At 36.8% G+C, this 144,179-nt stretch overlaps 7 protein-coding genes and 1 pseudogene across 7 annotated transcripts; 1 reads left to right on the plus strand and 7 right to left on the minus strand.

The window, feature by feature from the left end:
* Positions 1 to 12,711: 12,711 nt before the first annotated feature.
* On the minus strand, positions 12,712 to 13,642 carry LOC126951034 (olfactory receptor 2A2-like). Its single transcript, XM_050784915.1, is given in 2 exon segments — positions 12,712 to 13,350; positions 13,352 to 13,642. Coding segments are annotated over 2 exon segments (930 nt in total).
* Positions 13,643 to 26,789: 13,147 nt separating this feature from the next.
* LOC126951032 (olfactory receptor 2A2-like) lies at positions 26,790 to 27,722 on the minus strand. The gene has a single exon (XM_050784913.1). The coding sequence runs from the start codon at positions 27,720 to 27,722 to the stop codon at positions 26,790 to 26,792; it is 933 nt and encodes a 310-aa protein (XP_050640870.1).
* A 12,694-nt stretch (positions 27,723 to 40,416) lies between these two features.
* On the minus strand, positions 40,417 to 41,446 carry LOC126951031 (olfactory receptor 2A14). The gene has a single exon (XM_050784912.1). The coding sequence runs from the start codon at positions 41,382 to 41,384 to the stop codon at positions 40,452 to 40,454; it is 933 nt and encodes a 310-aa protein (XP_050640869.1). The 5' UTR covers positions 41,385 to 41,446; the 3' UTR covers positions 40,417 to 40,451.
* Positions 41,447 to 56,624: 15,178 nt separating this feature from the next.
* On the plus strand, positions 56,625 to 60,108 carry LOC126951028 (olfactory receptor 2A14-like; annotated as a pseudogene).
* A 5,150-nt stretch (positions 60,109 to 65,258) lies between these two features.
* LOC126951025 (olfactory receptor 2A2) lies at positions 65,259 to 66,642 on the minus strand. The gene has a single exon (XM_050784908.1). The coding sequence runs from the start codon at positions 66,374 to 66,376 to the stop codon at positions 65,420 to 65,422; it is 957 nt and encodes a 318-aa protein (XP_050640865.1). The 5' UTR covers positions 66,377 to 66,642; the 3' UTR covers positions 65,259 to 65,419.
* Positions 66,643 to 79,351: 12,709 nt separating this feature from the next.
* On the minus strand, positions 79,352 to 80,389 carry LOC126951030 (olfactory receptor 2A12). The gene has a single exon (XM_050784911.1). The coding sequence runs from the start codon at positions 80,329 to 80,331 to the stop codon at positions 79,399 to 79,401; it is 933 nt and encodes a 310-aa protein (XP_050640868.1). The 5' UTR covers positions 80,332 to 80,389; the 3' UTR covers positions 79,352 to 79,398.
* Positions 80,390 to 97,374: 16,985 nt separating this feature from the next.
* Positions 97,375 to 98,379, minus strand: LOC126951033 (olfactory receptor 2A25). Its single transcript, XM_050784914.1, has one exon. It carries the CDS (start codon positions 98,345 to 98,347, stop codon positions 97,415 to 97,417), a length of 933 nt encoding a protein of 310 aa, XP_050640871.1. The 5' UTR covers positions 98,348 to 98,379; the 3' UTR covers positions 97,375 to 97,414.
* A 25,309-nt stretch (positions 98,380 to 123,688) lies between these two features.
* On the minus strand, positions 123,689 to 124,590 carry LOC126951036 (olfactory receptor 2A5). Its single transcript, XM_050784916.1, is given in 5 exon segments — positions 123,689 to 123,885; positions 123,888 to 123,938; positions 123,941 to 124,267; positions 124,270 to 124,380; positions 124,383 to 124,590. Coding segments are annotated over 5 exon segments (894 nt in total).
* Between the last annotated feature and the right edge of the window lie 19,589 nt (positions 124,591 to 144,179).

Consider the following 144,179-nt stretch of genomic DNA (forward strand, 5'->3'; position numbering starts at 1 on the left):
TAGAAATTTCTTCCACCATATACCCTAAATCATCTCTCTCAAGTTCAAAGTTCCATAAATCTCTACAGCAGGGGCAAAATGCTGCCAGTCTGTTTGCTAAAACATAACAAGTGTCATCTTTGCTCCAGTTTCCAATAAGTTCCTCATCTCCATCTGAGACCCCCTCAGCCTGGATTTCACTGTCCATATCATTATCAGCATTTTGATCAAAGCCATTCAACAAGTTTCTATGAAGTTTCAAACTTTCCTGCATTTTCCTGTCTTCTTCTGAGCCCTACCAAACTGTTCCACCCTCTGCTTGTTACCCAGTTCCAAAGTCGCTTCCACGTTTTTGGTTATCTTTTCAGCAGTGCCGCACTCCTGCTACCAATTTACTGTGTTAGTTTGTTTTCATGCTGCTGATAAAGACATACCTGAGACTGGGCAATTTACAAAAGAAAGGTTTATTGGACTTACAGTGCCATGTTGCTGGGGAGGCCTCATAATCATGGCAGAAGGTGAAAAGGACATCTCACATGGTGGCAGACAAGATAAGAGAAATCTTTTGCAGGGAAACTCCCTCTCGTAGAACCCTCAGATCTTGTGAGACTTATTCACTATTACAAGAACAGCACAGGAAAGACCTGCCCACATGATTCAATTGCCTCCCACTGGATCCCTCCCACAACATATGGGAATTCAAATGAGATTTGGGTGGGGACACAGCCAAACCATATCTTATGCTATTATTTATTTATATTTACTTATCTTTTTTATTCCAACTTTTATTTTAGATTCAGGGAATACATGTGCAGGTTTGCTACCTGGGTGTATTACATAATGCTGAGGCTTGATATATGAATGATCTTGTCACCCACCTATGAGCATAGTATCCAATAGTTAAATTCTCCCCTCTCTAGTAGTCCCCAGCTTCTATTGTTGCCATCTTTATGTCCATGTGTATCCATTGTTTAGCTCCCACTTATAAGTGAGAATATGTGGTATTTGGTTTTCTGTTCCTTCATTAATTTGCCTAGGATTAGGGCTCCAGCTGCATCTGTATTGCTGCAAAGGACACAAATTCATCCTTTTTATGAATACGTAATATTCCATGGTGAATTTCTACCACATTTGCTTTATCCCATCCATTGTCGATGGGCACTTAGGTTGATTCCATGTCTTTGCTATTGTGAATAGTGCTCATGCAACCTTTTGCAATTTATCTTGTAAGAGACCTTTCAGCAGTACCTATTTTCTCAAAAATGTCCAGACCCTCGTAAATGAAGTTATGCAAGATAAAGCTCATGTAAACCTCAAACAACCTTCAACATATGTATTACATTTGTGTTTCACAAATAAAGACAGTGAATAGATGATTAGCAGGGAGTTTAGTATGATGGAGGACACAAGATGAAGACAGCTGAAGCATTCTTTATATCATATTACATCATATAAAGAGGTCATATCAGTTCACATAAAATATTCCAAAGAATGATGCAACTAATAAAAACTTAATATAAGGAATGAACAATATTAGGAATCAATATAAGGAATCAACAGGGATATTGGCTGTCAGTGCAAATGAGAAAAATAGTATGTTCACAACTTTGGCTCTAAGGAAATGATTCTGATTATGGGCTGAGAGAGAAGAATGAGACAAGCAAATTTGAACACTCAGGACACAATTATTAACCTAAGACTTTTTACCATGTTGCTATACTACCAAGGACTAATTTCCCCAGGATTAACACACAGTTATCATAAAGGGGGAAGAAAAGCAGATTAAGGAAGAATGGCGAGAAACTTCTAGAAAGGGAAAAATGTTTTTATCAGGTATGTAAGATGGGTGGTGCTCTTCCCTTGCATAATATCCAAGCTGGCAGGATGTGCATAGGCAAGATGAGAAAGTATCTTTGGGAGTTCTAAGCTTGCTTCTCTTGTGCTTTTAGGATCATCTAGATCTGCCCCTCAGAAAATGCAGGGAATCATGATACTACTTTAGTGGTTCTTAAAAATAAAATCAAAGCATCTTAAAAACTCTACAGGAATGATTATCTGAGGGAAACAGAAAACAACCAACAATGGCTTCTGCAAAATCCTAGGGCACATGTTATGGTCTAGGCAGATCGCTACATAACATTGCTTCAGTAAAATCTGTGAATCAAGAAATTTGTTGGCAATATGAGAGTTGATGGATTACAGCTTTCAGTTCATGTGCTCTACACTGAGAACTCATCTTCCTTTTCCTTTGTAAGTGTGTGTTACGTCTTCAGGTGTGACGTAACACTAAAGTCTGGGCTTCAGCTGATCCCCTAATGTACTGTACAGTCAGGTAACCAGTAACCACAGTACATTATAAATTCATAGACCAAGATGATCAGAGATCTGTAAAAAAAAATTAAAAACAGTAATTGTTTTATAAAAGGTCTATCTAAACAAATATTTTAATAGACTATCATGAAATAAAAATAAAATAAATATACTAAATATCTATTGTATTACTTCCATTTGATAATGGAGTGCTTCTTTGCATGCCCCAATTTATGTTTTAACGGATCTGATAATTCTAGTTCCTTCTGGGAATCACAGGCTGCATGGTCACTTAAAGCAGTGGTCCCCAATCTTTGTGACACTAGGGTGTGGTTTTGTGAAACACAATTTTTCCATGAATGGGGGTCAAGGGAAATGGTTTGGGGATGATTCAGGTGCATTGCATTTATTGTGCATTTTATTTCTATTATTATTACATTGTGATATATAATAAAATAATTATACAACTCACCATAATGGAGAATCAGTGGGAGCCCTGAGCTTGTTTTCCCACAACCAGATGGTTCCATCTCAGGGTGATGGGAGACAGTGACAGATCATCAGGCATTAGATTCTCATAAGGAGCATGCAGTGTAGCTCCCTTGCATGTGCAGTTTGAGAGGGTTTACACTTCTATGAGAATCTAATGCTGCCACTGATCTGACAGGAAGCGGAGCTCAGGAGGTAATGCGAGCAGTGGAGAGTGACCGGAAATACAGATGAAGCTTCGCTCACTCACCTGCTGCTCACCTCTTGCTCTGCAGCCCAGTTCCCAACAGGTCATAGGCCAGCACCAGTCCATGGCCCAGGACATGGGGAGCCCCGACTCACAGTACCATGTTGGGGCACATGGTACCTACCAGGGTTCAGTGTGGAGCCAGAAGAGCTGTGTCTCAAAAGAGGAGTTATGTTTGCTAGAGAAAATGATTTTACTCCAAGCAAGATGTTTGTTTTTTTTTTTTTCATTTAGAAATTTTTAAACATAACCATACTGCATCTTCATTTTCCACACTCATACTGAATTTCACTGGACCCATTTTGGCTAGGTGCAGAATCTTCTGTTATTCTGGGCCCCATTCTAAATTGGAAGTCTATGGAGTGTTCAGTAATTTTATTAGAAATGAACATTAAAATGTGGCATATATTACCTTAAGAGTGTTAAAGGGTCCCACAAACGTGTCTCTCTCTTAGTGTTAACAGTGGCAGAAATATTTCCTTTACTTTAAAGGTAATATTGCAACGTGTCTCAAATATTGGACCTTAGAAATTTCACTGGGGTGGCAGATCTTTCCATTCTTGTGAAGGCTATTTCTAATCACCTTTTTAATTCCAATTTTACTGAAGTATAGTTGACAAAAAGCATATATTTAAGATGTACAACTTGATATTTTAATATCTATGCATAGTGAAATAATTACCATAATTAAGCTAATTAAGACACTCATCATCTTACATAGTTACCTTTTGTGTGAGTGTGGTGAGAACACCTAAGATCTTAACAAATTTCAAGTATATATTACAGTGTTATTGACTATAGTCAAATTGTTGTACATTAGAGCTCCAGCATTTATTCTTTTTTTCCTTTTTTTTTTTTTTGAAACAGAGTCAGCTCTGTTGTCCAGGCTGGAGTGTGGCATGATCTCTGCTCACTGCAACCTCTGCCTCCCAGGTTCAAGTGATTCTTGTGCCTCAGTCACCCAAGTGGCTGGGATTACAGGCGTGCACCACCACACCCAGGTAAATTTTGTAGTTTTTAGTAGACACGGGTTTTCACTATGTTGGCCAGGCTGATCTCGAACTCCTGGCCTCAAGTGTTCCACCCACCTCGGCCTCCCAAAGTGCTGGGATTACAGGTATGAGCCACTGCACCTGGCCTTATTCATCTTCTATAACAGAAATTTTTAACCCTTTGACCAATATGCTCCCATTTTTCTCTCCCCCCAGCACGCAACCATTCTCCTCCCTGTTTCTATGAGTTTGACTCTTTTGCATTTTACATATAAGTGAGATCATGCATTATTTGTCTTTCTATATCTGGCTTATTTCACTTAACATAATGTCCTTTGGTTCATTCACGTTATCACAAATGGCAAGATTTCCCCTTTTTAAGACGGAGTAATATCTATTGTGTGTGTGTATACAAATGAATGAATAATATTTTATTGTGTGTGTATACAAATGAATAAATAAGGAAAATGGTGTGTGTGTGTGTGTATGAATGGAACCACAAAAATTCTAAATAGCCAAAACAATCTTGAGTAATAACAAAGCTAGAGGCACCACAATTATTGATTTCAGAATATATTACAAAGCTTTAATAATCTAAACAGTGTGGAACTGGCATAAAAACAATGGAACAGAATAGAGAGCGAGAAATAAATCCACACATCTATGGTCAACTGATGTTTGACAACGGTGCTGAGAACACACAATGGAGAAAGGATAGTCTTCAATAAGTGGTCTGGGAAAACTGCATATCTACATGCATAAATTGCACCGTTATCTTTTGTGTATAAACCCACATCACATACAAAAATAAACTCAAAATGGATTAAAGGCTTAAGTGTATTAATTTCAACCAGAGCAGACTTCAGTGCAAGGAAAATTATCAAGGATAAAGTTAATAGATAGTACTAAAATCATCAATTCCCCAAGAAGACATAATACTTAATGTGTATGTACCTAGTAAAATGTCAAAATACATGAGACAGAAACTGAAAGAACTGAAAGAAATACATGAGAAAGAAACTGACAGAAACTGAAAGAGGGAGATATATAAATGCACCCCTCTGTTAGTAGTGGATGGGGGCGAATCACGAGCCTTAATTTCAAACTCCGTAATCCTGACTATTGAAATCCCAGAAGACCAAAATCCTTAAATGAAGTCTAGAAAATTATAATCCTGAAATATCAAAATCCCAAAAATATAATTCTGGAAAAAATACCTTAAAATTTTTTTAAAAAGATATTTATTTACATTTTTAAAGAGGATTTATTTAAGAAACATAAAAACATGACAGAACGTGTTATAGGCCAGTTTATGCAATAAAATAGGCAATAATATACATATTTTTGCAAGCATAAGCACTCAAGTATGCTAATGACAGTTGCATGGGTATAACAATTTTGAACTGACAAGTTGTCTTCAGAAAGAAATAGGTCAAAAAGCAAAATGTATAAACGCATGTCACTGTGGTTGATAATTGTGTGTACACCAAAATTTATAACTTCAGTCATATGAAATATTGTAATGGACAACCTAAGTCTTTTGGCAAGATCAAGCAAAAACCCTGGGGATGACACATTGCATCATTATACCAGTCACCCAAGGAGCTATGACCTCAAGAAATATTATCTTTCACAAATGCAGATGTGCAAAAAGACCTCTTGCAATTTACTGAGGAAGTTTCAATGTTTTTATGCATACTCACAATGCTTAAACATAAAGTCAATGTTGTCATAATGCACATTCACAAACTCAAATTTGCAAAAAATGCATAAAATAAATTAGAACTATTTAAAAGTCTTTACACAATTTATTCCTCCAGTACTGGGAATGAATATTAAGTACACAGTGTAGTGATTGTAAAAAATAATGCTGACAATATAAAATAGTGGAAAAAATGAAAACAAGAAAAACAAAGGAGAAAAAAATGCAAAAAAAAAAAAAAACCTAAAAAGAATATTTGACATATGAAAAAGTGTATTACAGGACTAAGTTGTGGGCAGTTGCATAGAGGTAGTCCATAAAATCTGGCCAACTTTCATTATCATTAACTATTTTTGAAGTCTTGCATCACGATAAATAGCTGCTTTTGTTCTTTTAAAGCATGGCTCTCCTTGGAGACTATGTTCACATTCATCATCTACATGGCATTGGTCTTTTTGAAATTCTTCTGTGATTCTATATACTTTGAGATGAGAACTCCCAATTAAATGTTTCTATTTTCTGTGGCATGCTTCTTTGTTGTTCCAGTTATGCTAAAATTCATTCGGCATGTACTCACATGCTGACCATGAATTTCTCAGCAACAATACTGGTGAATGAACAGCAATTCCATTGCATAAGTGTCTTCTAATCTACTGTGCTTATAATTATTTTCAAACTAGTTGTTAACTTTGCTGGCTTCTTCAGACAAATGTGTCTTTAATTCATTAAAAGCTTCTGGGATTTCATCAGTTGGGAGAAATGCCAATGCAGACAAATGACGTATTTTTAAACAAAAGCTTTTATTGGGTCTGTATCACGTGGCCAGTCTACTCATCTGAGTTTTCCACCAAATGCAAATGAAGACAATACCAAGGTAATAATTTTGTCTAACATGATGCAACTTTCAGGATGCAACTATCCTGCATACATCTGAACATGCACTGATCTCTTCCCCAGAATTCAGGTTTTCATCACTCAGAATTTTAATATATTAAGATTGTGATTTTTGGGATTTTAGACATCAGCTATTTTAGGCATTGGAGATTTTGATCTTTTGGCGTTTCAACATTGAAATTATGGTGTTTGGGATTTTTGTCTTTTGAGATTATAATCCAAATCTATAACGGACAGTTCCAGCAGGCAGAAAATTAGTAGGAATACAGTTGAACTGAATAGCACCGTGAATCAACTGGACCTAACTGAAATGTACAGATTACTTCATCTAGCAATAGGAGAACACACATTTTTAAGTTCACATAAAACATGCAACAAGGTAGACCATTTTCAGAGCCACAAAACACACCTTACCAAATATAAAAGAATAGAAATTATACAAAGTATGTTCTCATGCCACAGTGGAATTAAGCTAGTTATCAATAACAGAAAGACATCAGGAAAACCCCAATAATTGGAAATTTTAACAAAACCTTTCATAAAATAATGCCTGGGTCAAAGAAATCTCAAGAGATATTTACAATATTGTTAAAATAAAAATACAATTTATATAAAAACTTGTGTGATGAAATAAAGCAGTGCTTAAAGAGAAACTTGTAGCATTGAATGCATACATTAGAAAAGAAGAAAGAAAATCAAGAATCCAGGCTTCCACATAAGTTTCCATTTCGAGAAACTAAAAAGGAAAAGCAAATTAGTGCTAAGAACAAAAAAGGCAATAATAAACATTAGAGCAAAAATCAATGAAATTGGAAACAGAAAAATCAATAGAGAAGATCAGTACGATTGATAGCCCTCTAGCCAGGTTAACTAAGAAACAAAGAAAGAAGACATAAATTACTAATACAGAGTTGAGGGAGTGGCCATTATTATTGATCCTATTGACATTAACAGGATAATAAACGAACATTTTGGACAACTGTATGCTTACAAATATGATGAACTAGATAATGTAGAACTATTCTTTGAAAGGCACAATCCATCAAAATTCACAAAAGATAAAATAGATAATCTGAATAAGCTGATATCTATTAAATAAATTGAATCAAGAATTAATAACTTTCCCGAAGAAAAAGTAAAAGGCCCAGATGGGTTCACTGGTGAATTCTAAACACTCAGGGAAGAAATTATACCAATTCCATACAATCTGTTCCAGGAAATGAAAGCAGAGTGAATATTCCCCAACTAATTCTAGGAGTCCAGTACTACCTTACTACCAAAACTAGACAAACACATTACAGGTAGGGAAAACTACAGAGCGATACCACTCAAGAACATATGTGCAAATGTCCTCAACAAAATATTACCAAATAGAGTTTTATAATGTATACTGATCATAATACTGATACTACAATGATCATAATACTGATACTACAATGATCATAATACATTATGACCAAGTGGGATTTTTTCTGGTATGCAAGGTTGAGTCAACATTCAAAAATCAATTAATGTAATCCATCAAATAAACAGGCTAAAGAAGAAGAATCTATAATTATATCAATTGATGCAAAGAGAGGAGTTGACAAATTTTAACACACATTCATTATAAAGAAAATCTCTAAGCAAAGTAACGATAGGGTAGAACTTTCTCAACTTTATAAAAAAGATCTACAAATAACCTACAGGTAACATACATCATACTAAGAAACTAAATGCTTTACACTAAAATCAGGAACATGGCAAGTGTGTCTCTTTTACCACTTCTGTTCAATGTTGTATGGTAAGCCCTTGCTAACGCATTAAGAAAAGAAAAGGAAATAAAAAGTATACAGATTGGGGAAGAAGAAATAAAATTATTTTTCTTCACAGATGACATGATTATTCATGTAGAAAATCCCCCCAAATTAGGAAAAATACTGCTGAAATTAATAAATTATATAGCAAGGTTGTGTTGTAGGATATAAGGTTAACATACATATTGCTTTCTTACACTAGAAATGAGCAATTGGAATTTGAAATTAAAAAATATTATTCCATTTACATTAGCACTGCAAAATAAGTACTTAGGTATACATCTAACAAAATAGGTACAAGATTTATGTAAGGGGAACTGAAAATATTTGATGAAAGAAATCAAAGATCTAAATAATGGAGAGATATTCCATGTACGTAGGAAGACTCACTTATTGTCAAGATTTCAGGTACTTCCAAATTTACTGATAAGTTCAATACAACCTCAATCAAATTTTAGCAAGTTATTTGTGGATATGGCAAACTGATTTTACAGTTTATATGGAAAGACAAAAGACACAGAGTAGCCGCACAACGCTGAAAAAGAGGAATAAAGATGAATGAATGACACTATCTGATATGGTTTGGTTGTGTCCCCACCCAAAATCTTACCTTGAATTGTAATCGCCATAATCCCCACCTGTCAAGGGAGAGACCAGGTGGCAGTAATTGAATCATGGGGGTGGTTTCCTCCGTGCTGTTCTTGTGATAATGAGTGGATTCTCACGAGATCTGATGGTTTTATAGTTTTTGGTAGTTCCTCCTCCTTTCATTCTCCTTCCTGCTGCTTGTGAAGAAGGTGCCTTTCTTCCCTTTTGCCTTCTGCCATGTTTGTAAGTTTCCTGAGGCCTCCTTAGCCATGCTGAGCTGTGAATCAATTAAACTTCTTTCTCTTATAAATTACCCAATCTTGGGCAGTTCTTTATAGCCGTGTGAAAACGGACTAATACACTATCCAACTTCAAGCCTTTTTATAAAGCTGCAGTAATTACAGCTGTGTCGTATTGGCCAAAGAATAGATAAATAGATCAAAAGAATAGAACAGAGAGCCCCTAAAAAATTCCAAACAATTATAGTCAACTGATCTTAGACAAAGGAGCAGTGGAAATTTAATGGAAAAAAAGGCTAATATTTTCAGTAAATGATGCTGGGATAACTGAACATGCAAAAATACAAAAAAAAAAAAAAAAAAAAAAGAAAAGAAAAGAAAAGAAAAAACACAAAAAACCCCAAACCTGAACAGAGATATTACATTTTATGCAGTTAACTCAGATGGATCATAGACTTACATGTTAAGTGCAAAATTATAAAAACCCTAGTGGAAAACAGAACACTTTATAGGTGACCTTGTGATTGGCAATGCCTTTTTGGATTACAAGAATAATCCATTGGAAAACAAATTGATAAGTTGAACATCATTAAAACTGAAGTTTAAAAAAATGAAAAGATAAGCCATAGACTAGAATAAATATATTACAAAACAAATATGAAAAATAACTTGTGGAAAATATACAAGTAACTCTTAATACTCAACAATGAGCAAAAACAAAAACATTTAAAAAGTGGACAAAATATGTGAAGAGACACCTCACCAAAGAAGATATACAGATGGCAAGAAAGCACATGGAAATATTCTTAACATCATCTGTCATCAGAAAATTTCATATTTAAATAAGAATGAAATACTCTTGTACACCTATTAAAATGGTGAAAATTTAAAACGCCAACAAAACTAAATACTGGTAAGGATGTGGAGCAACAGGAACTCTCCTTTATTGCAGGTAGGAATACAAATGGTACAGCCACTTTGGTAGACAGTTTGGAAATTTCCTATAAAACTAAGTGCATACTTCCCACATAATCCAGCATATTGCTTTCCTTGGTATTTACCCAAATGAGTTAAAAACTTATGCTAACCCAAAACCTATATACAAATGTTTATAGTATCTGTATTCATAATCGTTAAACCTCAGAAGTATCTAAGATGTATTTCAATAGGTGAGTGGAAAAACAAACTATGGTACTGATAGAGTTTGGATATTGTTCCTTCTAAGTCTCATTTTAAAATGGAATTCCCAGTGTTGGAGGTGGGGAGTGGTAGGAGGTAATTGAATAATGAGGCAGATTTCTCATGAATGGCTTAGTGCCATCTCCTTGGTGCTGTCCTCATGATAATGAGAGAGTTCTCATAAGACCTGGTTTTTAAAAGTGTGTGACACCTCCACGCTGTTGCTGCCACTCTCATCATTGAGACGTCTGCTCACCCTTCACCTTCTGCCATGATTGTAAGCCTCCTGAGGCTCTCATCAGAAGCAGACACCAGCACTTCTCTTCTTGTGCTGTCTGCAGAACTATGCGCCAATCAAACCTCTTTTCTTTATAAATTAACCAGTCTCAAGAATTTCTTTATAGCAATGCAAGAACAGCGTAATACAGGCACATCCAGAAAACGGAATATTCAGTGATAAAAAGTAATGAGTTACCAAGCCACAAAAAGACATGGAAGAACCTTAGTTAGTATAGCATATTTCTCACAAAGGAGCCATTCTTAAAGGGCTATATACTGTATGATCTCAACTAAATAATCTGGAAAAGGCAGAACTATCAAGCTACTAAAAAGATTATCGGTTCCAGGAGTTTTGGAGGAGGGAGAATGAGATAAATAGGTAGAGCACAGGGGATTTTTAGGGCAGTGAAACTATTCTATATACTGTAATATTGGATACATGACATTATACATTTGTTAAAACCTTTAGAATTTACAACACAGTGGACCCTAATGTAAGCTATGAGCTATATTTAATGTTAATGTACAAATATTGACCAACCAGTTGTAATAACTACCACACATAAGGCATGATATTAATTATAGGGGACACGATTTGTGTGGAGAGGGTTTAGAGGGTGTATGTAACTCTTAGCTTAGCACTTAATTTTTCTGTAAACTTAAAATTACACTAAAAATGACATCCGTTAATTTATTAATAGATAAAAGGAAACTTGTAGATAAAAGGAAATTAATAGATAAAAGGAACTCAATAGATAAAGGGAAATTGAGACAATATAACACTAAATTAAATCTGTTATTACTATTGGAGTTTATAATGAAGAGAATACTTTAAAAAATAAATGCTTTAGCTGATGACTATAGAAAAGCCACCTTTACTGATTGTACCATGATTAGCATAATAAGTGTTGCTCAGTCTTGTTTCACAAATCCAAAGAACTTTTTACCAACATGAAAGGTAGGCAATGTTGGTTCATATCTCTTGTTGTTTCATATCTCTTGTTTCATATCTCTTGTTGTTTCATATCTCTTGTTGTCATCACAACCCATCTTAAGATAAATTGAATATTACCTAAGATCCTCTACAGGTGGTTCAATCTTGTCATATTGGTAATTACCATAACCCGTGAATAAATGTAAAGTTAGAGCCAGGCTTAGAACTCTTGCCTTCCAGACCATTTAAACATTTTCAAGTGGATTTCATTCACTTGGTCATACCATACAGCTTGAAATACACTTTGTAATTGTCTATTTCCTTCCTTCCTTCCTTCCTTCCTTCCTTCCTTCCTTCCTTCCTTCCTTCCTTCCTTCCTTCCTTCTTTTTCTTTCTCACTGAAGTTTTCCACAATGTTTTCTTATTTACTTTTCTGAATTATTCCCAAAAGGAATTTATAATTTCTCAGTCATTTATTTCATTGTCGTCATAATCAGTGAAGTAGAAACACATTGCTCTACATTACTAAATTTCTGGTTTCTCTTGGAAGATTTTTCTTATAATATTGATTTTAATCTACCATTTTCAGATGCTACCAGGTAATGATAGGATTTACATATGTCCTGATTGATCAGCGAATAGTAATGTGTTGATGTAACTGTCTGTTGGATACTATACTCACTTACTGGGTGATGGGTTCAATTTCACACCAAATTTCAGCATAACGTGATATAACCATGTAACAAACCTGCACATGTACCCCCTGAATCTAAAACAACAGTTGAAATTATAAAATAATAAGTATTTTATCTCCACGTAATCCTATTTCTGACTTTTTAAAAGATGTCATTATTTTAAACAAAAAATTAGATATTCTAATGTAGCTATCCTGTATCCGAACAAGACTACTTAATATAGGAAGATGGGTATACCCAGGAAATTTGTTCCCATTTTCAGGGCCAAAATTTAGGTAATTTTCATTCTTAAATGAAGCCTCTTCTTGTGGACTTTTTCTGAGTTGTATTGTGCAAGCAAACCACATCTCATAAAGGTAGATCAACTGAACCAAAATTCTCTCCTCATTCACATGGTCCTCTTTTTCTGCAGTGCTCTGTATAAGGCACCCTTCACCTGAGCGTTCCGCAGGCTGTAGATGAGGGGGTTCAGCAATGGGTTGAAAAGGCTGTAAAACAAGGTGAGGATTTTCTCCTGCTCCTGTCGTTGACTGTTATCTGGGACCAGGTAAACCACCATGTCTATGCCAAAGTAGAGCCCAACCACACAGAGGTGGGAGGAGCAGGTGGAAAAGGCTTTTCTGCGGTCCTCTGACTGTATCTTCAGGATGGCCAAGAGGATGCGCATGTAGGAGATCAGCATCAAGGAAAGGGGCCTGACTAAGACAAACACACGACCAGCAAAGACAAAAATTTCATTAATCCAGGTATCTGCACAGGCCAGTTTGAGGACAGATAGAATTTCACAGAAGAAGCGGTTCACCTCCTGGGGTCCACAGAAGGGCAGCCTTAGAAGGAGTATTAGATTTATGAGGGTCAGGGAAAATCCACATGCCCAGGAAGTAACAGCCAGGACTGTGCACACTCTCCAGTTCATGATAGTGTAATGCAGGGAATGGCAGATCGTCACAAACCTATCATAGGACATCACCACCAAAATCAGGCACTCTGCAGCAGCAAAAGTCAAATACAAAGCCATCTGCCTAATGGCAAGAGATGAAGGAGATAGTTTTTTTTTTGTGTTGCACTAGGTTTTTCAGCATGTTGAGCAAATTGCTGGAAGCATAGGATATGTCAATGACGGCCAAGTGTGAGAGGAAGAAGTACATGGGGGTGCGTAGTCTGGGATCCACACAGATGAGCCCAAAGATCATGCCATTTGCCAGCAGGCTGAAGAGATATAACAGGGAGAAGATCCAGAAGAGGAGTACTTCCATCTCCATACTGAGCTGGAATCCAACCAGGATGAATTCTGTGACCCGTGACTGGTTGTCCTCCATTCCTTAATGACACTTTGTAAAGGACCAGAGTGTGATGAAAGATCAGGGTTGGAGAATCAAAGAGAATGAGTTATTTATTTCAAAATGAGCTCAGAGGAAGCATATATATATTTGTGCCTACTTAACTCACCTTTCCCCCCCAGTGTTTCTTTCTGTTTTTGTTTTTACCTTTTTACTGTAAAGTAATTCAAACCTTCAGATAAGTATCAAGAATTAGAAACAGTTCTCTCATACACATTTCATCTAGATTCAACAATTGTTAATAATTTTTTCATATTTACTTCTTGTTCCCTTTTTGTCTATATTTATATATATATATATTTTTCTGTGACACTTAAGACTAGTGTGTATCTGTGATACCAGTTTATCCCTCAGTTCTCTATTTTATCCAAGAACAAAGAGATTCACTTACCTAACCACAGTACCATTATCAAAATCAGGAAATGTGATCTTGACATAATATTGTTTTCTAAACAGAGCATCTTCTGTCCTTCCTGTCCAAGATGTGGTGCAACATCCCATAGTATAGTTAATCTATTCTGATCTGAATAGCTACCCAGACACTCTCTTTCTGTCTAGACATTAAAAGTTTTGAAAAGTACAAACAAGTTGTTTCACAGAATGTTCTCAGAATGGGTTTTCTATTGACCCTCCATATTTTTATCCAGACTTTAAATTTTTAACAGGAGATGAATCTATGTGTCCATCTCAGTGTCTTCTATTAGTAGGCAGATAATGTTAATTTGCTTCAATATTCAAAATGCTAATGTGGATCATTTGGTTGAGGTGATGCGTCCTGTCTATCTCCATTATAAAATTATCCTTTTTTCTAGTATAATTTCTGGGAAATATATTAAAACTAATATATACATATCTTGTTTTTATTAAATTCTCAGCCACTCATTAAAGCATCTATTGATTATCTTACCTGACTCCATTATAAGTAATGATGGTTGCAAAATGTGTCATTCTAACTCCCTCATTCCTTTTGTATTCATTAGTTGGCTTTACTGTGAGAATGAGCTTGATCTGTCTGCCTATTTGCCTGTCTTCTTTCTTCTTTCTTTCTTTTACTTTCTTTTTCTTCCTTCCTTTCTCTCTCTTTGTTTCTTTTTCTCTCTTTTCTTTTTTCTCCTTCGTTTTCTCTCTCTCTCTCTCTTTTTCTTTCTTTCTTTCTTTGTTTTCTGTCATTCTTTTTCTTTCTTTCTAGTTATCTGTCAATCAATTAATGTGGACACATGGAATTTTTAATTCAATGGGTTATAACCATTACTGTCTAGCAAACTCACAAAAAATCAGATATATCGCCCTGGAAGAAACTACTTAATGGTAAAAAGCCTCTGCCTTAGCAATCAGGGCATCATACTCTCATTCACCTTTCCTATGATTTTGTCCTACGTTTAGCTTTTCAGCTTTGTCATGCTGACTCTGAGAAATTACTTGGTCATTGGTTAATTGGTCATTGGTCCTGTTTTAATATACTTCGGTCAAACCTGGGATAAAATCCACTGATTACAGCTTTATGGGACATTTTACTATTTCTTACTGCCCAGGATCTGGATGTTTTCTGTGAAAGTCGTTATCTCAAAACCTGCTATTCAGGATTTCCTTCCTAGACATCCTTTTACCTATATAATTAAGAGCAAATTATATGTCTTTTATTTTGTGTCTATTATTTTATTCTTAATTTCAGTTCGTGGCCCAAGAAGAGCTCCGGTTTCCTAGATAAGTGACATCTGGAATGACTTGATTTTTCAGACCCACATCATCCATTATACAGAGATATCTTTACCTATACAGTCATTACAGTTTAAACAACATTTTAATATAATCAATGCCATAGCTTTAAAATACATAATATTGCATAACTGTGATGTTATTTTTATTGCTCATAGTCAAAGTATATTTTCTACAGAACTAATATATGCCCAGATAAATATGAATTATTTATTTTACAATGATGGATGTGATTTAATTCATGCTTATTATTGACATTATTTTTTGTGTTCATGAAAGTGGGATGGATTTAATAATATAAATAGTTTGGAAAATATTGTATATCACTTTGGAGAATAACAGGCATAAGTGAATGTAAATTATGAGGCAGGCATATTTGAAGCTAGAAATCGCATCTGGATTATTCAAAAATACTAGTGTTGTTACTGTGCTTATCAACTACCTCACTGTATAATCCACAGGAGTGGCTCAGAGAGCAGCAGAGACATAGGGCTTCTCAACTTGGGGGATTCTTCTGTTTGTCTACAACCAGTTACCATAGAAAGGAAGGTGATAGCCTGTTTCCTTACATTTCATTGAAAGTCTAGGTAATCAGCCTATAAAGAGAGTCTTCTAGGGAATTAGAGTAGATTCTTATAAGGAAGCTCTTCAGACACCTGTTAAGTGTATACAGGTTTGTCAGTAAAAACTGTGAAATGAGTTATATTCCTATTTTGAAGATATGTTGCATGCTCAAGATAAAATTAAAAAGGAAGAGGGATTTGATACCAAATGTCATTCATTTGAGCTGATATGCCTTCTATAACCAGTTGTAAAAGTCTTATGGATGGGTTATAAGTGTTAAACATCTTTATGGCCCTGATAATAACTAAAATAGTATTAGATGAAACAGGAAAATAGAAAATGCAAAATAGATTGTTATATTTTGTTGAAAAATACATTCACTAGTGTCTTCTATTTGTCAGTTTCTATCAATTACCAAGACATGATTTTAACTTTACTAGGAAACGTTCACACTTAGAAGTTAATCATTTGAAAATGGGTTTATTAAAATGCGATGAATAATCCACGTAATTTGATAGACATTATTTCTATAGGATATACTTGAATAAGCTTAGACAAATGAAATGTATTATATCTGCAGAGAAAACTGACAATACATAAAGGTTAATGTCTTATACCTGCTTTCAATGTTGCATATAAGAAGACAGTTTCAGGATAATTGCTTTATTGGAAAATGATTTTATAAGAAAGTAAAATAAAGTAAAAAGAGACCTTGAAGACCTTGAAGGCAATGTTGTGAACTCTTGCAAAACATCAGCCTAAGAGAGGCCTACATTTTATGGCAGTGGCAGCTTAACAGCAATGGCTCAAACACAAATGAGAGACAGTGTTAGATCTATAAATATGAATACATTTTGGGAGGTTTATATAAATGTGCATGAAGTTCATAACATGAATTTTTGCTACAACTAAAGAAAATTCCTGTAATATAAAAATGATATAGTAACATCTTAACTTTTTATTTTAATTATTTCTGTCTCTGAATTATTAAATCCTTTCTCTCCATTGCCATCATTTTTATTTCACTGTTAAAAAATAAACATGAAAATAATAGTGAAGAAAGAGCAAAACGTTTTAGAAGGTACAGCACTGAAATCTAGGAGAAAAGTTAAGGTACCTAAATAAATTTTTTCCTTCCAAATAGAGCCAATAAAATAGTAGAAATGAAGAAAACAAGAGTATGCAGGGTCAGTATGTACAATATTCCCCCTGGACAGTCCTGTGACTGAGCTAGGGTGCTTTATCCTGTTTCTTCAACTCTGATCAGATGAATTGGCACTCATTCTGCTCTATTTTGTGGTAGGATGAATCCCATATCACACACAGTAATTTCTGAGTTGAATAATTTTTGACATTGAGAGTAATGGTTTAGAAAATTTCAAAAAGAAACAATTATATTGCAAACTTACCTCTTACACTGTTTCTGCAAGGGAAAGAATTAACTGCAATTGCTACCAGAATTTTGTTCTCCAGTAACAGAAGTTTCTCTGAATATCTTCATTTGTGCTAGATTACATATGTATATGATCTATATAATAAATATATATTATCTATATATAATTTTCTATCTCTGTCTGCCTAATTCTCTCTCTCTGTCTCTCTCTGTCTCTGTCTCTGTCTCTCTCTCTCTCTCTCTCTCTCTCTCTCTCACTCTCTCTAGTATCTAAGATCCTTTTATCCTGTTGGCTTATCCAAAATGTCCCTGTCCAGAGGCATTGCCTGCATTTGAAGCTTCTCTTACTTTTAGTTGCCTTCTCAATCAATAGAGTTGGGCCAGTTTAGATGACCACCATCCTTCCACACTGGGAGGTGATGGTGAGACAGTTGCTAAGCAATCAGAAGGCTCCTGGCCATAGCACAGCAGGCAGACCTCCCGGAGCTGGGTGGGAGTGGGGTGCATCTATATTTCTATTTCATCTACCTGGTATACAAACTTTGAGTTAGAAAGAACTTAGGATATGCCACTCAGGAGTGTCATTCCTCTCTGCATAGCTATGGATTTTTGCTGCCACTCTCTCCTACTTTAGCTATACTGAAAACCACCTCACAGTGCAAATAAATCTCTTCTGCATAAGAAGGTGTAAGCACTAGATATTCCTCAGGGGTAAACTTTGAACTAGAATAAACACTACATAAATGAGTGATGTGCTATAAGAAATTCTAGCTGACTCCAGAGGAACAAATCCCAGATTCAGCAGCATATACTCCACTTGATGATGCTATCAAAATAGAGTATGAAGCTCTAAATTAAACCTCAAGGAGCAAGGGTTTTATTTAGAATTAGCTAAGAAGTAAATTCCCAGAAGGATTATGAGACCTCATATCTTTCTACCTTCTCCCTAAGGGGAAACAAAATTGTTCCCTGACTCTTGTCTCTGGAGGAGAGCAAAGATTGTGTCTGATTGTCCTTGGAGGAAAATTGTAGGAAAAAGGGAGGACACATCTTGGCATCACACTGTTTGCATACAGATTTTCAAATATCTCAAGAGTAAATAACTTGAGAGAAATATCACAAATTACAGTATCCAAACACGTAAAATTGCTACAATTTTATGAATTCAAACACCTCTTTAGTTCTCATGAAGGTGTAAGAGAGGTTGTGACTTGGTTCCCATAGAACCTGTTATGGCAACCCGAAAAAGGAATTGATCTCCCAACGCCAAGGTGTATCTCTGTCTGAAATGGAATATATATGTGCTCACAGTGAGGAAGGGAAATAATAGCCATAAACAACAGTTACTGAACCCTTACTAGGTTTCAGAAAACAAAGTTTTTCTAATAAGGATTTAAGATATCATTAGTTTTTCCCACTCTTGTTCTCTTGTAAAGGTGTAACGGAGTATTCCAAATGTTATGTGATGTTTGAAATTATAAAAGATCAGATGCAACAGAAAACTTACAAATGCAGTCATTCGGTAAGACAGACAAATAATTTTACAAAAATGTAAAACAATACTATCTTTTCAGTTTATTTGGCTTTATAAAAGCTGTTTTAATAAATGTTATATATATTATCATATAATGGGATTATTTTTTAATGAATAAAAAACAAATAGTTTGCAATGATGTTTTAATTTGTAATAATAATAATTATCAACAAATACCCACATAAAATCTCATCAAGTCCTTGGGGATTTTTAAAAGCATAAAGCCATCTTATAACCAAACAATTAAAAAGAATCACTGCAGGCTGGGTGCAGTGGCATGTCTTCAATTTGTTTCATCAGTGTTTTATAGTTTTCAATGTATAGGCCTATCATCTCCTTTGCTGAATTTCTTTCTAAATATGTTATTTTGTAAGCTATTGTTAATAGGATTATTTTCTTGATTTCTTTTTCAGATAGTTTTCTGCTAGTGTATAGGTATACTACTGATTTTTGTATGTTGATTTTGTACCTTACAACTTTACTAATTCATTTATTAGTTTCAACAGTTGTTTAGTGGAAACTTCAGGGATTTTTATGTATATAAAATATATGTGTATATATATCATGCCATCTGCAAACAGGGACAATTTAACTCCTTCCTTTTCAACTTGAATGTTTTTTATTTCTTTATATTGACTAATTTATGTGGCTAGTACTTTCAGTACTGTTTTGACTAGAAGTGGAAAGTGTAGGAATCCGTGTCATGTTCTAAATCTTAGAGGAAAAGCTTCCAATTTTTTTCCATTGAGTACAGTGTGATCTGTGGGTTTGTCATATGTGGCCTTTGTTGGGTTGAGATATACTCCTTCTATTCCTAATTTGTTGAGAGGTCTTTTTTTAAAATTATGAATGGATACTGAATTTTGTCAAATGCTTTTTCTGCATGTATTGAAATGATCATTCAGTTTTTGTCCTTCATTCTGTTAATGTGATGTATCACATTTTTGATTTGCATATGTTGAACCATCCTTGCTTTCCTGGACTGAATCCCACTTGATTATGGTGAAAAATCCTTTTAATGTGTTGTTAAATTTGGTTTGCTAATATTTTGTTCAGAATGTTTACATCTATGCTCATCAGGTGTATTAACCTGTAGTTTTCTTTTCTTGCCACATCCTTGTCTAGTTTTGTTATCAGGGTAATGCTGGCCTTAAAGAATGAGTTTGGAAATATTTCCTCGTTTTTAATTTTTTGGAAGAGTTTTTACTAGTTCTTCTTTAAATATTTGGTAAAACTCAGCAGTGAAGCTATCAAGTCCTGGGCTATTCTTTGATGAGAGACTTTTTATTGTGGAATCAATCTCTTTACCTGATCATGATCTTTTCAGATTTTTTATTTCTTCATAATTCAATCTTGGTAAATAAAATGTATCAAGAAATTTGTCAATTTCTTCTAGCTTATCCAATTTGTTGGTGCATAATTGTTTATAATTGTTTCTTAAGATCATTGTAAGGTCTCCTTTTTCAATTCTGATTTTGTTTATCTCAGTCTTCTCTCCTTTTTTAAGACTAGCTAACAGTTTGTTGATTTTGTTTAACATTTCAGAAAGAAGACTTTTTTGATGTTTTTATTGTTTAGTCTTTACTTCATTTATTTCTACTCTGATCGTTATTATTTTATTTATTCTACTAATTTGGGGCTTAGTTTATTCTTGTTTTTCTAGTTCCTTAAGGCACAACAGAGATTGTTGGTATGCAGTCTTTATTCTTTTTTGATGTAAGCATTTATTGCTTTAAACTTCCCTCTTAGAATGATTTTTTTCTATATCCCATGTGTTTTGGTATGCTGTGTTTCCATTTTCATTTGGCTAAAAAGATTTTAAACATCTTTCTTAATTTCTTCATTGACCCATTGGTTGTCAGGGAGCATATTATTTAATTTCCATGTATTTGTAATTTTTCTGAAGTTCCTCCTGTTATTTATTTCTATTTTGATACCATCGTGGTCAGAAGAGCTCATTGATATTTCAACTTCTTAAATTTATTATGAATTATTTTGTGCCTTAATATATGATTTATTCTAGACATTGTGCAGTTGAGAAGAATGTGTATTCTGTAGCTGTTTATGGAATGGTCTGTATATGTCTGTTAGGTCCATTTGGTCTGGAGTATAGTTTAACATTTTCTTCCTGGATAATCTGTCCATTGCTAAAAGTGGGGTATTGAAGTCCTCTACTATTATTGTATTGAAGTCTTCTCTCTTCTTGGATCTATTAATATTTGCTTTCTATGTTTAGGTGATCCTGGGTTTGAGATATATATAGATAGATAGATAGATATAGATATACAGGAGAGAAACCATAAAAAAATAAAGAGAAATTCTGACACCAAAAACCACAATGACAAAAATGAGCAACTCTCTAGAGATCTTCAACAGCACGCTCCATCAGAGTGTTATTATACCCGCTTGCTGAATTAACCCCTTTATTATTTATGTAATGACTTTCTTTGTTTCTTTCTACAGTTTTTGACTTAAAGTCTATTTTATCTGGTATGAGTATAGCTACTCTTACTCTCCTTTGGTTTTCATTTTCATGGAAAATCTTTTCTGATACCTTCACTTTCAGTCCGTGTCCTTACAGGTGAAGTGACTCTCTTGTAGGCAGCATCAAGCTGGGCCTTGCTTTTGATCCATTCAGCCACTCTGCCTTTTGATTGGAGAATTTAATTCGTTTACATTCAAGGTGATTATTTATAAAGTAAGGACTTACTTCTGCCATTTTGTTAATTGTTTTCTAGTTGTTTTATTTATACTTTGTTTCTCTATTCCTCTCTTATTGTCTTCCTTTGTGGTAAAGTGATTTTTCCTAATAGTATGTTTTGATTCCTTGTTTTTCACTTTTTTAAAGTATCTATTAATGATTTTTGATTTGTGGTTACGATACACTTACAAAAAGTTTCTTGTGGTTATAACAGTTTATTCGAAGCTGATAACGTATCTTTGGCCACAAAAAGCACTACATTTTAAATTTATTTATTTATTTTTTTTTGTTCTACAGATTTCTGAGAAAGCACTACATTTTTATTCTACTCTCTGCCACCACACATTTTGAATATTTGATGTCACCGTTTACATCTTTTTATGTTACATATCCCTTAAAAGTTACTGTAGTAATTTTTAATAGTTTATAATTTAACCGTTAGACTAAGCATATAAGTAATTAACACACCACCATTATAGTATTAGAGTATTCTGAATTAGATTGTGTACTTCTTTTACCTTTAAGTTTTCTCCTTTCATGATTCATGTTGCCAATTAGGGTCCTTTTCTTTTAGGTTGAAGAACTCCCTTCAGCTGTTATTGTAAGGCAGGTGCAGTGGTGGCAAATTGCCTTAGCTTTTGTTTGTCTGGGAAAGTCTTTATCTCTCCTTCATTTCTGAAGGACAGTTTTGCCATTCAAGTATTCTTGGTTGGCAGTCTTTGTTTTCCTATTTGGCACTTTAAGTAAATCAACCCACTCTCTCAGCCTGTAAGATTTCTGCTGAGAAATATTTTGAGAGCCATATTGGTGTTCCCTGGTATGTGATATGCTTCTTTTGTCTTTCTGGATCATGTCTTTGTCTTTCATTTTTGTCAATTTGATTATAGCATGTCTTGGTGTAGTCTCATTTAGATTAAACCTGACTGGAAACCTTGGAGCTTTCTGTACCTGGATATTTATATCTTTTCCCATATTTGGGATGTTTTCTATCATTTTTAATAGCTTCATTTTTTCCTTCTATTTCTCTGCTCTCTCTGGGACATTCATTATGCCTAAATTGGTTCTTGATGGTATCCTATAGCTTTTGCAGGCTTTCTTCACTCTTTTTCATTCTTTCCCCCACCTTTGACTAATATGAAATGACCTGTTTTTGAGTTCACCAAGTATTTCACATTTGATTGAGTCTGCTGCTGAAACTTTATATGGTGTTGTTCATTTCTGTTATTGTGTTGTTTAGTGCCAGAATTTCTCTTTGGTTCTTTTTATGGTTTCCTTCTCTTATTGAATTTGTAATTTTGTTCAGGTATTGTTTTCCTAATTTTATCTATTTGTTTATTTATATTCTCTTGTAGCTCATTGAGCTTCTTTAAGACGATTATTTTGAATTCTTTGTCAGGCAGTTTGTAAATCTCCATTTTTGTAAGGTCAGTTGTTGGTGCTTCATTTGTTCCTTTAGTGTTGCCATGTTTCATGATTATTCATGATCCTTATGGCCATACATTGGTATCTTCTCACTTTAAGAAGCAGAGACTTATTCCAGTCTTTGCAAACCAGAATTGTCTAGATAAGCCCTTCCCAAGTCAACTTGTCCAGTCATTTTAGGCAGGCCATCTGGCATGGTCTGTAGGTGGGCCTGTTGAAGCCCTTGGTCAGGCTGGTCTAGTGCCTAGGTCAGTAAGTGAGTCAGCCAGGTACCTGGTTCTATGAGGTTGGGCCCAGTTCCTGGAACCTGGGTCTAGCCTGGAACCTGGGTCCACAGAGGCTAGCTTGGTGCTGGGGTCTGCTGGAACTGGCCTAGACTCTGAGTCAGCTGGTGTAGGCCTAAAGCCTGGGTCTGCTGAAGTCTGAGGCTTCAGGGCCTGGCCTGGCACTGAGGCATGCCTGAAGCCTGGGGTTATTAGGGAACCCTTACTCTAGACCAGTAGAGAGTTTGGGACAGGACTGAAACCTGGGACTGTGGAGGCCAGACCAGTCCTGTAGGTGGTCAGGAGGCCAAAGCTGCTGGGGTAGCCTGGCATTGGGGTGGGCTGTCCTAGTGCTGGAATGAGATTGGAGACTGAGTCTGCATGTGAGGCCTGAATCCTGGAGCCATGGAGCCAGCCAGGAGCCTGAATCTGTGGGGACCTATTCGGCAGTGGCAGGTAGGCTGCCAAATCTGTGGGTACCAGCTCAGAGACTATGGTTGTGAATGCCTGCCTGGTGTGGACCCACTGTTGGAGTCTAGGCTGGCCCAGTGTTGGAGTCTGAGGCAAAATCTGTTATTTTCTCCCCTCTCCTTCCCCTATGCAGAGGGTATCTCTCTCTGCACTGTTCTGCCTGAAGTAGGGGAGGGTTGATGCAGGTATTGTGAAACTACCCTACCTACTCTTTGCAATGCATATTTTCTTATTTCTGTGCTACACACAGTTGCTGTAATCACTCACCTGGTTTCTTTAGCTCCTGTGAAAATATGTTTGTGCATGGATACTTGTTAAAATTGATGGTTCTGAGAGGGGACAAACGTGGAAAAGTCTTATTCCACCAGCCCTCAGTTAGGGCCATTATGGCATAAAGTGCTGTTTAATTGCTGTTTAATCATCCATATATTTATGTCTTTATAAAGATATTGAAAGAGATGGAAGATGCTTTCAAGGTCCGTTATAAAGGTCAAATTTTCCTCTTCTTCCTTCACAGCTCAGGACAATCCCTTTTCCAATGACCCTTCTGCCTGCAATGAGAACAGGGTTGGGTGGGCTGCCCTGACTCGGGTAGTTCTTGCTCCAATGTCCTGACTTCCCACACTTAAAGTAGCAGCTATTACCTGCAGGTTTGCTATTAGGCTTTTTTGATCTGTGGGTGAAGCATCCCCCTGGGTGACCCTGAGATTGCAGGGCGCTGCTTATAGTCACTGCTATCATTTGGGCTTGTTGTCTATGCCATCATTTGCCATGCTGGGTTCTTTCAGCCTCTTCAGTTCCACACCTGTTATTGAATACCCTGAAAGCCACATCAAACATTTGATTAATAGGTCTTTGGAAATGTAGTTTTCATTTCCTGTGATGTCTTTGATATTTTTGGTATCAAGTGATACTGGCTTCATAGAATAAATAGAGAAATGTTTCATTTTCTTCTGTTTTGAGAGATTTTTTATGAAGAAATAGTATTATTCTTTTAAAATTAAGTTTAATTTGCCACTACAGCAATGTGATTGATGGCCTTATTTGGTGTAAGTTTTAAAATTACTAATTCAACTTCTTCACTTATTACAAGTCTATTCAGATTATCTATTTAGTTTTGAGTGAGTTAGGTTGGACGAGCTTGGCCTACATCTTATGGGGAGAGGGGGAAACCCTGAAGACACCTTTTCTCCACGCTGACTCAGTATTTAGTATGTTTCTACTCCCCTTCTCTCTCCCTCTTCTCTCCTCTCCTGTATTCTCAGATCCATAAAATATTAGGACCTTTTGCTCTGGGCTCCTTCAGCGGTGGGATGATCCCTACTTCTGTATCGATCCACCTGACCTTTGCCCAGTGCAGTTCCAAAGGGATAAATGAAACAGTGTGGGAGTTGAAACTTACTCTAGTTCAACCTCTTGCTTATGCTATCACAGTAAATGATTAAACACTTGACTGTTGCTGTCATTTTGACTGGTTGCTTAGCTTGGTTACTCAGACACTTGGAAACTCAGCTGTCTCAAGCTCAGCTTCTTGACAGAAATACAGTTGATATTTGAGTATAAAACTTTTATTCTGCAATGTTGTTGAATTTATTTGTTTGAGCTGATTTTTTAAAAATTCCTTAGAATTTTCTATTTACAAGATCATTTCACCTTATGACTTTCCAATCTGGATGCCTTTTATTTCTTTTTCTTGTTTAATTGCTCTGGCTAGAACTTCCAGTCTAATGCTGAATAGAAGCAGCAACAAAAAAACTTCCTTGATCATATTTCTTATGGGGAAAGCATCCCAGTCTTTAACAATTAATTGTAATTTTAGCTGTGGTTTTCTTATCTACCCTTTATCAGTTTGAAGAAGTTCCCTTGTATTTCTAGTCTGGGGTGTGTGTGTGTGTGCACGCGCTTGTGTGTGTGTCAGGAAAGGATTTTGGAATTGTCAAATGCTTTTAATATGTATAATCAGATGTGTTTTATTTTCTTTATTTTATTAACATGGTCTATTACATTGACTTTTGGATGCTTAAACAAACTTGCATTCTTTGAATAAACCTCACTTGGTAATTATGTTTGCTGCATTTGGTTTGCTGGTATTTGTTGAATCATTTTGCATCTATATTCATAAAGAAATTGGTCTATAGTTTTCATTTCCTGTGATGTCTTTGATTTTTTTGGTATCAACTGATACTGACCTCATATAATAAGTTGGGAAATGTTCCATTTTCTTCTATTTTTGAGAGATTTTTATGAAGAAATAGTAGTAATTATTCTTTTAAAAATTAAATAGTATTTGCCACTACAGCAATGTGATTGGCAACTTTATTTGGTGTAAGTTTGAAAATTACGAATTCAACTTCCTTACTTATTAGAAGTGTATTCAGATTATCTATTGATTTTCAAGTGAGTTGGTAGATTGTGACTTTCTTGGAATGTTTCCTTTTATGTAAGTTTCCAACTGGTCACATAGAGTTGTTCATAATGTTCTTTGATAATCCTTTCTGTATCTGTAAGATTGCTGATGATGTTTTCTATGTCCCTAATTTTAGTAATTGAGTCTTTAACTTTTTTGTTGGTAAATGTAGCTAAAGTTTGTCAATTTTGCTAATCTTTTCAAAGAAACACTTTTGATTTCCCTGATTTTACTTATTCTTTTTCAATTTTCTATTTTATTTATATACGTTTTAATCTATATTTGTTTATGCTTGCTTTGGGTTTTGTTTGCTTTTCTTTCAAAATGGGAGATTTGCAATAAAATGCTGAGAAAATGATGCAAATTCCAAAGGAAAATAGCTTTTCCATCTCTTCCACTCTCCATATAGAAGTGACTCTCAACATTAAAATTTAATCCAGCAACTGGGTTCCTACTCCATAGAGTTTTCAGTGGAAAAGGTAGTGTAAAATATAATATGCTATTTTTTCACCGTAATCTTGTCCTATTTTCAGAGCTAGAATTAGAAAAAGTAGCATATTTATATCAAACTTCTAACTAAAAAAGTTCTCAGTTTTTGCTTCAGTAAACCACTTGTTTAAAAGCAAAGACCTATCCAACTAACACTGTCCACTCCTTACATAGACTGCGTCCTCTGCAGTGCTCTGTGGAGGGCGCCCTTCACCTGAGCGTTCCTCAGGCTGTAGATCAGGGGGTTCAGCATTGGGTTAAAGAGACTGTGAAACAGGGACAGCATTTTCTCCTGCTCCTCTCGTTGATTAGAGTCTGGGACTATGTAAACCACCATGGCTATGCCAAAGAAGAGTCCAACCACACACAGGTGGGAGGAGCAGGTGGAGAGGGCCTTTATGCGGCCCTCCTTTGTCTGGATCTTCAGGATGGCCCCGACGATGTGCATGTAGGAGACAAGCATCAAACAAAGAGGCCCGACTAAGACAAACACACAGGTAGTAAATATGACCACTTGGTTAACCCAGGTGTCAGCACAGGCCAGCTTGAGGACAGACAGAATTTCACAGAAGAGGTGGTTCACATCCCAGGGCCCACAGAAGGGCAACCTTAGAAGGAGAATTGCATGTACCAAGGACAGAGCAAACCCACATGACCAGGACATGAGAGCCAGGATCGTGCACACTCTCCAGCTCATGATGACAGTGTACTGGAGAGGGTGACAGATGGCCACATACCTATCATAGGACATCACCACCAAAATCAGACACTCTGTAGCAGCAAAAGCGAAATACAAAAAAGTCTGCATTATGCATGGAACAAAGGAGATGGTTCTTTTCTTGTTCATCAGATTTGCCAACATCTTGGGAACATTGTTGGAAGCATAGGACATGTCAATGACGGCCAGGTGTGAGAGGAAGAAGTACATGGGGGTGTGCAGACTGTGGTCCAGACAGATGAGTCCCAAGATCATGCCATTCGCCAGCAGGCTGAAGATGTATAACAGGGAGAAGATCCAAAAGAGGAGCATTTCCATCTCGGCGCTGAGCTGGAATCCCACCAGGATGAATTCTGGGATCCATGATTGGTTGACTCCCATTCCTTAATGGAAGTCTGTCAAGGACTGAAGTGTGATACAAAGGTCAGAAATTTTGAATTTTTATCAGAAAATGAGCTAAGATAAAGGCTATAAAAGGCTATATGCTTGTTTAGATAAGCCCCTTCAAATTCCCAAGATTTGTTACCTCTCTATTTTTAGCATTTAATTATGAAATAAATTTAAACTTACAAATAGTGTCACAAATTTTGCAAAGAACTCCCACTTAATTTCATGCAGATTCAGCAAATGTTAACATTTATTATTTATCTTATTATCTTTCTCTATGTAATTTTTATTTTTTGAACCCGTTAAGATTAAAGTGTAGACATAATACCCATTTAATTCTAAATTTCTGATTTTTCAGTAAGAAAACACTAATTCCCACTAGCTTGACCACAATGGAAGTATTAAAATCAGAAAATTTAATATTGACATTCACATGTTTAATATTGATATTGACATGTTTCTTTTCTCTAATATACAATATTCTCCCTCCAACCACACCAGATTATGTGTGTATCTAAAGTCATCTGTCTTTAGTCTCCTGTACCTATAATATTTACTCAGCCTTTTTGTGCCTTTCTGAACACTGATGTTTTGAAGAATTCTTTAGCATAATGTCCAACAAATTGAGAGTGTACTATATTCCTCAGTGTTTTTGTTCAAATTATTCACTTTCTGCAGGAAAAATAGTATTCTCCTGTGTGCATTCTGAGCAAGCATATGATATTAATTTGTCCTATTATTAGGGTGAAGCTAACTTGGATCACTGGGTGAAGATAGTCCTTCCCAGATATCTCCATTATGTGATTTTTCCCCCCTGATTAGTTTCTGGAGTACCCATTAAAATTATTACATATGTAGCTTGTTCCTCATAACATCACTTCACTAGTTCCATTCAGTCACTAGTTTTAGCATCCATTGATTATCTTGCCTAACTCAATTATTAGTAATGATTCAAAATGTGTTGTTCTGACTCTATAATTGCTTTTACATTTATTAGTTGACAACTTTAGAATAAAAAATGCTTCATTCACTTATCTATCTGCTATCTATCTGTTATCTATCATCTGTTATCTATCTGTTCTCTATCATCTGTTATCTATCTGTTATCTATCATCTATCTATCCATCAGTATGGACTCATGGATTTTTTTTATTCAGTGGGTTGTACTTCATTGTTGTCGTTTTTTTAGTGCTTAATTTTCCTATATCTGGGCCTCCTAAGCTTGCTCCTCTGTCTTTTTAACATGTTCCCATAGTATTTGAGCAGTTATTTCCTTCTATAGGACCAGATGTTTCAAGCTCCCTTTGTGTACTCCCCACTTCAATCGCAAAACAGCCATTTCCTCCAAAAGTTATAATCACTTTTAATAAAGAATTATATTTATAAGCTGATATTTATATTTATCTGGGTTTTATTGGATTTTTAATAATTTATATTTTTATCATGATAATTTGCTCTTATCATGATTTCATTAATTTTTGGTATTCTACACTGAAAACAAGAACATATAATTTGAGAAAGCATACAAATTATTACAGGGGATAATACATTCTCAAGATTCTTCTGACAATAGTGTCACTTAACTGACTTCCTTTAGGTGTTAGCATTGAAGAAAATAGTTTTGAAATTTATTATTTTATTTTTGGTGAAAAATACATGTTTGTAATTCTACTGCCTTATTAACCATCAGGTTTTATGTTATTTTCTTGCTTTTATTCTTATTTAGAAATTATAGAATCTTGAATATTTTAGCTTTTGTGTAGTCCCTTGTGTAAACAATGTGATACCTACTTTGTATGAGATTTTGACTTCAAGTTTTACAAATCTAGAAACACACGAAACTCTAGTTAAAGGACTAAAGAGATGACATCTTGGAACATACAAACAAAAGTGATCATTTTAAATAATTGTGCAGTTATAGTTTTCTACTGTTTATTTCATATATAACATTATTATAAAAATTATGTGAAAAATGCTGTTTGTTTAACTAGCTCTATCATATATCATGAACCATTTTCCATGTCAAAATATTTCTCTAACACATAGTTTGAATAGCTATTATTCAATATAAACATTCTAATTGACTTAATGTATTATCTCATCATTAGATTGTGTGCTATATAATGCTTCAGTAATTAAATTATATATGTATATGTTTGTATTTATTGCCTTTTTATATGAAATTTTTAATAGTAAATTCTGAGACTTAGAAATGCTCAGTCAAGTCAATCAATTTATGTATGTATATATCTCTCTCTACTCATCTAAAAATCGAACAAGCAAAAATCCCAAATATATTAAGGTGTATCACTATAAGATGCCTCCTAATGGAAGGGGATGTCTAACTTATCAGTCATGATGCTATACTCTCAAATTAACCTTCTGTTACTCCCCAGGTTCCATATGGTGTCATGTGAAAGAACCATCTTAACACTGTGCTTCAGATTTCCCACGTAGACATCTTTCTGCATATATTATTAAGGACAAAAAATACAGATATCTCATGTTTTATGTAATCTAGTGTTTCCTCCTCAATTTCAGTTTCTACCTTGAGGGGAAGTCCTGCTTCATAGGTGAATGACATTGAGAATGAGTTAACCCTTCATACATGTTAAATAGAAGATAATATCTTTACTCATACGGAAATCACAAGTTAAAAAATAATTTAAAATAATAACACAGCACTTAAAATGTTATATAAATATAATTTCATTTTATCACACATGGCTAATGGCAAGGTTTCTATAAAGCAGACACATTTCCAGATAGTTATAATTATGTTAAATCTCTTTCTATGATGGATGTATTTTCAGTTTATACTTATTAGTGACTTTATTTTTTTAGTGCATAATAATGTAAGATGGATTCAGTAATAAAATTTTGAGAATTCTGGCTATCCGTTTGGAGGATTTGAGGCATAGGTAAATGTAAATTTTCAGGCAGGCCTGTATTTAAGTTGGAGAAGTCATATGAATCTTTCAAAAATACTAATGTCATTACTGTGCTTATCCACTAGCCTCATTGTATAAGCATGAAGGGGAATTGTAGTGGAATCATAACCTCTTCTTGGAAGGATTTTCTTGCACGTTTACAACCAGTTACTATAAAAAGAAAGGAAGCAGCCTGCTTGAACTTATCTAGGCACCATTGAAAGCCTACTTGATAGACGGCCTATAAAGATAGTCTTTTCTATTCTAGCAAATTAGAGTAGAGGCACAAGGGTAGGCTCTTTAGGCACCTATTAAAGATATAGGCTTGGTCAATCATAACAGTTAAAAGAGTTATGTCCTTACTATGACAATATAGACAATTCTCAAGGTAAAATCAAAGATGAAGGGGCAAGGATACCAAATGTCATTTGTTTGAATGGAGATATGCCTTCATCAGATAATGAATGGTAATATATCTTACACTTCTTTATCTCCTATAATAACTAGTATACTTGTAGGTAACAGTAGACACTCAGAAAATGTTTATTACTTAGATGAATGACATTTTTAGTTAGTCATAGGTTTATTCATGTATATGTATATTAAATATATTCCATAAACTATACACATATAATATATAGGCTATATATAGTAAATGTATATAATATATATTTTTGTCTATTGGCCAGGACATGATTTATACTTTTTTAAAAAACATTACAATTACAATTTGATTATTTGAAAGGTCAAAATAATTAAAAACAGTGTTTTCAAAGGATACATTCAAATTAGCATAATGATGGGAACTATATTGTGTCTGTAGATAAAATTGCCCCACTTAAATGTTCTGTATGTGTAGTGGATTGAATGGTGACCCCAAAAAGATCTATCCCTATCCTAATCCTCAGCACCCATGAATATTGCCTTATTTTGAAAGAGGGTCTTTGCAGATATGATTAAGAATCTTAAGATAATCCTGAATTTTATGGATGAGCCCTAATTCCATTGACAACATTTCTTATGCAATAAAGGCAGAAGGAGATTTGAAACAAACTGCTGAAGGCACACAGAGGCAAGGTGATGAGAAGACGGAGCAGACAGAGATGTGGCCAGACACTGGAGAATACTGATAATCCCCAGAAGCTGGAAGAGGGATGAAACATGTTCTCCTTTAGGATTCCCAAAGGGAGAAAAATTTTACTAGATTCCAGATCTGTGAGAGAATACATTTCTAATGTTTTATTCAACCACAGTTGTGGTAATTTGTTACACAAACTGTAAAAAACAAATATAGTATCATATACCTGCTTTGAATCAATGCTTGAGGACAATTTTAGAGTAATGAATTTTTGAAGCAAGTACTTCATATGGAGGTAAATAACCTGAGAGGTAGGCTTGAAGATACACATGTCAGCATTGCAAACTTTTGCGAACAAAGCCTGAGAGGGATCAGTCACATGGGCAGTGTTTCTTTGAGATCAATAACTCAATAAAACAGAGAGGCAAAATCACAAATTCTTAAATTTCTATAAATACATTGTATTTGAAGAGGGTTCTATATAAATATGCATTAAATTATTTTGTTACAGTGAGATATATTCCTATAGTATGCCAAGTGGGGATAGTAACGTCATATTGCAAAATCTTTCTTAAACAGAGTTGGACGTAATACTCAGCGTCTGAAACATATTTAATTTCTGAATATACAGGATAACAATATTATTGAAGATAATTCAATCTATTGTTACCCAGTAGGAACATTTGTTTCTTGATATTTTAGTCTGGTTATTTTTTCTGGATTATAATCTTTTTTTGTCATTACCCTTTCCATTTGCTGTTAAAGAAAACAGAGAAAATTTAAAAAAATAAAATCGCAGGCAGATTAACATCTTTAAGTGGCTAATACACTGGAATGGAGAACAAAATATCACAGTGATGATGCCTAAAATGTCACCTTCCCAATAGAGTAAATAAAACAATAGCAGATCAGAAAACAAAAGGTTTTCATGATCAGTATGAGCTATTTTCCACCCAGGCAGTCCTGCAACCCGTAATGTTTCTTCAGCTAGACTGCTTTATTCTATTTCTCTAACTCTTAGGAGTAGTGATAGCCTGGGATAGTTCCCCCAAAGATATAATTCTATGACAGACTTACCTTTTAAACTCTTTCAGATAGAAAAAGATGTAATGTAACTGTTGATAAATTTTTCTTTTCCATTGAGGGAGGTTTTCCTGGCCATGTATATCTTTATTTAGGCTGGGTAATGGATAAAGTCCTTGCATTAATTTGGCTATTTCAGAGCCTTATTCAGAGACCTGGATACAAAGTCCCTGTTTCTCTGACCCCCTTCTCATTGAGACAATGGGGCTAGCTCTGACCTTCGTCATCAAGGGACATTGGGAGGTGATGGTGAGAGAGATGCTGGGGGAACCTTGGGACCCCTGTTCACAGCAGAGCAGGAAGACATTCCCTGGGAGGAGGAGAGGGACATTGGTGTGTATTCCAACTACCTGCAATCTACACTTTGATTCAGGAGGGAAAGTCACCCAGGGATGTTGTTCTTCCAGCATAGCCATGGTGATTTCTGCAGTCATCCTGCCCTAGTTCAACTACCTGTACTGGAAACCACCTCCCAGCAGAAATGAATATCTTCTATATAAGGAGACGTTAGCACTACACTTTCCCTGAGGAAAATACTTTGACCTAGAATCAACCCTACAGAGATGAGACACATACCGCTAAAATGAATATAGACTCCTACTGCCTCTGGGAGCCTTCATAGGATTAAATCCCAGCTATGGACAGATTCATTGGACTCACTGAAGTTTCTTTAGCTAACTCCAGGAGCATAGCTTTTATTTTAGAATCAGATGAATAAAAACGTTCTTGAGTTTCTATTGAGAATTAAATTCCCAGAAGAATAATAATATATACTTATTTGTCTTCTCTCTAAGGGGTAGGGGGAAGATCTCTGGATTTTCTCTCTGGAGGAGACTGAAGATTTTTTGATTGTCCTTGCAGGAAAATTATCAGGACCAGGCAGGGCAGATGATGGCATCACACTATTTCTGCACAAGCTTTCACAGATCTCAAGGGTCATAGACACGAGGCTGACATCACAGATTACAATATCCAAACTCTCAAAATTATTATGGTTTTGTTACTTTATACTTCCCTACAATCTCCATGAAGGTATAAGAGAGGCCATGACTTTCAGATAGTTGAGAGATGGTTTTCATGGAACCTGGCATGGGGACTCTGAGAAGGAACAGATCTCTCAATGCCAAGGTATATTTCTATTTCCAGTAGAAGGTGATGGATACAAATGGAAAAGCATTAAAATAGCCACAGGTATCAATTATTGAGCCCTTTTTACATTTCAGAAAATGTGACAAATGCTTTATATGGACTATGTATTTTAATCTGATCATTATCCTCATTTTACAGATATGAACGCTGACATTTTGATATACTGTCTGCTATTCTTTAAGTGTGATCGAGGGACTCTAGAATTTTTGACAAGTTTTCAAAGAGTCTGTGGGATAAAAACTATTTCACGATACTATTTAGACAGTTTTAGTATTTTTTTACCCTTGTTCTCTCATGAGTGCACACTGAATGTTTTCAGAGGCTAGCTGATACGTGATATGACAACAGATAGAAGGAAGAAAATATAAAATGCAGCTTTCTATTAAGCTGAATATTTTAAGAATTGGAAAATTGTAAAATAAAGTTATTTTTAATAAAATATATTATTTGTAAGAATATCTTATAAAGAATATCATATTAACCTATATGGGAAGCCATTTAAATTAATCAAAAGTAAATATCTAATAAATTTGTCAGTTTTGATTTCTATTATAATAACATCAACAAATATACTTATAGACATGAAATATCTTCAGATCCTCAGTAATTTTTATGAATTTAAAGGTGTTCTGAGACCAAAGAGGTAGAGAATTATTGCATTAAATTATAGATTACCAATCTAGCAAGAACCAAAACTCGAAACAAATGATCTTTATTTAATACCAAAAGTGTATTCATCATTTGTGTTCTATTGCAGCTGCAACAAATTAACAAACATGGCTTAAAACAACACATTATCTATTATCTCACAGTTTCCATTGGTCAGAAGTCCTGGTGGTCAGCTGGATTCTCTCTAAAACCAAATCAAGGTTTTAGCTTGGTCTGCAGTTCTCATCTGAGACTTGGGATCCTCTTTCAAGTTTAATGGTTGTTGGAAAAATTAGATTCCTTGTGATTGTAGGACTGAAGTCTCTGTCCATTTGTCGTTGCTGTTTTCTGTCCTATGGGATGGCCTCAGCTGCCTGCTGCCACTCTGGTGTCTACACGCGACCATGTCCGTGTTTAAATCAGCAATCATTTGTTGAGTGCTTCACACACTTCAAATCTCTCTGACTTCCTCCTCTTTTGCTAGGTGAAAAAAATTCCCAGCCTTTAGAAAATGCGCCTGATTGTTACACAGTAACCTTCACATTTTAAGACCCATTGATCTGCAAAGCCCCTTCATGGCAGAACCTAGATTAGTGTTTGATTAAGTAACAAAAGTCTAAAGGGGGCTCTTTAGAGAATTCTGCTTATCCCATAAAGCCATTTCATCTTAACCACTGAGCAGTGTTTTCACTTTTTAGATCCTATATTTTTTCCTTGAACAGATGCTGTTCTATCAATGCTATCTTTATTATAGGTCTCAAGCTATTGCTTCAGATTTCCCACCTGAAATAACATGGCCCTGAATCCAAATTCCAAAGGGAAAAATTTTCATTTCTGTGTCTTACTCTAAGTGATAGGATTAGAATATTTTAAAGTTTTATATGAGTTTATATAAATTTAACTGAGTTAACCCTTTCTTGTACAGTTCACTTACCTGGCACTTGGCTTAGGCTCTTTTACCAGAATGATCATACTTTTCAGAGTATCTATATTTAGAAAAGCATTTACATAACAGGTACAGCAATAGTGTCAGCATAACTATGCCTAATATCTGTGATTCAGTGTGGAGTAGGGATAGACCTAAGAAAACAGCTAATCCATCCTATAAAGTCGTGACATACACATACATTTTCATGTTTTTGCACTAATCTGATTACCTGCTTCCCCCCTTTATTTGCACCCTGTGATAACCTTATGCAGAACAATTTAGCGTAGATATTAGCTGATGGTTAGTTAAATTAAGTTCTTCCACAAGGCCATCCTTTTCCATTGGTATCACATTCTGAGGAAGTTTGAACCCTATTTTACAATATATTTCATCATGTTTCAATATTGACATATGAGTTATTTACATAAAATAGTTGAATGTTACCAACAATGCCAATGTTATACTGCAGTGTGATCATGGTATAAGCAGTTTCATTCCAGAATAAATCAGTAAGAATTAAGAGTAGTATTTGCTATCCCTTTCTAACAGATGTGGCCCATGCTCATACACCAGATTATTATTATTGTTGTGGGAAGTCAGGGACCCCGAACGGAGGGACTGGTTGAAGCCACAGCAGAAGAACATAAATTGTGAAGATTTCATGGACATTTATTAGTTCCCCAAATTAATACTTTTATAATTTCTTACACCTGTCTTTACTGCAGTCTTTGAACATAAATTGTAAATATTTCATGGACATTTATCACTTCCCCAATCAATACTCTTATAATTTCCTATGCCCGTCTTTACTTTAATCTCTTAATCCCATCATCTTCTTAAGCTGAGGTTGTATGTCACCTCAGGATCCTGTAATGATTGCATTATCTGCACAAATTGTAGAGCATGTGTGTTTGAACAACATGAAATCTGGGCACCTAGAAAAGGAACAGAATAACAGCGATTTTCAGGGAACAAGGGAGATAACCATAAAGTCTAATTGCCTGCAGGGCCGGGCAGAACAGAGTCATATTTCTCTTCTTGCAAAAGCGAATAAGAGAAATATCGCTGAATTCTTTTTCTCAGGAAGGAACAGCCCTGGGAAAAGAATGCATTCCCAGGTGAGGCCTCTAAAATGGCCACTCTGGGAGTGCTTGTCTTATGCAGTTGTAGATAAGGGATGAAATATGCCCTGGTCTCCTGCAGTGCCCTTAGGCTTGTTAGGATTGGGAAATTCCAGCCTGGCGAAATTCTAGTCAGACTGGTTCTCTGCTCTTGAACCCTGTTTCCTGTTAAGATGGTTATCAATGACAATGCGTGCACAGTGGGACAGGGAACCTCATCAGTAATTCTAATTTTGCCCTGGCCTTGTGACCTTGCCCTGCCCATTTGCCTTGTGATATTTTATTGCCCTTGAAGCATGTGATCTCTGTGACCCACACCCTATTCGTATACCCCTCCCCTTTTGAAATCCATAATAAAAATTTGTTGGTTTTGCAGCTCAAGGGGCATCATGGAACCTGCTGACATGTGATGTCACCCCCAGAGACCCAGCTGTAAAATTTCTTTCTTTTGTACTCTTTCTCTTTATTTCTCAGACTGGCCGACACTTAGGGAAAATAGAAAAGAACCTATGTTGAAATATTGGGGGCTGGTTCCTTCAATATATTGTGGACAAGTATCATTACGATTAGTCATGATTTGGTTATTTCTGGGTCTAAATCTGTTAGGGACAAATTAAGTCACCCTATCTGGGATTAAAGGCTTTCCACTGAAACTAGTTTCTACTGTGTGCTGTTATATAGCAGGGCCCACCTCTGTCCTCAGGTGAGGGCATGGTGTTTTCAGAATGGTTCTCAGAGCTCCTAATTGTACTACAGCTCACATCTTATTCAGATCTATTCTTGGGGTGAAGGCAGTCATAGTCCATCAGTGGAAATTATCAGTGCCCCAGACAATTTCAGTAAGTTATAAGGTCTACAAGGTTCCCTTCAGTGATCCTCTTGCGCTTATGCAGGTAGAATGGAAGGCCATTGGCCCAGGGTTGCTTTTGCTTCTGTCTGCATCACTACAGCCAACAGGGGCTGTGCGCAGTGGCTCACACCTGTAATCCCTGCACTTTGGGAGGCTGGGGCGGGTGGATCAGTTTATTTCAGGAGTTTGAGACTAGCCTGGGCAACGTGGCAAAACCCCATCTCTACTAAAAATATAAAAATTAGCTCGCTGTGGTGGTGCATGCCTGTAGTCCCATCTGCTCAGGAGGCTGAGGCAGGAGAATCACTTGAACCTGGGAGGCAGATGTTGCAGTGAGCCAACTTCATGCCATTGCAGTCCAGCCTTGACAGGTGACAGAGCAAGACCTTGTCTCAACAAACAAACAAACACACAAGCAAACAAACCAAAACAAACAAACAAAAAAAACCAGCCAGTAAGTCCTGTTGGGTCAGGGCACAAACCCCTCCTGTAACAGTGAGTCCTAGCAGTATCCTGCGTTATTTGCTGAGTCTGTATAACCCATTCCACCTAAGCTTCATTACATTTCTAGGTTGAGTTCACTCCTTTGCCTTCCTCATGGAAGAGAATTCTCTCTTTTTTGCTTATTCTAGTTAACATTTCTCCCCCTCTTAAAGTGAATTCAGCTTATCCCAGGATGCCTAGGTAGGCATCTATTTCCCCTAAAAGCTTTTCTCATCTTGTGGGACAGTCACCATTGTTTTTGTTGTTGAATCAAATGTCACAGAGAATTCTATCAGTGAAATATTTTGATATAAGGGATGGTAGACACTGAGAGGAAATTCATATGCTGTTGTGTGAGGGCTAGAAATGGGCAAGTTGATTTTAAAATTGGCTGAGGAGCACCAAGAAAAAAAATGGAAACAATAATACATTAGTATATAACACTTTAAATTTCAGGAATTAAAAGGAAGCAAGATAGGGTAATACTTTCTGAGATTAGTGAAAGTAAGATAACTTGTGCTCTGAATATCAGAGTAATGTTCAGCTTTAGAAATCCCTGCCCTATCAGTCTACGTGATTCCCTTCTTTACATGGTAAATATTTCTATAGTATAAGGGCTCCAGGCTGGGCTCAGTGGCTCACGCCTGTAATTCCTAGCACTTTGGGAGGCTGAGGCAGGTGGGTCACGAGGTCAGGAGATGGGAGTCCATCCCAGCTAACATGGTGAAACCCCATCTCTAGTGAAAATACAAAAATTAGCTGGGTGTGGTGACAGGCGCCTATAATCCCAGCTACTCGGGAGGCTGAAGCAGGAGAATCACTTGAACCCAGGAGGCAGAGTTTGCAGTGAGCCAAGATCATGCCGCTGCATTCCAGCCTGGTGACAGAGCAAGACTCCATCTCAAAAATAACTCTAACATATCCTGAGGTTTTGATATCAGTAATTTTTCCTTCTATGTTCTCTTCCAGGCAAAATTATCATCAGCTATCAGCTTAGGGTTAAGAATTACATTTCTGGGTATTCCAGGATAAGATGAGAATGGCTCTCTGAATATATAATTAAAACTAGGGCTTTTTCAATATCAAGATATAAGATGCTTTTAATTATATGGCTGCTAAATATAAAAGAAAACAATTAAAAATCTAAGATCTTGTTAAATGCACTCTTAAAAATTAATCTGTACAAGATATCTCTGTGCTTGTTTTCATTGAACTGCTGTGCTCCAATTAGAATATTGAGTTGCAAACTTTTATCCTAAAATCTCAGGCTCACATTAGTGATGGAGTATGAGGAGCCTGCTCTTAATTCCTGTGTGATGGAGAAAGCATGAATATTTACAGTCCACTGGCTATTGAGTCATGGCATATTTTAGAAAGTGTCAAAGGAGGAAAAGCCTCACAAGTAAGTACAAAGTGATCACAGAGATTTGACCACAAGACATGTCTAATCAGACGCCCCTTGAGACCCCACCCAGTGAGGGTCTCTAAAGTGGGATCAGCTGGAACTTCACTAGTTTTAAGATCTAGAACAAGGGTTCACAAACTACTGTCCCTGGGCACCATTCCAGCAGCCACCTGTTTTTGTAAATTAAGTTTTATTGGAACACAGGCACACCCATTTGTTTACATGTTGTCTATGGCTGCTTTTGCCAGAGTTGAGTTGTTTTGACACACAAGATGGTCCTCAAAGCCTTAAGCATTAACCTGTGTATCTTCACAGGAAGAGTCACTAACTATTGATCTTGAGGATGTGTACTATGCTCTTATTAACTCAGTCTGACTTAGCTACTATTGGTACAAACTCTGCTAGTATCGACCATTTCCAATATTAGAAATAGATTTCCAGTAACATCAATGATAAATAAGCCATTAAAAATTTTAGACATTTTAGTGGGTATATAATAGTATCTCATGATGGTTTTAATTTACAATTCCTTGCTTACTATTGGTGGAAAGCAGCATTTGTATGTTTATCAGCCACTTGTATTTTCTGTAAGATTATCTGTTCATATGTTTTGCTAATTGTATAAAATGTGGTTGTTTATATTTTTGATTGTTGATTTAAAGGAGTTCTTTCTCTGTTCTGTATAAACAGTTCCATTTCTGGGTACATGTAGTTTCCAGAGGATCACTTGGTTTGTGGCTTGCATTTCTTCTTTCTCAATGGCGACTCTGATGAGCACAATGATTAATGTGAAGAGGTCCTATATTTATCAAACTTAAACATTTTACATCTAGAGATTTTTATGTCTTCTCCGTGAATTTATGCCTATCCAGGATTATAAATGCATTTACCTATCTTTTCTAAAAGATTTATGTCTTCAGTTTATATGTATAGATCTATAGTATTCCATTTTAAGGTAGCATTTATTCTAGCAGAAGACAAAAAAAAAGCCAACTTACATATTTTGCAGGGAGCAAGGCTCCCTCCCCATGGTTCCCTTTGAGATGTTTCACATCAGTCTCTCCTTCCTCAGTGCCCTCCTCAGGCCTCCCTTGACCTCTGCATTCCTCAGGCTGTATATCAGGGGGTTCAGCATTGGGTTGAAAAGGCTGTAAAACAGGGAAAGAACTTTCTGCTGCTCCTCAGGATGGTGGGAATTTGGGGCCATGTACATGACAATGGCACTGCCAAAGAAGAGTCCCACCACACAGAGGTGGGAGGAGCAGGTAGAGAAGGCCTTTCTGCGGCCCACCCCAGACTGGATCCTCAGGATGGCCACCAGGATGCATGAGTAGGAGACCAGCACCAGGCAGAGTGGCCCCACCAGGATGAACACACAGGCTGCAAAGATGACCACCTGGTTGAGCCAGGTGTCAGTACAGGCCAACTTGAGGACAGACAGGATTTCACAGAAGAAGTGGTTGATTTCATGAGGCCCACAGAAGGGCAGCCTCAGGATGAGAACTAAATGGACCAGAGCCAGGAGGAAGCTGAACACCCAGGAAGTCACAGCCAGGACAGTGCACACTCTCCAGCTCATGAGGACGTTGTAACGTAGGGGGTGGCAGATGGCCACATAGCGATCATAGGACATCACCACCAAAATCAGGCATTCTATGTGAGCAAAAGCCAAATACAAGAATGTCTGCATTATGCATGGCAAAAAGGAGATGGTGCTTTTCTGGTTCATAAGATTTGTCAGCATCTTGGGGACATTGTTGGAAGCATAGGACATGTCAACAATGGCCAGGTGTGAGAGGAAGAAGTACATGGGGGTGTGAAGCTTACAGTCCAAGCAGATAATCCCAAAGATGACCCCATTTCCCAGCAGGGTGAGTGTACAGAAGACAGAGAAAAGTCCACAGAGGAGAATCTCCAGTGCTGAACCAACCTGGAATCCCAGCAGGGTGATGTCTGTGATCCATGTCTGGTTGCCTTCCATGTTCTTATGGCAGAGAAGGATAAATCCTCAACTAGGAGAGGAAGGTCAGGGCTGTGGGCCAAAGATGCACAGAGGTGGCACTTAAAAACTAAAACTTTGAATGGATTTTCTAGAATATATTCTCAGATAATGTTGCCAAAACTAACCAGGTATGCTCATAAAAATGAGAAAAAAGTCACATTGTATCAATGGAATAGTAAGAATACATACATGTATATGTGTATATATATTTGTGTGTGTATGCATACATGTATGTAACATTTAATAAAGTATAACATAACAGGATCTATTATAATATACCCTACATAAGAGGATACACATGCATGCATGTGTTATTTTGAAGAACTCAAGTATCCTTGCTTCCCTTTCAGTGGGAAATCTTGATTTTTACATAGTTTGAGAAGAGAGGATCATAAGAAATGTTGCAATATGAGGTGGTTTTGCTTGCTCGTCCTGCTTGCCTTCTCAGTCTGAGATGTGCAGGAACCGGTACCCTCTGTTTGCCATGGGTTTGCTCACTGTCCCTCACCTCCTTACAAGCTTTTCTACCCACTTATTTCAGATTTGAAATCCCTTCTAAATAACTTTCAATTTTGTAGTTTCTTTAAAACTTTCTAAGATGCTCCTTTCCAGAAGCTGGCCAGTACTCCCTACCAGTTGCTTCAGGTGCCTCCTTTCCATATCTGGTGTTTGTAGTTTTATTTTCAGAGTTGTCCTTACTTCTTCATCAGCATCTGTTACTGTAAATTAGGCATGAGTGAAAGAATTCTTGGCTACATACAATGAATACATGTATATATCTTTAAAATAACTCAGTATAGTGTCATTTCTGAGGTCTTTTAAATAATAAACTCAAAAGAAAAACCAAATTACATTAAGTGGTTACATTTAAAGATTACTGCTGTATTGTAATTGTATTTTCTTGGGCTCTTTTCTCGATTATAACTTAATAGGTTGACACCTCTCAGAGCTTATCCTACTTTCTAGTGTGACAGAGCCTTTTGTCATCAATATATTCCCAGCTATGGCAACTTGGGTTGCTGTCGGTTCCCCTAACTGCATTCTTCTCCATCACCTGTGACCGTGCCAGCAGCCCTGTTGCTGTTCAGATGGATCCTGAGAAGGTGACAGGGATAGGATCAGGTGAAGTCCCAGCTGGTGAGCTTTTTCTAAGGAGCTCTTCCTGGAGGGCTCTGGGTCTGTCCAGCCAGCAGGAGGAGACCAAGGGCCATGAGAAGGATGGATGGCCTCATCAGGTGGAGAAACCATGTGACCTGTTGCACTTCACATTTATTCCAGAAACAGCCTGAGGACTATCTTTATTTTCAAATCAGGCTAAAGGTTCAAATCTAACAGGATAATTTTAAAAAACAATTCTGATTTTTTTTATTTTAGTAAATACATAGATCCTCAAATTTATGTATTAAAATAGGACATTATACTGAGTATTTTAAAATTACCAGTTTTCACTTAATATAATACTTTTCATGTATTGAAATTAGATTTAATGGACATTATTTTAAAGCCACACAATATTCTGTCACAATTTATTGAATTTCTTACTGTTGGACATTTTTGTTCTTATTTCTTCTTTTTATTGGCAGTGAGATACATGTTCTCTTAAACTTAAAATTTGCCTATATTCATAATTATTTATGAGAACATATTCTAAAAGTGAAATTGCAGATGCTAAAGATACGGAGATCTCAAAGGTTTTTATCCCTATTTTAGCTTCCATCTAGAAAATTTGATCAATTTCAATTCCCTCCCACAGTGTGTAAGAATCATGTCTCTTTGCCACATAGTCAGTACTAGGCATTACCAATTACAGTCTCTGTTAATTTAATAAGCAAACAATATTATGTAATTTATATTTGTATTTCATACATCCCTTAAGGAATGATCCTTGAGTGCATGATCTGTTTTAGCCACTGTTCTAAGCTTTAGAGGCACAGCTGTGAATGATGTAAACACGTTCTGAAAGGGAGGCAGATTATAAAGAAGTAATATTAAGGTGATGTACTTTTCTTCCACACCTCACATTTCTATTTAGGGAAGGAAACCTCTATGCCCCTGGATAAAATTGTTTTAGAGTATACCTGCCTCTCTCTGTCCCCTAATTTATATGATTTGTGAAACACGAAAGAGAAACTGAAGATGACTTTTCTCTGTTCTCTATTTCACCCGCATGCATTTCTATCTGCTTGGGATTAAGGTATTGGGAGCATGTTCAATCCCATTTGGAGGTGGGGGAGGGGCGTCAGCTAACGGTTGTGATTTTAATTTGGAGAGAAACTTTGTTGAAAATATAAACAATGTTTTTCAACAGACCTTATTAATAAAATATCTTTTTGAATTATATCTGATTCTTTTTTGTATTATTCAACTTATTTTTTTCCAGACTTGGAACAGAGAGAGGGCACGATTCATTATCACCCTAAAAGACCAGGAGTAAACAAGTAAAGATAATCGCTGGCCATGAAAAGAACAATGAAGGAAATAATCTAGATAAAATAACAGAAAGTTACTTGATTTGAGGGGGGTCTCCTTTAGATAGGATGGTTGGAAAAGGTCTCTCTTAAGAGGAGACAGGTGAGTGGAACCTAAACCATGAAGGCCACAACCCCGCCCAGAGCCAGAGGAGGACCGTTCTCTACACAGGGAACAGTAATGGAACAGTAAACGCAAAGACTCTGAACAAGAAGCACTTGGTGAGTTCTGGGAAGAAAAAGAAAGAAACACAATGTACCTGAACCACAGTGAGCAAGAGATTGTACTTATTCTTTGTAACCTTGTTTATATTTTTAACAATCTGAAATTGACGTAAAAATTCATAAGTTTAGCTGATAAATATACTTGTGATTAGATTCATGAAAGCAGAATGCAGTTAAAAAGATATGTACAGAACTTCCAATGAGCAGGTATTTGAAATAGGAAACTGTTTAATTTTTTGCACAACATAATTTTCATGCCAGAATGGTAGTTGCCAATTTTTGGACACAGCAAATGTTATGTTAATGTCCCAATGAATCAAGCTGAAAAGGAGAAGCCTTTTGTCCTTGAGACCTCCAGGGACATGGATATTTTGCATATTTTTAGTCCCTTCTGGCTCCCATCTGTGGTGTACACATCTGTGCTCCTACTATTCCAAGGCCAGTGACCTAGGTAGCCGGCATTTGGATGCTTCAGCAGTAAAAACGTAATCCAGTCATTACCAAATAAATACAACTGTTTGGTTAATCTAAATTCATAATTAAGAAAATCTGGGTTTATAGTTTTATTTGTAATTTTTGTAAAGTGTAAGGAATTTTGAGGAAAAAAATCCCAGCAGCCTAGATTAAACTATTTCTAAAGAGCAGGAATAAAGAAAGAAACAAATAGAATTCTTAGTGAAAGTGAAATTTAACCAGATGTGAACTACATCCAAACTGTATAAAACTCCAGCTATCAATTGTGCTTTTAACAGTTGTGTACAAGAGGCCACAAGGAGAAAAGTCTATAATGGTGGCTACCTATACACAGAAATTGTCAATCAGTTCAATTGTGAAGTTAAGATCAGTCAACAAATACATAGTATAAGAGGAAAATAGTTTTTTTCCTTTTATTTATTGGCATCCCTTTGTATTTTGGATTTCACAGTTCAAGGAGTCAGACTTTTCTTTTAGAAAAAGCCTGTGGCGGGTTCAATAAAGAACCAGATACCTGAAAGGAAGATTTATTTAGGCGTCCACTCCAGTTACACATTACAGAACAATCTTCAGTGGATGGAATAAGGGAAAAAACTGCATGGATACATTTTTCTGTTCTTAAAGAGCAAAGCAAATTTAGCAGTGACAGAAAAAAATACGATCTCTGAATAAGAATGAAAGCAACAGGAGTAACAGTGTTGGCCAGAACACTATTCCAGTCTTGACTCTGAGCAATGAACATGATGCATTTGAGTCATGTATTCTAAGGCTCATTATTGTCAAATGTAAAATGTTGACCACAGATACCAAAAGGACTGATGTGAAGAAGAAGTACCATCACACTGGTACATTATAGGAATTTAATAAATGTTAGCTGTTACTAATAATATTAAAGATATTGTAAAATTGAGGGAAGTATTAAAGCATAGGGATTGGAAATCCAGTGCAATCATCATGGTGTTGCAAACACTTTCATGTTTATCTTGCTTTTCTTTTTGGCTGTTTTTGAGTTTAAACATAAGACGCACATTTCGCTTTGATTTCCTAATAGAAATGTTCCTATATTTTGACTTTTAATATTAAAAAGCAATTTAAAGAAATAGAAGACTCCTTTAAAGTAACCACACTCCCTGACTGAAGAAAAAAAAAATACAGGCTGTAAAAGTAAAAGGTCAATCCCACCATGCTAAATATCCCAATGATAGAGAGAGGATTAATTTTTTGGAAAGAAAAGGGGGGCATATTTAGGGTATTTAGCACTGACACAAAAGAAAAGTTTCTATTAAAAACTGTCTTAGAATGGGAGCCCTGGGGCCACCAGCAGTGGGGCTGTGGGGCTGCACTGATTTCTCAAATCTTTGCAATTACTCAGAAATAACTTGCCATCTCCAATAATATACTTTGACACTGAGCTTAGTCCTAGGGAGCAGCCTAGTTTTGTTTTGTTTTGTTTTTTTGAGACGGAGTTTCGCTCTTGTTGCCCAGGCTGGAGTGCAATGGCGTGATCTCTGCTCACTGCAACCTCCGCCGCCCAGGTTCAAGCAATTCTCCTGCCTCAGCTTCCCGAGTAGCTGGGATTGCAAGCATGCGCCACCACACCTGGCTAATTTTGTATTTTTAGTAGAGATGGGGTTTCTCCGTGTTAGTCAGGCTGATCTCGAACTCCCGACCTCAGGTGATCCGCCCGCCTCAGCCACCCGAAGTGTTGGGATTACAGGCGTGAGCCACTGCGCCCGGCCGCAGCCTAGTTTTAAAAACAAACGAACAAGCATGGATTCCCGAGCCCTGCAGCCTGGGTTCAGATCCTGGCTTTGCTACATACTAGCTTTATGACTTTTCTGTGCCTCTTCACGCCTCAGTTTCCCCATCTAGAAAATGGGGTGAGTAATAAATTCTGTCTCATAACATAGTTGTGAGGATTAAATGCATTAACTCCCATAAGAACTTAAGTTTTTTAGATATGTAATTAGGGATATGAGAACCATCATTGATGAGAATATCTGAATCCAATTATCATAGGGAGACATGTTATGTTCTCAGTGGTTCCTGTGCTAAAATCAGAAAAAAAGGAAAAGAGAACCTGTACCCTGACAGGCGCTGGCTTTTCCCTGTGAGTGAATGGTGCCTGTGTCCAGAACAACTGAGAAGGGGGTCTTGTCTGGCGACACAATGCTTCTGAGAATGTGCAGGACTGGGCAGTTAGCAGAGGGGCAAGGAGGATACATCCCTGGGTAAGCAAACCGCTTAAAAACTCTGCTTCAGTTTTTAAAATTAGCATTATTTGTAAAAAGAGGCACCTGAGCCACGTAACCCCTGACAATCACTGGAGCCCTTTAGCCAGGTCACTTCCTACAGGAATGGCTTTCTGATCCTCTTCTCTGGCACACTGATGACAAAGCCAGGAGCCGCCACAGGGTAATGAGGGGATATGGATGGAGGGGCCGAGAGGGTCAGAGGTACATGTCCACATTCTGGGTAGACGATGGTCCCTAGAGGGCCCCTCAGGACCCGAGCTATAAATACAGGCTTAGAGGCAGAAGGAGACCACGCCGCAAGAGCATTTCATTATCAGTATCTGGGGCCAGTGATTTCATTCACTGCCCCTTTCCCATTCCCATCTGTAAACCCCTTCTCCAGGCAAATGCCCCACATTTACTTACAGTGGAATAATCCGTGGTCTTTTCTTCTAACGTACCCTTGGGCTTGCTAGGAACCTCAAAGACAGGAAAGGCAGAATAGATAGACTGGGATTGATTCTCCTCTCTAATGGGGACTCCTTGGGAGGTGAAGCCCAGACACAAAGCTCTCCTGAACTTTATGATACAATTAGTTGTGTAAGTCAGGCTTTTTCTATCATTATTTGACTAGACACTCACTCCCTGCAGAGAAAAATAATGATTCAGAGAACAGAACTCGGTGGTAATACTTCTAATCATATCTCTCTAGAGAGAATAAAGAATTTGCTACTTTCCTATTAACAGGCGAATCAATGAAGGCATTGCCCATGTTTATTCATTTTGTTCTTTCAGCATTCCCATGGGATGTGTTATGTGTGTTTACTTGGGATCGGACAGGGACAGGATTTCTGTTAAAAGACAAGACTTTTGCACAGAAGATTTAAAAACCAAGATCATGCCGTAAATTAATTTCTTTCAATGGTTATTCTATCAATCTTAAAACTGTTCCACTCTCTAATTCCTAGTTTCACTAGAGGAGAGGCAATGATCTCTTGGTCTCTGCTGGTTAGAGATCCCTGAATTCTGTTAAGGCATCACCTCAGAGAAATTGCGTTCTCTCAATAGAGAAAACGTCATTGTAAAAGAATCACTCCAAATTTCTCACAAATGTTATTGACCTGGTAGTTCAGGTATACTTCATCTTCTTCCTTGAATTTCTTCAGTGTGCCTTCCTTCTCAAGCATTTCTTAGCCACATATTTATTTCCTCACTGTGGGTTAGTGCCTCCAGATAAAATGGGCATACTTTTTCTTTCTCTATCCCCCCCCTTTTTTTTTTGCACTAAGTGACAAAGTTTGATGATTGTAAAATCCTTCCAGTTCTTACCCTCTGAATGTCTTTTCTTAACCTAGATCTCAATAGAGGTTTAGTTCTTAAATTATAGTGGAGAGAGCACTTCAAAATAATAGTAAATATTATTACTTCAAATAATAGTAATATATTTAACCTATCATGGAGAACAGTAAAAGATATATCCAAGGGGAGTATAATTGGAGTTATTTCCCTTTTAACATAATCTGTGTGACCAATAGAGGCTTCCTCTACTTACCTCATTATTCTCCAAAGAACATACTCTACTTCATTCAAGTACTACCCCTAGCAGCTCCCAGTCTTGAAATTCTTATTCCTTATTTCAAGACAATTTTAACTGTTCTACCCACTTAACTTCATACTTAATACCGATTCTGCAAAGCACTCTTGGAGCCCTCTTCACCAGTCCAACCCAAATTGGGCTCCCTCGTGAAATAGAACATAACATTTACATTTAGCATGCTTTCAGGTTGTACATAAATAGCTTTTGACTCTCAGTGTTTTTATCATTAATGTTTTCTAAAAGGTTACCACAGAAAAATTAATTTGATCACCAACATTTGGATAAAACTAAGGAAAATATTTTGGTGAACAGTAATTCAAATATACATAATTAGTACAATTTTTTTCTGACATGGACAATATCATGACATTGAACAGAGTCTACTGTGGATATAAAGAGGTGTCATGATATGGCTCTCTTTTTATCTTTCAAATTTTAAAGTGTATAGAACAAAAATATTCTTGTCTTAGACATTTTGTGAACATTATTAATATTTATATTGATTAATACTTTATATTTTAGCAAGAATAAATATGAGGAAGCATACTTGGCTCCATCAGTGGTGACGAGCCTGAGGAGAGCAAAGATCACCTGGTGGCCATCCAGCAGACCATCTGGAGGCAAAGACCCTTATCAAAGGAACTCACAAGTAATTAAACTGCCTGTAATCCCAGCACTTTGGGAGGCCAAGGCGGGTGGACCACGAGGTCAAGAGGTCCAGACCATCCTGGCCAACATGGTGAAACCCCACCTCTACTAAAAAAATACAAAAATTAGCTGAGCATGGTGACACACGCCTATACTCCCAGCTACTCGGGAGGCTGAGGCAGGAGAATCACTTGAACCTGGGAGCTGGAGGTTGCAGTGAGCCGAGATCGCACCACTGCACTCCAGCCTGGGTGACAGAGCGAGACTTTGTCAAAAAAAAAAAAAAAAAAAAGAAGAAGAAGAAGTAATTAAACTTCCCTATTATCTAAAGCCACATCTGGTATCAGGCTTCTTTACAAGAATTTATAAGTAACTAGAATTTCTATACATCTCTGGAATGCATGCATGTCAAAACTCATTGTGCAATCTTTGCTGATATCATGGCCCATAATATCTACAAATGTCATCATTTACCATGGCCTATGTGACTAACATGGTCCAAACTCCCGCTTTAAGGTTCATAAATAACACTAAGGAAAATCCGCCATGGTGTGCTCAGTCCTCCTGCTGAAGTCCCCGGCTGCTGCACTCTGATACAGCGTTCTATCTAATAAAACTTTCCATTTCAAACCTATACTATTGTCGGTAATTTATTTTACCACCCATGAGCCAGCCACTGTCTGCTGCCAAAACTCTGACACCTCACCCAGCAGAACCTTTGTCAATGAAGGTCAATTTTGAAATAGAAGTGCTTGCTAACTACTATTAAAGATAATACCTGCAGCTTGGCCTAAATTTTCTTTAAATATTTTGCTATTTCTGAGACATACAGAAATACTTTCTCCACATGGCTTGAGTCTTTTATTTCTTTTATTTATTTTTTTTAAGTCCACTTGTCACATAGAATTTCAAGGGATAGTTGAGGAAGATAAAATAAGCAATGATAATGATTTTGAAATACTGAGGGCTGTTCTCACTATAACTTCTGTCATTGCACACCCTTTTAACCTTATAAAACGTTTGTAGGATATGCTCCATCAAAACAAAGGAGTAAACCAAGAGAGAGGATGGCATGAGGTTAATGAACTAGGGAGTCAAACTCAGAATAAAGGCAGATGGATTGCTAGGATGCAACCAGTTTATATAAAAGAAGCCTAGACGTCCACTGAGCAATATCTGCAAGTGAAAGTCCTAATGGATATATTATTTGAGGTGGCAGAGGGAGATTGAGTGGATATATTATTTGAGGCAGCAGAGGGGTGTACATTCAAGTTTTATCCTGAGATTGCAGCCATTCAATCAAATACTTAGGCTCCACTTCTAATTCTAGTTCTCTTGCTATTTCCACCGCATCTGTAGTTCCTCCACTGAGTCTAGAACCCCTTAAAGTCATCTGACAGAAAGACTTAACAATGAGCATGAAGAAACCAAGCATGGGGGGAAAAGGCAAGCAATTAGCATTATCATCATTATTTGCAACTATAAGCATTCAGATTAATACACATTTCCTGCCATAAAGTCAAGAGTAAGAAAATATTGGCCAAATAAAGGGTTTGTTGTTGTTGTTGTTGGTTTTTTTTTGCTTTTTAACCTCATTACCGTTGCTGATGTGTTGTGTATTAATGTGCTTCAAAGGGAAGGAGGCGAGTTGCTTTTCTTTCTCACAGTATCAGACTTCTCCTGCACTGCCTCCCCTTTATTGGCCTTATTAGTGAGACCACAGGAGTTGGAGAGTTGGTGCTGGCAACCAGTATATCTCTCTCTTTCTCTCTCTCTCTCTTTTTTCCCCACTAAGGGAGTAAGTGGCAGAAAGCCTCTTTATTTATTTATTTTAAAATCTGTATTTTAAATGTTCAAGAGTCTGTGTTCTTCTAAATAAAGAATAAAGGTAAGAAAATAATATGAACTTTATAGTTAATAAGGGGCTAGCATGATAAATCTACATTTTGCCTAAAAATAAACAATTGAGTTATATCAAGACCATTTTCTTCAATGCTAGTGTTAATTTAGTGAAATAGAGTTAACTCCATAAAGGAAATCAGTTAAGCCATATTAGATTTTTGGAAGTAATTTTAAAAATCTTTTATTCCTTGTGACAATTTCTATACTTTCCCAAACGATATGCTTGTACTTTTCAAGAAGAATTCCAAAAATGTGGCATCAATTATGATAAAATATAAATTATTAGAAGTCCAATAAAATCCAGATATTATTTTATAAATATGGTTCTTCACTAGAGGTAGTCAGACTCCTTGGAGAAATGGCTGTTTCTATGGCCAAAGCAGGAAATGTACACAATGATCCTGAATCACCTGATTATATGAGAAGAAAGTAAGTCTCAAAAAGATGGGGCGTATTAAAACTATGTGGGTGCAAGCTTCAAAGGTCCCTATCTAGGAAAATTTAAAACCCCAAAACAATCATATTAATGAATTATAATCTATTAAATTAAAAAAATCCATGAGTCCATATTGACAGCTAGCTAGACAGCATAGTGGGTAGACATAGTTACATGATATATAGGTGAAGGCTTCACTTATATTAAATTGCTAAATAATAAATGTAAAGGCAATGATAGAGTTACAAAATCAAATCTGCAATAATCATTACTAATAATTGAATCAGGCAAGATGATCAATGGGTGCTCAAACTAGTGGTTCAAAGCTTGAAAAGGAACAGGGTATTTATTCAAGCACACTATGGAGACAGTGCAAATTTGGTTACAGATCATAATAATGCAAATATCACAAGAAATTGAGTTGCAAAATGTTTTTGTTTCTCAGTGCATATAAAAGTTATGTTTATAATTTATTGTCATCTGTTAAGTATGAAATACCATTATGTTTAAAAAATGTATGTATCTTAATTTAAAAATACCTTATTGTTAAATAATGCTAATGACCATCTGAGCTCTCAGTGAGTCACAATCTTTTTGCTGGTGGAGAATGGTGCCTTAATGATGATGGGTGCTGAATGATCAGGATGGTGATTGCTGAAGGTGAGGTGGCAATAGCAGTTTCTTTTTCTTTCCCACCCTCTCTCCCTCCCTCCTTTCCTTCCTTCCTTCCTTCCTTCTCCCCATCCCCTCCCCCTCCCCTCCCCTCTCCCTCCCCTCCTTCTCCTCCTCCTTCTTCTCCTCCTCCTCCTTCTTCTTCTCCCCTTCCTTTCTTCCTTCCTTCCTTCCTTCCTTCCTTCCTTCCTTCCTTCCTTCCTTCCTTCCTTCCTTTCCTTCTTTTCCTTCCCTTCCTTTCCTTCCCTTCCTTCCTTCCTTCCTTCCTTCCTTCCTTCCTTCCTTCCTTCCAGCCAGGATCTCCCTTTGTCACTGAGGTTTGAATACAGTGGTGCAGTCACAGCTCACTGCAGCCTCCACCTTCTGAGCTCAGGTGATTCTCCCACCTTAGCCTCCCAAGTAGCTGGGACTACAGGTGCCCACCATCATAACTGGCTAATTTTTTGCATTTTTCAGAGACAGGGTTTTGCCATGTTGTCCAGGCTAGTTTTGAACTCCTGGGGTCAAGCAATCTGCCTACCTTGGCCTCCCAAAGTGCTGAGATTACAGGTGTGAGCCACAGCACCCAACCAGCAATTTCTTAAAATAAGACAATAATAAAGTTTACTGCAGTGATTGACTGCTCCTTTTACAAATGATTTATCTGTAGCATGTGATGCTGTTTGATAGCATTTTACCCACAGTAGAACTTCTTTCAAATTTGGAGTCAATCCTCTCAAACACTGCTACTGCTTTATCGACTGAGTTTATGTAATATTCTAAATCATTTCTTGTCACTTAACAATGTTCACAGCATCTTCACCAGCAGCATAGTCATCTCAATAAACCATTTTCTTTCTCATCCATAAGAATTCTACGTACATTCAAGTTTTATCATGCGATTGCAGCAATTCAGTCACATACTTAGGCTCCACTTCTAATTCTAGTTGTCTTGCCATTTCCACCACATCTGTAGTTACTCCACTGAGTCTACAACCCCTCAAGGTCATCTATAAAGGTTCGAATAAACTTCTTCCAAACTATTGTTAATGCTGATATTTTGACCTTCTCCCATTAATCATAAATGTTCTTTACATTATTTAGAATGGAGAATCTTTTCTGGAAAGTTTTCAGTTGACTTTGCCCTGATTCATCGGAGGGATCCCTGTGTAGGGCAGCTATAGCCCAGTGAAATGTATTGCTTAAATATTAAAACTTAAAAGCAGAAATCAGTCCTTGATCCATGGGCTGCAGAGTAGAAATTGTGTTAGCAGGGATGAAATCACTGTACATCTCCATCAGAGTTTTGGGGCGACAAGGTGCATTGTCAATGAGCAGTAATACATTGAAAGGAATCTTCTTCTTTTCTGAGTAGTCGGTCTCAACAGTGGGCTTAAAATATTCAGAAACCCTACTAGCATGAAGAATGTGGCAAAGTGTTTTACAAGTCCTCAATTCTTAGCAGACATAAGATAGTTTATATTGGAGATAAACTTTACAAACCCGAAAGATGTGACAATGCTTTTAACAATACCTCAAACTTTTGAAAATATAAAAAAAATCATAATGGTCCCAGACCCCAGAAATGTGAAGAATCTGTCAAAGCCTTTAAATGGTTGTCACCCATGATTTTAGGTAAGATAATTCATATTGTAGAAAACTACATGTGTGAAGAATGTGACAAAACTTTAATGCTCACATTTTATTGCACAAGAAAGCGTTTTTACTTGAGAAAAAATTGTACAAATATAAAGAACATGATACTTGTTCATATCTTACTCAACATCCAAGAGTTCATACTTAATAAAAGCATTGTAATTGCTATTACTGTCAAAATGTCTTTCAGGAAATATAAACCATTAAAGTGAAGAGGAGCATTCATTCTGAAGACTAACATTACAAATATAAAGAGGATTGTAGTACCATTACTTGTGTCATAGATGTTATTGTGCAGCTTTTCTATTAGAGGAAAACTCTGAAGCAGTTTCTCAAAACTTGTTCAACATCAGGGAATTTACATTGGAGAAAACCCTAATAAATGTAATGAGTTTGAATAAAGATTTGCTCAAAAATGACAGTTAAAAAAACACCAGAGAGTTCATAGTAAAATATATTTTTACAGATACGTAAGTATGAAAAAATACATTTACTTCAAAATTAAGTCATTATGTCTATGTCAACATCAGATAATTCACAGTAGAAATAACTAAGACATTGATCCTTTAGACATTACACTAAATCAGAGTATTGTGTGTAGAAAATTTTCCCAAACTAAAGTTGTTAGATAAATTATTTGTATATAACTTTAAAAGAAGATTGGAGAGTTGTAATTGCATTCAAAGTATACTATTTTCCTGGAAAAAACTGACAGATTTTTTTGGAAAGTGAATAATGATATAATTCAACTCACAAATTACTTCCTGCTGTGTCTTTAATTTTTATGGTCATAATAAAAACTATATAGAAGTATAAATAAAAAATTCAGTATACCATGCTGCAAGCAGACGTACTGTCATCCAGGCTTTGCTGCTCAATTTACAGAACATGGCAGAGTAGATTTAGCATAATGCTTAAGGGCCCTAGGATTTTTGGACTGGTTACTGAGCATTGGCTTCAACTTAAAGTCACCAGCTGCATTAGCGCCTAACAAGAGTGTCAGCCTGTCCTTTGAAGTTTGAAGCCAGACATTGACTTCTCCTCTCTAGCTATGAGAGTCCTAGATGGCATCTTTTTCCAATAGTACCTTGATCAGCAACCTTAGCTAGATCTGGATAACGTGTGGCAGCTTCTACAGCAGCACTTGCTGCTTCATCTCACACTTCTATGTTATGAAGGCAGCTTCTTTCCTTAAACCTCATGAACCAACATGCGGCTAGCTTAAAAACTTTTCTTCGGTAGCTTCCTCACTTCTCTCAGCCTTTGTAGAAGGGAAGAGAATTAGGGCCTTGCTCTGAATGAGGCTTTGGCTTAAGGGAATGTTGTGCCTGGTTTGATCTTCTATCCAGACCACTCAAACTTTTTCCATATCAGCAATAAGGCTGTTTCACTTTCTTATCATTCATATGTTCACTGGAGTATCACTTTTAATTTTTCTCAAGAATTTTTCTTTTGTATCCAGAACTTGGCTGTTTGGTGCAGGAGGCCTGGCTTTGAACCTATCCTGGCTTTTGACATGCCTTCCTCATTAACCTTAGTTATTTCTGGCTTTTGATTTAAAGTGAGAGATATGTGACTTTCCTTTCATTTGAACAAATAGAGGCCACTGTAAGATTGTTAATAGACTTAATTTCAATATTGCTGCGTCTCAGGGAATAGGGAGGCCCGAGGAGAGGGAGAGAAACAGAGGAACAGTTAATTAGCAGAACAGTTAGAACAAACATTGATTGTTTTCTGTTTTATATGAATGTGATTCTTAGTGCCCTAAAATGATTATAATAGTAACATGAAAGATTAGTGATTACAAATCACCATAACAGATACAATAATAATGAGAAAGTTGGAAATATTGGAAAAATTACTGAGTTGTTAGGTAGAGGCATAAATTAAGCACATGCTGTTGGAAAAACGGTGCAGATAGACTTGCACAACTCAGGGGTGCCACAAACATTCAGTTTATAAAAAAGCATAATATCTGTGAAAGGCAATAAAGGGAAGTGCAATAAAATGAAACAGAATAAAATGAAGTGCACTCGTATAATGATTTTAATATATGCACCAGAAATTACATTAGGAAAATATTAAGAACTGTATTGTATGAAGATATTTGGGAGTCACCATCTTTACCAAGGGATGCATGTTTGCATCACCAATAATTGGACAAATTAACATCACGCCTGTACTCCTGAAATGCAGCTAGGAGGGTACCATTCTTTTTAAATGTGAAAAGTTAGTAATCCAAATGAAAACATGAGGAACATTGTACACTCCCAGTCTGAAGAGCATTCTACTAAATAACTGCTGTATCAAATTCAAAACATCAATGTCTGGAAAGACAAAAAAAAAAAAGCTTGAGTAAGTATTATAGATGCAAGGAACCTAAAGATAGGTGACATTAAATATAATGTGTAATCTTGGATTAGGTTCTGGGTGAGTGGAGGTGGAAGGAGGATATTGTATATTAGAAAAAAAATTCAATATTAAATTTCCTGATTTTAGTAATTGTACTATAGCCAGGTTAGTAAATGTGTTTGTTCATGGTGAAAACACAAAGAACTTAGGGATAAATAGGCATCATGTCTATAATTTAATATCAAGAATTTCAGAAAAATTATAAGTTTACATAGAGAAAAAAGCATAATAAGGCAAAAAAGAAAGACATGTTAACTTTTACTAAGTCTGGGTGAAGGTATATGAAAGTTTTTTGCAAGATCTGTGATACTTTTCTGTGATTTTAAATTTATTTCATAATCAAACATTTAAAACAAAAAGGTAACAAATCTGGGAAAGCAGGAGAAACTACCAAGTGAAGACAAGCATACAACCTTCCTCTGAACTTATTTGGAGATGAATAACTGCAGTTTTCATTGATCCTCCAGTTCTAACCTCTCCATCATTCTTCAGTCCTTGACAGACTGCCATTAAGGAATGGAATGCCACTAATCATGGGTCACAGAATTCATCCTGGTGGGATTCCAGCTCAGTGCAGACATGGAAATGCTCCTCTTTTGGATCTTCTCCCTGTTATGCATCTTCAGCCTGCCGGGGAATGGCATGATCTTGGGACTCATCTGTCTGGACCACAGTCTGCACACCCCCATGTACTTCTTCCTCTAACACCTGGCCATCACAGACATGTCCTATGCTTCCAACAGTGTTCCCAAGATGTTAGTGGATCTTGCGAACCACAAAAGCACCATCTCCTTTGTGCCATACATAATGCAGACATTCTTGTATTTGGCTTTTGCAAACACAGAATGTCTGATTTTGGTGGTGATGTCCTATGATCGCTATGTAGCCATCTCCTGCTCCCTACGTTACAATGTCCTCATGAGCTGAAGATTGTGCACTGTCCTGGCTGTGGCATCCTGGGAACTCAGCTTCCTCCTGGCTCTGGTCCATTCATTTAGTTCTCATTTTGAGGCTGCCCTTCTGTGGGCTCATGAAATCAACCATTTCTTCTGTGAAATCCTGTCTGTCCTCAAGTTGGCCTGTGCTGACACCTGGCTCAACCAGGTGGTCATATTTTCTGCTTCCACGTTCATCCTGGGGGGGCCGCTCTGCCTGGTGCTGATCTCTTACCTGAGCATCCTGGCAGCCATGCTGAGGATCCAGTCTGGGGAGGGCCGCAGAAGGGTCTTCTCCATCTGCTCCTCTCACCTCTGCATGTGGGGCTCTTCTTTGGCAGTGCCATTGTCATGTACATGGCCCCCAAGTCCCGCCATACTGAGGAGCAGCAGAAGGTCCTTTCCCTGTTTCATAGCCTTTTCAATCAGATGCCGAACCCTCTAATCCACAGCTTGAAGAATGCAGAGGTCAAGAGCATCCTGAGGAGGACACTGAGGAAGGAGAGACTGATGTAAGACATCTCAAAGGGCACCAAGAGGAGAGGGTCCTGCTCCCTACAAAATGTGGAAGTTGGCTTTTTTGTCTTCTGCTAGGATAAATGCTACCTTAAAATTAAATATTTATTAACTTAAACATATAAACTGAAATCTTAAACTCTTGAGAGGAAAATAGAAGAGTACCTTCATTAATTAGGTAGAAATATATTTGTAGAAAAGACACAATAATCAATAGAAGTAAAATTTGAATAATTAACATTGAAAATTTTTGAAATTAATCACTGTGCTTATCGAAGTCTCCATTAAGAAACAAGAAATGCATCCACAAAGTGATAAAATTCACTGTCCTGTATCCAGCAAAGAACTACAGACAATATATAAAAAGAACTCCTTCAAATTAATATTAAAAGACAAACAAATTTTATAAAATGGGCAAAGTGCTTGAACAGACACTTCTCAAAAGAAATGCAAGTGGTCAATAAACATATAAAATGCTGCTCTACACCATTAGTCAGCAAGAAAATGTAAATTAGTTACCATCAGGTAGCATTTTATATCCCCTCGACTGTCTAAAATTTTTAATGGATTATTCATTACTGAAATGATTGGAAATCTAACTCCAATAATTGGGAAACAGTTAATACTAGTAAAGTTTGTACCCATTGAATTAACATGTTAGAGCACATTATATATTCTCTGGGTCAACAGTTAGTGACTTTTTCCTGTTAGAGGCCACAGAAAAATATATAAGACTTTGAGGACCATCTTCTTCGTCATAAAAATTCAACTCTGGAAAAGCAGTCATAGACAATGTGTAAATGAATGGGCGTGGTTGTGTTTTAGTAAAATTTTCTTTACAAAAACAATAACTGATCAAAGGGGCCCAGGGACACTAGCCTGCCAATACTTGTTCTAGATCTATGAACTAGTCTAGGTCCAGCTGATTCAAAGTCAGAGACCTTCACTGGTTAGGGTCTCAGGGACCGTACATTATGATTAGATGTGTTTTAAGAACAAGACCCAGTGGTCATTTTGGAGTCATTCTAGAGTGAGGCTTTTCTCCTGATAACTTACAAAATATATGACTTAATGGCTTATGGATTATAAATACTCATGTTTGCTCCAATATAGTTAGATAATAATGTTAACAACCCAATAAAAACAAGCACAGAGACATCTCGTACAGATTAGCTTTTTCACTACTAGACATATCAGGGACTTGGATTTGTAGTTATTTACTTTAAAATTTCACAGGCAATTTACTAGAAGCTGTTTATACCTTTATGTTAAAATCATTCTAGTTTTAATTATACATTCAGAAAGTCACTCTTATCTCATCCTGGATTAAAAGGAAATGTAATTCTTGACCCTCATCTGGTAGCTGATGATAACTTTGCATGGGGAATCACAAGGAAAGATGATAAATAACGAAACCTCAGGACAAGTTGGAGTTCTTACAGTGGATCCACTTTTAGCATGTAAAGAAGGGAATCACATAGACTGATAGGGCAGGAAAATTCTAAAGCTGAGAATTACTCCAATATTCAGAGACCGAGTTATCTTAATTTGTCATCTCAGAACATTTTATATCTATCAAGCTTCTTTTCTTACCCTGAAAGAAATTGTTGTGTAACAGTATGTGTTATACTTTTTTTCCTACCTTTCTTGGTTCTCTTCAGCCAATTTTAAATCAACACACCCATTTCTAGCCTTCATATACCTGAACATAAGTATTCTCTCAGTGACTCCCAGCTCCCTGGTGCATAATATTCCATGGATAAAATGCTCTGCGCCATTTGCTTTCAAATATCCTTTTGCCATCTTCTCACAAAAAGATTTGGGCATTTCTAGCTACCATTTGTCTTAAAACATGTAATAAAGGAAGTACAGTGATGTACTTCATACAGTGATGTACTTTCATAAATATGAAAAAATACCTTCTGATTGTAAACTTCAAGCATATGAAACAATGAATCCCCGATTTCTAAAAGCAAAATGAAACAAAAATAAATCTATTTCATAACTTGCTTGTCAACAGTATTCCAATCTAGTCCAATTTATCAATATTTGCTTTTAATGCAATCTAAACATTTTTCAACTTGGTATGTTATTTTACATAACAAATGGACAAAGCAACATTGTCCATTATTTTAAAAAATCTTCCCTTAGATATGTTATAAAAACATTATATTTGTGTCTTTGACACTTTGGTCTTGAATACACAAGGAATTGAGTTATTTTGCAGGCTTTGAGTATTTTTAGGGAGACTCAATTGTCCCAGCCGCATTTACTACAAAGTTCTTCCTTCTCCAGTGATTGATCATGCCGTGCTGCCTGTAGTTTAGCAAGAACTAAAAAAGGCATAAATCTACTTCCATAATTTATATTCTATTCAGTTTGTTTCTTGGTACATCGTTATATGAATTTTGTAAAATTTTACTTTAATTGTTTTTGCTTTTCAAAAATATAGATTTTCATACCAATTTTGTAACAAGCTACCTTGTTAAAGTTTCACATAATTTTAATAATATGTCAGAAGATTATTTTAGATTTTCTGTATATCTGACAATTGTGTCCTTTGCGTTAATTACAGTTTGTTTCTTCTTTCTCAAATGTGCATGTATTTATTCCTTTTATCTAATTGTACTGGTAGAAATCTTTAGTAAAAAACTGAGAAAAAGGAAAAAAAATGATAATGATGTGTATCCTTACCTTGTTCTTTACATTAAATGGAAAGATGCTAGCATTTCACCATTCAGTAGACTATCTGCTGTGTTTTTTGTTTGTTTGGTGGTTTTTTTTTGTAGGTTATCTTTAAGAAGGCTTACTGCCATATAAGTTATAAAAAGTTTTATCATGACTTGGCATTGAATTTTGTTAAATACTTTTCTAGATCTATGGAGATGGCCATATTATATGCATCCTTTAATTTGTTAGTGTGACAAATTATATTCATTGTTTGTTTTCATGTTAAATATTTCCTGCATTCTGGGGATAAAAACAACTTAATCATAATATACTACTACATATATTTGGCTGAATTTGACTTACTAGTATTTTCTTTTTCCTTCTTAATTTTGATTTCAGTTAATACAAAACATTTTATCTTAAAATTATTTTTTATTTAAATTACAGTTCAACTTCATCACACTCTGAGTAACTTAGAAGCACACAGTACTTAAATGACTTGGATTGTAAAGTTTATGTTTTGTGATACACATGTGGGATAATTACAAATGAGTAATACTAAGCACGGAGAAATGCAAGAGTATTTTATTTCAGTGTATATTATAAGCTGTATAATTAGGTAAAGTTGTTTCCATGACTTGAAAGGTGTCCATAAAACACATTTCTCTCCCCACAGCATCTTATCCTTTGGGCTTTCAGAGTGACTGAGATTTATTCCCCTGTATTAAGGCATCATATTTCCAGAAGTTCTCAATTAAAATAAATTATAAAGGAATGTATCCCAACCAAGTCCCTAATCTTTCCTGAATGATACAGGTTAGGATTTCTTATTTATCTATCTATTTATTTATTATTTTGTCAAGAGGCTTTAACATGATATCTACTCTCTTAAGAAGCTTTTAATTGCACTATGTAGTATGGTCAACCATAGGGCATAATGTTGTACACTAGATCTCTGGAACTTACTCATGTTGCATTACGGAAAATGTATATTCATTCAATAGCAACTTCATGTCTCCCCTTGCCCTCTGTCCCTGGCAACAAGATTCTGTTTTGTTTTTATGAATTTGACTATTTTTAGATAACTCATATAAGTAGAATCATGCAGTACTTGTTCTTCTGTGACTGGATTATTTTATTTAGCATAATGTCCTTCAGTTCATTGATATTGTTGCATGTGTTATGTATCATATGTTATCAAGCTTAGTAGATGAAATGCCTACTATTAAAGAAGAAACGTAATAGTTCAACAATAGATTGATATTTTATATACTGTATGCTCTTGGCATGCTTTTGTATTTAAAAGAGTTTCTCATAACAAAAGTTAAAAACATCTTACTGGTGATTAAATATTGTTATTCCAAAGCAAGACTGAAGATTTTGTTGTCTTTCAACACCTGAAAATATGACCTAATTTCAATATGATAACCAACTTTTATCTAACATCTTTTTTCTTTCTTTCTTTCTTTCTTTCTTTCTTTCTTTCTTTCTTTCTTTCTTTCTTTCTTTCTCTCTCTCTCTCTTTCTTTCTTTTTCTCTTTCTCTCCTTCTCTCTTTCCTAATATGAGTCTTAAGTTTCAAGTAATAAAACTCTTTTCATGTCTTCTACATTTAAATTATATTTAGGGTTTTCCGTATATTACTAAGTATCTATGATTTGTTCCTTCTTTTTATTAAAAAATGATAAAAATAGGCCTGTTTGGTATGTCTCATGTTTGATTAATGCAACTTCTCTCTGAGCTGAGTAGCCCATAGCTGAGATCCAAGTGTTGAATAGGCTTCTCATTTCTTATCACACATCACAGCAAATCCTAAATAAGAGCATTAAAAAATAAGCTAAACTTTTCTCATGGTTTGTATATGGAAAAGCAGTGTTGTGCTATACATATGCCTATAAACAACTATGAATTCATCATAAGACATTGTTTACTTATCATAGTTCTTGACCTTCTATATGACATTCTACACTTCATTTCCATGGTAATCTTACCCAAACTGATGAAAGCCTTGGCAGGCTCTGTCTAAAAGGGTCCTCATGTGGTAAATGTCCTAATATTCATAAATATTCATAAATAACTGACCTTGGCCAACTATATTAATGCCTATCAAAGCTTTTACTATCTGCCCCCCATATTTACTGTTAATATTGCTCTAACTCACTTCATTTACCTGCTTTCTTCTTCTGATCAAGGTGAACCTCGTGATTGTCTATAACTTGTTCAAATTCTAAATGACTCCTCCCCTAGTTTGAGGTACATTCTGTTAGTTAACCCTGACATGTCATTTTTTGTTATCACTCGTATATTTAAAAATAATCAATGTATCCTTTGCATTGTATAAGCCATAAATGTTAAATATGTTTGCAGAAATTACCTCTTTTCCAATATTAATCTGCTAAAATGGTTAACCTGATAGCTTTGAAACAACCATGCCTCCTTGCTAAAAATTTAAACATTTACATCTTTAGTAAAAATTTGACTTTGGGGTAGATCATAGTTTTAGTGCATTATAAAAATATAGAAATTTACCAACTTTGTCAGACACCCTAATAATAATTGAAAAATAAATTATTAACTTGATGGTATTGTACATCCAAAGGAAATCACAGTTTTTAAAACCCTAAATAAAGATAATACTTGTAAAACTGATTTATTAATATACTGCCTTAGCTAACAACTATACAAACAGTATTCATTGTTTATTTTATCACCATTATCATCATAAAGACAGTGGTTCAATCCAGTCTCATGAATCTAGGAGATCTCTTGCCACCATGAAAGATAAATGATGTTGGCTGTAACAAAGCTGTGTGTCAGGATGTTTGGTGTCACCATCTACACACAAGTTGGTTCAAACATTAAAAAGTATTGATGAAAAACATTTCAAGAGCTTCAACAGGTAATTCAATCTTGCCTTCTCAGTAATTAGCATCACCCAAGAGTAAGTGTAAAGTTTGAATAATGCTCAAAACTGTTATTGTCTCCAGGGCAATTTGAATATTTACTCATGGATTTCCTTCATTTTACCAAATCCTAAAGCTTTAATATGTTTTAGGGCTTTTTACATAGTTTAGTATTGATCTAAAGTTTTCCATATCTTATTCCCTTTTACTCCTAAATTATTCCATCAAGGGATACAAGATGTTATACAGACATATAGACCAATGGAAGAGAATAGAAAACCCAGAAATAAAGCTGCACACCTAAAACCACTGATCTTTGACAAAGTCAACAAAAATAAGCAATGGGGAAAGGACTTCCTATTCAACAAATGGTGCTGGGATAACTGGCTAGCCATATGCAGAAGAGTGAAACTAGACCCCCTACTTTCACCATATATAAAAAATAACTCAAGATGGATTAAATACTTAAATGTAAAACCACACCTTTAAAAATCCTAGAAGAAAATCTAGAAAATACCCTTCTTGAATTCAGCATTGACAAAAAAATTGTTGGCAAGGTCCCCAAAAGCCATTGTAAAAAACCAAAATTGACAAATAGGATGCAATTACACTAAAGAGATTGTGCACAGCAAAAGAAACTATCAACAGAATAGACAGACAACCTAAAGAATGAGCGAAAATATTTGCAAACTATGCATCCAACAAAGGTCTAATATTGAGAATCTATAAGAAACAAACAAATCAACAAGCAAAAACAACCCCATTAAAAATGGGCAAAAGACATGAACAAACACTTTTCTAAAGAAAACATACAAGCAGCCAACAAACATGAAAAAATGCCCATCATCACTAATAATCAGATAAATGCAAATCAAAACCACAATGAGATTCCATCTTACATCAGTCAGGATGGCTATTATTAAAAAGTCAAAACATAACAGATGCTGGCAAGGCTGCAGATAAAAGGAAACACTTATACACTACTGGTGAAAATGTAAACTAGTTCAATCATTGCAAAAAGCGATTTGGAGGTTTCTTAAAGAACTAAAAACAGAACTACCATTCAACTCAACAATCCCATTACAGGGTATATGCCCACAGGAAAAGAAATATTTCTACCAAAGAAACACATACATGTGTATGTTCATCACAGCACTAGTCACAATATCAAAGACATGGAATCAACCTAGGCGGCCATCAGAAGTAGATTGGATAAAGAAAATGTGGTACATATATACCATGGAATACTACATAGCCATAAAAAATGAAATTATGTCCTTTGCAGCAATATGTCTGCAAATGGGAGTCATTATCCTAAGCAAATTAATACTGGAACAGAAAACCAAATACCACATATTCTCATTTATAACTGGGAGCTAAACTTTGAGTACATATAGACATAAAGATGGGGAAAGTAGACACTGGGGACTACTAGAGAGCATAAGGAGGGAGGGTGTGTGGACTGCAAAATGATCTGTTGGGTACTATGCCTAGTACCTGGTGGAGGGATCATCTGTACCACAGACCTCATCATCACACAATACACCCATGTAACAAACCTGCACATGTACAACCTGAATCTAAAATAAATGTAGAAATTATTTTTAAAATGTACACAAAACATAAATGTATAGGGCAAGGGATTATCAGTAAATGGCCATTACCCAGCTGCCTTCCTACCCCTCCCAGTCACTATCTACTCCCTTCACCCTAATGATGTCTAATATCCTGGCTTTAACATTATAGTTTAGTTATTGCCCATGTTTGAAATTTACATAAGTGGAATCATACATCTTTTTGTGTCTGGCTTTTAATCGCTCTGTGTTTGTAATATTCATCCATGTTACTAAATGTTGAGGTTCCTTCATTTTCTTTGTTATTTAGTATTCTGCTGCATGAATATACAACAGATTACTCAACTTCTCCCTGTTGATAGATATTTGGATTCTTTTCAGGTTTTAGCTATTATAAAACAACGCTGTTATCTCCTTTAACACCAGAGTTTCATTTTGCCTGTTTCAGGAAATTATATAAAATGTCACTGTGACATAAAAAGTAAATAAATAAAAATAAAAACAAAAAGTTGTCCTAACATTTTTAAAGGAAAAGCTAAATATTCTGATAATTTTGCTCTCCTATCTAGTGAGATGGTTCCTTGATTTTAAAGAACATATATTCCATTGAATATTGCTCTATTTTCAAAGCTTGAATTTAATCAGTCACCATTTTTATATTAAACTTCTTCTACAAAATATATTCAAAATTCTTGCTTCAGCAAATCACATGTTTTAAAGGCAAAGCCCATACACCCTTCCCATGGGCCTCTTCCTCTGCAGTGCTCTGTGGAGGGCGCTCTTCACCTGAGCGTTCCTCAGGCTGTAGATCAGGGGGTTCAGCATTGGGTTAAAGAGGCTATGAAACAGGGACAGCATTTTCTCCTGCTCCTCTCGTTGATTAGAGTCTGGGACCATATAAACCACCATGGCTATGCCAAAGAAGAGTCCAACCACACACAGGTGGGAAGAGCAGGTGGAGAGGGCCTTTATGCGGCCCTCCTTTGTCTGGATCTTCAGGATGGCCCCGAGGATGTGCATGTAGGAGACCAGAATCAAGGAAAGAGGCCCGACTAAGACAAACACACAGGTAGCAAATATGAAGACTTGGTTAACCCAGGTGTCAGCACAGGCCAGCTTGAGGACAGACAGAATTTCACAGAAGAGGTGGTTCACATCCTGGGGCCCACAGAAGGGCAACCTTAGAAGGAGAATTGCATGTACCAAGGACAGAGCAAACCCACATGACCAGGATGTGAGAGCCAGGATCGTGCACACTCTCCAGCTCATGATGACAGTGTACTGGAGAGGGTGACAGATGGCCACATACCTATCATAGGACATCACCACCAAAATCAGGCACTCTGTAGCAGCAAAAGTCAAATACCAAAAAGTCTGCATTATGCATGAAACAAAGGAGATGGTTCTTTTCTTGTTCATCAGATTTGCCAACATCTTGGGAACATTGTTGGAAGCATAGGACATGTCAATGACGGCCAGGTGTGAGAGGAAGAAGTACATGGGGGTGTGAAGCTTATGGTCCAGGCAGATAATCCCAAAGATGATCCCATTCCCCAGCAGGGTGAGTGTATAGAAGACAGAGAAAAGTCCACAGAGGAGAATCTCCAGTGCTGAACCAACCTGGAATCCCAGCAGGGTGATATCTGTGATCCATGTCTGGTTGCCTTCCATGCTCTTGTGGCAGAGAAAGACAAACCCTCATCTAGGACAGAAAGGTCAGAGCTGTGGGCCAAAGATGCACAATATTTGCTGAGTGTTTCAGAGGGGGAATTAAGAAATATATTATTTTGAATGAGTTCTTTGTTGAATTTGTTTTCAAATATGTTACTGGAACCACTCAATTATGCTCATTAAATTTAAAAAATCCTCCGGTACCAATAGAGTAATAGGAAAAAATATTTAGCTAAAATGCTTATTATATATAAAAAACAGATTAACATAAGGTGTAATATAATATATCTTGTATTATTGCATACACATACTTGCATGCAAACACGTGTCATTTTGGAGAATTCAGGTACTCTGCTTCTTTTATAGGGTGGAATCCTTAGTTATTAACATAGTGAAATGAGAGATGACACTGACAAAATGCTGCAGTACAAAGTGGTTTTGTATCCTGGGCATGCTTGTATTTTTCTATCCAATATGAAGTGATTAGGGCACTCTGTTCTTTATATTCTCGCTTAGCAATCCATTTACCTTCTCACATGAATTCTACTTTCATATTTGAGATTTAAAATCTTTTGTAAACAGCTTTTCATCTTTTGTAGTTTCTTTAAAACTTCCTACAACCCTCATTTTTTCAGCCACTGGCCAAGACTCCCTGGAAGCACCTCTGGCACCTACTTTCCATCTCTAGGGTTTGTAGTTCTATTTCAAGAATTTTATTTAATTCTTCATCAGCACTTAATGCTAAAATTTAGTCATATGTGAAAGAATTAAAATGGAAGAAAATAGCTTCAAGTCTGTAAATCAAAATAGTAAATATATAATATACAAAAATAAAAGGAAATACATTAATATATAATAATATATAAAAGCAGTACAATATCCTTTTTGTTACAATTTATTGAATTTTTTTTCTTGCCAGAAATTTTTGGTTTCTATTTCTCTTATGTTTGGTAGCATTGAGATAAATATTCTTACAAACTTATGTTTGGCTTATATTGATGAATTTTAATTGAGAATGTATTCTAAAAGTGAATTTGCAGGTGCTAAATATATTGATATTTCAAAGCTTTTGATATCTATTTCCAGCTTTGCTTCAGAAAATTTACCAATATAAATTCTAGTAATTTATACCTATATAAATTCTATTAGTGTATACCAATATCATGTATCACTGATGTGTACCTCAGAATCATGCCTCTTCCCCACATGGTCATCACTACTAAGTATTTTTATTTTCAACCTTTGCTAGTTTGATAAGAGAACAATAGTGTCCAGTTTCAATTGGTACTTCATCCATCCTTTAACAAATGATCCTGGAGTGCATGATCTGTAAATAAGATAATTACTGACTGTGAAAAGAACAACAAAAAATAATCTGGATAAAATAATCGAAAGTTGCTTGGTTTGAGGAAGGCTCCTTTAGATGAGATGATCAGGAAAGGTCCCCCTCAAGAAGAGTGAGGTGAAAGGAACCTAAACAATGAAGGCCACAACCCCGCCCAGAGCTAAAGGAGGACCATTCTCTTCACAGGGAACAGTAAGGGAACAGTAAAGGCAAAGTCTCTAAACAAGAAGCACTTGGTGACTTCTGCAAAGAGAAAGAAAGAAACACAATGTACCTGAAGCATAGTGAGCAAAAGGTTGTACTTATTCTTTGTAATCTTATTTATATTTAAAAACAATTTTGAATAATGATTTGATAGCACAATAGGGTGACTATAGTCAATAATAACATAATTGTACATTTTGAGATAACTTAAAGAGTATAATTGTATTTGTATTATTTGTGACTCAAAGGATAAATGCTTGAGGAGATGGACACCCCATTCTCCATGATGTGCTTATTTCAGATTGCATGCTTGTATCAAAACGTCTCATATACTCCATAAATATATATGCCTACTATATACCCACAAACATTTTTTAAAAATTAAAAAATTAAAAAAATTGGAATTAACTTAAAATTTTATCAGTTGGGGATAGATTATTTTCATTTGGCTGTTATTACAACACAGAATACCATGCAGCCATGAAAAAGGACAATTTTGATCTTTAGATCATCACATGAAGTTAATGTATATGTGTATTATATGACCTGATTTATATTTTAGAATATAAATATATTTATGTCTTTTGTATCCATTCATATATATGCAGGAAAATTCTTTAAATTAAGCATGAAATTGTTTATACTGATGACCTCTACAAACTAGGAATACTCAGCAACTTACCTTTGTATAAATTGTTTGCACATCTGTTTGTTTTTTAATAAACTTTATGCTTTACAGGAAACAAAACAGGACATTTCTTATTTGGAAAAACTTCACAATGAAATATAGAATTAAAGTTTACTCTATTTCTGCTCATCTTCTCACTAAATTTTTTTGTTTGTTTGTTTTTGTTTTTGTTTGAGACGAAATCTTGCTCTGTCGCCCAGGCTGGAGAGCAGTGGCACGATCTCAGCTCACTGCAACCTCCGCCTCCTGGGCTCAAGCAATTCTGCCTCAGCCTCCAGAGTAGCTGGGACTACAGGCGTGCGCCACCACATCCAACTCATTTTTGTATTTTTAGTAGAGACAGGGTTTCACCATATTGTCCAGGCTGGTCTTGAACTAATGACCTCAAGTGATCTGCCCACTTTGGCCTCCCAAAGTGCTGGGATTACAGGCGTGAGCCACCACATCTGGTCTTCTTACCAAGTTTTAACAGGAATATCTAATCTTAGAAGACTTTCTTAGAGCTTCAAGTGGGAGAAATGTCACTAAATTATGAGAAAGTATTAACCCCTAACAAGTAAATAGATATTGAAAAACTTCAGTATCATTTCTCCTATGGAAGCATATATTTTTTCCCTGAGTTGTCCTGATAGAGAAACAATCAACATTGTCTATTGACTAAAAGTAGAAGTGGATCTTAAATCAGGTTGAAAATTATTGCCAAGTCCACCAAATTGTGAACGAGGGCAGAAACAAAGCCAAGTTATGAATCTGCACAGGTCAAAGAAAATGAAGTTCATCATACAGAGAACTACATTTCAATGCCTTTAAATTTTCTCATTTATAAAGTAACTTCTGGGAATTTCCAGTTAAAACTTGAAAGAAAGAAACAGGGAGCTGAAAAGACTAAATTTCTTTCCAAAGATAGTCTTCCGATGAGACATAGGAGACCTTCCAGAGGTGAAGTGGGATCACAACTTACAGAGGGAGGGCAGCCTGAGACAGATTCCTGGGTGTGGGATGTGAGAGAGTGGCTCTCAGCTGTGCTGTGTGCATCTCTGTGTTTCTGCACCCAGTTCAGGGACCCAGGGTAGCAAGCACTTGGATGCCTCAGCAATTACAAATGCATCATGAGCTTCCTTTTGCCAAATGGTTAGGATTTTGACTAATCAAAGTTTTATAAGTAAAATTATCTGTATTTATAGAATTTTACATGTGATTTTTTTTTGTATGACATTTCTGAAAGAAAGCAGTAGCCAAAATAAACGATTTCTGAAGGAATGGAATAAATAAAGGAGCAAATAGAACTGTTAGTCTAATTTCATTAGATGTGAACTGCATCCAAACCAAATGTAACATGAGATGTCAAATGTACATTTTAAGAGTTTGCTAGCAAGGGTTATAGGGTGACGACAACTCTATAACGGTGATTCTTTGCACAAACTAATGTTGTATCAGCTCATTTGTGAAGCCAAGGATGATAGAAAAGTATACTGCAAGCTGAACACATTTTTCATTATTGGCATGGTTTTGCATTTCGGATTTTATAGTTTCAGAAGTCAGATTATTTTTTCTCTGAGAAAAAGCCTGAGCAGATACAATAAAGACACAGATGCCTGAAATGAAGTTTTCTTTGAGAGTCTACTCCAGCTACGCATCAAAGAAAGATTTTCAGTGCACAGAATGAGGAAAAAGCCTTCATGGATACAGTTCTCTGTTCTTCCATAGCATGACAAAATTAGCAGTAATTTAAAAAAATGTGGTCTCTGAAGAAGAATGAGATAAGCATTCTTAGCAGTGCTCTTTAGACCATCACTCTGACCTTGATTCTGAATGGTGAACATTACAAAGTTGAGTCCTTTATTCTGAACCTCACTATTTTCATCTGTAAAATGATGACAACAGATATCTAAAGGGCTGATGTGAAGAATGAGTACCACTAGGATGCCTGTTAATGGTTTAATAAATGTTAGCTGTTATTTACAGCATTACGGAGACCACAAAATTGAGGCAAGAATCTAAATCATTGGAATTAAAAATCTGACGCAATCATTACAGTTTTGCAAACTCTTTCACATTTATTTTGCATTCATTTTTGGTTATTTCTGAATTTAAATAAAAACACATTTTGTTTTCATTGCCATTGTTTTTCTATTTTGAGTCATAAAATTAAGTTTAAAAAGAAAACTTGAAGAGATGAAAAGAATCATTTAATGTAACCTCATTCCTATATTAAAAAAGAAAATACAGGTTTTCAAAACTCAAAGTGCTATTCTGCCATGCCTATGACAGAGAGAGAGAGAGAGAGAATCTTATGGAAGAAAAGGGGACATATTTAACACCAATCAAAAATAAATGTTTTTACTGATATTTTAGTCAGAATGGAAGCCATGGCTATCAAAGATGGGGTTCTGGGACAGCACAGATTTTTCAAATATTTCCAATCACTCATAAATTACTTACCATCTCAGTAGTTACTTTTGATACTCAATTTGATCCTAATGAATAGCATAATTTAGAAAAAAAAAAAACAAGCAAAGATTCTAGATAGAGCCCTATTGCCTGGGTTCAGATCCTGGCTTTGCTACACACTAAATTTATGACTTTTCTGTGCCTTGCTGTGCCTCAGTTACCCCATCTGCAAAATGGGGTGGGTAACAAACCCTACCTTATAGGATGGTTGTGAGGATTAAATGAGTTATCTATCATAAGGCACTTAATAAGTGCATAAAAACCTTTATTGATGATTTGAAACAATCATTGGAAGGTGACTTCTGGATCCAATAATAACAAGGAAACGCGTTATATGTTTAACAGTTCCTCTGCTAAAAAAGGAAACAAGAAGGAGAATCTTTTCCCCACAGGCATTGGGTTGCCCTATGAGAGAATGGCATCTCTCTCTTGAACAACTGAGCAGTGGGTTCTAGTTAGCCAGACCATGGTTCAAGAATCAGAAGGGCAGACAGTTAGCAATGGCAGAAGGAAGATCAATCAATTTCAGGACAAGTGAACTACTTAGTAACTTCGATTTAGTGTTTTCTTATTTGTAAGAAGAGGCACCTGGGCCATGTAGTCGCTGGAGTTCTTTTTAGCACTTTAGCCAGATAATATCCTACATGGATAGTATCTCTTCCTCTTCTCTGGGGGAGTCATGACAAAGCCAGGCACTGGCACGTGAGGATGAGGGACCAGGAGGGTGAGAGGAACCAGGACCACCCCATGGTTGTGAGGACCAGTAGTGGTCCCCAGAGCTCCTCTCAGGACCCCAGTTACAAACATAGGCTTACGGCCAGAAGGAAACTACATGAAGGGGGTGTTTTGTCAAAAATACCTTAAGCTGGTAATGTCATTCACTTCTGGTTCCCTTTTCCCATCTGCAAACTTCCTCTCAACGAATCAGTTTTACTTACAGTGGCATAATCTGTAGTCTTTTCTTTAAACATAGCCTTGGGCTTAGAAGAAACCTCAATGACAGGAGGGAAGAATAAAGAGACTGAGATTGATTCTCGTCTCTAAAGGGGCCTCCTTGGGAGGTGAAACCCAGCAACAGAGCTCTCCTGAACTTTATGATAGACTTAGTTTGTGCAAGCCAGGGCTTATTCTATTATCATTTGTCTACAACTAACTCCCCAGACAAAAATAATGATTCCGTGAGCAGAACCATGTGAGATTACATCCACTCATATTCTCCCTAGAGGAAACTATAGAATGTATTGCTTTTCTGTTAGCAAGTAAACCAATCAAAGCATCTCACATGTTTATTCATTTTGTTCCTTCTGTATTCTCATGGGATTTATTTTAGTGTGTTTACTTGAAATTGGATGGGGACAGGATTTCTGTTCATGAGATAAGATCTTGGAGAGAAAACAAAATATTCAAGATAATATATCAATTAAATTCTCTTAAAACTTACTTATTTTATCGGTCTTAAAATTGCTCCACTTTCCAATTCCTGCTGTTTGACTATAGAGGAGAGACTGTGACTTCTTGATAATCATTCCACATTTCTCACTTACAAATATTTTTGACTTTGCAGTTCAGGTATACCTCATCTTCTTCCTTAAATTTCTTCAATGTGCCTTTTATCTCAAACATCTCTAAATTTCTTAGCCACATTTTGATTTCCTCATCTTAAGTTAGGGTCTACAGATAAAATGAGCATGCTTCTCTCTCTCTCTCATTTTCTTTGAGTGATGATTGCAAAATCCTTCCAGTTCTTTCTTACTACGTGTCTGTTTTTAATCTAGTTCTCTATAGAGTCTTAGTTTTTGAACTATGGTGGAAGAAGCACTTCACAATAATAGTATTTAATCTATTGTGGAGAACGCTAAAATATATCTATTCAAGAGGAGGCTAATGGGGTTATTTTTCTTTTAAAATGATCTGTGTGGCCAGTAGAGCTTCCCTCCACTTATCTCCTTATTCTCCAGTGCACACACTCTATTTCATTCAAGTGCTATCCTACAGCAGCTTCCCTTCTTGAAATTCCTATTCCTTGTTTCAAGTCAGTTTAATCTTGTTTTACCCACTTGAATTCATATATAACACCAACCCTTCAAAGCCCTCATGGAGCCCTCTTCAACTATTTCAGCCCAGATCAGTCTCCCTTCTGCGATAGACCAAAGAAGCACTTCTTATAAGAATGCTTCAAGATAGTGTTTAAGTAATATTTTACTTTTAGTATTTTTTATTGTTCATTTTTCACATGAGGTTATTACAGAAAAATAAATTTGACTAACCAACACCTGGATAGAGCTAAGAATAATATTTTGGTGCATATTTGTTCAGACTGGCATGAGTAGCACAATTTTATTCCTTTTGTTGAGTACAATATAATGACATTTAACACAGGCTACTATAGATACAAACACATATCATAATTTGCCTGTTTTTGCTTCTAATCTTTGAAACGGTGAGAGCAAAACATTTTTCATGGAAAGTCTTAGACTTCTTGTGAGTGTTACATTTACACTGATTAACATTTTATATTTTAGCAATAGTAAATATTGTAAAGTATACATGGCTCCATCAGTGGTGATGGACTTTTATTAAGTGAGAGTCAATTTTGAAGTAGGTATTTGTGGATTATATCAATTACCATACCTACAACTGGCCTAAGCATATTTTAACATTTGCCATCTCTGAGAGAGAAATATCTCCTTTGCGGGGCTTGAGTTTTTACTGTTTTTGTTTCTTTTTTAAAAATTCTACTTCCTTCATAGGATTTCAGTGGGTTATTGGAGAAGATAAAATAATATAAACAATGGTAAGGGATTTGAAATGTTAAGGGCTGTTTTCACCATCACTTCTGTGATTGCATCTCACCTTAACCTTACAAAGCTATTGTGGGAGGTGCTCCATCAAAACAAAGGAGTAAACCAAAAAAGAGGTTGGCATGATTAATGAACTAGAGTGTCCACCTGAAGATAAAGGCAGATGGAATTGTTGGGATGGAACCAGTCCAGACAGAAAGAGAATAGCAGACTATTAAGGAAAGTCTTCAATACAAAGTTGGAATGGATGTATCATATGAGGCGGTGGAAGAGGTAGGCAGTCTTAGCAACTGGCACAAAGAATCCATGCAGAGGAGAGAAGTCATTAACATGACTTTTGTTACTTGCAGCTGATGTATTCTAATGAATACATACTTCCTTCCTAGAAAATCAGGTGAGAGAAAATACTGTCAAAGAGAGTTTTCTAACTTGCTGCCACTCTCGATATACTGTGGATGAATAGGCTTGAAGGGAGATGTTGCCTTTCTCTCTTACAGCCACAGACTTCTCCAGCAATTTCGTCTCCGTGTTTGGGCTTATTAACGGGACAACAGTATTGCATTGCACTTTGTTCAACAGTTGGAAAGTTGGTGCTGGCCCCCAGTGTCTACCTTAATCAAGTGTTCATCATATACCAGTAATGTATCAGGCACAGTTCAGGTTATAGGCATGAGGGATACAACTGATCAAAAGAGAAAACTGTGTGCATTCCCTTTGCTCCATGCTGGTGGTAAACAGGAAATCTGTACTCATGTTCCCTGTTTCTTAAAAGTCTTAATACTTCTTTGTCATCCTGTTTCCCTGCATACTTTAAGGGAAAAAAAAAATTGCCCTCTTTTTGGTAGGAAGGACTTAAGCTCAACATGTACAAAATAAAGACATTTTTAAAAAGTTCAATGAAAAAAAAATAAAATTATTTTAGGTCACAGCACCCAGAAATAATTATGATAGCTCAATATCCTCAAAATTTCTTCATTAACATATACAGATGCAAAGACAGTAGGACAGATAAATAATTTAGGAAAAATGAGATCCCACAATATTTTAGGAAAGCATTTTGACTTTAATTTTTTGTGTGAAAAGAACATTTGCCCAATATGAAAATAAGTTAGGCAATACAGGAAAATACAATCATATCCCTTACATATTTGGTTAATTGAATTGCAGATATTTTTGTGATCTTAAAGAAACATATGGCTAGAAGGATAAACTGACAATCTTAGATATTTTTATAGAACTGTTTTCATACTCCTCACGCTGTTTTGAAGTGTGTGTGTGTGTGTGTGTGTGTATATATATATTTAATATAGCAGAAGGAAGAGCATCTACTCTGTAACTAAAATCCTTATTCTAATTCAGAATCTTTTTTTTAAGCAGTATCAGATTAGGTTCTTAAAGGAGTCCCTTTGACGTAAGAATAATTTTTTATTATATTTACAGATTATAGCCATTATAGTTTTAAATATTGTGCCTTATGTTCACAGAGTATCATTTGGGTCCCAAAAATTGATGGATGAGAAAATTTGCACACTTCAAAGGCCTACTTCTTTTCAAGATTTAAGGAGGTTAGCTTCAGAATTTAAACCATTTGGCCGATAAGCCAGTTGTGTGCTCGATGGTCATTGCCCACTTCCTTGCTGACCCTATACTGATTCTCAAGCAGTGCAGATATCAGAGAACATGGTCCTTGCTATGAGCTAGGGGAGATTAAACCATGACTGATCTAAGCCAAGCATTCAATCTCCTCTTCTTTGTTAGTAAGTGGATTAAGGACTTCCATTTGACTCAATCTTGGCCAAAGCAATACAAACAATCAATCTGCTGAGAGGAAGTCTTTCTGGAAAAGATTTTTCTTCTTGATAAAAAGGGGAAAGACAAAAAAGAGTTTTCTCTTGTTTCTTTATTGGTTTTAGACATTGTTATGTCAGAAAATTTTCTCACTACAACAAAATCTGAAAATGACTCATATACTGTATTGCCAAAAAACTTCTATTCCGCTTTCATTTTTAAATTTAAGGTGATTTCAGAATTAAAAATTCTATTTTTATTCTACTCTTATCTTAATTTTTGTAAGATGACACACATTATGATGACTCTTGCTGTTCTTTTTACCTGAATGACTTATCTTTTTTCCCCTACTAATTTTAGTTTTTCAAGCCTAGTGTCTATATTACCTTTATGATAAGGTCTCTTTTACTTACATTTTGACAAATTTTTTTTTGTTTATTTACCCATAGAGTTAAGTTTGTAAAACTACCACCCCTGCATATCTCACATGGTAATTAATGATCACTAGATCTCATGGTTGAAGGGAATATTAATTCCCTTTAGTGACAGTGGTTCAATATCATAATAATTATTCCCAATAGAGTATTCACAGTTGAGAATTCCATAGGAGACAATAATGTGTCCTTCATAAAAAAAAAGAGGGAGGAAGGAAGGAAGGAAATAAAGAAAATAAAGAGAGAAGAAAGAAAGAAGAAAGAGAAAGAAAGAGAAAGAAAGAGAAAAGAGAGAAAAAGAGAGAAAAAGAGAGAAAAAGAAAGAAAAAAAGAAAGAAAGAAAGAAAGAAAGAAAGAAAGAAAGAAAAAGAAAGAAAGAAAGAAAGAAAGAAAGAGAAAGAAAGAGAAAGGAAGGAAGGAAGGGGAGAGAGAGAAGGAAGGAAAGAAAGAAAAAGAAAGAAAGAAAGAGAAAGAAGGAAAAGAGAGAGAGAGAAAAAAAGTCCTCCTTCAACAATCCTGGTAACTTTCCTTCCTGGTGGTAGAAGGGAGATATGTTTATCTTTTGTCTTGAATCATTGGGTCATTGGTGTAAGCTACACTTGTACATAGAGTTAGTATTGTATTGAGAATATGGGCTCTCTCTGTCTCTCTGTCATGTGTAGACACAGTGGGAAGACACCCTCTGAAAGCCTGAAGAAAGTCCTCACTAGAGCTCGACAATGTTTGGCACCTGATCTTGGACATAAACTTCTATTCTTTGACAACAAGACAATACAAGCTCTGGAGCCAGAGAACCTATTTTCCATTGATTATGCTAACTCAATGACTCAGGGTAAGTTACTCAACCTCTGTGTTCTTCGATCTTCTCATGTGCAAAATAGAAATTATTAATAAATAGAACACAAAAGTGCATCTCTCTCCCCCTAACTTGCTTGCTCCTTGGTTTCAGGAAGAATGTGGATGGGCTTACACTTTCCTGGGGATACCTACTGTTCATCTGTCAACAGATAATTATTGAGAATCTTCTCTGTACCTAGTTCTGCTCTAGATACTAGAGACACATCTATGATAAGACAAAATTGATGTGTACAGTGATCTTGTATATTACTGATTGTAAACTGACAAAACACATATGAAAAAAATATATAAAAAGAAAAACTTCAAGTACTTAATAATGCCATAAAAAGATAGACTGAAGAGATATGATTGAAAGTCACCTAGTCAAGACAATGCATGAGACTCTGAAATATGCTGGTCTTTGGGGAGGTACTGCTTGAGAGCCGATAAATTAGAAAGCCTTCCAGGAGAAGATTTTGTGGCTTGTCTTTTCACTTTTTATGCCCTGTTTTGATTAACATAAATTCTTAATTTCAACCCAGTCACATATACCAATATTTTTATTTAACGCAACTTAAAGATTTTATAATATCAAATATTATTTCACAATAGCAATGTTATGTATTGTTTAAAAAAATCCTTCTCTTGTATCTCTTCTAGAAGCTTTAGAGTTCTGCCTTTGACACTTAAATCTTGAACACACTGGAAGTTGAATTTTCTGCATGATTTGAATATCTTTATAAAGACTTGGTTATCCCAACACCATTTACTTCAAAACTTTTTCATTCCCCAGTGATATGCCATGCAACACCTCTAATATAGCAAGTTCTAATAAAAGCAAATACATGCTAATTTGCTTTCTATACTGTTTGGTTTGTTTATATTGGTCTATCTGTGTATAAATATCACACTGTTCTACTTATTAGCACTACATAGTGTTTTTTGATATCTGGAGGATCAAATCCTCCCACATTGTACCCTTTCTCTTTTAATCGGGTTTGAGCTAGCCTTGGTCCCCTGAATTTTAAGATTAGTTGGTTGGGTTCTGCACACATCCACACACCCTGCTGGGATACTGATTGGGATTGTATAAGGAGATTGAATCTTTGTAATACTATGTTTTTCAGTCCAAGAACTTGGCATACCACACATTGTATATCTATTTATTTACCATAGTCTCTCAATAAATTTTTAATTGTCTCTTTAGAGTTTTTGTATACTCTTTGTTATAATTATTCCTAAGCATTTCAGAATTAAATCCTGTTGTAGTGTGGTAGCATTTTTTCAAGTTTCATTTTAATTGTTTGTTATTGCTTTAAAAATATAATAGATTTTCATATTGATTTTGTATCAAGTGACTTTAAAATTTATTGTAATTCTTTTGAATTTCCTACATAGACAGCAATGTCATTTGTATGTAATTACAATTTGCTTCTTTCTCACATGTGTGTGTGTGCGTGTGTGTGCATGCATGGGTGTATTTGCTCTTTTTGTCTAACTGTACTGCTTGGGATCTCTAGCAAAAAGTTAAATCAAGAAAAACCAGTGATTTCTTTTTGTGTCTGATTCTTTATCTGAAAAGGACAGATGCTAACATTTCACCATTAACCATGACGTCTGCTTTGTTTTTATTTTTGTTTTGTTTTTTGGTAGATTCTGTTTAAAAAGTCTTACTGCTATATTAGCTTATAAAGAATTGATCCTAAATCTTGTCAAACACTTTCTTGGATCTACTGAGATGTTCATATGAAATGTATCCTTTAATTTATTAACGTGGCAAGTTATTTTTGTTGTTTGTTTTAATGCTAAATTGTTGCTGCATTTTTAGGGTATACATAGTTTCATTATAATACATCCTTAGTTCATTCTGCTGGACTTATTTTATTAATATTTTCCTTAAGAGGTTTGCATCTATATTCACAAGTAGGATTAGATTGTGATTTTCTGTTTCATAAGTTTATCTCAGGTTTGGTATCAATGACTTAAATAGTAAAAGTAATTAGTTTCTCTTTCTCTTTTCTTTTCTTTTTTCTTTCTTTTTTTTTTTTTTTTTTTTTTTTGAGATGGAGTCTTGCTCTGTCGCCCAGGCTGGAGTGCAGTGGTACAATCTCAGCTCTCTGCAACCTCCACTTCCCGGGTTCAAGCGATTCTCCTGCCTCAGCCTCCCAAATAGAGCTGGGATTACAGGCGCCCACCAGCATGCCTGGCTAATTTTTGTATTTTTAATGAGATGGTGTTTCACCATGTTGGCTAGGCTGGTCTCGGACTCCTGACCTCAGGTAATCCACCCGGGTCAGCCTCCCAAAGTGCAGGGATTACAGGCGTGAACCACCACACCCAGCCAGTTTCTCTTTTTATAAGAAGTCCAAAGATAAACAGTACTGGGTGTGGTAAATTAAAGAACTAAAAAGAATTTCCAGGACCCAGGGTCGTGAGAACCATGCTTACACACTCAGGATACCCCAAATGATTCTTCACATTGATCTCTGTTTCCAGAGAACTCTCTTTAGAGCCCCTTTCACCTCTGCGTTCCTAAGGCTGTAGATGAGGGGGTTCAGCATCGGGTTGAAAAGGCTGTAAAACAGGGAAAGGATCTTCCTCTGTTCTTGAGAATGGCTTGACCTTGGGGCCATGTAGATGACGATGGCGCTGCCAAAGAAGAGCCCCACCACGCAGAGATGGGAGGAGCAGGTGGAGAAGGCCTTTCTGCGGCCCTCCCCAGACTGGATCCTCAAGATGGCCGCCAGGATGCACAAATAGGAGACCAGCACGAGGCAGAGCGATCCCACTAAGACAAACACAGAACCCGCAAAGAGGACCACCTGGTTGAGCCCAGTGTCAGCACAGGCCAATTTGAACACGGATATGATTTGACAGAAAAAGTGGTCGATCTTTTGTGGGCCACAAAAAGGCAGCCTCAGAATAAGAGTGATGTGGACTAGAGCCAAGAGAAAGCTAAATATCCAGCAAGTTGAGGCCAGGACAGTGCACACTCTCCAGTTCATAATGAGGGTGTATTGCAAGGGATGACAGATTGCCACATACCGATCACAGCACATCACCACCAAAATCAGACACTCCGTAATAGCAAATGCCAAATACAAAAAAGTCTGAAGTATGCAAGGAGCAAAGGAGATGACTTTTTTGTGCATCACAAGATTTGCTAGCATCTTAGGGACAGTGCTCGAGGCATAGGACATGTCCACGATGGCCAGGTGTGACAGGAAGACATACATGGGTGTGTGCAGTCTTGAGTCCAGGCAGATGAGCCCCAGGATAATCCCATTTCCCATCAGGGTGAAGCTGTAGAATAGCAAGAAAAACCCAAAGAGGAACAACTCCAGGGCCGGGTCCACCTGGAATCCCAGCAGGACGACTTCTGTGATCCAGGTCCGATTGCTTTCCATGTTCTCGTGACAAAACAAAAATTCCTGTGATGTACTTAAGACAGAAATTTCACAGCTGATGGGAGAAAATAAAAAACATTTCATTATAGAGCATGAATTTTATGCCAGAGGCCACAAATCAGTATTTCATGGGTCCATCCAGCCCAAAGTCCTCTGATGTTGACTCACAAATTTGGCTTTTAGAGATATTTAAAATCTGTAGTTATTGATTAATATTAAAAATTAGGAGATTTCGTGTTAAAATTGGTGTCTCTAGCTTCTTTTGAGAAAAATAGATTTGTCATTTTGTGATATTCATTGAAAGCAACAATCAGCTAAATCTAATGAGGCAATAGATAGAGGCCGGTCCTCTTTCATGTACCACTGTTTTCACCAATCTTTATTTCATCCCAGAAGTTGAGCTCAGTGACATGAACAATTTTATCATTGTACCTACGCTACTGATGACATATTTACATAAGAAGAGAGTGAAGATTTTTGCTCAAGATGGGTTTCCAATTTCTCCTCTACTTCAAATACATGGATATGAGAGATAAAATACAAAATGCAAACCCCAGAGAGTTTAAAATGTGACAGCTCCTTCATACACCAGAAATGAATCAGAAACATAATATGCTCCAAGTCTGGAAGCAGAGAGTAATACCGGAAACTTAGCTTTTATGGGGTTAAGGCAAGTTGTTGCGAGATGCGGTACTGATGTGATTGTTTGAAGCTAAGGGGTTGGATTGGGGCCATGAAAGAAGTTTTAAAACAACTATTGGGTTGCTGGATAAAGTGACATTCAAGAAGTCAATATGCTTGCCAGTTCTATAGTTTGATCAACAGAACCTGAGAAAGTGTTATAAGACCTGATTTTTATAAGGGGCCCTTGGAGCCAGGTGAAGAACAACAAAATCTAAAGACCACAAGAGGGAGAAACAAGATAGAAAAATCAAGTAATAATAATAATGACAATAATAAAAATAAAAACTCCTCCACTCAAAATTTGCTTAACATGTTTGTTTTAAAACACAAATTTAACATCAAAAAGGTAAAACAAAGTAAATAATTAGAACCTTAAATTCATTGAAGATGCAATTAGATGTATAGAACAATCTTCCAAAGACTTATTAATATAAGGATGATCAGGATGCTTTAATACATTAATGAAGACATAATATTTTCTAAAATGACACATAAATTAAGAAAAATAAAATAGCCATGAAAATACAGTGTATAAAAACAAATCAGTTATAGACTTTTGCAGTAAGAAATATAACACACAATTTTAAAAACAATAAAGAGGATAATGTCCACACCTACCATTAAAGGGAAGAAGTTGTGTATTGGAAGATGTCATGAAGGAATCTACCCAGATTTTAATACAGACAGGCAAAAGGATAACATTTTGAAAGCACAGCTGAGAGACATAAATGATTGAAAGACTAAATTTAGATATGATAGTTTCCTAAGCAAAAGAATGAAGAAAATGGGGAGGAAACAATTTTGAACAGATTTCACCAAAAATGTTCCAGAATTGAAAATAATTTGTCTTTAAATCACTAATAAAATGCATTCCACTTAATGAATATAATAAAGGTAAATATATACTCAAGCAAATTGAAATTTTTGTAACTGAAGATGACCCGAGTCTTTAGATCAAAAATGAACCCTGAAACAAAATAGAATAAATAAAAAATAAATTCGCAATAAATGTAAATGACCAAAAATTTTCTCGGATGACTATCTTTCCTCCATACTCTACATTTCACTGTGTGTAGACTTCCTGGAATTTCTATTGGATCAATATTATCATCTATCAACATATCTTATATGTCTCTTACCTGTTCTTTAAGATATTTTTTCTTTCTTTCACTCTTCACCATGTTCTTGACATTTTTTTCAAAACAAAATTCACAAAGAATACAAAATTTAGAATTTATTTCCTACAAAAGAACTGCAAAATTCATTTTTTCATTACTCATTAACTACTCAGACTAAAGAACCGCAAAATTTAAATAGAAAAAAATTCGTTAATTTGAAAAAGAGTACCCATAAAACCTACAGAATCAACATACAAAAATCACTAGAATTTCTATACACCAACAACAGTCAAGCCAAGAGCCAAATTGGAAATGCAATCCCATTCACAATTGGCACAAAAAGAATAAAATACGTAGGAATACAGCTAACCAGGGAGGTGAAAGGTCTCAACAATGAGAACTACAAAACACTGTTCAAAGAAATCAGAGATGACACAAACAAATGGAAAAACATTCCATGCTCATTGATAGAAAGAATCACTATTGTTAAAATGGCCATACTGCCTAATGCTATTCCTATCAAACTACCAATGATATTCTTCACAGAACTAGAGAAAACTATTTTTAAACTCATATGAAACAAAAAAAAAAGAGCCCAAATAGCCAAGGCACCCCTAAGCAAAAAGAACACAGCTGGAGGCATCATGCTATTTGACTTCAAACTACACTTCAGGGCTACAGTAACCAAAACAGCATAATACTGGTACAAGAACAGACATATGGACTAATGGAAGAGAATAGAGAACCCAGAAATAAGGCCTTGCACCTACAACCATCTGATTTTCAACAAAGCTGACTGAAAAAAGCAATGGCGAAAGGGGTCCCTATTCAATAAATGGTGCTGGGAGAACTGGCTAGCCATATGCAGATGATTGAAGCTGGACCCCTTCCTTACACCATATGCAAAAATCAACTCACAATGGATTAAAGACTTAAATGTAAAACCCAAAGCAATAAAAACCTTGCAAGACAAAATCTAGGTGATATCGTTCTGGACATAGAAACGGACAGAAATTTCATGATGAAGATGCCAAAAGCGATTGCAATAAAAGCAAAAATTTACAAATGAGATCTAATTAACTAAAGAGTTCTGCACAGTAAAGGAAATTATCAACAAAGTAGACAGACAATCTACAGAATGGGAGAAATTATTTGCAAACTATATATCTGACAAAGGTCTAATATCCAGCATCTATAAGGAACTTAAACAAATTTACAAAAAAAAAAAAATCCCATTAAAAAGTAAGCAAACGGTATGAACAGACACTTCAAAAGGAGGCATGCAAGCAGGCAACAAACGTATGAAAAAATGCTCAACATCACTAATCATCAGATAAATGCAAATCAAAACCACAATGAGATACCATCTCACATCAGTCAGAAGGGCTACTGTTAAAAAGTCAAAACATAACAGATGCTGGTAAGGCTGCAGAGAGAAAAGGGAACGCTTACACACTGTTGGTGGGAAAGTAAACTAGTTCAACCACTGCAGAAAGCAGTTTGGAGTTTCTTTTCTTTTTCTTTCTTTTTTTTTTTTTTATTTTTCTTTTCATTTTTTTGACACAGAGTCTTGTTCTGTTGCCCAGACTGGAGTGCAATGGCACAATCTTGGCTCACTGCAACCTCCGCCTCCCAAGTTCAAGTGATTCTCTCGCCCCAGCCTCCCAAGTAGCCGGGATTACAGGCACATGCCATCACACGTGGCTAATTTTTGTATTTTTAGTAGAGACAGGGTTTCACCATGTTGACCAGGATGGTCTTGAACTCCTGACATCAAATGATCTGCCTGCCTCGGCCTCCCAAAACGCTGGGATTACAGGCATGAGCCACTGCACCCAGCCCTGGAGATTTCTTAAAGAACTAAAAATAGAATTACCATTTGACTCAGCAATCCCATTGCTGGGTATACACCCAAAGGAATATAAATCATTCCATTATAAAGACACATAAACACATACATTTATTGCAGCACTATTCATAATGGTAAAGACATGGAATCAACCTAAATATTAAAAACTGGTAGACTAGATAGAGAAAATGTGGTACATATACACCATGGAATACTATGCAGCCATGAAAAAGAATGAGATCATGTCCCTTGTAGGAACATGGATGGAGCTGAAGGTCTTTATCCTTAGGAAACTAACACAGGATCAGAAAATCAAATACCACATATTCTCATTTATACATGGGAGATAAATGATAGGAACACATGGACACATAGACGGGAACAACAGGCACTGGGGCCCATCAGAAGGCAGAAGGTGAAAGGAGGGAGAGAATCATGAAAAACAATTAATGGGTACTAGGCTTAATACCTGAGTGATGAAATAGTATGTACCACAAACCCCATGACATGAGTTTACCTGTGTAACAAACCTGTACATGTACACCTGAACTTAAAAGTTAAAAAAAGAAAAAGAGTATCCATAAAACCTACAGAATTTATTCTGTGACTGACATCAGTTTAAAATTTATCTCATCTTACTAATTTTTTAAAATTTAATAACTTTGTTTTTCTTAGATTTTTAAGTTGATACACATATGTATGTATACATATAAATATATATTTATATATATGTGTCTAATACATGTATGCACATATTTCTTGGTTCATTATAGTGCCTTTTTGTTTCATAACCTTTTTGATTTTTAATAGAAACTATAATTTTATTTGTCTCTTCAAGTCTTTGTTATAGTCTCTTAAAATTTAATTTTTCTAGTATTAACAGGTAATATTACAAATTATCAAAGGTAAAAGACAATGATCTAATAAGAGCAACAACGCCACTGACAGAGACTTCTCATCGACGAGAAGAGTTCAGAAGATGATGAGCTACTATTGTTACTGTACCAAGAAGGGGAGAAGCTGTCATTCCACAATTTTATATCTGCAATAACTCTCTTGAATGAATGAGAGCAAAGTAAGCTATTATTGGATATACAAATCAGAAGGGTACTGAGGACCTACAGATCCTCAGTATACCACTATATTCCTCAATAAGAACAAAAGCGAACCCAGAGGTAAATCGAATATATGAAAACAATATTTACACATAATTTCAAATAGAATATCTTAGTAAATTTTATAAACAACGGGCTATAAAACAATTATTTTGGTGTTTTGAAAGGGTAAAATTAAACCTTTTGGAAATAAGTAAACAGAGGGAGATGTGTGATAAGTAAAGAATGCTAAGATTCTTGATGAAAATTGAAACTAGGACTGACTTTAGATTTGTTAAAATAATGTATTAAATTTGTATGTTAGCAATTAGTAAGAATCATAAAAAATAAACAAAATATATGGTTTCCAAAATTACAAAGTAAATAAAAGAAATTTGAAAGCATTATCAATCCAACAGCAGGCCAAAAAAGAAAAAAAACAGCAATTTTTTTTTTGGCAAATAGAAAACACAAAATAAGGAAGTATAAATAAGTCTGTGTATATGGATTATCACATTATATGTAATTATAGGGCATTAAAAGACAGAGTTAGGCACTTTAGATGAAAAACAGAAAATCAAATTACAAAATCTTTATGTGTCACACCTAAACCCCTTAAACATAAATTCTCTTTTTTTCTGTCTAACGCACACAAACACACAGATGCACACGCACAAACACATGCGCACATGCACACAAACGCATGTGCACACCCACGCACGCCCCCACACAGAAATTAAAAATAAAATAATGAAAAACATATTGCAGAAACTGGTAATAGCAATTTTGTTATCACTTTCCAGCATGCATAAGCATGTAGGTGATACTATACAATAATAATGAAAAGAAAAATCCACAAAGAATAAAATTCAGAATTTATATCCTATGAAAAGCTGCAAGATTCAAAGAGAAAAAACCTTTCCTGAATCTGAAAAAGAATATCCATAAAACCATCAGAAACATTATACTTAATGGTGAATGTTTAAAAGCTTTCCCCCTGCATTAGAATATAAGAGGCTCCTCTAATACCACTTCTATTTAATGTTGATTCATAAAGTAGCCAGTGATAACACCAAAAGAAAGAGTAAGAGGCATAAGAATTAAAATGAAGAATATCAAATGTCATTATTTACAACACCAAGATTTTCTTTGTAGAAAAATTTTAAACTCAATAAATAAACTATTGAAATTAATGTATCTTTACAAAAACTTCTGGATTCAAGGTCAATGTACAAAATAAATAAGATATGTATATATACATGTATACATTCATATAATTGTGCGTTTACAGATTGGAAGTTTTGTAAAGGTTCTAAATCTATTCAATTTGATCTATACTTTCAGTGAAATTCACATCAGAATACCAGCAAGTTTTTTATCAATGAAAATTAATAATTGTACTCTAAATATGATATGAAATGCAGAAGGTCTAGAATAGCCAAGAAAATCTTGAGCAAGAAAAATAAGTGGAAGAACTTACTCCATTGACTCTCCAGACTTATAAAGCTACAGCAATTAAGTGAATGTGGCAGTGGGAGAAGGATAAACAAATAGACCAGTGACATAGAGTGGTTAACCCAAAAATCCAGAAGAATGGCCAGGTGCGGAGGCTCATGCCTGTAATCCCAGCACTTTGGGAGGCCGAGGTGGGTGGATCACCTGAGGTCAGGAGTTCGAGACCAGCCTGGCCAACATGGTAAAGCCCTGTCTCTACTAAAAGCACAAAAATTAGCAGGGTGTGGTGTTGGGCATCTGTAGTCCCAGCTATTTGGGAGGCTGAGGCAGGAGAATCGCTTGAACCCAGGAGGCAGAGGTTGCAGTGAGCCGAAATAGTACCACTGCACTCCAGCCTGGGAGACAGAGTGAGATGCTGTTAAAAAAAAAAAAAATTCCAGAAGAATACGCACACTCTTGGTCTAAGACAAAGTTGGCACTGGTGTTTTTGAAAAATAATATTATGCTGTGTCAGTTGGCTATCCATGTTGAAGAACACCAAAGCACGGCCCCTCCCACACACATGCACAAAAATAAACTTCAGGTCCGTTTTAGATCGAAATAGGAAGGATCAAAACAAACTCTCCAGAATACAAGCTAGGGGTATATTTTTGAGAGTAGCAAACGTTTCTAAAACAGAATCCACACTGAAAATGTTGTGTCTTTACAGTTTTACAAAGAGAGACAGGATTCTGTTTTCCTTTTCCATTTTTAAAATGTAAGAAAACACATTATTTTAAAATACTTCTCAAAAGTGAGAAACATCTCTCCCTTTAAATGGATGTAAAGGGAATAAGAATGCTTTCAATTGTGTTTATTTTTTAAAAGCAAAATTTTCACTGAATGCGTTGCCAGATACATTACTTTTGTAATAGGAATATTTTACCGTACTTACACTGGCCAGGACTTTCCCCAAAAATTTAACATGTGACACCATAGTCAAGTTATCTCACTCTAGGATCTGATAAAGGGTTTCCATAAGATGAAGACAACCATTGCTGGCACACAAATCAGGAAAAGCTGATCCGGCTTGTCTGGCACCTCTATGGGCTTCTCTGCTGTTAGAAGAAATAGGAGAGAAATCCTTGTCAAATAACTCTAGGACTTTCTCCCGGCACCTGACGTCTCCCTCCAAGGCAACAAAGAAAAGGAACCCTAATGTTACTTTGCTGGCTGGAGGATATTCCTAGGATGTAGCAGAAGCAGATGGTTCTCAGTAGAAGAAGAAGTGAAGGGGAAGTCACAGGAAAAATTACATAACACCTGGAGCTTCACCTCCTTCATTTGTAAAGCAAGCAGCAGGAATATATATGTGGTTCTTATGCCCCTTCCAGCTTGACACCATGAACCAGAGTTATCTACTGCTGCCAGCTCCTTCCCACGAGTGACAGGGAAAGGGTGGGACAAAGGCAAGTCTGAAACGGATGTAATATTTTGACACTGTAAGTATCAGATGTTTCTCTGAGACCTGGCATAGTGCCAGGAAGGGGTCTCTGTGAAGGTGTTCTCTCTTTTTTTTCCTTCCATCCTAAACCTGAACATTTCTGCCAGTCTTCTGCCTTGCTCTTCTCCTGGAAACCACTAATTAGTGTGTAAATCATGATTAATACAAAGGAAGATAGTATTTCTGGTATTTGCCTCAAATTGCCCTTGAAGGCACAGGAAAACACAGAGATAGGGAAAGGTTGGAGCTGAAGTGCCTGCCCCTGAAGCAGGTTGGGTGGACAATGAGTCCCAGATCTCTTTCTACCCTAAGGACTGGGACAGGACCCAGGGATGTTCAGGAGGCTCCTCAATATGTAGATTTTATACTCTGATTACTTAAAAGAGGCCCATGATCCAGAGACATACCTGTGGAGTCCAGAGAACAACATATGAAGCGTCTTCCCACCATCCTATGTCTTCCTTACCGAGTAGTGTAACACCTTCCTCTCTCCTTTCTACCCTCCAGCTTTGTTATTCATATGCGTGTGGGCGTGTGTGGGTGTGGGGCCAGTGTGTGTGCCTCTGCTTGTGTGTGCGTGTGCACGCGTGCACACTTGTGTTCCTGCTTATGCAGAGAAGTGAGAACTCAGGAAGAATGGCAAGGGTATTTCTACCCAGGAGAATCTTGGCGTGAACATTTCACAGATAAGTCACCCTATATGGCTTATGTCACATGGCACAGTCTCCGAGGATCTAGACTCATTGTGATCTCAAAATTTTGCCTGCCTACCTCCCCCCTTTCAAAAAGGTTGAGATTTGATGATGTGATAAATGTGGCCCCCACGGAGCTTGTTAAGGCAGCACTTCAGAGGACTGTATCTCCTCCAAGGAGAGGAGTGTTGATCTGCTGAAAGTCTTATTGTGCAATGAATTGCAAAAATTTCCATTGCAGTATATTTTTAAGTTTGGAAGCTCATAGAGATTAGATTCTATTTCCCCGTGCTTTTTTTCCTTTCCGTCAATTTCAAGCCACTCACTATTTGTTCCATTTAAAAACATACCTTTTCTTCCAAATATGTATTCTACCTTTAGATTCAATTTTTAAAAATCTCTCGGCTGGGCACAGTGGCTCATGCCCAAATCCTGAACAATATATAATACTAGCAAACAAGTTTAAATTGCATATCAAAAGTTTTATATATGACCAAACTGGATGCATCCCTAGAATCTGAGGTTGCTTTCCTATCCAAATATCAAATCAATAAAATATACCACATTAATTACATAAATAAGAAAAACAACATGATCATTTTAATAGCCAAATTAAAGCATTTGACAAATCTAATAATAATAAAAGTACTCAGCAAAATAAAAATGAAGAGTACTTTCTCAGCTTGTCAAACTGCATAGATGAAAAAGCTCACAGCTAACATCATCCTTAATGGTGAAAGATAGAATGCTTTTTCTTGAGATCAGGAACAATACGTGGATGTCCACTCTCACCACTTTGATTCAACATTGTACTGGAGTTGTATAGTGAGGACAATCAGACTTGTCTTGTTCCAATAGCTTGGAACCTTAGCCATGAGATAGCAATACCAGCTTGCCGGTTTGACTTTGCCCCAACAGATAATCCAATGAAAACCGTGAACCAAAATTTTGGGTAAAGCATTCTCCATGGCAGTTTGATTTTTAAAGGCCAAACCTCCCCAGACTCCATAGATCACTGGAGCCAAACAGTACCAAAGGAGGGTGTCACACATTAACCAGGCCCCCTGTTTAGAACTGCAGCACAAAAGCCTGGATACATGCAATGCTATTCTACTTTCCCAGTAGACAGTGAACCCCAGATTCCAAACAATGTTGGGGTCAAGCAGCATTGCAATTGTGAGAGAAAAACTCTAACGAGGGCTTAGTACTAGACCTCAGAACCTCTGATAAACACATAAAAGCAAAATAGCAGAAAAATGGAGCAGATTATGTAGGCTGATGTTAAAAGTCTATCAAAGGCCGGGGCAGTGGCTCACGTCTGTAATCCCAGCATTTTGGGAGGCCGAGACGGGCGGATCACGAGGTCAGGAGATCAAGACCATCCTGGCTAACACGGTGAAACCCCGTCTCTACTAAAAATACAAAAACTTAGCTGGGCGTGGTGGCGGGTGCCTGTAGTCCCAGCTAATCGGGAGGCTGAGGCAGGAGAATGGCGTGAACCTGGGAGGCAGAGCTTGCAGTGAGCCAAGATCGTGCCACTGCACTCCAGCCTGGGCAACAGAGCAAGACTCCACCTCAGGAAAAAACGTGATCATATTCCCAAGAGGAAGAGAAAATAAAGTGGGCTCAAATCACATTTTGTCTGAGCATTTCTAATATGTGAAGTCAACCCTTCCATGAATTTAGAAAGTTTAGCAATTCACGGCAGGATAAATGCAAAGGAAATATAACATAGGCATATCATGGTCATATCACAGCCTCACTTAAGAAAACCAAGGACAAAAAAAAATCGTTGTGTTCAGGAGCATAAAACACAATCACTCATTACCATCGGGAGCATTTCTTCAACCAGAAAAAGATCTCCTTCCGTGTCTCCCGAAGTGCATGAACACTCTTAGATGTTTCATTTTTCTTTCTTAGCTTATCTGATAACATCTTTCTTTCATCTTAAATTTGAATTATATCTTCTGGATGTAGAATTCTAGGTTGGCAGTTAATTCTTTCAACAAATTTAAGTAATATTTTATTTTCCTCTGAATTCCTTAGCTTCAATCAAAATTGTCAGTCACAATTCTTATTATTGATTCTTGGTAGCAATGGGTAGAGGTTCCAGTTTTATGAAGGCATTCTTACTCTAATATAACACATTACATAGGTGAAGGTTTATAGAATATGACCTCTGGAGTCATTTTAATCTGTGATTTGGGGGATTGACAAATACCCTAAAAGCAAGTATAGCCTTCCATTTTCCTAACTTGTTTTTCTGCTGGTTGCTAGCTTGTTCTCATAATTGTCCATTTGTTTTCTGTCTAATCTTCGTCCTTTTGAGAATTTTATTTACTCTCCTGCAAACACAGCTCTGCATTTAAAGTGATGTTGGTTTGCTTAACATTCCACCAAGCATTTTTAGGTGTCTTGTCATAAGATGATTTTCTATTCCTGGAAACAGAAATGAGAAATGCAAAAACTTAATAATCACAGAAGGGAGCCGTGTGATTCTCTTTTGAAAATAAGTTACATGCTACAAACAGAGCCACACTATAATTATTCAAACTTAGAGTTTTCCAAAGGGCTTAAGATAATTAGAGCAAATATGCAAGCACAAAGAGGCAATCTATACCCAGATTTTCACAGCCAGAATTTTTTTTCTTTTCTTTTCAATCCAAAGCAACACAGTGCCCATAAAAGTCAGCTATTGTCTAAGAGAAAGATTTGTAAGCCAGGTGCATGCAATGACTCACACCTGTGATCTCAGCACTTTGGGAGGCTGGGGCAGGCGGAGAACTTGAAGTCAGGAGTTCGAGACCAACCTGGCCAACATGGTGAAACCCCATCTCTACTAAAAATACAAAAAAATCAGCCAGGCATGGTGGCACACACCTGTAGTCCTAGCTACTTGGGAGACTGAAGCAGGAGAATCGCTTGAATCCTGGAGGTGGAAGTTGCAGTGAGCTGAGATTGCACCACTGCACTCCAGCCTGGGCGACAGAGGGAGACTATGTCTCAAAAAAAAAGAAAAAAAAAAAATTCTAAATTCATACTTAGCTAACAGATGAAATTCTAGTTCTATGGACTTATTCCTTGTAACAGACACATCTTGCTCACAAACTCAGATCTTTCAACCTCAGATTTCTGGAACCCTTGTCCACTTGTCCCATCTCAGCCACTACTATGAGCTACACTGGGCTCTAATCAAATCGACTTTACACAGGAATAACCCAAGAGTGCTTCTTCTCCTGCCACTTTACATTCCTCTTGCTTTCTGATCTGAGGTTTTTCTTTTACCCCTGAGCACAAGTCAGTGTAGAATAATTGGTGGCCATGATGTATGTGCAATTTTTAATGTGGGATAATTAACACCCCATGGAGTGAGACGCATATTTGACCAACAGGAGGCAGTGGCAAGCAATTAAATTACTCACTCTGATTACTCCCGAATGGACCCATTCTAAGACCAGTATTTCACAAGGACTCTCAGAAAACAATCCCATGAAATAGAGGAATCAGTTATTTTTGACACCAAGCAGTGGCAGCTTTAGCAAGGCACCTTTGAGCTTTCTCCCCCTCCTCTCTTGCCTCACATCCCTTTTCCCTCTTTTTTTTTTTTTTTTTTTTTTTTTTGAGATGGAGTTTTGCTCTTGTTGCCTAGGCTGGAATGCAATGGCGCGATCTCAGCTCATTGCAACCTCCGCCTCCCGGGTTCAAGCAATTCTCCTGCCTCTGCCTGTGGAGTAGCTGGGATTACAGGCACATGCCACCATGCCCGGTTATCTTTGTATTTTTAGTAGAGACAGGGTTTCACCATATTGGTCAGGCTGGACTCAAACTCCTGACGTCAGGTGATCCACCTGCCTCGGCCTCCTAAAGTGCTGGAATTACAAGCATGAGCCACCGCGCCCAACCCCATCACTTTTAATTAAATGATGTTGTATAAGCTTTTACATCAGGTTTTATTTTGGGGGAACACAGGTTAGCAGAACCACTAAAGTTTCTAAAAGCAAGTGGTAGGATGAACTCAGTCTAAGATGCGAAGGCCACTTTGGAGTGCTGGAGAGTCAGCTTCTCTGGTCCCAGTGAAGTTTAAGGGAAAGGAAGATAGGTAGGTAAAATAAGTGGTCACATGCATGTATATGTTGGCTTTCCCACTGTTGTCTTAAATCACAGAGAGTTATTGCATAGAATAAGAAAATAAATCTGAAAGTGGAGGAAATATTACCCTGCAATCCCCACTTACATGTTTGGCAGGGGTTATTAGGCAGGACAGTTTCATAAAGCATCACAGAAGGTTGAGCCAGAAGTGAGTGATGAAGAAGTATTCAGGTTAAATGGAAGAGCCTGGGGCAGCTCTCCTGGCTCCTGGCTGTCTGCCTATTTTCTGGAAGGGATTCAGATGATTCCACATGCCTCTAGGTGTGGTAGATGCAAGTATCAGAAAAGTAGGGCTACTGTTTTCACAGGAAAACATCATGATGCAAGAGAAAGAACTTCGTACAAGAGGGCTTTGGGGTCATCCAACCAAGTCAGAGGTTCATAGCACCAGCAAGGAGAAAGATAGGAGGGATGAAACACCAAAGGGCAGAAACTGTATTTATATATATAGAGAGAGAGAGAGCTCATCATTGTATTTACAATATAGACCTCAGTGTGAGGCACACTGCAGGTCATGAGTAAATAATAATAACAATTCCATAGGCTGACTTTCAAGAGTTCAATCCAAAGCAGATGAAAGTCTAGAGTTGTTTTTGTTTTGTTTTGTTTTGTTTTGAGACGGAGTCTCTCTCTGTCGCCCAGGCTGCAGTGCAGCAGTAAGATCTCGGCTCACTGCAAGTTCCGCCTCCCGGGTTCATGCCATTCTCCTGCCTCAGCCTCCCTAGTAGCTGGGACTACAGGCGCCCGCCACCATGCCCGGCTGATTTTTTGTGTTTTTAGTAGAGACGGGGTTTCACCGTGTTAGCCAGGATGGTCTCGATCTCCTGACCTCGTGATCCGCCCACCTTGGCCTCCCAAAGTGCTGGGATTACAGGCGTGAGCCACCGCGCCTGGCCGGAAGTTTAGAGTTTTTATAACCTAGTATTTCCATGGATATGTAGCCAAGAGAAGTGATTATATATGTCTCCTGAAAGGTGCATATAATACCATTCATGGAATAATTATTTGTTATAGCCAAAATTGTAGACAATTCACATCCATCAGGAATGTGGTGAATAAATTATGAAATATTTGTGCAATGTAATGCTATAAAACAAATAAAAATAATAAATTATGCTACATACAGCAACCTGGATGAATCTCACAAAGTTAATAATGAGTGAAAGTAGGCAGATAGAAAAGAATGTACACTATGTATATGTCCCATTTATATAAAGTCCAAGAAAATACAATGCTAATATGCGTTGTTAGAAGTTGGGGTAATAGGTATCCTGTGGGAGGAGGGAAGGTGCGGTAATTGGGAGAGAGCATGACGGTAGCTCCTGGAAGGCCAGAATGTTTTATTTCTCCTCCCAGAAAGTGGTTACATAATGTGTTTACTTCATGATCTTTCACTGAATTTAACTTATGATTTATGCATTTCTCTGTGTGTCTTTAATTTAAAAAGTTTTTTAAAAAAATTCTTCGGCCAGGTGTGGTGGCTCACGCCTGTAATCCCAGCACTTTGGGAGGCTGAGGTGGGCAGATCACAAGGTCAGGAGTTTGAGACCAGCCTGGCCAACATGGTGAAACACCATTTCTACTAAAGATACAAAATGTTAGCTAGGCATGGTGGCGCACCCCTGTAATCCCAACTACTTGGGAGGCTGAGGCAGGAGAATCGCTTGAACCTGGGAGGTGGAAGTTGCAGTGAGCAGAGATGGTGCCATTGCACTTCAGCCTGCTTGATAGTAGGAGACTCCGTCTCGGGAAAAAAAAAAAAAAAATTCTTCCCTCCATTTATTCTTTATACTTACCAACCACCAAATTATGCTTATTTTACCTTCTCATCTCCCAGTGAAATCACCCCCACTTTATTCTCATGTGTACTCTGTTCAGCCTCTGCCAGCATTTCTTACTTCAACTGATACGATAGCCTTTATATTACAGTGTGGTATCAGTTTGGTCAATTCAAATACTCAGTTCTCATAGCTCCAGAAGATCTTTCTAAATTCAGGTCTGATTACTTGGCATATTCATACTTATAATCTGGCTTCACATTTCATATAGGCTGTACTTCAGGGTCATTAGCCTGGAATATGTGTTCCTCCATGCTCGTTCTCTCCAGGCTCACTTCTCATCAGTCCCTGCCTTGTATTTTACACCTGGAAAACCCTGAGCTATGTTTGTTTCCCCCGCAGCTTACAAGCCGCTTACTCGCTTTGGGTCTTTGCTTCTTTCACTCATTGGATGGAACACCCCTTCCTGCCACACCACACCTTTCTCCCAGCCCCTGATGGCTAACTCTTACTTCTGCTTTCAGATGGCCTTCCGCTCCAGGAAGTCTTACTGAACCACTCCCATTCTGGGGGAGTTATCCTTCTTCTGGGCTACAATAGCATCCTGTGCAGAGCTCAGCTATTAACTTATTATATAAGTTGTTCATTTCCATCATGTATCCATTTAATTCTTCCACTACCCATGAATAAAGTAATAGGAAATGTGCCCTATTCATCCTTTTGTTTCCAGGACCTAGCACTGATGTGTGTGTGTAATATATACACACACATATACGAATTTTAGCAATTTTGAATTGTATTTATCCATGTATTTAAAAATATTCATTACTTTTTTAGAGAACTGAGATTGCAAAGGAAAAGCTCTGTGAATCATTTACTTCATAAATTATTTAGCATCATGGCATTTTGTATCAGATAAAAAGCTAAATTTTGCAACATTCCTGCTTCTTTCTGGTAAAGTGGGAAATCTGATATTTAGTTATTGCATTTATAAGTTGTTGTTCTAGTTCTTTAAGGACATAATAAGTATATGTAGTGGATAACATTAATGAATACTGCTTACTGTGTTATTATGAGTTATAGATCTTGCTAAACATTTTCATATATTTCCTCTAATCTTCCCAACAAATCTGTGAGCTTGGCATTACTGACCTCATTGTATACATAATACCTTCTGAAGAATTTAAGTAAATTACAAACGTTTCCACATCTAGCAACTGGCAGAACTTTGTAAAATCCCAGGTCTAGCTGAACACAAAGTACATGTGTTTTTACCCTCCCTTTTTTTGGTTATGAGATCATGTCTGCAATAACAGATGTCCTAACAAAAGGGATGCTTTGTGAGAGAAAAACCCATGTATTTTCCTCGTCAACATACTTTTTCACAGAAAACATCTTTTTAACAAAGTTGAACATTTCCCTTTTACACAGTTTGCATATTTAGGCTTAATTAAGTTATATTTAATTTGAGAGAAGAGCTGAGAAACAGAAGTATCTTTATACATCCTTTCCTAATACCTCTTCACTATTATTTTCTATCACTTTATAACTAAGTGGAAGAGTTTCATGTTTGAGTAAAAAGTTTATTAAAATTACTTCAAATATCTTAATTTAAAATTAATTATTCCTGATAATTTCCAGCTCTAGTAATACTGGTCAATTAGTCACAACACTTGCGGTCTGTTCTTACTTTTCAGGATTATCTCCTCTGGGTTTTAATCATTTTCAATAGGAGACAATTGACCAAACCCATGAGAGAAAACATATAGTTCTTTCATGAGCTCTGTTATTCCCATTGTGCTCTCTTCCACTCAGTTCTACATCCCATGGCCTTCCCCTGCACTCCACAAGCAGAGAAAAAGGAATAGAGAAGGCTCCAATATGTCTGTATATTTACTAGCATGACATCTGCCCAGGTTTTCTTCGTAGTTGCATTACAGTTATATTCTCTATTCTCTTTCCTGTGAAGACATGGCTCATGCTCTTTCTAATCTACGTGGATTATACGTTAGAAAATGTCACTAGAAAAACATCTGCAAATATTTTCTATGTAGATCTATTTTTTAAACATGGCACTTTTTTTTTTTTGAAATGGAGGAGATGGAGTCTCGCTCTGTCACCCAGGTTGGAGTGCAGTTGTGCGATCTCGGCTCACTGCAACCTCCACTTCCTGGGTTCAAGCGATTATCCTGACTCAGCCTCCCGAGTAGCTGGGATTACAGGTCTGCTCCACCATGCCTGGCTAATTTTTGTATTTTTAGTAGAGACAGGATTTCAACATGTTGGCCAGGATGGTCTCAATCTCCTGACCTCGTGATCTGCTTGCCTTGACCTCCTAAAGTGCTGGGATTACAGGCAAGAGACACCACGCCAGGCCTCAATATGGCACTTTCTAAATTAAAAATAATTAAATAATGACTTTGTTATCAGTCTCTCTTAACGCCTGTATCTTTATTCTACAAAAATTGGCCTTTGAGTCCTATTTACATAACAAAAAGATGCACATTTATTTCCAACTTTCAGAACATTTCACATAATTATATTAAAAGTATGTACACTATACAGCTAGTGTAAATCTATTTTTTTAATTGTACAGCTCCGACCTTCAATGCTAGAGAGAGGAAAGCAGAATGGGCTTTCTCCGGAGGTACTCATAGGAACATTTCAAGAAGATAGAAGGGGTTCCTTAGAGTGTGATTATGTATCCTGAGTAGGTATGGGTTCAGATGTAATCTCAAAGCCCTTTAGTAAACCCAGCTATTTTATTATTCTTTCAGGCTTTCATGAAGTTCTCTCCTTTACAAGCATCCTCTTTAGAACACCTTGGACTTCTTTGTTCCTAAGACTATAAATTAGGGGATTGAGCATGGGATTGAAGAGGCTGTGAAACAGCAGGAGATATTTCTTCTGCTCCTTGGGGCTCTCATATTGGGGCTCAACATACATGATGATGGCTGTGCCATAAAAGAATCCAGCCACACAGAGGTGGGAGGAGCAGATGGAGAAGGCTTTCTGGCGCCCCTCCCCTGACTGGATCTTTAGAATGGCACACAGAATATGAACATAAGATATTACAATAGAAAAGAAGGGTCCCACCAGCACAGACAGTGCCCCTGCCAAAACCATTACCTCATTAATGTGGGTATCCACACAGGCAAGTTTGAGAACAGCCGTAATTTCACAGAAAAAGTGGTTAACTTTCTGGGGTCCACAGAAGGACAGTGATAGCAGTAACATTAGATGGACAAGGGCCAGTAAGACTCCTAAAGTCCAGGAAGTCAATGCCAGAGTGATGCAGACTCTCCAGGTCATGATGGTAGAATATCGGAGAGGGTGGCAGATGGCCACATACCGATCGTAGGACATCAGCACCAGCAGGAGACATTCGGTATGTGCAAAACTCAAAAACAGAAACATCTGGGTCATGCAGCCAGCAAAGGAGATGGGCTTGGCTGGATGCAGGAGGTTCACCAGCATCTGGGGCACTGTGTTGCAAGCGTAGGCGATGTCGACGACCGCCAGGTGTGAGAGGAAGAAATACATGGGAGTGTGGAGTCTGGAGTCCAGTGAGATGAGCCCCAGGATGGTCCCGTTCCCCAGCAGGGTGAAGACATAGAACAGGGAGAAGAGCCCAAAGAGGAGCATCTGAATCCTTGGACCAACAGGAAATCCCAGTAAAAGGAACTCTGTGATGGAAGTCTGATTTCCTCCCATTTCCCTGTAGAAGAAACAAGGAGCTCACCAAGTCTGAATGTCTGAGGCAAATGTTTAAGCATGCTGCAACTGTACGTATTATTGTTTGAGTGTTTCCTAAGAAAACACCTCCAATTATATTTTGATCTTAGTCACTTACTAAGAGAAAATTATGCATTACAAAGGAAACACAAGGAAATTTTTTCACCTATGATAAATTCAATGTCAGTATGATGTTATAGTATTCATTACATCTTATTTTCAAATATACTTTCATCACAGTTCAAAATACGTTAATACTTAAGTTGCCTTCATAGCATGGACTCTTTCCTCAGTTTGTAATGATTACACCAGATGCTTGCCCTCTGTATTCCTTCATTGCAGGGTACTTATATCCATGCATGTGGAAGTGTGCTAGTGTCTATGTCTATATATAAGGATAGAAAGAGGGATGACAAACATGTCAATGATCCTGCTATCAGGTCTTCTCACCAATTTGTGCCTTTTTTATATGAATTATTTGTTAAACTTGTGATTTTTACTGATCGCATAATCTTGAATTAAGTTGAAAGAATGGCAGTTTGCCCCAGCTTTGGCTGGATTTAAACAGAGATCTTTGTGTTTTGACTTTTGTACCCTTAGATGGTCTACTCTGTGTTGTCAGAATGTAGTTACCTGTCACCTTTCTTAGACTACACCCTTCTTCTACTATAAATGTGTATTTATATTATTTATTTGTATATATTTTTTTTCTATTTTTTGCAAATTTATTTTTAACAATTTTTAATAGATACATAATAGATGTACATAGTTTTAGGGTACATGTGATAATATACTCATTTAATTTATAGAGATCAAATCAGTGTACTTGGGCTATCTGTCACCTTAAATATTTGTCTTTTCTTTATGTTAGAAACACTCAAATTATTCTCTTCTAGCTATTTTCAAATATACAATAGATTACTGTAAACTATAGTCACTCTTGTAATCTATTGAACACTAGGTCTTATTTCTTCTATGAAACCATATGTTTGTACCCATTAATCACCTTCTCTTTATGTTTCCCTTTTGCTACCCCTCCTGGCATCTGGTAACCGCCAATCTACTCTCTGTCTTCATGAGATGCACATTTTTAGCTCCCGCATATAAGTGAAAACATACAATATTTGTTGTTCTGTGCTTAGCTTATTTTATTTAATATAATGACCTCTAGTTTCAACCATGTTGCTGCAAATGGCAGGATTTTATTCTTTTACATGGCTGAATAATATACCATTTTGTGTGTGTGTGTGTGTGTATATATGTGTGTGTATATATATATTTTCTTTATTCATTCATTGATGAGCACTTAAGTTTATTCCATATTTTGGTTACTGTGAATAGTGCTGCAATAAACATGGCTGTGAAGATATCTTTTTGATATTTTCACTTCCTTTCTTTTGGATATATACCTAGTAGTGAAATTGTTACATATGATTTATTTATTTACATTTGGAAATTTCCAAAACTCTGCTATATTCCTACAATAATAAATGTCTACCCAGTACATACACACGAGTATATATATATATATATATATATATATATATAAAAAATTGAATCTTTACTCTGCGTAATGCACTTGTTTTCTATTTTATTCTAGTCTAATCTAAATGCTGGCTGAATTATTTCATGATGGGTCAAAAAACCACTGATCTCTATCCAAAACTAGAGCTAAAACTCTAACCATATACTTATATTCATAGAATGTTTAACATATTTTATAGCTTCTTAACCATCATATAAAAATAAATAACTACTTATTATTATGGTGACTCTGTAGTTTTTTTTGTGGCCTATCAAATGTTTTAAAATTCTTCCAAAGCAAAGAGGGTATACTGAGGTTTGAATCATTGTAACTTCTAAATTGTTGCTTGGTTTTTTTCTCGCCTGACTCTACAACCTTCTTTAGTCCATAATCCATCTGAATTTCACTAAAATAAAAACCTAAGAAAAATTCATAATTGAGTTGCTATCAATGAACTCCCCATTCTAATCTTCTGATAATATTTGAAAGATTTCATCAGCAAAAGTAAATAAATTTTTGTCTTGCTTTGAAGAAAGAATCGTAATTCAAAATAGAAATTTTTTGGAAGATGATATTATCTTAGTCAAGAAATAATTTGATAATAATTGAAATTGCCTTCTTGAAAATTAGTAATTTTATTAGGAATGAAGTTGATTTCGGTGAGTGTTTTAATTCATAGATTAATTAACCATCTATTCAAGATGGGATTCCTTTGTCATGTGAGAAGTTGAACTAGAAGAATGCCAACATCCCTTCCAACAATAGGATTCAGTGGTCCTAAATGCATAGAAAAGTGTTACTCACTTTCACTTCAACTTTCTTGCAATATCTGAGGCCAACGAAGATAACAATGCTATTTCTAAAATTTTATAAGATAAAGGTACACGATAAAATAGAAGGACCAATGGTGTCATCTCATCTTCCCCCATCTCCGAGTAGCTACATCACAAAATATAAATCCACAGGTATTAACTGAACATGTACTATGCTCTGCTATATGTCTTGACTGAGGGCATATAAGACTGTACTTGTTTGCTGCCACATGTAACCTGGTTGGATTGATAAGACTATTAAAAAGACTCACAAGTATGCCAGCAACCCCACTGCTAGGTATAAACCCCAAAGAAAGGAAATCAGTATGTCAAAGAGATGTCTGCACCCCTATGTTTGTTGTAGCACTGTTTACAATAGCTAATAATTGGAAGCAACCTAAGTGTCCATCAACAGATGAATGGATAAAGAAAATGTGGTACATATACACAATGGAGCACTATTCAGCCATAAAAAAGAATGAGATCTAGTCATTTGCAACGACGTGGATGGAAATGGAGATCATTATGTTCAATGAAATAAGCCAGGCACAGAAAGACAAACATCACATGTTTTCACTTATTTGTGGGACCTAAAAATCAAAATAATTGAACTCATGGACATAGAGAGTAGAAGGATGTTTACTAGAGGCTGGGAAGGGTAGCAGGGGTATTGGGAGGAGGTGGGGATCATTAATGGGTACAAAAAAATTAGAATGAATAAGACCTATTATTTGTTAGCAAAATAGGGTGGCCATAGTCAATAACTTCATTGTCATTTTAAAATAACTTAGAGTGTAATTGGATTTTTTGTGACTTAGAGGGTAAATGCTTGAGGGGCTGGGTGCCTCATTCCCCATGATGTGCTTATTTCACATTGCTTGCCTGTATCAAAACATCTCATATACCCCGTAAGTATATACACCTACTATGTACCCACAAAAATTTAGAAAAAAAGGGACTCACGAATATGATAATTCTCATGTTTAAATAGCTCAGAAAAAGGAATTTCACATTTAAAAATAAATCCTTTGGGTCACTCTTCTTCTTATTGAACAGAAATCTAGTTTGCAGTCAATTAGGTCCATTGTTCTATAAAACCACTACTGAATTTCATGAGCAATAGCAAATTACAAGGAAACCCCCACAAACAACTATTTTTATGTTACAATTTAAACAAGAAATTCAACACCAAATGTATCAAAATAAATTATCTACATTAGGTATATCTAAAAGAGAAAACTTTTAAATTAGTAGCTAAGTCTATAAATAGCAGAAATTTGGCATTAACAGGTAAGAATTACATTTTGCATTGTGATTTTTTTATTAACAGTCCATCTGAAATTGTGTAATAAATAAAGATTGGATAATATAAAAACTTACATCAGGCTTAACAACTAAAAATGAGAAAACAAGCTGGATATGAGTTAGATAAAGCTTCACAAATTAGTAAAAAGCATCTGTAAGCTAGTGTTGAAACTCTTTCATTCCAAGAAGATTACTGGGGGAAAAAGTGCCCCAATGGAGGTTGGATAGCTCTCAGAAAAGACATTATTCTCTGCTTAGATCAACCATGTCTCAGTATGCTATGAAAGTGTGTTGCAGTGCAGAGATAAAGACCCACGTGCATACTGCCATCTGCTCCTGTCCTAGGGAAAGGGGCTCTCACTGTACTTATCTCTCTGGTTTTCTCTGGAAGGATGTTGATGTCAAGATGTTGCTGCTGTTAATTTCTTCAGTCAGTGTAGGATTCATGATCGGAAATATAAGAAGGAATACAATTACTTCCAGGACCTCTTCCTACATTACAGATTCCCCAAGCTTATTGTAGTTTCAGGAACTCCAAAATATCCCCACCTACTAACCTTCCAAATAGAGTCACTTGTTTTTAGGGCAGGTGGAACTCATATAGATTCAGCCTCCCAAATAGAATCACTTGTTTCAGGGGCAGGTGGAACCCATATAGTATTCCCATCCCATGTTGGCTGAGTTTTATCTTCTGTGTAACCTGAACATATATTCCGTATTTTTTTCCATCAAGTCTCCACAAGGAATACAATTCCCAAAGTAGGACCAGGTAGCAAGAGCTATAGAAGCTGTGAGCAACATGTTAAGGGACCGGAAAGAAGGATAAGGCATCCCAATGGGATTTGTTAAACCCTTTTTGTAAGATTTAACTGGAACACAAACAAGGAAGGACACTTCTTACCAAGAAGCAATCCCTGTTCTTTAATTTCTAGTGCAAGGGGAGTGTGAGGTGGAGTGAGGAAGGCCATAATCCCTGAGGTCTGTGACTATTACTATTTTCTCTGTCTTCTGAGAATGAAGAAATAAAAATGAATTGACCCTATTTTATAATTTCAGCGAATGCAGCTGAGACAATATGATGGTGCCTTTGTGCTTTAAATTTTTCTTTCTTCTTATACTTAAATATAAAGGAGGTAGGGTATAATTTGCTAAGTTAAAGTTATTTTAATGTTCATGACCGCCAACTAAGTAAAAAACCTATTATTTTTACCTTGAGGGAGGTCACTTGTAGTAGGTTTTAATGTGCTTTTCCCCCATCAGACCTGTTCAGTAAGAGGCTTGTTGGTGACTGGTGTCCAGATTGTGTCCTTATATACTGGTAAGATGTTTCTTCCTCACATTGATGCCCAAGGGCATCTGATGGCTAGAGAGAAACAATTACTGTTACCCATATGTTGTTCATGGTCCAGTTTATTAAATATATAAACTCATACATCTCCTCTTTTTCTATTTCTAATTTTATAAATATAAAATCCTTCTATATGCTTATAATATTTTTTGCCTTAAATTATATTTTATCTGAAAAAGATGTATTTTGTTTGGTAATAGCAATGCTGAACTTGGTTTACTAATACTTAGGCTAATTTGCATTTATGTTCATTTTTGAGATTTGTTCAATAAATCACTTTTCTTCTACTGTACTTTTCTAGTCTTGTTATCATTGTTATACTAGCCCTATAAAGCAAGCTGGATTGCTGTCCTTCTTTTGTCTATTCTCAAGAAGTTTTACATATTATGAAAATTAGCTGTTCCTTGAGGATCAGTAAAATTTGCCTTTAAAACTATATGGCATGGTGTTCTTTGATTAGTAGAAAATTCTGGTAACCAATTCAATTTTTTGAACATTAAGGTTTTGGATTTTCTTCTTCTACATAAGGAAGTTTAAGTAATATTTTCCAAATATTTTTTATTTTTCCATAAGTCATTGGGGTACAGGTGGCATTTGGTTACATGAGTAAGTTATTTAGTGGTGATCTGTAAGATTTTGGTGCACCCATCACCTGAGCAGCATACACTGCACCCTATTTGTAGTCCTTCATCTCTCGTTCCCATCCCTCTTTTTCCCCCAAGACCCCAAAGTCCATTGTATCATTCTTATGCCTTTGCATCCTCATATCTTAGCTCCCATATATCAGTGAGAACGTACAATGTTTGGTTTTCCATTCCTGAGTTACCTCACTTAAAATAATAGTCTCCAATCTCATCCAAGTCACTGCAAATGCCATTAATTCATTTCTTTTTATGGCTGAGTAGTATTCTATTTTACACACACACACACACACACACACACACATCTCACAGTTTCTTTATCCATTCGTTGATTGATGGGTATTTGGGTTGGTTCCACAGTTTTGCAATTGCAAACTATGTTGCTATAAATATGCATACCCAAGTATCTTTTACATATAATGACCTCTTTTCCACTGGGCAGATACACAGTAGTGGGATTGCTGGATCAAATGGTAGTTCTACTTTTAGTTCTTCAAGGAATCTTCACACTATTTTCCACAGTGGCTGTGCTAATTTACATTCCCAGCAGTGTGGAAGTGTTCCCTGGTCACTGCATTCATGCCAACATCTACTGTTTTTTGAATTTTTGATTGTAGCCATTCTTGCAGGAGTAAGGTGTTATCACATTGTGGTTTTGATTTGCATTTCCCTGATCATTAGTGACGTTGAGCATTTTTTCATGTTTGTTGGCGGTTTGTATGTCTTCTTTTGAGACTTAGTTTAATTAAGTCCCAACTATTTATCTTTGCTTTTGTTGCATTTACTTTTGGGTTCTTGGTCATGAAATCTTTGCCTAAGATAATGTCTAGAAGGGTTTTTCCAATGTTATCTTCTAGAATTTTTATAGTTTCAGGTCTTAGATTTAAGTCCTTAATCTATCTTGAGTTGATTTTTTGTATAAGAGATGAGTATCCAGTTTCATTATACTACGTGTGGCTGGCCAATTATCCCAGCACCACTTGTTGGAAAGGGTGTCCTTTCCCCACTTTATGTTTTTGTTTGCTTTGTTGAAGATCAGTTGGCTGTAAGCATCTGGGTTTATTTCTGGGTACTCTATTCTGTCCCACTGGTCTATGTGCCTATTTTTATACCAGTACCATGCTGTTTTGGTGACTATGGCCTTATAGTATAATTTGAAATCAGGTAGTGTGATGGCTTCAGATTTATTCTTTTTGGTTAGTCTTGCTTTGGCTATGTGGGCTCTTTTTTGGTTCCATATGAATTTTATAATTGATTTTTTCTAATTCTGTGAAAAATGATGGTGATATTTTCATGGAGGTTGCATTGAATTTGTAGGTTGCTTTTGGCAGGATGGTCATTTTCACAATATTAATTCTACCCATCCATGAGCATGGGATGTGTTTCATTTGTTTGTGTCATCTATGATTCCTTTCAGCAGTATTTTGTAGTTTTCCTTGAAGAGGTCTTTTGCCTCCCTGGTTAGGTATATTCCTAAGTATTTTATTTTATTTTTTTGCAGCTATTGTAAAAGGGGTTGAGTTTTTCATCTGATTCTCCGTTTGGTCACTGTTGGTGTATAGAGGAGCTACTGATTTGTGTACATTAATCTTGTATCCAAAGAGAATTTGTTGAATTCTTTTATCAGTTTAAGGAGCTTTCTGGAGGAGTCTTTAGGGTTTTCAAGGTAAATGATCGTATTGTCAGCAAACAGTGACAGTTTGACTTCCTATTTATCGATTTGGATGCCCTTTATTTCTTTCTCTTGTCTGATTTCTTTCTCTTGTCTGATTTCCAGTACTATGTTGAAGAGGGGTGGTGAGAGTGACAGACCAATAATAAGCAGCAAGATTGAAATGGTAATTTAAAAATTACCAATAAGAAAAAGTCCAGGACCAGATGGATTCACAGCAGAATCCTACTAGACATTCAAGGAAGAATTAGTACCCATCCTTTTCACACTATCCCACAAGATAAAGAAGGAAGGAACCCTCCCTAATTCATTCTATGAAGCCAGCATCATCCTAATACCCAAAGTAGGAAAGGACATAACCAAATAAGAAAACTACAGACCGAGATCCTTGATTAACATAGATGCTAAAATCCTTAACAAAATACTAGCTAACCGAATACAACAACATATCAAAAAGATAATCCACCATGATCAAGTGGGTTTCATACCAGGGATGCAGGGATGGTTTAACATATGCAAGTCAATAAATGTGATACACCACATAAACAGAATTAAAAACAAAAATCACATGATCATCTCAATAGATGCAGAAAAAGCATATGACAAAATCCAGCGTCGCTTTATGATTAAAACTCTCAGAAAAATTGGCATACAAGGTACATAACTCAATGTTTAAAAAAAGCCATCTATGACAAACCCACAGCCAACATAATACTGAATGGGAAAAAGTTGAAAGCATTCCCTCTGAGAACTGGAATATCTTCAAATCTTTTAAAGTTTTTGAAATATGTTTCGCTTATAACTTTATCATTTAAAAACATCTACCTCTTGTTTCTATAACTTTTTGTTCCTAATAGTCTACATACACACTTTTTCCCCTTTTTTTTGATCAATTTTATTAGTATTTTTTGAAAAAGGAACTAGGATTCTATTTTAATAATGTTCATAATTCTTTATTTTTTCAATAAAATTTGCTCTTATATAAATTATGTACTATTTTTATTTTAATTTTTGGTCATTGTATGTTTCTGAGTTGAATATAACTTATAAATCTTAGTTTTAAAATAAATGTAATTTTAGCTATAAATTTATTTTCCCCCACCATTTTAGCCACATATTGACTTCATCTTCAGAGGACAAATTATAAAGAAGTACATTTTTAGGTTTCTAAATATTTTTGTTACCTTTCTATTGTTAATTTTACATTTATTGTCTATCACCTGTGGTAAGAGAATGAATCCTTGTGGTATCGATTCTTTGAAACTATGAGGGGTTTTATGTTTTGTATATATTTGCTTTTTGCAATTGTTATATTGACTTTAATGTATATGCTTTATTTTGGGGGATGCAGGAATCTTTATGTATCTATTCGACCAAGCATGTAAATATTTGTAGTTTTGATTTCCAATTTTTGTCAGGATTATCAATTTCTGAGAGCATTTTTCTAATTCCCCCACTAAGATGTTGGGTTTGCTAATCTTTTCATTGCAATTCTATCTTTTTCCTATTTCTACATTAAGGTTATATTGTTGTATATACACATTTATGATTGTTACATATTCTTGATAGAGTTTTACCTTTAATATTATGGAGTACTTCTCTTCATACCAATTAGTGTGTTTGCCTGATATAAACATAAGTGCAAACATCCAGTTTGTATTTATATTGCCACATCAACTTATTAAATATTTGCATAGGCTATGTTCTTCATTATCATATTCCCAGCCTTTCTTTGTGGTTGTGTTTTAGATAGTCTTACAAATAATATATAACTGTATTTTATGGGCTTAAAAAAGACAAAATACAATACAATATGAAAATGGGAAAATATAATCAATTTTCACTCAATGTAAATATTGAGATATTTGGGCTTTCTATTATTTGCGTTTTGTGTTTAGCATCCTATTACTTAGCTTTTATATTTGTTCTCTCCTTCTGCTAGTTTTATAAAGAGGTGCTATAAGATTGTCAATCCTGGCTCCCACTTATTTTGCCTCCTCATCATTTTGCCTTCGCTTGGCAGTCAATTCCTAAATTTCTTTGGCATGTTCATTTAGCATACAAGTAACGCATACACCAAATTATAATAACTGACTTGCCTTGCAACACACCAGATAAAAAATGTTTTATGTTAATGCTGTTTTTAAACTCCCATACACGGCCAAATTTTTTAAAAATTACTTGGATAATTGTTCCAAATTTCTAAATGTTTTTCTAACTTGTTTTTGAACGAGCAGGAATCCACTAGGAAAACAAAGCACTCTGGTACTTCAACGGAGAATTTAGATAAATACGTGGTTAAATGGACATTGAAGAAGGAAAGCAGCAACAAAGAAGCTCTCAGATGAACAGACAGCACAGAGTCAGGAAAGAGCAGAGGTTAGGGTGATTACAATTTACAGGTTCAGAGGAGAGACCGTGTGGGAACTTCAACCTCTGAGGAGAAAGTGCCCCCCACAAACCCCACTAAAACTACCGCCCCAGGTTGGGAGTGATGAGGCAGTTTTCTGGGAACTGCCCAAGTGAAGAGTTGAGGTAACACGGAAAAGAGAGCAAGCACACAGGTAGGAGCAAGTTCCTTTTCCTCCTCAACGCTCCCAGTTTCCTCTAGTGCCCCCTATTGGTAGAACCTAAATGGAAGTCATCCGAGCAAAAGGCAAAGGTTATTTGTGGACTTTCAGCTACCACTAAGATAGAGTGAAAGGATGAGTTTGGAGCAGAAAGACTAATTCCTAACTTAGGAATTAGTACAGTATCCCCCTTTGGCAACTCAGCATTTATAGACATACTTTTATATACATTTAAACATCTAACCAATAACAACTTTATGATTTAGTTAGGTATGATGCAACTAGCCATACTAAGATGTCTCTACCTTTTAATTGACACAAAATCCCAATATTCATTGTATCCACCTCTAGAGGACTCACAGTATGCACTTCTGGCTGATGTTAGTTATTATAGACCTTCTCTATAGGAAGTGTTTTTCACCATCTACTGATTTCTGGATCATATCACTTTCTGCGGCAGTACTTTGATTTGCTCACTAAGATCATGCCTTTTTTATTCAAATTGCTCTTTGGTTACTCATTACCCTTTCAGTACCACCAATGACAAAAACATCTCTTTTAAAAAACTAAAACTTTAAGAACCGATAGCATGGGCACTGCTTTTTTTCCTCTTTTGTATTTACCGAATCCTTCTTCTAAGATATAAACCTTTCTCGTAAGGAAGTTTCTCCCTTTGTCTAGCTTACTAATTTTCTTTTATATCATTTTATTCTTCCAGTGCTCCTATACTGGTACTCTAAAGCCACTTTGAATTTTCAAACCACTTTAATTGCACTTTGAATATCTGAGCAAACCTGATCTCCAGATACAGACACATCTTTCCAGGTACGTGTTTTTAAAATTGCTTTCTCATTCTCTGGGTTTACAGTAGTTTCTATTGATCATTTCCTTCATTAAACAATATAAGTGATATATCTTCTCGGGAGTTACTTTGACTCATTTTACATGTATATTAATAAAATATTCCATATTTTCCTGTGTAATCTATAATTTGGATATCTTACATTGAAGGGACAACTATGTCATTAAAAAATTCTGAGCCCTCAGTGATGGAGTAGGGGTGGAGCATTGTGAGCCTGTGAGCAAACTGCATAAATTCAAGGTCAGTATCTCCATAGCTCACTTCAAGAATGCAGAATGGAATTTAGGCCAGCCAGTCTGGTGTTACCCACTATGGTGTGGCACCAGAAGTTTAAAGGTGCAATGTTACTAGTGCATAAAGATACTCTAATGCCTTGAAGTTTAAACTTCCCACCTTTAAGATTTCTTAAAGAACTAAAAATAAAACTACTATTGAATCCATCAATCCCAATACTGGGTATCTACCTGAAGGAAAATAAATTAATATATCAAAAATATAACTGCATTCATGTTTATCACAGCACTATTCACAATAGCAAAGGTATGGTACCAACATATAAATTGGTACAGCAGAGAGTGGGACACTGCTATAAGGATACCCAAAAATGTGGAAGTGACTTTGAAATTGGGTGACAGGCAGAGGTTGCAACAGTTTGAAGAGCTCAGAAGAAGACAGGAAAATGTGGGTGTATTCATCGGTTCTTACACTGCTCAGAATTTTTTAATGACGTGACTGGGGAGACCTCACAATCATGGCAGAAGGCGAAAGAAGAACAAAGGCACATCTTACATGGTGGCAGGCAAGAGAGCAAGAGAGACTGGGCAGGGGAAACTCCCATTTACAAAACCATCAGATTTTGTGAGACTTATTCACTACCATGAAAACAGTATGGGGGGAACTGCCCCCATGATTCAATTATCTCCACGTGGCCTCACCCTTGACCTGTGGGGATTATTATAATTCAAGGTGAAATTTGGGTGGGGACACAGCAAATCCATATCAGTGGGAAAATTTGGAACTTCCTACAGACTTGTTGAATGGCTTTGATCAAAATGTTGATAGTGATATGAACAATGAAGTCCAAGCTGAGGTACTCTCAGGTGGAGATGAGGAACTTGTTGAGAGCTGGAATAAAGGTGACTCTTGCTATGCTTTAGCAAAGAGACTGGTGGCATTTTGCCCCTGCCCTAGACATCTGTGAAACTTTGAACTTGAGACAGATGATTTAGGGTATCTGGTGGAAGAAATTTCTAAGCAGCAAAATATTTAAAATGTGACTTGAGTGCTGTTAAAAGCATTCAGTTTTATGTATTCACAGAGATATGGTTTGAAATTGGAACTTATGTTTAAAAGAGAAGCAGAGAATAAAAGTTTGGAAATTTTGCAGTATGACAATCCAATAGAAAAGAAAAACCCATTTTCTGGGGAGAAATTCAAGCCTACTTCAGAAATTTACATAAGTAACAAGGTTCCCAATGTTAATCACTGAAACAATGGAGAAAATGTCTCTAGGGCATGTCAGACACCTTCATGGATGCCCATCCCATCACAGGCCCAGAAGCCTAGAAGGGAAAAATGGTTTTGTGGGCTGGACCCAGGGACCCCCTGCTCTGTGCAGCCTTGGGACATGGTGCCCTGCATCTCAGCTGCTTCAGCTCCAGCCATAGCTAAAAGGGGCCAAGGTACAGCTTGAGCCATTGCTTCAGAGGGTGCAAGCCCCAAGCCTTGGCAGCTTACACATGGTGTTGCACCTGTGGGTGCACAAAAGTCAAGAAATGAGGTTTGAGAACCTCCACCTAGATTTCAGAGGATGTATGGAAATGCCTGGATGTCCAGGCAAAAATCTGCCACAGGGATGGGGCGTCATGGAGAACTTCTGCTAGGGGAGCAGTGTGGAATGGAAATGTGAGGTTGGAACCCCCACACAGAGTCCCCACTGGGGCATTGTCTAGTGGAGCTGTGAGAAGATGGCCACCATCCTCCAGACCCCAGAATGGTAGATCCACCGACAGCTTGCACCATGTGTATGGGAAAGTCACAGACACTCAAAGCCTCCATGAAAGCAGCTGAGTTGGGGGGCTGTACTCTGCAAAGCCACAGAGGCAGAGCTTCCTAAGGCCATGGGAGCCCATCTCTTGCATCAGTGTGACGTGGATGTGAGACGTGGAGTCAAAGGAAATACTTTTGGAACTTTAAGTTTTAATGACTGCCATATTGGATTTTGGACTTGCATGGGACCTGTAGCCCCTTTGTTTTGGCCGATTTCTCCCATTTGGAATGGGTGTACTTACCCAAGCCATGTACCTTCATTGCATCTAGGAAGTATTAATAACTAACTTGCTTTTGATTTTTACAGGCTCATAGGCAGAAGAGACTTGCCTTGTCTTAGATGAAACTTTGGACTTGGACTTTTGGGTTAGTGCTAGAATGAGCTAAGACTTTGGGGAACCATTGGAAAGGCACAGTTGGTTCGGAAATGTGAGGACATGAGATTTGGAAGGGGCCAGGGGTGAAATGATATGGTTTGACTGTGTCCCCACCCAAGTCCCATCTTGTAGTTCCCATAATCCCCTGTCATGGGAGGGACCTGGTGAGAGATAATTGAATCATGGGGGTGGTTACCCCCATGCTGCTGTTCTCTTAATACTGAGTGAATTCTTACGAGATCTGATTTTTATTTTATTTTTGAGACAGTCTCTCTCTCCGTCACCCAGGCTGGAGTGCAATGGCATGATCTCGGCTCACTGCAACCTCTGCCTCCTGGGTTCAAGCGATTCTTCTGCCTCAGCCTCCCGAGTAGCTAGGACTACAGGCACGTGCCACCATGCCTGGCTAATTTTTGGATTTTAGTAGAGATGGGGTTTCACCATATTGGCCAGGCTGGTCTTGAACTCCTGAATCGTGATCCACCCACCTCGGCCTCCCAGAGTGCTGGGATTACAGGCGTGAGCCACTATGCCCGGCCGATCTGATGTTTTTTTAAAAAGCTTTCCCTGCTTTGCTTGGCACTTCTCCCTGCCGCCCTGTGAAGAAAGATGTGTTTGCTTCCCCTTCTGCCATGACTGTAAGTTTCCTGAGGCCTCCTCAGCCATGCTGAACTGAGAGTCAACTAAACCCTGTTTTAAAAATAAATTGCACAGTCTCAGGTATGTCTTTATTAGCAGCACGAGAATAGACTAATACAACATGTGTCCATCAAGAAATGAAAGTATAAGAAAAATGTATTATACATATATAACAGAATACCATTCAGCCATTAAAAAAGTATGAAATCATGTCTTTTACAAGAAGATGGAAGAAACTAGGGGTCATTATCTTAAGTGAAACAAGCCAGGCACAGAAAGACAAATACTGCATGTTCTCACTCATAAATGGGTGCTAAAACTTGTATTCACATGGAAGTAGAGAGTAGGATAGAAGAGGGTGACTCATAGGGTGAAGGTGTGGAATGGAGGAGGATGATGAGCAATTGGTTAATGGGTATAATGTATATTATTTGTGTGATAGATTTCCTAAATGCCCTGGCTTGATTACCATGTAATCTATGCGTGTAACAAAATTGCACAAGTACCCCATAAATGAGTACAAAGAAAAAGAAAAAGATATAAAGTTCCCACCTGTAGTCCTGTTTGAGAAATGCAATCCAAACTGACAATATTGTTCTACAAGCTAATACCTAAAAGATCAAATCCTGCTTCAACTTGTTTCAACTACAACTCCAGACCAAGCTTCACCTATCAGAGTTCAGGTTATAGTATCCTACATGTTACGGTCCCCACAGCCAGTATCCCCTGAGACACCTGCATGGCAGGCATTTGTTTAAGACCCTAAACAGTCTGTCCTCTGCTTGTGTAAGGCCATAAAGCAGCTTGCCTGCTTGCTAAGGTCTGTGTTGCTTTGACTAGATAGAAATAGTCACTATTATGTATAAAAAGGCAGGTGCCTTAGGACAAATCTGCCCCAAACTGCAGTGACTCACCAATGTTGTCCATTATATGTGGTCAATATGTACTTAACTCTGAGTCTTAATGCTGCTAGCCAATGTCACACTAATTAAAAGCCAGTCACACAATTACAAAAATAGCCATTCACACAGCATCGACAATTGTAGGTAACCTAGATTGGTAATCGAAATGCCAACAACTTCCTTAACCTGAGTTGAAAGCCTGGATACCAGCCGCTTGGGTTTTCAAGGATAGCCATATATAACATTCCTTTGTATCACTCACATTGAGCACTGATTGAGATATGGATACAAGAATTAGGCAGATAACAAAATATAGCTTTTATTATTGAAAAAAGTCAGCCAGGCACGGTGGCTCACACCTGTAATCCCAGCACTTTGGGAGGCCAAGGCGGGTGGATCACGAAGTCAAGAGATCGAGACCATCCTGGCCAACATGGTGAAACCCCATCTCTACTAAAAATACGAAAATTAGCTGGGTGTGGTGGTGGGCATCTGTAGTCCCAGCTACTCAGGAGGCTGAGGTAGGAGAATCACTTGAACCCAAGAGGCAGAGGTTGCAGTGAGCCGAAATCACACCACTGCACTCCAGCCTGGTGACAGAGCAAGACTCCGTCTCTAAAAACAAAACAAAACAGAAAAACACAAACAAAACAAACAAAGAAAAAAGACTTGATAACGGATGTGGCTTACATGTGATACTCAAAAAGGTTTGCTAATTCCTTACCCTGAATTGAACTTACTGCCTTGCCATAGGCAGTACTGTAAAACCAAAGGCCTCTTCTACAAGCCCCAATCTGTGTTAAATTCACAGCATAGAAGGACAGAGGAAAATGTGACCTTCCTGCAGATGATTGACACTCAAAGGGAAGGAGACAGGAAGATGGAGATCTAGTTTGTGTTGATTTCCTTCTCACAAACTGACAAATTAGAAAAAGTACTCTACTCTAGGTACAATCCCCTTCACTTGGATACGAGAAGCCAGGCCAGAGGAAGTTACTCCCGACCCATCTCCACCATACACCAACACCCCCAACATGCACGTTACCCCCCGTAATACTTTGTAGAGGATCCTAAATATTTTACTACCATTTCTAGAATAAGCTTCAGTACACTTTGAGGACACTCTGGATTTTATTTTGTAAATATAGGAGTTTCCCTGTTCAATAATAATGCTTGTTTTCATATGGATTCTCCTACAGGTCAAATCAGGACCTGTGAGACTTGTAATCTTATGTCTTGTTCTTGTACTGTTACCTGACTGATATATAAAGAACATGGTAATCCTATTCTACAATATTAACATTTTAAATCTATTTCTCTCAATAATTTTTAACAAGTTTAAATTTTACTGTCAAGATAGTGATTATAAAAAGATAACCATAATATGACTAGCTTTCTTTTAATTGTCCCATAATTTGTTTTCAGATCTGCAAACAAGCCAATTTTATGAACCTTAAATTTGAAGCTACAGAAACTTCCCAAACTTTTACTTGATTGTAGTCAAAGTAAAAATAGGTTTTGCAGTAGATAAAATTATTACAAAAGATTAGCTCTCTATGACAAAGTGAACATGGTTAATGCAAACTGATTTAAAATTATTTCAGTTGGTTCTTCTGGAAAATATTTAACTAAACAAATTTTGGGCCCATAAATGCTTCTGATAAATTTAACAGCTATAGTCTTAAAGATACTGAACTAAAAGGATCCAAAAGAAGAAATTCATATAAAAATGGACAAACATTACAAAATTTACTACAACTGTATATTTGACGCAATGGCACATTATCAAAACCTCAAAGTAGAATGAACTTTTTAAAAGTCATCTTTTCAACAACAACAAAAAAATTTTACTTAACTCTCCCTGGAAGTTTCAAAGAGTGGGTTACATGCTGTTGGGTATCACTTTATTCTCCTTTTTTTTTTTCTCTCTTCTTCATTTAAAAAAATCTTGTTTTCTTCCTTCAGCCTCTGAATCTTGGGCTTATCACAGTCATCCTTACTGTTTTTAATGGCTTCTCTCGTTAATTATATTATCAATCCCAGAGCTACACTAAAAAAAATAGTATCCTAATTCATAGTCTTTTTAACTTCAACAGCAGCGGACAGGTCGCCACTCTCGAGAACTTCAGAGAGACAAAATTATTTGAAATGAGAATCACTAGAACTCTTTCTACTCATCGAATGGTTCCGCATACTTGGCATTTCTGCTCTTCCTCCATAGTTTTAGAGTGACTTTCTTGTCATTCAATCTTTCTGAAACACTATGTGGCCTATAATTTGGGGCCTACCAGAGGAAAAAAAAAACGTAAGAATCATCTGTGTTTGACCTCATTTTATGTGCCATGGGTAACACTTCATTTGTTAAACACATACTGAGTTCATGGAGAAGTCCTGCTGGAAGGCATTTAGGCTTGCCAGTATCTGAATTTGTTTTACTAGAGGATCTTTTAGGACTTTAGGATAGGACCATGATGTTTATGAGGCAGGATTCCAAGTAGCTTACCATTCTTAAAAACTGTCAACAGAACATAAGGTATTTCTTTAAAGCAGTGGTTCTCAACATTGCACCTGGGGAGCCTTAAAATATATTGACACCTGCACCCCACCTCCAGAGACTGTGATTCAATTTATCTGTGTGTGTCCACATAGCGGGAGCCTGAATAACTCCAGGTGATTCCAATGGTCAGCCACGGGTAAGAGCCACTCCTATGGTTCGTTTTTATTTCCACCTTTTCTCTTCCTTAGGTTTTGCCTTTTCTTTCATTCTTTCCAAAATTCCCACTACTCCTGGTTTCCATTACCTTCATCTTCTCCATTTTCATAAGCTACACTGATGTATTTTACTACTTACCTAACAGGTCTAGAGAGATCATTATATTTTCTTTTAGGATCATGAATTTCCTCTGATTTGGGCTCATTCAACTTGAAGGCTTTTGATGGCATTAACTGTGTATAATCCACTATAGACAAGGGCTGAATACTGTCATAATCATTTCTTTCATGGTTAATAAAATAAACACCCTCAAATTAAAGGCAAACTCCTCAATCACAAATTGAATGCCCTCAAAGGAAAAATGGAGGTCCTTAAAGATATACTTATTCTGCCTCCTCATAACCCCCTTCTCTACCTCCTCTGATACTCTGACTCTCTCTCTCATCATTTCTAGCCCTTTCCTAACAAGATTCCCCCTCCTCCTTATTCTTCTTCTCGATGGGCCTATGCTGTCTCTTCAGGTTCTTCAGGCTCATAAGCTTGTTTGGTGTATTAGTCTGTTTTCACACTGCTATAAAGAACTCCTTGAGACTGTGTGATTTATAAAGGAAAGAGGTTTAATTGAGTCATAATTCAGCATGGCTGGGGAGGCCACAGGAAACTTACAGTCATGCTGGAGGTGAAGGGGAAGCAGACACCTTCTTCACGAGGTGGCAGGAAGGAGAAGTGCCCAGTGGAGGGGTAAGAGGCCCTTATAAAACCATCAGATCAAATGAGAACTCACTCACTATCATTAGAACAGCCTGGGGGAAACTGCTCACATGATTCAATTACCTCCACCCGGTTTCTTCCTTGACAGGTGGGGATTGTAGGGATTACAATTCAAGATGAGATTTGGGTGGGGACACAAAGCCCAATCATATCACTTGGCTACTTGCCTCCACCAACACTTTCCCCTCCTCTCTCCAATGTCTTCTAATGCTTGTGTTGGCCAAGCCATCAGTGGCCTTCACAGTGCCTGGGTGAAGATTATGGGAGTCAGGCAGCAGGTTGGGATAGCTGCTGAGCTGACCAGTGACTCATGTGGCTGTAATCACTAGGACAACAGTCTTGTATCTGTCTGAAAGGCTAGTGAAGCCACTGAGGAGTGGATGCCAGACCTTTTGGCTGCTACAACTGTAGCAGAGGTGGGGGGCTCAAAGATGGCAAATGTGATCTACTTTTGAATTTTTCACACACACTAAATTATAAATTTTTCTAATGCTATCTACAATTACTCAGCATTTTCTCCTTTCTAATCAAGTCAAGGGCTTTACCATGATTTAATTACTCATTGGTATTATTTCCATCAAACTGTTATGGCAGCTAAGAGCTTTTTTTTTTTCATATAAAAAGCTATTTTGTTTACATTCAACAATTCTATTTACTAATATTATTTATCAACTTGTATCCTTCACATGTACCCTATATACTTTTATTCTGTTTTTACCTTTTTTTAATTCAACAATATTTATTAATAATTCTGTCAAACATCTAAGGGAGGTAATTTTCCTTAGACTTTGTTTGAAAACATTTTCACTTTTCTCTTTTTCTTGAATGATAGTTTAACTGAGTGTGAAATTGTAGAGTAACAGTTTTCCTAATCCTTTTGAATATTCCCTTTTGGCATCTGTTTTGCTGAGGGGAAGTCCACTATTATTTGATATTCTTTTGTAACTATTCTTTTATTCTCTGAAGGTTTTATTATTTTCTTTTCCTCCTTAATGTTCTGTGCTTTCATTATGATATGTCTAGATATGAATTTATTTTTATTCATGTGGCTTGATACTCAGAGTGTATTTTGTTCTGAGAATGTATGTGTTTAGCCATCAGGAAAAAAAATTCAGCGATAATGTCTTATCCCATTTACATCATTATTTTTATATCCTTATAAGACAAATAGATATTATATCTGAGTCTAGAGTCTATGTGCTTTTTATTCCATTTTCTTAAAAAGTAGTCTCTGTTGCATTTTGGGAAAATTGTGCATTCCATATTCTATTTCACATTTTCCCCCTAATGTGCTCCATCTAGAATTTATCCTGTTAGTTGAATTTTTTTCATATTTAAGAAGAGTTGGCCGGGTGTGGTGGCCTACGCCTGTAATCCCAGCACTTTGGGAGGCCAAGGTGGGCAGATCACGAGATCAGGAGATAGAGACCATCATGGCTAACAGGGTGAAACCCCATCTTTACTAAAAATACAAAAAATTAGCTGGGCGTGGTGGCGGGTGCCTGCAGTCCCAGCTACTCGGGAGGCTGAGGCAGGAGAATGGCGTGAACCCGAGAGGTGGAGCTTGCAGTGAGCCGAGATCACGCCACTGCACTCCAGCCTGGGCAACAGAGCAGGACTCCATCTCAAAAAAAAAAAAAAAAAAAAAGAAAGAAAAAAGAAAAGAAAAGAAAAAAAGAAGAGTTAGTCCTTATTTCAGGGAATGCATGTTTTATTTCTAAGCTCTGTAATTGTTATCTTTTGGGATCCATCTGTTATTTTCTAATTATTTTCCTTCTTAATCCCTGGCCATCTAAAATAGTTGGCATATCTTTAAGAAATATTTTATGCATTTAAACATACACATAAATATTTATCAATTGTTCATTCCTGAACATGCACAATGGACATCATCAGAAGTGAATTTATTTTCCAGTGGTTGATATTTTGGACTGCTTCTCTTGGCAGCTTCTGAAAATAGATTTAAAGACCCAGTTCTCTCTCCATTTCTCTCTCTCTGTCTCTCTTCCTCCCTCTTCTCTCATCTAGACACTCAGGGGTTGTCTTGGCCCAGCTCTTTGGGCTTCCTATCCATACCCGGATCTTACATTAATAGTTTAGAACTATGTGCCTATAGTTAGACTGAATATATTGGGAATCCCAGCACTGAGAGTGAATGGCTGGATTCCACATTTGGTTGCAGTGCAGGGCCTGGGTTCTCGCAAGTCTTTAATCAGCTATATGGGGAAGCAGTATAGCACAGTACATATTTTGGCTCTTCATTAGCAAGCAAAGGAAGTCAGTCCCTCCCACCCTCCTCCATATCTTATTTTCAAGGAAGGTGCTAAGCCTCAGTTCCCCATTATTGGATGAAGCACTTTAATATCTTTAGTTTCCAAGAGCAAAACTATTTCCACTCAGGCCAACTTACAAACAGTCAGCTAACCCATGGCTTCTGCATCACTCACACGTCTGATTTTATGTTTTGTTTCTGATCTGCAGAGATGTTTATCTTGCCTTGGGAGCTGGTTTTGTCTTTTTCATTTCCTCTCTTTGTGGTTTAATCTGTCACTGCTTTGTGGGTTTTTTCATTTGTTTGTTTGTTTGTTTTTTCAGAGACGGGGTCTCACTCTGTTGCCCAGGCTGGAATGCAGTAGCATGATCATAGCTCACTGCAGCCTCAAACTACTGGGCTCAAGCGATCCACCCACCTCAGTCTCTTCAGTTATTGGGATTACATATGCAAGCCCCTGTGCATGTGTTTAAGGCAAAAGTCATTGAGCTCCTATCACTGAATATCAGGCTAATATTTTAAAATGTGAAACGCTGTATATCTAGAAATAAAGTTGTGATGGCACTGTGGGAATAAAAGTGTGAGAACTACAAGTATGAAGCTTATACAACAATTTTTTCCTACTTGAATATTTTCTTTTGATGACTCTGCTGAATCCTTGGAAGAACGAGACAGGATTTTGACACAGAAAAATTATTTTCTTAGAGTTACCATTTAAAAATATTTAAATAATTACAAGTTTGTTTAAAATCAGGTTAAACTCCTCCCCTCATTAAAAAAATGAAAAAGTTTATTATGAAATCTTACATTTTCAAGATTGAAGAGACATTGGAAAGACTCTATTGCAAATGCCTGTTCAGCATATTTATATTTTACTCAACCTTTATGTTTCTGTTTATAGTAAGGCTGCGCACCAATTCACAAGACCTCATTGTTGCATAACTTAGAATGTTCAAAAACATTTTCTCATATTGATGTTAATTCCACTTTTATGTAAACCTACTTTTTGATTTTTTAGGGTATTTTCCTCCACTTTGAGGAAGGCAATAAACAACTATGTTTGCCTCCTACAAGATTCTCTGTGGCACATATGAAGACAATTATCCTGTTTGCTTTTTGCCTCCTTTTTTCCAGGCTATGGAAACACAGTCATTTCCAAAATTATTTATGGCTATGTACTCATTTATTTGCTCAACTATATATTTCTTTCCTAATATGATTAGTATCCAGGGAGATAGTAAGGCCAGGGAGACCAATATAAGGAGTTGGCTACCATGAGTGCCGAAATTTCAGCCAACTAACAAGGTGTCACCAGGGTGAGTTTCTATCTCTACGTACAGAGACTGAGATTTCCTAGAGGAGCTATTCTAGATACACAGCTGATGAGAATTCTTAGTGTGTGGGTAGGAGAATGAATGTAACAAAGCTATTGACTAATTATTTTTGTATTTATTTCCTGTCTAGATGCTATCTCAAGAATCCTTTTGGAATTGAAGCTATACAGAGAATGTAACATTTTATGTAGGATTCTTCTTACAGTTTTGTCTACTAGCAGGAACAATAAAAACCATTTCATACCCAATCTCTTGTGCACCAACCTTCACCCTCCTTTGGTGGAGACCTTCCCCAAAATCACTAACCAAATAAAAGCAAAGACAGGCACAGAAACTTGCAAACACAAATAGCTGAGATTTTTTGAGAAACTTCCATTGTTCAGTAAATATAATAATAATTTATGAATCATTAAAATAAAATTGGATTTTGTAGTTTTATAGTTGTTTAGTCATGAATTTACCAGCTCTTGGTCTTACTATGTAATCATTTTTCATTTTCATTGTCCTTATATCCTTCTCACAAAAATACATTGCTTCGAATCAGAGTCATATAAATTCCTTCATTTAGCATTCCTAAAAGTTATCTAAGGCACCTAACTGAAACCTTGTTAGCCACATCTGACCTAAAATAAAACTCAGGATTGAGGAGGCTATATTATTCCTAGAAGCAGACCTATTTAGCAGGTTGTAGCACAATTGAGATGTGAATCTAACATAGCAAGCGTCTCAGCTTGCACCTGTGCTGGGTTCCCCCTTTCTCAGTCCTAGCAGCCTAGAGCACTGGTAAGGTAGGTCTATCACGGATCTCTACACAGGAGAGATGGGGACACTTCCTGGAAAAGCATTCATCACACCATAAAGGGAAAGAACACAGGTGGGTACACTTGATGATAGAACGAAGACCAGAATCACAGGTAACACGAGACACTGAGAACAGCAGGGTGTCTGTCATTCAGATTGTCCCTTTGGGGCAATGCCTTATGAAGCCATGTGATTTTGCAGACAGGCATTAGGAGGGAGTTACTATTGGAAAATGATGATGCCACTAATGTGAGAGTTTCTACTCTTCCCAAAGGTGATCATGAATCCTCCAGAGATGGGTTGGCTACAGGATGTATTCTTTCTGATGTTAATACTGAAAACTCTGTTTTGTTCCAGATCCTGCCCTTCATGTGGATGTTGAGTCTAACCCCTGTTGAGCTAACATTTGTAATGTTTTGGGCAGAAAGCTGATAAGAAGCAGTTTGGGTTTGCAATCAGTGCAATCCATAACACTCAGTTCTATTACTGGCTGTGTAGTATAGGATAAGTTATTAAATCATTCTGAACTTTGTTCGCTTATCTATTCGATGGGGAAAATAATAGCGACTCCATTGTGATGTTTGTGCAAGATAAATGGGGTAACATTTGTGACGCAGTCAGTAGAACTTGCAGCCTAAAGCAATGCCTGTTTCTTTTGGTTCCCCCCAGCCCTTTAAAAACTGATTCATGTTGAAAATATATATATGTAAAGCGGTCATAACACCAACATGTAATTAGTTTGTTAAAATCCTAGAACTCAAATATGGAAACAATTAATAGAAATTTTTCATATGCTCAGGTATTTTCTATAATGTATTAAATATATATAATATGTATATATTATTAGAGCCACTATTCGGACCTGCTAGAGAACATCTCTTTATAATTTATCTACATTTGTCACTTTCTGTAGAAATGTGGTCTTTTTGATCTATTCTTTCCCAATCATTTAGAACTGACATAGGATGAATTTTATCCCGATTTTTCTGCTGTACCCTAGGTAAAAAATTCTGAATCCAAATCTATTGCTTATGTTTTATATGAGATGAACTATATGTTTCCTCTTTCCCTTTTCTTTTAAAAGTTTTAAGCAGAATATGAAGTATATATATTTTAGGGAATGTAATACTTTTTTCAGATATAGTGAGAAAGTCCTTTTTATATGAAAATATTGCCTGTTTTCTCTTTCTAGCTTTAGAATAGTGCACACAATAATGCCATAGTGGTTGACAGTTAAATTTAGATCCAGTATTTATTTTTTTAATTCAAATTGCTCTCTTTGGGAGGGGCAGAGCAAGGTTTGTGAATTTCTGCAGGCCAAAACATGTCCTCACAGTATGGAGATGTGAAAACAAAGACCATCACCAGAGGCAGAATGTTTAACTGAGATGAATGGATGAGCAGAATAGTAAGCAACTAGGCTTTTTGAGAACTTAAAAGAACACAGTGCATTTGGAGGGTGGGAGGAAAGAGTTCTCCCTTTGCTTCTTTCTTTCATGGAAGAAGAAATATTTGAAGTGATAAGAATACATTTTTAAAATTGTAAAAATAGAAAATCTACAGGCAGCAGATAATGTAATAACATCATGGATCATACAGTTGAATGCACACAATACTACAAGGGTTGAAAGAAAAAAAGAGAGAATTCCCAAAGGTACCATACTCAATGTGTTAAAGAAATCATAGTATCATATTATGCTGATCATTTAGGACTCAGACTTGTGTTAAAATAAAACAAATTACTTGTCCACGTCATTCTGACCACTTGGGTCCAGGAACAGTGATTTATATCACGTGGAGTAGCTTCTCTTTGGAATTTTGTTGAGCTTCCTAAAAGTCCCTATCAAGACTTGTCATGTTCTTGGTTCTAAGCGGTGGTCTGTGATGTTACATCAAGCTGTCAATTTCTCTTGATGCTTTCTTCCTTTGCAGTATTTTTTTACTCCTACAATATTTTATGTAATCACCGTAATGATACAAGTGTCACCTACAACCAGCTTTGCGATCTCAATTCTGAAAAAGGTTAACTATTTCTAATAACTTTGTCTCATTTATTTTAAATGCAAAATCTTTCCAAACTCTTTCTAATTAGATGGTGCAGAATTAACTGAAATGAAACAAAGATCCTGCTATTTCTCTGCCTTTTATATAAAAAATCTATACAATGAAACTTTGCTTTTTACAGAATTAGATTTGTGAGGGTGATTTAGATGAACTTCCAGTAATAATGTCATCATCCTTAGGCTTTAGGTTCCAGACCAGGCACTGGCTCTACTCTTAGTTGCTGTTACATTCCCAGTAGAGGGCTGCTTAACCAAGGTCAGTATTTATTCTGTGTGGTTACAAGTACACTCTTATAGCAGCATATGGTATGGGATTATCAGCATATACTTATGGCAAAAATAGATGGAAATAATAGAGGAATTTAAGAGGAAATTTGAGAGAACTAATCCTCAAAAGAACAGAAAGCAGATCCTGCAGGGTTGGGAGCTGGCAGTAGGAGTTCATGGCACTTTGCTCCTCTGCCGCACCACACAGCTCAGCAGCGCCTTTCTGGGTGTGCTTTGTGATCTGCACGGTACACCACATTTAGGGATAGAATCTGATCAATATACATTCTTGATATCAGAAACCTAAGAGATGAAACTGTAAGGCATTTATATCACCTGTTCCTACAAATTTCACTGGGAGCAAATCTTCAACCCTCTAGACTTTCCCTGGCATCCCTCACCTTGATCTCTGTTTCCACAACACTCTTTTCAGGGCACCCTTGACCTCTGCGTTCCTCAGGCTGTAGATCAGAGGGTTCGGCATCGGGTTGAAAAGACTGTAAAGCAGGGAAAGGACCTTCTGCTGCTCCTCAGGATGGCGGGACTTGGGGGCCATGTACATGACAATGGCGCTGCCAAAGAAGAGCCCCACATGCAGAGGTGAGAGGAGCAGGTGGAGAAGGCCTTTCTGCGGCCCTCCCCAGAGCCAGGATGCTCAGGTAAGAGACCAGCACCAGGCAGAGCGGCCCCCCCAGGATGAACATGGAAGCAGAAAATATGACCACCTGGTTGAGCCAGGTGTCAGCACAGGCCAGCCTGAGGACAGACAGGATTTCACAGAAGAAGTGGTTGATTTCATGAGGCCCACAGAAGGGCAGCCTCAGGATGAGAACCACATGGACCAGAAGGGAGCCACATGCCCGGGAAGTGACAGCCAGGACTGTGCACACTCTCCATTTCATGACAGAATATTTCAGAGGGTGGCAGATAGCCACGTACCGATCACAGGACATCATTACCAAGATGAGACACTCGTGTGAGCAAAAGCCATGTATAAAAAGATCTGCATTATGCATGGGACAAAGGAGACTGTTTTTCTCTTGTTCAGAAGATTTGTCATCATCTTGGGGACATTGCTGGAAGCATACAAATATCAATGATGGCCAGGTGTGAAAGGAAGAAGTGCATGGAGGTGTGCAGTCTGGAGTCCAGCCAGATGAGCCCCAGGACGGCCCCGTTTCCCAACAGGGTGAAGATGTAGAACAGGGAGAAGAGCCCAGAGAGGAGCATCTGAATGCTTAGGCTGAGCGGAAATCCCAGGAGAATGAATTCTGTGACCCATGTCTGATTTTCTGTCATGCCCTTGTGACAGTACCTGCGTTGGACTCTGCTGTGGCAATGAGCTGTGTGCTGAGGAGCAAATGCAGATCCGGATTAGTCACTTAACGGAAGGAGGGGGTTTATGGTGCACACAGGGTGCTGACTCAGTCAGCCAGCTTTTTCAGAGCCATTATGTCCGATCCTTTAATCCAGAGTAAAGCAGAAAAAACATTCAGTTCAGGGAACTAGTGTAAATGCAGACAGGGTGACGTATACTATGTCCACTCCCACAGAATTTTACTTAACGTGGATTGCAAGACCCACATTTTTCCTATTAGAGGGGCAGCCACACAGTAAGTTGTTTTCCAGAATGGCTAGCCGTTTTATTTTAGAGTAAGGATCATAGCCATGTTCTTATGTGTTTCACTTTCTAATGTATTTAGTTTGCATATTTTCCCCCACTTTCTCTTCCATATTTGGTTTTCTCCTATTTTGTAACTTGTGCAGAGTGCATTGCACGTGCAGGTGCTCAGTAAATGATTAGAGAAAATACATAAAAGCATGAATTAGGAAATGAGGCTTACAAATGCGATTTCAAAGAGGTTTGCTTCCCTGTGTTTACTAGTTTTAGGGAAAATAAAGCTTGCATTAAGTGTTTTACTTCCTGAAGCTACTCAGGAAAATCTGGCTGTTTCCCTTTGCATGCAAGCCAAGAAAGAGTGTGCCATCACTAATCCGGCAAGCATTCATTGAAATCATTTCTGATATATGGCCAGGGCAAGTGGTTATCTATGTGAACAGTTAACAGGATAATATTCTGACTCCCACCTCCATCCCACCCCCTTTCAGGACTGCTTCCCTGGTTCTTAGCAGGTGCTGTTGCTGGCACAATGCCCTCTACAATTGTTGGATGGATGGATGGATGGATGGATGGATGGATGGATGGATGGATGGATGAAAGGCATTACATTAGGATTAACATTCAAAGAGCATATCCTCGATTTCAATCAAGTCTTCAGACTCTTAAATTTTCTCTGCTTGTCATTCCCCCTACTGCATAGCCACAGGGGCTACAGAAAGAGAAAACCAGGATGTTTCGCAGAGGTATACATATGTTAAATGATCAATGCGTCATTCTCAGTGTGCAGCTTATGACTCCACCTCTGCAAATGCTAACTCTACTTTAAGCCCAGGAAACTGTCTGCCAATAAATTATCTCTGTATCTCCCATTCAATGTACTGATTTCTGGAGCCCTGCCTTCCTCCAGACCCTAGCTTCTCTAAACTACCAGACTTTGCAGAAGATCCTTTACTCACTGTGATATCAGGCCTGGTCTTGTCTCGGAAATATAATTATAGTTAGAGAAATTGTGCAGAGATCACAGGAGCTTTTGAAGGGCAGAGCTAGGGATCTTGCTCCCACCAGCAGTCTCTGAGAGAAAGAATTTCCAGATTCAGGGGTTGTCTCTCAGCGCAGGCTGATGCAGACTGCAGCCTGCTCTCTGAGAACACCAGCTGTGTAGGTTTTACGGTGGGGTCATCTTCACTCAAGCCTTCACAGGTTGTCCCTGAGGACAAGGTAGAGTCCCTAAGGGAACCAGGATACACAGCAGTCAGACTCTGTCTACCGGAACAAACAAAAGTTTTTATCCTCCTGTCTCCATTTCTCTGGGCCCTGGGGATGGGCATTCAGAAAAAAGGAAGCTGACAGGTGATGACTTAATAACCAGCTGGATCTCTACACATAAAACTCTTGTAGTCATAAGAGCATGCATTCTCCAGTCTCTGGGGGCCACATTGCAAATTACAGCCCCAGGTATTTGGACTGTGATAAGTTCATGGATCTCAGTGTTGCCCTGGATGGATTAAATGGAGCTTGGAGGAGGCAGAGCATCATGCTTCTGTCATAAATGCTTGAAAATCTTCTCCTTCTTAGTTAATTCTAACTTGGTATTGATAGATTAGAAAACAAAAATATTTCTATCAACCCTCCCACATTGTGGTGAGAAAGATTGTGAGGCCTTCCCCACATAGTACCTGAGATTTGATATAGGGTATAGGAAATAAGAGAAGACAGAAGCCAGAGTAAGGCTGACCTGGAAGAGGTGTCATGGTAGAAGCCCTGGTGTTTCGAGGGCAGCAAATGTGTAACTCACACCTTCACCTTTACTATGATACACTCCTGAAGTTCAACAAAACTTTTGATATAATGATGCCTCAGGTGTAGGGGCTATGTTTATATTCACATAATAAAGCATAGTCAGAGGATGCCTTGAAAATGTTTCTGATTATCCCCTTTATGTGTATGTTCCTTATGTGTATATGTATTATGTATATATCTACGTGTGTGTGTGTGTATGTGTGTGTGTGTGCGCGTGCGTGCGCGCTGGTTGGGCAACCTTTTAGAGAGAAACATCCAAATCTCATTTGTCAGAACACACTGGGTGCTTTACTCCAGAGAGATGCAGGTTGTTCATGTGTGAGCTAACAGGGGATACTTGGAAATGTGCCTATAATTTTGGCTCACAGACTATAAGGGCTTCAAAGTGGGTGTATTTCTATGGACAGAATAAAGAAACTCAAGGAATATTTATCCTGAAATCTCTGGAAGAATGACAAGAAAAGTTTAGTAGCTATGTATAGTGTTTAGAAAAAAACAGCTGAAGCACTTAACAAAACTAAAATAAGTTTACTAACTACCTAAAACTGGAGGACTAAATAAAATATTGCCAAGATACTTTTCAATTATTCATATATTATCTACATATGGATATTTTATATCCACAATTATCCACATGTAGATATCGAACATTTAATCATCTCATTCATTTATTAATTTGCTAATTCCATTTACATTTATTGAGCATCTGCTCTGTGTGGGATCATCCTAGACACTGGAAAAGCAAACACTAGTAAGGTACTGTCTCTGTCTTCCAAGAGTTTACGGTCTGCCTACAAGTGAGCCATGCAAATAAGCAGTGTAGGACCTGGGATACACGTGTGCACAGTATACTGCAGGCACCAATGAAGGGTGGGGTAGATTCTTCTGAAAGTGGGTAGAGAAAGGCTTTGCTGTGGATGGAAAGTTTAGACACTGTCCAGGAAGACATGCCAGGCTGGACCTTACCTATTCAATTATGCCTGTAGTGACATCTGAGTCTGGAGATTTCAACGATTATAAGTTATTTTCTCATTGGTACTGAAGGAATTGGGTCCAATTTGGGAAGGCTTTGACTTTGCATGGAGGAGTTAAGAGAAATTTTCAGTGAAAATTGTAAAACTGTGTAAAAATAATGAAGAAGTAAACACAAGAAAAAAAGACACACCAGGCTACACCTTAAGGTATAAGGAGGGCACGACAATAATAACAATAATAATGATACTGGGAAAGAGGTTCATTGATGAGCTTCTGTTGGACTTCATCGGAAATAAAGAGTAGAACGATTTGACTAAGATATGTTATTACAAAGATGAATGTTTGGTTAATGTGAAGGATTGTTTCAAAGAATGAGATTGGAGACTGTGAGCCCAAGCTATCTGTAGAGTCTGCATTTTCCAGTGACAGTGAGTACCTGAATTGAGATGGTAGCCATGGGGACAGGCTGGAGGGAATGGGTGTGGAACATGTAAAGGAAATATAATGATCAGCATTCTGTGACTTGGTGTGTAGTGAGGAAGTCAAGCAGAGCTGGGGTGCACCCCAAGTTTCTGGTTTGTGTGGCTGTATATAAAGTGTTTTCATTCAATTATATGAGGAATAACTGAGGAAGATATTATTTAAAAGCAAAGGTTTTAAAAAAAGAATATAATTTTGAACATGTTGGATATTTAGGTGGCTTGGGCCAATAAAGAATTAACTAAATAGTTTTGGTGTTTATTAGAGATAACCGGGTCAAAGTACAGATTTAACAGATAGTTAAGTCATGATAATGGATAAGAGAGAACAAAGCAGTTTTAGTGAGAAAAAAAAAAGAGAAAGTCAAGAACAGTATCTTAAGAATTACCAGCATTTTAGGGATGGACAGAGAAAGATAAATCTCCAAAAGAGATAAATCTCCAAAAGAGAACAAGAAGAAAGATCAGGGAGATAGGTGGGAAACTAAAAATAAAAATAAAGAAAATCAACAACCTGTGCCCTATGTTATCCCAGGAGGCAAACTAAGGTACTCACTTTAATCATATCGATAATGCCAACTCTATTTTTTAGAAACAAGAATATTTTTCTGTAAAAAGCTACACTTAAGTTAATACTTATGGCAAACATAAAATAAAATCAAAATTACTAACAAAGTCATTGCTATCCTTCAATAAAAATATAGCAGCTTTTTAGCATAATTTCCCAATTTCGTTGACTCACCAGATTTTAATGGAAGGGCTTTCAGTTTTTCCCCATTTGTTGTGATTCTAGCTGTGGGTCTGTCATAGATGGCTTTCATTATATTGAGGTATGTTGCTTCTATCACTAGTTTTTTTAGGGTTTTTATCACAAAGGGATGTTAAATTTTATCAAATGTATTTTCAGCATCAACTGAAATGATCATATGTTTTTTGTCCTTCATTCTGTTGATATGATGTATTCCACTGATTGATTTTTGTGTGTTGAACCATCCTTGCATCACAAGGATAAATCTCACTGGTTATGATCAATGATCTTTCTAATGTATTGTTAATTTATAAAATGACTAGGAAGAGAATGTACCTGAGTGTGAAAGACTGAGAGGCAGGGAGAATCACGGGGCATCCTCTCCTCCCTGGGTCTTCACACTGGTTATTGATTTCTCTGAGTTCAGTCCCAAGCCTCACTGTCTTCTGCTCTGTCTGAGATTTGGCAATCTAAGCCTTATTTTCAATTTTTCCATAGAATAACCTCTAGGATCCTGCCCAGGGCATGTTTTTGCCTAACTGAGTGGGGGTGGTAAAGAGGTCAGAGGATTCAGGTGCTGTAATAATAGACTTTCACCTTACACCCCTGTTTTTACCCTTTTTGTATTCTCATTCTCAACTGTTGCTAGTCTAAAGTTTCCTGGGGACCCTTGAAAGGAATGCATTGTGCTTCTCAGTGGTTTCTTTTTTGCCTGCTTGTTAGCTGGTAGCTTCTTCTCTGATAAGTTGGTTACTGCTCCCCCTTGTACCTTTTTGTATTAAAAAAGAAATCTGCAATTTCTCTGGTCTGCTTCTGTCTTCCCTCTAATTCTATATTTTTCTGTGGATTATACCTTTGCTTTTTTTGCCATTTTAGTGGTAGCTGGGGAGGCAAAAGAGATACATATGTATGATAAATGTTCTCTGCTTTAAGAGACAACTTATAATCACCTAAAATTGTGTATTTCTGTTAATTAATTCTTCACTCTAAGAACTTTCTCTAAAATATCTGACCGTCTGATCACCCTATGTAAATTAAATTGAATTTATCTAAACAAAATTGCCTAACATAGCCAGGAAACTTTACTGAGTATTAGTAGCTTACTGGCTTATTTTTTTCCAGGAAGTATTTTATAATAAGAGGGAGTATTGTTCACCTTTAAATCATGATCTGAAGGCTCTTTATAAAATTCCATCAGATATATCTTGGCAATATCTCTACTGCCTGGACTGTCTATATTAAATCAAATCCACCCTGGGTTCTTTTTTCAATTACCTTAATCTCAGTGCTGCTGAGATGTCAGATAGATGGTAAGTGTAAAAAACCAATATGAATGAAAGCTCGAAAGAACTGGTTACTTCAGCAATAAATGTTAGTTTGTTTCATAACTTGGCCTTATAGACCTAAACTTTTTTCTCCAGAGTGGTTTAAATTAAATGTTTTTCATCACAAATTGAGTAATTGGTTCAATTGAATGTCCCAACTGGCCTGTATGTGGATAAGCACATTTCCTGGGAGTGAGGGATCATTTGGCACATCCATCAGGTTAATTAAAGACCAGAGGTAGCCCGAGTCTGGGGTTGGGGTTGGTAAGAGTATGGATATGTTTTTCATATCTGTATTGTGGATCTGGTCTATAGTACACCTCCTCTAGTTGCTAGTCAACAGGACAGAGCTGAGAGGCCCAAAGTCTAGACTCAAATATAAAACTAATGAGAAAGGCCTGATCTATAAGAGAGATATTAAGGCGTTCTGGAGTACTCTTCATCACTTCCTCCCTCCCTCAGTGGCTGTGAATGAATCCAGAGAGATTCTAAGTTGAAAGGAATGTGCACTTCTGAGCCTTCCCAGGGAAATCATCTTCTGGGTCTCAGAAGTTTCCATGCCTTGCTCCCCGGGAGCTCCAGCCATCTCAGTGCACGAAGAACCAGTGGCCCAGGAGCCATGTGGAGAACTCATTAAAAAGACACAGCTGGAAAGTTGCCTCAGGCATCTTGGCAAAGATGAAAAAAAAAACTTTATAATTGATCTCATAGGAATAGAAACTATTTTAGGTTTTACAAAGTAAGTGTCAGAAAAAAATATCCTTATGGGGTTCATTAAAACTTTGCCACAATTAATTACAGCAGGAGCACTCTTCAGGCAACTGCTCCAGACACCACAGGCATTTGGCCTTTGGGAACAAGTCCTTGTTACATAGCTGTAGGGCACCAGTGTTGGTGTTTAAGTGGAGTGAGGAGACACCCTCCTTGGAGACTGGAGATCCAAACATCTTATCAATAGATTGAGTTTTTTCTAATTCACACATGTAGACAAAAATAATAGACCAAATATCCTACACTATTCTAGGCACAGTGCTAAGGCCTTTGTAGGCAGTTTTACCAGTCATCAAGAAAATATTTAAAAGTGAACATTTATTACCTCCCTGTTCATAAAATAAGAGACAAGTTCAACCAAGTAAAAGAACTCATCCAAGGTCATAGAAGCGACAGCCCCAGAAATTAAAACTCATTCCAAAGCCTTTTCCACTTTTCTGCTGATGGAGAGTTTAGCATGAAGGCACACATGCCATCTCTAGACCTACACATAGTCCCTAGTTCAACCATCCAAACAAATGCCTTGAATATTCTTTCCCTGGAAACAGCAAGGAAGACAAAAACAGGGCAACATTAACTGAAGACCTAACAATAAAGGATATGAGTTAGAACTTCTTCGAGTTAGAACTTCTTCAAGTTAGCACTGTTCTGATTTTAACATATGCTGCTATTTTATATCTTTCCCAGTTGTTTTTGACCCCAGGTCTAACCACCCCCTTGACACACACTCAATTCAGGCACCTTTATTGAAATGCTAGTACAAGAGAATCTTTCTTGATAGATACTAAATTGATGGCAACGTACTCAAGTCTTTCAGTTCTTCTGTAAGCTTTAACTAAAGTCCACAGCATGGGCATGCTTGAAGTTAATAGACAAACTGCAATGTTTGTCTAGGTTCTCCGAGAAGCAAATGCCAAGATAGATTAGATGTCCAAAAGATTTGTTGTAAAAACATCATGATGAAAAATGAGGAGGAATCCAGAGAAGTTTGGAAGAGCCATTGAATGCAGCTCTGATTCTTGTGAAAGAGAAATAAAAGGAAGTGAGCAAAGCAAATAAAACATCAAGGGTCATAACAGGAAAACAATGGCACAAGTTATGGCCATTTGAGAAAAGTGTAATAAAAGGACTATTTACAAAGGCATGTGAGGAATATGGGAAAACCACAAGCAAGGGTGCAAGATACCAGGATAAGGCAGGATTCTGAGCTTGCAATAAAACTCCTATACAACCTCTAGGCCTAAATGAGAAGAGGGGATGGCTGTAATTAGAACCTGGAGACAAGGACGACTTTGTGGAAGGGCTGGCTAAATAGGAACTTGAATCAGAGTCAGTTGGTTCAGTCCATATTGACCCTGCAGGAAGTGAATAAATTCTTGACCTCACACTTCTCCCTCTCTCCTGTTTCTCTTGCCTTTGCTTCCAATAAGCCAGACTCAGGAAGCCAGAGGGCTGCAGAGCCCTAGTTTTTACAGATCAGTCTTACAGGGCAGAGAGCAGGGTAGAGAAAGATGGAGGGTGGATATGGAGAAAAGAATGCCAACTAATAAATGTAAAAATAATTGAAAGAATGATAAAATTGCTGTCTTGGAGTCAACTTAATAATTTATTCAAGCAATCAGTGGATGCTAAAATAATTGCCTGAAAATATTTTAGGAGATGGGATTTTTACCAGAAACAGATCCCAATGCAGACCGCAAGAGAGGGTTCTTGGCTCTCATGCAAGAAAGAATTCAGGAAAAGTCCATAAAGTAAGATCAAGTTTATTAGGACAGTAGAGGAATAAAGAATGGCTACTCCTTAGACAAAGCTGCCCCAAGGGCTGCTGGTTGCCCATTTTTGTGGTTCTTTCTTAATTATATTCTAAACAAGGGGTGGATCATTCATGCCTCCCCTTTTTAGACCAAATAGGGTAACTTCTGACTTTGCTATGGCGTTTGTAAACTGTCATGGTGCTGGTGGGAGTATAGTAGTGAGGACGACCGGAGGTGGTCGCCATCTTGGTTTTGGTGGGTTTTAGCTGGTTAATTTACTGCAACCTGTTTTACCAGCAAGGTCTTTATGACCTGTATCTTATGCTGACCCTCTGTCTTATCCTGTGACTAAGAATGCCTTCACCTCCTGGGAATGCAGCCTTATTTTACACAGCCCCTATTGAAGTTGGAGTTGCTCTGGTTTAATCGCCTCTGACAGGATCTTCAGGTAGTCTCCCAGATTCATGCTGCAGAGTACTTATGAATTCCCAAGGGAGAAGATACCCTTACGATGAAGAAATATGGTGGAAAACACTTAAACAAATCACCAAATAGCATTGTCAATAATGGGGCACACTGACATCATATGTCTCCTGATGCGATGCACTGAGAAGGATGCAACATGTCTATGTAGAATTATTTCCAAAAAAGCTTTATCTGAATCTGGATATGAGGATTCCAAATTCCAGGACATTCTACAAAACAAGTAGACTGGATTCTTCAAAGAATCCCAATGACATGAAAGACAAAGAGTAAGAGAATGGTTTGAGATAAAATTAGACTAAACAGGTAAGAAACTAAAGCACTGAAACAATCTTTGATTAGATCCTGAATTGAATAACAAAATAGAAATCCAAAGAGCCATTTTTAGATAATGTTATCATATTGATGTTAAACTCATGAGTGTGAAAATGATATTGTATTTAATATTTGTTCTTAGAAAATACTTGCTAAATTATTCCATGCTATATAGGGGTGTGTGTGTGTGTGTGTGCATGTATGTGTACATATATTCTATTAAGATTTACTCACAATGTCTACAACGTACTTTTAAGTGATTCAGCATATATATAATATATATATATCCACTGATGTATGTATATCTTATATCCACATCTATATCTGTATCAAGAGGAAGCAATATAGATGGATGATAAATCCATAGAAAATGTCAAAATATTAACAATTAAGGATTAGTTAATATAGAAGGAGATATGGGTGTTCATTAGATTATTCTGTTCAAAACTCTATATATTTAAAAATTTCACAATAGAAATTGGGAAGAAACAAAAAATTGAATTAATCTACTCATAATAAAACTTCCATCAAACTAGGAATAAGCAGCAACCCCTTCACATGGTGAAAGTGAAAGACTTAATAATTTCCCATCAAGAACGACCTTTGGGGCTTGCTAGCAATCTTTGTTAGGCTCACAACAGCCTTTAGTCTGGGGTTATTCTTATTACCACCACTGATTCCAACTATTGATGCCATTATTGATTGCCACTTTCTAAGGACTCTATTCAATGACCATATGTTAAGAGGTGTTTCTGATGGGAACATGAACTCTTCCTGGCCTGGTGTGAGCTCTGAGAATAACTGTTCCCTGTTTGTTCCTGATGGTTTTTCCCCAGCCACATTCGTTTTCCTACAGAGATGTGCTGATCAGTATTCAGCCACAGGTTTGAGGAGAACTCTCTGAAGATGTCTGGAGTTCTCTCTCTCTCTGTCTCTATCTCTAACTCGATCTTCCTGTGATGTCTTTCTGCTCTGGTACCTTGCTCTGTTAATACTAATCAGCTTAGCATTTCGGAAGTTTGAATTTTTTCTCCTGAACTTCATGAGATCACAGGGTGAGTTCTGTCTACCTCTCTCTATGCAGTAAGCTAAAGCAATTATTGAATTTGGCTTGGAATGTTTCTTGGAAGATCATCCGGGGACCTGGCTTGGATCAGAAAGTAGAAGAGATGGACTAAATATGGAGCCATGCAGACAAGTGTCATTTGCATGCAAAGGATTATCTCTGTAGAAAAGGCTAAAAAGATATATTCTGTATTGTTAAAAAAACAACAACAACAAAACCCAAATTTTCACACTCTCCCTGGCTGTGAGAAAGTAAAGCTTAAACACACTGAAAACTTGGGTCATAAGGACATTTTCTGTTGGTTTTGGCTCTTCCATCATACAAATACCTTGAAACATGCTTGTCTGGGAAATAAAGTCATCTGCTTTAAAAATAAAGAAAACCAGAATAATGTAATTCTTGTTATTTACAGGGATTATGTTCCATACGATCACCGTGAACACTGAATTAACAAAACCTCAGCTGTTGCTCCTAGGGGAAATAAATACAGGGTTACAGTCCTGCAAACCTTTGGTAGCAGCATTTCATCAACTTAAAAACAATTTGCATTCACATTACAGGGGTTCCTTTGCCAATATCCTTGTAAAACAAGCTAGTTTCATCAGTGTTGAAAACCTCCTCATCCATGTAGTCTTTTTTCTGTATAACACTTAACCTTTATTTTAAAAATTCTTCTCCAGCTTTCTTTTCTTTTCTTTTTTCTTTTTTTTTTTTTCTTTTTTTTTTGAGATGGAGTCTTGCACTGTCGCCCAGGCTGGAGTGCAGTGGCGCAGTCTGTGCTCACTGCAAGCTCGTCCTCCTGGGTTCACGCCGCTCTCCTGCCTCAGCCTCCCAAGTAGCTGGGACTACAGGCACCCACCACCACGCTCAGCTAATTTTTTTGTATTTTTAGTAGAGACGGGGTTTCACCATGTTAGCCAGGATGGTCTTGATCTCCTGACCTCGTGATCTGCCTGCTTCTGCCTCCCAAAGTGCTGGGATTACAGGCGTGAGCCACAGTGCCCGACCTCTTCTCCTGCAGAACTTTCTTACCTGCAGAACTTACCTTTCCTGCAAGTTTAACATTTTTCCTGCTGCATTTCCTTTGGTAACATGTGACCCATCCAGCACTCCTGAGAAGGGCTTAACATTTTCTTGATCTTAGATAATATGATCATAAATTTCTCTGACTTTCAGCCTCACAATAGTGCTGCCCACTGTGGTTTTACTGTCGTGATTGTTATTGGTTTTCTTTTCATTAGTTGCTATTTTATGCATGCACACATTTAGTCACCATCTCTGCCATGGCTTCATAGCACACTTTAGTTGCTACTTTAGAGCTTTCTTGAGCAGTCTCACATACAGATTGGTAAATTTTCTCTTTATTTTTTCTGGAAGTACTGTGTTGTTGATTTGTTAACATTAAACTCGGTACCAAAGGTTATCTGACACATGTATTTTCTCTGTAAACCACATTACAGCTTTCTTGTGCTGTACAACGCTTTAATATTACACTTGAGGACCATTTTAAACAGTAAAATTACCAACAGAAAGCACAAGAACATAGAAAATATGGCACTGGGGTAGCCCGCAGAAAGAACACTAGTTTACAGTCCGAGAGCTGACCCAAGAAGGCAGAGCGTTGTCCTGTTTGATCTCAGTTGTAAACATGCACATCTGGGGACTCAAATGTTTGCCACACCGGACACATCCTTGAATAACCACAAAAGTACCCTAAGTATTGATTTGGGGCTACAAACACATTTTAGCAAGTAGGCATATTTACAAATACGGAATCTGTAAATAATAAGAATAGTCTGTATCTAAAAAATATTCTCCAAGGAAAAAACTGGAAAATTCAATGGCTGATTTTAAAAATTCACAAGAGAATTTTGTTTTACAATACAGATGATTGTGGTAGGCGAACAGTTCTCAAAGGAAGCTCTTTTCTTTACAAAATAAGAAGAGCTTTCAGAGACTCAAGACTTTGCAGAGACTCAAAAATACCCAAATATCTTGATGTAGTAGAAATAAATAAAGTATGATCACACAAAGTTTAAAGTAGAAATGAAATTTTATACAAAAATACTTCAGAAATGAAGTTGAGATTGGGACAGGTATAAGGAGAATAGAGACATTGCTGGAAACACACAAAGGAATATTGATCATATAAATAATAAAAGCAAGCATACCTAAATTGAAATAGAGAATTAAAATGAATTAGCAATGCTTTTGGAGAAAGATCTTGATCAGAATGGGAAAATGTGAAAGCTGCCGATACCAGGATGAAGTAACTAGTTAAACACACAAAAATTGGGGCCAGGAGAGCATGAAGGAAAGGAACTCATGCTTACTTGTCTGAGATACACACACACACACACACATACACACACACACCCCTACAGTCTAAAGGACTTTAAAAAATAACCCCACAAGAAATTCTTGCATGTTTCTCACATACGTATTTTTGTGATAAGGTTTATCACTAAACATTCTTTAGGATTGCAGCAATTCCAATAAGATGTTCCCATAACACTTGCCCAGTAATAGCATCTCCACCAATGAACCAGTATCTCTGGCTTCGAGCCAATGGATCCAATGAACTCTGTTTCTGAGCAGTTTATATAAACTTCTACCATTGGCAATAAAAGTTTTCCTTTACTGTTTCCTCACTGTATTTGCCATAGTACATCCCAGATTATAATCCTCTTTACTTACTCCCAAATATACTTGTTTTGTTGGGAGATAATCTTCTCTGGTGTCTTTTTTTTCTTAGATTGACAGCAGGAACATGAAAAATGTGGAAGGTAGGTGTAAGAGAGCTGATATGTTCATTTTCTAGAAAATTTAAGTCATAAAGTAAAAGTATTTTAAGTTATAATTCAAGAATATTATTCTGAAGTAAAAATTGGACATGGATCTAGAAATTGAAAAGGCAAACTATGTCCTTGGGAAATTGACACAGAATGGTAGTATAATGATACATCCTAGTAATGTTACTAAATTAAAAATATAAAGAGAGAATCATGTTGTTAGCTAGGCAAACTAAAGCTATTTATAGAGTCAGTCTAGACTTGTACATTTTCATAGCAATATCCAATTGCATAGCTAAAGTTTGTGAAGCAACATTTACAAAAATCCCCCAGGAAAGAAAGTATCACCCAAGTTTTATATCCAGCCAAATGTTTGTACAAATGAAAAGGCACAAATAGTATAGAACATAAAGGAAACCAAAGACTATCAGTCCCAGAAAATCAGTGACAGAAGAAGTGGTAGTGAGCATTGAATCTTTTTATTTTAGGAATGTGATGAAAGTAAATATGAGGACTTAGCTGGCAGGGCAAAATGCAAATGCCAAAAACATGACCTGAAAATATAGAAATAAATACGAATGACAAAAAATGGAAGAAAAGAAGATAGGAGATTGTGTAATGCTGACTTCCTCATCTTTAATATCTGAGAGCAAAAGCATTTCACTTAAATCTGGCAAATCAGGTAAAACAGATATAAGTACATTTAATTGATAAGCATAAATACTAAGAATGGTAATATGCCCAACCAAAATCAGGTGAGAGAGGAGAGACAGGAAGGCAGAATAAAGAGTACATAGACAAATTCCATTATTGTCCATAATAGGTGATTGCCTTCCTGTGGGAAATAATTAATTCAATGTAAAGAAACAGAAGATTAAGGATACTGCACAAAATTACAGATCTCAAACATAACCTCCAGAATGAAACTTAAATCTTAAATTAGAATGATATTAAATCTTCAATGTTAGAATGACACAAAAAATAAAACATACAACATAATTTTTTTAAAATTACAAATCCACCAAGCTTAACATAAAATCCAATGATCTATCCTAAAATAAACATGTCAATTATAACATAAATGTAAATAGACAAAGTCACTTATTAAAATAACTTAGAGTTTGGATAAAAATAACAAAGTTCAATTTTACTCTGTTCACAAGAAACAGAGTTAAAACAAAGAGACTTATAATATTTAAAAAGAAAAGTATGAGTAGTGGCATACTTTTTCTTTTTTTCTGTTTCTGTTTTTGGGAGTACTATGTTGTTGATTTGTTAACATTGAACTCATGGTGTACCAAAGGTTATTTAACACATATATTTTCTCTGTAAAAGACATTACAGTTTTCTTGTACTTAGAGACACTATACAATACTTCAGTATTATACTTTTAAAGAGTAAAATTATGAATTGTAATCAATATCAGAGTAAAGCATGAATTGTAATCTTAATATCAGATAAAAAGTTAATAAGCTATATAAGAGCATTTAATAAGACCAAATAATATAATTAACACAGCAGATATTATAGTTATAACTACATAAACTTCAACTGAAATAAAATCAACCTTTATAAAGCAAAATCTAGAAGTGACTCAAGAAGAAATAGGAACACAGAACTAGCAGGAGTGAGGAATTCAACTTTTTTCACTCTGTATCAGATTATGGGAAAAAAAATAAAACAGAGGTCTAAATAGCATAATTAACAAAATAGATATAATTAATATTTCACAGTCTCTGAAACCTGAAAACAGACAGTGAACTTTCTTCTTTTTTTTTTTTTTCTTTTGAGATGAAGTTTCGGTCTTGTTGCCCAGTCTGAAGCACAATGGCATGATCTCAGCTCACTGCAACCTCTGCCTCCCTGGTTCAAGCAATTCTCTTGCTTCAGCCTCCCAAGTAGCTGGGATTACAGGCGTCTGCCACCACGCCAGGCCAATTTTTGTATATTTAGTAGAGATGGGGTTTCACTATGTTGACCAGCCTGGTCTTGAACTTCTGACCTCAGGTGATCCACCCGCCTCGGCCTCTCAAAGTGCTGGGATTATAGGCATGAGCCACCATGCCCAGTCGAACCTTCTTTTTAAATGCCAGTAGAAAACTCATAAAGAAAGAGAAAGAAAAGAAAAGAAAAGAAAAGAAAAGAAAGAAAAGAAAAGAAAAGAAAAGAGAAAAGAGAAAAGAAAAGAAAAGGAAAAGAAAAAGGAAGAAAGGAAGGAAGGGCCACATATCAAGCCTAAAAGAAACCTAATTTCCAAAAGTAAAATGAATACCTGCATTATTTTCTAAACACAATTCAAAAAAATCAAATTACTAATAAAATAAGAAAATTAAATTACCAAAATTTAACAAAACATGTAAATACTATCTGAAACAAGCTTTGTAACAGTACTTACTGATGCAACAAACTTGACCATGTTCTTGAATAAGACTGAACATTATAAATATGCCAATTTCCTGTAAGCGATTTAATAATTATAAGGCAAAACCAGTGGAAGTCACAACAGGATTTGTTTTAACTGTAGACAGGATGATGCTGAAATCATATGGAAAAGAAAAAAGAATGAACAGCGGGACACTTCTGTAAGAGAAGAGTTATGAGGAAGGCTGGTCTTTGTATTTTCAAACATAAAATCAGAGTGATTTGAAGTCTGTTACTGGTGGATGGTTAGAGAGACACATCAATGGATCAGAATAAAAAGATTTTAAGTAAAGCACATATTTTCAATATGTATATTGAATTATAAAGCACGTAATTTTCAATGTATATTGAAATTTTGTTTATGATGACTATGACATCACAAATCAGTAAGGCAAAGTTTGATTACCCAATAAATATACCAAAACCACTAAATGTGCTAGAAAAATAATAAAATCGGATTTATGGCTTTCACTTTACACTGCGTCTCCCAGGAGTCAAGATCCATTCCCAAGACATGGGCAAGCAAGAACAACTTCTTCCCTGTATACTCCTGAGAATGTTAAACCTTGTCGATGCATAACTTTTAAAGAAAAATTAAATACAAAATGCTTCTTTGTTTATTCAGTTTTGAAAAACGTATTTGTCTGATTATACAAAAAACGTATGTTATAAAAATGTGAGGAATACGGAACATATCAAAAGTAACCAAGACAAAGTAAAGCACAATCCCAGTAATGCCATAAAGCAATAAGCGGCAGTTATTACCACCCTTCTTTTTATGTTTCTATTTCATTTATTCATTTAATTCCACACTTAAGTCACATGTAATACTTAATAAAGTTGAATGATTTAGTCAGAATCCTTTTTCAACTGGACTTCATGCCACAATTTCATTCTAACTTTTCACCTACGTCTTTGACCTTCGTGTCTTTGTCATCAGAGCTACTTTATGAGTCATCCAACATAATTTTTCAAAGCACATCATTTTCACTTTCTTTTAAGTTATTTGAAATATAACACCTTTTGAATCAATGTGCGATCCTTCAGTGGAAATGTTATTTCAAGACAGAAATGCTCTTTCATATGCCATTAAGATATTTGCCTTTAAAAATTATTGATATATAGTCATAATTTGAAACTCTAACCACTGCAGCTTAAATAACTTGAATTACCAATTCCAAGTTTTTTGCCTTTGAATTGCAGAAGTCCTTCATAACACTGACCCAATTTAGTGATTAGAGTTTGTGATTTATTCTTTATCTTCTCATACCAAATTGATTTACTCATACCCATTTCACTTAAATTAGTTAATGCCCTCTTACTTTCTCATCTTACTCTTATGCTCTTTGTTCCTTGATGTCTTTTTTCTCTCCTTTCCATTGCATTAAATATTACTTCCCTGCTTCTCTAGCTATCCACCTACGCAGCTTTCAAGATTTAACACAAATTACACTTCTTCTGAAACTGCATTTTTATTCACTGCACTTTGAGCATGTTTTTCTTATTCTTCTAAGCTCTTATAGAAATTTGTGTTCATTTTATTAGCAGTTTTTTACTCATATGGCATAATTCAAACATTTTATCACATTTTACTTATTAATATCTTATGTCTCCATGTTGGTGGTAAATACAATTCTTTGCATTCCACCTAACAGTTTATTTCACATAATGGGTGCTCAGCCTTACACAAATCTTGAGAAAGTTCTGGAAGTTTCTAAGTCTCAGTTTATTCCTTTGAATAATAGAGAATATTGGACAAGGTGATGTTCAAGGCCTGTCTCAATACTAACTCCCCAATGCTGATTTAATTCTTGAACACTGTTCATATTTCCCACTAGATGGTACTAACATCAAACAAACACTACTTGAGAAAATTGATAATATTTTTCCCCAGAAGGTCACTGCATTGTTTTATTTGTCCTGGACTAATTATTTATCGTGTACACAAGACAAAATACACATTATTTTCTGACACTATACAACAGTCTACTGTTGGTATAGCTGAACATAAACTAATAGCTACAGCATGAGATGTATTATTATGTTTCAAGAAAATTGATAATATTTTTAAGTGAGTGGCAGAGATGAATAATCAGGACAGGTAACCTGTTATGTACAACAGCTGTAATTGGAAAAATACATTAGAGACATATACATTCAACCGTGGTACCATCAAACCAATCAAAGGATCAAACATAACTCATTACCTCTAAAAATGTCCTTGTATTCTTTTGAGTGTGTGTTTTTTTGTAAGATCACTTAACGTGAGATCTGTTCTTTTAACATATTTTAAAGTGCACAATATTGTCTTGTGTACAGCAGATCTCTATGTCATATTCATCTTGCATAACTGAAACTTTATGCCCATGTGTTCGGGTTCTCCAAAGAGACAGAATCAATCGGATATGTGTGAGGATAGATGATAGATAGATAGATGATAGATAGATAGATAGATAGATAGATAGATAGATAGATAGATAGATGAGAAGGGATTTGTTAGGAGAATTGGCTCACACAATTATGGAGGCTGAGGAGTATGGTAACAAGCCATCAAGTTGGAGACTTGCTGGGATGCCAACACTGTGGCTCAGCCTAAGTCCAAAAACCTCAGAACCAGGGAAGCAGAAGGTTTAATCTTTAGTTCAAGTCTGAAGGCCTGAGAACCCGGGGTCCGGGGGCGCTGGTGTAAGTGCTGCAGTCTCAGGGCCTCAGGCCAGTGCACGGAGTTTTGATGTTGAAGGGCAGGGTGCGGAGAGAGTCCCAGCTCTAGGAAACAGAGAGAGGACAATCCTTTTCTCCCTCTTTATTCTATTCAATTGGCCCTTAGTGGATTGCGTGGTGCCTACACACATTAAAGGCAGATCTTCCCCAGTCAGTCCACTGACTCGCACGCTAGTGTCCTCTGGAAACATCCTCACAGACACTCCCAGAAACAGTACTTTACCAGTTCTCTAGGTATTCCATAATCCTGCCAGGTCAATACCTAAAATTAACCATTTAAGCAATAAGTCCCCGTTTCCCTCTTCACCCTGCCCCTAGAAACCACCACTCTCTTCTCTGCTTCTATGACTTTTACTACTTTAGATACCTCATAAAGGATGGTATAACTGGTGTATGCATATGTCAAAGCTCAGCAAAATGTGTACATTACATTTCACGTTTTATCTTTAGTTGTACATTGTATACATTGTCTAAATTGTACATTGCAGAAAAACTCCAATTATCTAAAATTTTTACCTTTGTTGAGATATAACATGTAAATTTCACATATCAATTATATCACAATAAAGCTAAATAATTATAAAGAATCATAGAGTTTTTCAATTGGACAGTTATTTGCCTATAAATAATTTAATGTGTATCCTCAAAAAATATTATTTGGAGTAATGTTTATGAAATTAGCCCCAAATACCTTATTTAACAAATGTTTACTGATGGCCTACTCTGTACACAAAAAAAATAGGATAGTTGTTTGAGGATACACAATTATAAATCATGTATGGATGTTGTTAAAGAAAAAGGAAACAGAAAGTCTTAAAACCATAATAAAACTTAAAGATGAGAACATTCAGAGGGTGCAGATATGACCTCAGTTGCAAAAATAATCACTGACATTCATGGAAATCGGGGTATTTTAGGTGAGTTTTGGATTATGGGCTCAATGTGCTTAGTCGCATAAAAAAGCAAATAGTGCAGGATAGTAGAGGACTTTGAATGTCAAACTCAGGTCTTTAGATTTCATTCAGTAGATAATGGGGAAAACACTGCAGACTTCTTCACACATAGACTCATGATCAGACCTGTGTTCTAGAAAGATGTGTCTGCTAGTTGTGAGGCTATTTGATGAGAATATAGGAAAGAAACAGAGCTGCAGGTTGAAAGACAACACGTTCACGCGAGATGATGGTGGCCTGAAGGTGGATGATGGATACGGTGATGGAGGACACACAGCATCAAAAAATGTAGGGAGGATGAATTGAAGTGGAGGGCAAGGAAAATGGGAACGAGCAACAAACTGGATACCTTGGAGTAAACTGGAGTCTGTTTTGTTCTTGTGAGTGATGAAGGAATTTAGAAAATGATGAGTTTTTAACATCTGGAGTTTGAGAAGCTGACACTCTGGCTTCTCTCCCTCAGTAAACCCACGTGCTGCGTTCATGGCATGCTACATGTTTGCCCATGCCTTAAAAAGCCTCCAGATGTGTCCAGCCCATGGTATGATTGCAGTCTGTCTAAATCAAACAACTCGTAGCCGAGTCTTTGTGGAGTCCGTCAGAAACAGCTTGTGTGGCCTTCTGGATGCTTCTCTTAAGGAAAATTTCAAGACATTTCAAATCA

Source organism: Macaca thibetana, chromosome 3 (genome assembly GCF_024542745.1).
Source record: "Macaca thibetana thibetana isolate TM-01 chromosome 3, ASM2454274v1, whole genome shotgun sequence".
NCBI lineage: Eukaryota > Metazoa > Chordata > Mammalia > Primates > Cercopithecidae > Macaca > Macaca thibetana.

Coding starts and splice junctions, on each gene's coding strand:
- LOC126951032 (XM_050784913.1), bottom strand. CDS start 27,722: ATGGGAGTCAACCAATCATGGATCCCAGAATTCATCCTGGTGGGATTC.
- LOC126951031 (XM_050784912.1), bottom strand. CDS start 41,384: ATGGAAGGCAACCAGACATGGATCACAGACATCACCCTGCTGGGATTC.
- LOC126951025 (XM_050784908.1), bottom strand. CDS start 66,376: ATGGAAGGCAACCAGACATGGATCACAGATATCACCCTGCTGGGATTC.
- LOC126951030 (XM_050784911.1), bottom strand. CDS start 80,331: ATGGAAAGCAATCGGACCTGGATCACAGAAGTCGTCCTGCTGGGATTC.
- LOC126951033 (XM_050784914.1), bottom strand. CDS start 98,347: ATGGGAGGAAATCAGACTTCCATCACAGAGTTCCTTTTACTGGGATTT.